The following is a 144179-nucleotide window of genomic DNA, read 5'->3' on the forward strand; positions in this document are numbered from 1 at the left end:
TTGTTACTTCAATAGAATTATTTTTTTATTTTTGCTTTAAAATTTGCAATCTTATTATTGTTGTATACTATGTCACATGTGTGCGGGTGCGGCGCAATTTCAAAAATTTTGGACACGAGGACTCGGCTATATATATATATATATATATATATATATATATATATATATATATATAAAGACTCGGTCAAAGTTGTGCCCATTAGGGGATAGGTGATGAGTTGTGAAGCCTGATTTCGGGTTTTTTTTCTTACAGGAGGGGGGGGGGGGGTCTCCGTGGCGCGGGTGCCACTGCGTGGTCAGCGGGCGGGGTCCAGGGAGGGCCGCCCCTGGTGGGGGGTTATAGGGGGTAGCCCCCCCCCCCCCCCCCAAGATTTTTTTTTTTAAATTCTGTAGCCATATAAAAATCTGTCTTAAACCTGTTAGCCCTAGAATCAGTCTTTAATTCACAAGACCGATTCTTGGTTTCAATCCAAGAATCTACTTTTCTTGTTCGAGATCAATCCAAACCAATTTTCGGTTCAGGCTGACCTTAAACCTCCCAACTGTTCTGAGGTTCAGTCCAAGCAGTTTAAAACTATGTCACACAGAGTCGGCTCCAAGGTCGAGGCACCCGCGTCGACACGCACCGACACGGGTGCTATTCGGACTCGGTCAACCCGACCCTGGGTGCGGTCAACGCACCCAGGGTCATTTTCGTCCATTTTTTGGATTTTTTTTTAAATTTTCTGGGGGGGGGTGCACAGTGTACTGTGGACTGTGCTGTGCACAGTCACAGACTGTGACTGTGCTGTGTCTTTGCACTTTTTTTTTAAATATATATGTAGCCGAGTCCTCGTGTCCAAAAATTTTAAAATCGCGCCGCACCCACGCACCCGCACCCATGTGACATAGGTTTAAAATCATGTTTATGCTAACTGAATAAAAAAAATCATCAGTTTAAGACTAACAACACACACACACACACACATATATATATATATATATATATATATATATATATATATATATATATATATATATATATATATATATATATATATATATATAGGCTGAAAAGAAAGATCATCTCAGTCACAGTCACACAGGTTCTATCATACCCTAGATGTCGATTCTTCTATGTGTAATAAAATTTATCTTATGAACACAATTTTTGATCCATAGACTGAGTAAAATAAATTGACAGTGAATTCTGTCAGCAGATAACGTAGATTGAAAGAACAATATATTTTATTCTGTCTTAACAGTAATAGCTTTTGATCAAGAACCCAACACAGATCAGATTTTTAGGGCCACACAGTTCAGTATATGTTACACAAAAAAAAAACTGTTCTAGAAAAATAATTTCAGCCAGTTCGTTAGTTTGATCTTCACCAAAAACCCCAGATCTGACCAAAAAGAACTGATGTACCAGTCAGCACCGACAGCTCAGGTACAAACGAGTTCGGAAAACAAATCTGTGCCTAGATTTCACAACTTCTTCTCTGTTCTTAAACCCATGCCGAATGGATTTACGCTAACCCCTTACTACAGGCAGGAATAAGAGAAAGACCCGTACCTTGTTTGTGATACGAACACCGAAAAAAGAAGAGGAAGGAGGCATTGAAGAGGAGAGCACACAGCAGCTCACCAGATGCTCTCTCTCTCATGGTACAGCCTTGTTCTCTCTCTATTTTCTTTTATTTCGTTCAACTTTTTCCCTCTCTCCCAAAATCAGTATGGAGAGAGGACTTAGAGTTTGGTTTTTATAATGCTAGTGGGACTCCCTAGAAGGGTCGTCCCACCCTATTGAAATTTAAAGGCTTCTAATAGAAGTCTTTCTAAGTTAAAACTCTTAAATACATGTATATCATATATGTTATCTTATTACTATTATACTAATTTTTTTAGCTTATCTATCCACTACAATTGGATATTGGATCTTGGCCCAAAGGGTCCAATATCCATATTAAATGGGTCTTAGATCTTGCCCCGAAGGATCCAAGATCCACATATGGATCCATTTAATCGTTACATCGATCTTCGATCTCAGCCCAAGGGTCCAAGATCCATATTAGGATCCATTTCACGCCAGCCATTATATCAATTAAATATATTTATTTAATAAAAATTTCTTTTATTAAAATTTTAAAATTAGGCAAATTAGCGATATTACAGCGGTGGCCTCAAATCTCAAAGAGGCCAGCTGGCCCCGGCAATCCTAGGTATTAACCCAATAGTTTTAAGACAAAACCCCAACATATTAGACATGATAAAATCTTCTAATATAGTTAATAAACCATATATATAAATATATATGTATATATATACTTAATCCTTGGTTCTGAATGAATTAGAATCATGTGTAAGATATGTAAGGTAGGCTTGACTTATGACATAAGAATTCCCCAATAACTAACCAAAGTGCTCTCTTATGAATTAACAACATAATTCCCTGGCTTATGTGGGCATTAAGTAGTTGTTGGTTTCTTCTTTGGGTTATGTGAGAGCTAATTATTTGGATCTGTGATTGATCTTTTAGTGCTGTACTTGTGATGTCATCTTGGGGTTATTTAGATTTTCTAGCATGAATTTGATTAAATGGTCTTTTGGTGGTTCACTAGGTGGTCTATGGTCAAAAGATTATTTCATGGAACTATCTAAGCTGAAATATTTATCTGAACTCTGAGCTCCTAAAATACCCTTGATTGGGATGAGTCTATGTCACATGGGTGCGGGTGCGGGGTGCGGCAGGGGCAAAAATGTAAAATATATATATATATATATATATATATATATATATATATATATATATATATATATATATATATATATATATATATATATATATATCAAGTATAGTGTATATGTACGAATGTATGGTAGCTGTTAAGGTCCATGACATTTATGCCCAACTTACTTTTTACCATTTTTTTATCTTATATGGTTGTCCCCAAAGATGAAAGTGATGAGTTGTGGAGCCTGATTCATTGTTTTTGCCCTTGCAGGAAGGGGGGTCCGGGGGCTCCCCCCGGCGCAGGTCCCACTGCGCGATCAGCGGGCAGGGGTCCTGAGGGGGCCGCCCCTGGCGGGGGGTTATAAGGGGGCAGCGCCCCCCCCTCCCCCCCATCCCCAAAGAATTTTTTTTTAAATTCCGCAGCCCATTTCATAGGGCAATTTTTGAAAAAAAAAATCCAAAAAATGGACAAAAATGACCCTGGGTGCAGTCAACACACCCAGGGTCGGGTTGACCGCACCTGGTGCCGCACCCGCACCCGCACCCGCATTGAGTCGCGTCGACGCGGGTGCGACACCCTGCTAGCCGAATCCCTGTGACATAGGGATGAGTACTAACTGTATTAGGCACTTCTTTTCTTCTCATAATCTAGAAAACAGAAGACAACACAATAATGCATGAACTTTGGAGATCCATGGTATATCCTTTAGGTTCATGAAACATTAATTGAAAGCAATTGGTATGATTCTTCCAAGTCTCAGCTTTTGCATTTTGCCATGTAAGCAAGCTGAGGTTGGGCAGACCCTACTAGTTTGGTGGTACTGAAAATTCAAGAAACTTGCAACTTGTGGACATTGTAAGCTTCCATTGGAGGTTTATCTTTTTTGTATACAATTAGAATTTAACTTTCCTAAGTTTGCAAGATTATTATCAGAATGTTCTTTTGTTTAAGCATAAAATTATGAGCTATATAATTATATTGATTCCATAGACAGAAATACGGATCTTAGCAATTTCTCCTTGAGTTTTTTTTCAGAAGTTTTTTTTTGCAAAGAGCAGTTTTTCTCGGGAACATCTCAAATACTTCAAAGAATTCAAATATATAAAGAAAAAATAAAATGGATAAGATATTAAGAAATAGTAGGTTTTAGCAGTATTTTTTATTAAAACATAAGGAAAGAATATTTTTCAGGAGCATTGGACTTTATGTGCTTTATTCAATGTTCTTGTCTTCTTAGTGTCATCTGACACCTGCAGCTCTCCCTTCATTATGTTCATCAGTTGAATCCATGATTTGTTAAAATATAGCTTGTGTATGGATCTGGATCCAGATCCATACGCATGGTATGTAAAATGAAACACATGCTGAATATAATCTCATTAATGGCATCCTTGCAATATCTCTGATATTACAAGGATCGTTGTATACCTGTTTTATATATATAAAGGTTAGGGCTTGGAGGACGAGCAATTGAGTGCCGCTCCAGCCGATTGTCTCTCTCTCTCTCTCTCTCTCTCTCTCTCTCTACTTTCCTGTGCAGGTTGAACCACAGATACGAAATCTCATATGGTATCAGAGCTCAGGGTTGCGGAATCCTGTTAGAGGCGTGTTCAGCGAGATCTGAAGAACCAGGTTTTGGCTCATCTTCCCCTTTTCATTCTTCTCTCCCAATCTGTCTCTTCCCCTTATTGCAACTCGTCTCTTCCCCTTATTGCAACTCCCAATTTGTCTATGCAAGTCGTCTCCCCATCTGGCACTTATTGCAATTCGTCAAAACCCCTTTTTATTCTCCTCTCTGACTGCAGCCATCGGTTGTTTCATTTTTTTTTTGGTTGTAGTCACCATTTTTTTTTATTCTGTTGTTCTCGATTCTTAACGTGATATCAATCCCTTCGTCTGCTACTCATTTTTTATTCTCGTTCATCAACGAATGATTCCAAACAATCTCTTTTGTTTTCCACTCTTAACGTCTGTCAGTTTTATTCATTCTTTGATTCCAGAAATTTTTTCCTTTATTGCTATTTTAGTGTCCTCTGTGCAACGCCTACAGGCAGATTGTAACTGTTTACAATCTCGATTCTGTTTAAAAAAAAAGAGGTTATTTCCAGATATCGGTCGCATAGGTACATGTGTTGTTGAAGTTCTCCTGATTGATTAAGTGATCTCAAACCTGTTTGTTTCTTCCATTCGTTTTGTTTGTTTATTCATTGTCCCATTGATATGGATTACTCATTGTCATCCGGTCTCTCTGCAAATTTCTTGAGTCAGCTCGTTACAGAAAAACTTACTCATTCTAATTTTTTGACTTGGAAGAGGCAAATCCTTCCTTTTATACGGAGTCAGGATCTCGATGAACATCTGGATGGTTTAGTTCCTATACCACCACGACTTATTTTGCAGGAAACCAAGGATGGGAAGGGTGACACAATTACCATTTCTATTAAGAATCCAGAGTATACAGCTTGGAGGAAGCGGGATCAGTCTTTGGTTGCTTATATTACGTCAACACTCTCTCAAGAAGTGTTGGTTACTCTTTCAGATGATTGCACTACGGCGGATCTGTGGAGTAAGCTGTCTCAGACATATTCTCAGATATCAGAAGCCCGAGTAATGTACTTAAAAAATGAATTTCAAAGTTTGAAGAAAGGATCCATGACAGTCATGGAATACATAGGCCGCTTGAAGAGTATTACTGATCAATTGGCGGTTATTGGAAGTGCTATTGCAGATAAAGATAAAGTTCAACAACTTCTCAATGGATTGGGTCCTGATTTTGACATGCTTACCACAGCTTTATCATGCCTTCCGCAGTTGCCCACTTTTGACGATCTTCAAGCGAAACTTCTCCATCATGAGATGATTATGAAACAAAGGGCAGAAGGAAATGAATCAGCTCATCCTTATTCAGTTTTTTCCATGGACACTTCTGTAGGTTTTGGACGAGGGAATGAAGGGCATCAAGGAGGCAGAGGCCGCAGACGTTTTGGGCAGAGAGGACGTGGTATCTTGCCTACACCTAATATTTCAGGGGTTTTTAATACAGAGAATCAGAGGAGAGTGCCCAATTGTTTCTTATGTAACAAAATAGGACATGTGAAAGCTGATTGTTGGTTTAATCTACAGAACAGAGGAAAAATAAACAAAATTGAGAATAAATCAGCTACCACTGTGGACACAAAAGTGTCATCCACAGATGTGCAACAACTTTTGTTATCGGCATTGTCACAGATGACGATCAAGCAAAATGAACAAGGCGAATGGTATGTTGATTCAGGTGCCGCCACACATGTTACGGGTAAGTTATCTCACTTATTGCCTTATTTTGAAAAAGGTAGTATAGTTACAGGAGATGGAACTTATCACTTCATTAGTCATACTGGCAGTGCACATATCCCTATGTCAAAGTCCTCACTTCACTTGTCTAATGTCCTTCTTGCTCCTAATATTAAAAAAAACATTGTTTCTGTAGCTAAACTTGTTGACGATATGAATTCTTCCGTCAAATTTACTCCCTCTTCTGTTTATGTTAAGGATCTACGAACGAAGGAGACGTTCGCTAAGGGGGAGCGACAAGGAAACATGTACGTCTTCAAGGAGATTCCTTCAGTGTCTTCGTCTTCAGTCCCAATTCTCCAGTTGAAGTCGTCCAAGCATTCTTTAGTGTCTTCACCTTCAGAGTCTTTGTTTTTCCCTTCATTGGAAGTTTTTAATTCATCTCATTGTAATAAGTCAGTTATTTGGCATAGTCGTTTGTGACATTGTAGTCAGGGTTTCGTTGAAAATCTTGTATCTGATGGTCTCCTTCCAGAGTCTAGTTTATGTTCATTTTTTGATAATAATAATAAATGTTCTTCATGCGAACTCTGCAAAAGTCATGTTCTTCCTTTTCATATTATAAATAAAAGAGCTTCAAAGCCATTTGAGATTATTTGTTCTGATGTTTGGGGACCCGCACCTATTCCTTCTCTTTCTGGCAGTCGTTACTATGTTATCTTTATTGATTCTTATTCCCGTTATACTTGGATATATTTCTTAAAACACAAGCATGAAGTTTTTCAAATATTTCGAGAATTCCATTCGATGGTCAAAACAAAGTTTGCTTGTAATATTGTGCATTTACAATGCGATGGTGGAGGAGAGTATTCATCGAACGAGTTTATTGCCTTTCTTCGGGATAAAGGAATAAGTCGACAGGTTTCTTGCCCTCATACTTCTCAACAAAATGGGGTTGCGAAGAGGAAACACAGGCATATTGTCGAGAGCACGATGAGCATGTTACATGATAGCAATGTGCCCGTTAGTCTCTGGACAAAAGTTTTTCACACATCTGTTCATATCATAAATCGTCTTCCTATGACACTTTTGGATCGGAAATCTTCCTATTATACTTTATTCGGGCAACATCCCTCTTACGATGAGCTGCGTGTTTTTGGTTGTGTATGTTATGTACATGTTGATTCATCTCTGCGAAATAAGTTTCAGGACAAGGCTGTCAAGTGCAGATTTGTTATTTAAAAGGAACTATAGGAGACAAACTTGTTTATCGCAAGAATGATAATCTGCATAGAGGACATGAACTCATCACTTATATAGATCCAGATGAGAGACAATCTGTCTCTGAATATTGTGTATATATTGGACACAATTTAGTGTCCTAGAGTAGCAAAAAACAAAAGGCAGTGGCACGATCGAGTACAAAGGCTGAATACAGATCGATGGTTGCAGGCACGGCAGAAGCCACATGGATTAGACACTTATTGAGTGATCTTGGGGAGACAATTATTCGATCTTTTCTTCTATGTGGCAATCAAAGCGCAATAAACATTGCATGTAATCCTATCCAGCATAACAGAACGAAACACATTGAGATTGATCAACATTTCATACGGCATGTTCGAACAGAAGATCAAGTGGCAGACCTGTTTACCAAGGGGTTAACAGGACGTCAATTTTGGCTATTGAAGAGCAAGTTGTACATGCTCAAAAATCACGTACAACTTGAGGGAGGGTGTTAAAATATAGCTTGCGTATGGATCTGGATCCAGATCCATACGCATGGTATGTAAAATAAAACACATGCTGAATATAATCTCATTAATGGCATCCTTGTAATATCTCTGATATTACAAGGATTGTTGTATACTTGTTTTATATATATAAAGGTTAGGGCTTGGAGGTCGAGCAACTGAGTGCCGCCCCAGCCGATTCTCTCTCTCTCTCTCTCTCTCTCTCTCTCTCTCTCTCTCTCTACTTTCCTGTGCAGGCTGAACCACAGATACGAAATCTCGTATGATTATCTCCAACTCCATAAGGTGTAAATTTCTCTTTATACATTCAAGTCTGATTGCCACCTTGTAGGAGGAAATGATGGAGGTTATTAGCTGCTTCTTTGTGCTTTTCAAGTTCATGAATGCTTACCATTATAATGATTAGTTGCTGATATATAGGGTAATATCAAGTAAGCTTACCTCTAGTAACCCATATTGAGCTTAATAAGTATTTGTCATACTTAAAAGTTCAAAGTTCTGGTGATGAAACACTTGCTCTTGGTTACCAACTGTGTCATCATTCTTAAGTGGGGATATGTAGGACATGTTGGCTTGACAGGACCAAGTGCTAGTGTTGCTGACCAAACATAACCAATGTAAATGAGAAAGATGAAGATGCAGACTTTCTTAAAGAGCATGATAAATATGTTTTTTCCACAACTTTTACAGAAAAGATCAATTTCTCTTTTTGTCCGTTAATCAAGAATGATGAATGGATGAAAGTATTTCAAATTTTCAAACATATTTACCCCCAACCTCGACCCCACAAAAAAGAAAGAAAGAAAATGAAAACGAAGTGGAAGAGGAATAGTATGAAGAAGATTCAGGCTTATGTTCTTACCTACTGTATCCTTAGTATGCATTGGCATTAAGCCAAGAAAGTATATGGAAATTACTTCCTGTGTGGACATATAGTTACTGACAGAGCTCAAGCGACAACATGTGCAGTATTACATTCTAAGTTTAATTAAAGAATGAGGAGGTTCTGCTATTTACATTGGTGGAGGGAACCCACCATTTTTTAAAAGAATAAAGTGTGACAACTTGTTTTAACATATTATACATTCTGAACTGTCAGATGCAACCCTGGTTGAGGTTATAGTTATTTTAACTATCTGACATGTGGGTGATCAGAAAAAAGCTAGAAAAAGAGAATAATAAACATTGATGTTCTGCAACATGTTAAAATATGTGAATATTTGAAAGATACATTACAGTTATGTGAAACGAGGGTACAATAGGTGCCTGGTATGTAGGAAGTAAAACAAGAAGCATTTTGGATTTTTAGTGTTTTCTTTTAAATGCTTTAGTTGAAACCTACAGAAATTCCCTGCTATGGCTTCTCTTCAATGTAATTATGCTTTTGGTGCCTTTCTAAGTGATCTTGATAATCATCACTACTTTCTTCTGATAAATAAGTATTTTTCATAACTCAATATCTAAATTTAGATTTATGCCAGATAAACCTTAAGATCTATAATGTTCAGCAGGTTTAGTTTTCATGACCAAGGTGTATATTCATAATTGATTAACGAACTAGTATTTTCTACATTACTCAGTTTTCTAGAGGTTTTCAAGATTTTTCTCGAGCAAATAATTTGAGATCAATATTAAAGTTTGATCTGTTAGGATATAGCCAACTTGTCATAGTGAAGAAGCCAGGAAGTGTACCACGTTTCCTATAAATCTGTTAAACATTATTCAGTCTGTTGATTCACACTGCCTTTAATTATGTTTTCCTTTATTTTACTAATTTTAGGAAACTTTAGCTGCTATTTTGAATTTTTGATATTTCCTTCCAACACAAATTTACTTTAAAAATCTTTGGTCATTTACTTTCTGTGTGGTATTTCTCATTTCGTAATGTGGCACCATTTAATGTGGTTATGTCATTTAAGGCTGCATGAGCTGCAAAAGTTCCAATCATTCTGGATGTTGGGGGAATGAATGGACCAATCCTTGCTGAACTTCTGAACCATGTAGACATCCTAAGCCCAAATGAATCTGAATTAGCACGGTTGACAGGGTTGCCAACAGAGTCATTCGAACAGATTAGTGAAGCTGCAATGAAATGCCATCAAATGGTGAGTTTCACTATATCTTAAAATAAGGTATTATTATGATTGCATAAACAACTGTGTGCATGTAGGCACAAACACACACATGATGCAGTTTATAAGATAAAATGAGAAGTGTTGCAACTGATCTTTCAGAAAATTGGTTTATTAAGTTAGAGATTTAAGTACAGTTATCTATAAATTGCTTTGGAAGATTAATTTGCTGAGTCAAATCATTTGCCCTTGTCAATTTGTTCTATTTTCGATTGCTGGAGTCACTAGAGTATCAATTTATTCTTTTCTCTTTATCAGAGAGGTAGGACAAAGTTACCAAAATAATACTCTTACATCTAATCTGCACAAGCCAGAATTCATTCCATGCAATGATGCCACTTAGAAGCTATCTAATGTCCAGTTACTATGGTGATTTCTGTTGGTTTTTATTTGGAGAAAAAATCATTGTTATATTTTTCAAAGCTTAATTGCTTATAAATAATAAGCTGTTGAATCATGTAGTTTCTTGCTTGCTTGCTTGCTTGTTTTATGTGCTTCCAAATTGTAAAGCCCGTGAAAAAAAAAACCGTGTCGGACACGTGTCAGACACATGCCCTGCATGTGTCGGACACGTGTCACGGTTGTCTTCGTCGCGAAATTTTTCCCCCGTCTTCCCTTCCTTGCGGAAGAGAAAAAGAGAGAAACGCTTTCGCGATTCAAACTTTGACCGGATTTTGGAAATTGTTTTGAAATACTCGCCTCCGTTTTGAAAATTGCGGGAAAATCCATGGGATGGGGCTCGACCTGTCGATACGAGGTTCGACCGTTCCTGCCGCCTTTAACAGGGGTAATCGAACCAAGGACCAAAACTATGCATGACTTAGCGAAATTATCAAAGTTATGTTCTATCCTAAATGCACAGAGAATTCAGGCATGTGCTATGAGATTTTGGAAAATGCAGCTTGGGAAAACATGATGTATGCTTGGAAAATATTTGGAGTTGAAAAGATTCTCTCAGGAAAGAGGTCAATTTCTCAGGAAACTCAGATAAAAAGGGGTTTTTGAAAACATGAGAAAGCTTATAAAGATGTGGAAAATTCAGAAATAGTTGAAAATCTTGGGAAAATGGAAGTGATTCTTGAGAGAAGATGAACCTTTTGAAAAGGGAAACACTTCTTAGGAAAACTTGGACTTTGAGAGTTTTCTTGGGAAAATGATAGAAGATTTATAGGAAAACTCATTGGAGAAGGAAATTCAAAACTTGGGGAATCGAAATCCTGGGAATTTTACCTTTTGAAATACTTGGAAATCGATTTTGGATCTTGAAGAAAGATTGGAAAACTCTTTTGAATATCTTAAGAAAATATCATTTTCCTGGGAAAACTGTGGAAAAACTTGTCTTTAGAAAACCGATTTTGAAAAATCCTTAGAATTTCTTGAGAAATCGATTTCTTGAGAATGAAGTTTTCTTGAGAATGAAGTTTTCTTGAGAAAATCTTGAGAAAATCAATGATTTCATGATGTAAATGTCATGAGTGAATGAATGCACTTTGAAAAGATTTTCTAAGAGATTTGTTGGAAAAATGTGCATTAAGTCAAGATAAATCCTTCACATATCCTGACTGTGGCCATGAATATGTTCAGAATTTAGTTGATTTGATGCACATGATTTTAAAAACTTTGGAAATATGATGTGCATTTTAAGATAGCCTAAGAGTGTAGGCTAAATGTGACTAGTAGAAAGATGACGGATCTGGGTCTCGTCCATATTCCGACTAGGGCCGTAAATATGGATCCCACCGAGTCCATCAACTCCCTAAGAGTTGGTGCACGTGCCATTCGTGAACATCCATAGTGCTTTTGAAATAAAATGCATGAATCATATAATCAGGATATTGCATAAAATCAAACTATATGATATGCATCCTAGTCTAAGCAGGAAATTAAATCTCTTATTCCAAAATTTACATTATTACATCATTAAATAAAGGAAATAAAAGAAATTTGCAGACTTCAACTCCTTCTTTTGAATGTCCCTGCCAAACTTGAAATAAGGTTAGCTCAAATATGTGGGTTTTTCCAAAATTTTCCAATAATATTATGAAATTATTGGATTTAATTGGATATAAACCCTATTCTCATGCTTCCTTGATATTTTGAAATGATGAAAATGCTAGAAATTCAGTGAAAAACAATTTGAAATTCGGAATTGAGGTTAAAATGACCAAAATACCCCTAAAATTAAAGCTACATCTTTAAAATCAGGGTTTTTTGAAGGAAAACTTGGTAAAATTGAGATTTTGAAATTCAAATTGAATCAAATGATGATGAAATTCAGTAAGAGACATGATGACATGCTGCTAAACACATTATGACTGTAAAATCAGAATTTGGTGTATTGCAATTTATCCAAAATAACGAATTTCGCTTGTTTTTCGTTTGGATCTGGGTCCTGCGGAACCCTGTTTTGGTATTATGGATGATCCGAACCTCAAATGGATTCCAAATTACACCAAATTCGGTATGAAGCATCTAAACACTTTGATAAACAACCTAGAATGCTAAAACTCATGAAATGATATGATTTAAATGCCAAAATTCAAAGAAAGTCCTAAAATGATGGATTTTGCCTATGGATCCGAACCAAATGCAATGCCTAATATGATAATGCAAGATTTACACCATGGAAACTTCTGATATTTTGCAGACTGCTAAAAGACCCGAAATGGAACATTTTTGGTTTTTACAGCCTCGGGATTTGAGCCATGGTGAGTTCAATAACAGGGATTTAGTTCTGACAGAGGTAAAAATCACCCTAATCTGATGTAAAATGCCAAACAAATATAAAACAGCCATGAAAATTTATGAAATTAATCAGAGCTATGAACGACACCTACATGAACAACTTTTATGTTTATGACTTCGGCATTTGATCAACAGAAACACAGAGAAAAATATAACTATTTCTGCCTAAACTAACAGAACAGACAAATGTAGCAAAACAGGGGGCTGACAAGAAAAATCCTAAGAAGGGGTCAACACTGTTCTAAAAATTACAGGCTTTTAGATTCAAACAGAGGACATCTCGAACACCACTTTCACTTTTTACAGTTTCGGATTTGGAGCAACACACAAAGAGAAACCATAGCCCTAAGTCGATCCAAGATCTCAGAGGCCCAAATTAGGCTATGACACGTGTCCCGGACTCTCGGATTTTTGTCAGTCATAAAAAAAAATCAGAAAAATCTGAAAAAATCATATTAAAAACTAGACATTCTCCCGAGTTCAGGGAATTTTTCGGATCGAAAATCGGATCTCCCATGAGGGAGAACTCGATTTTACAAGTCGGCAAATGGTTTTCAAAACGCATCCCGGGTTACAAAACCCGACTTACCATTTTGGATGTTTACCGCAGTAAACAAATTCAAATGGCTCCTAATGTTTGGAAAAATTTCAGGGACACCTAAGGGCGCATTCCGTAATTTTTTGGGGATTTTTAATAAAAAATAAATGCATGAAATGACGTGTGGACTGACTGACAAAAACAGAGACTTACTGAAAATAAGCAGAATTGAAAAAAAGGCTAAATTAATCCTAATTAATTCATGAAATATGCTAAATGAATGAAATAAAATGCAAATTAAATCTAGATAAATGCATGAATGATAAAAATCATCAAGGAAGCATAATTGAATATTTTTATGTATGTCATTTTATGAGAATAGCTCAATCCATCTCTCGGATGAGCTCTTTCTTCAAACGACTCCCGAATCGAATTATGAAATCCAATCAATGGGAAAAGAAGTGCACCTTGTTTTGTTACGCAGCGTAGGTGCTCTTGAAAGGGGCAGCTACCACGAGCTTTCTTCGTTCTTCACTCCGGGCTTCGGATGGTCCACCAAAATCGAGCTCCGTTGGAATTGGACTGGCCACAGCACGAGCTCTACTCCACCTTCTTCAATGTGCCAAAGGGGGCACGATTTCCAAGGTTCAAAATCAGATGTTAGGAAGGCTAGGTTGGATTTTCCAAGTTCACAAGAGCTAAAAAAATGATCTCCCAAGGCTGGGCGTGAACCCTTGTTTTTATAATTTTTCTGAAAATTTTTGAAATTCAAACAGGCTGGATCTGAGCCCTCCATGTGGCGCCATCTCAGGGGGTGCCATCTGGGGGTTTTGAAATTCGAATTTGCCTTTTGCAGGGAGCCCTCAGATGGCGCCACCTCAAAAGGCTATTTTGATTTTTTTGAGAAAATAAAAATGGAAATTTTTGTGGTTGAGACACCTCAGCAGGGGGAATTTGGAATTTTTCAAAAGTTTGCTTGATTCTCTCTGCAGGGAACTCCCAGAAGGCGCCACCTCAGAGGGTGCTCTCTTGGAATTTGAAATTCAAACTCACCTTTTGTAGGGAGTCCTCAGGTGGCGCCACCTCATGGTGGGCTACCTTTATTAAAAATAAAATAAAAATAAAAAATAGAGCCAAGTGGAGTCCTGGAATGGTGCCACCTCAAAAGGTGTTTGACACATGTCAGAAGGACAGAGCAGTGGGCTCAGAAGGCGCCACCTCAGAGGAATTTGAATTTTGCTTTTTCTGGTGAAAGGAGATCTGGACATGTGGAGGACAAGTGTCAGCTGTCTGGAGAGGCTTTCTCAAATGGCGCCACCTCAGAGGAGAATTTGAAATTCAAATGGAGGTTGGCCCTGGAGGAATGGAGGATGGACATGTGGCGCCACCTCAGGGTGGCTCCTACAATGCCATGTGGCAAGAGGGAGGAAAAGGAGGGAAAGGGACATGTGTCTCCTACTTTTCTGAAAAAAATAGGGAGAGGCCATGTGTCCTCTACTTTTTCTGAAAGAAGCAGAGAACGACACGTGGCAGAGGGGAGAGAAGGTGGGCCAAGCCATGTGGCGCCATCTCAGACAGGATGAAAAAGGTAGGAGTTCTTGATTTTCGCCACCTATGGGGGTTTTTGAATATTTGAATTCTAGCTTTTCTGAAGAAAGCAGGAAATGACACATGGCACTTGACTTTTTCTGAGGAAATGAGGACTTGCCACGTGTCCTCTGCAGGAAACACTCCAGATGGCGCCACCTCAGAGGAGACAAGCCTACCTTTTTTGTAGGAATTCAGAAGTGACACATGTCTCCTACTTTTCTGAGAAAAGTAGGAAGAGACATGTGTCAGGCTACTTTTCCAGAAGGAAGGAGGGGTTGACACCTGTCCCCTGCAGGAGACACTCTAGATGGCGCCACCTCAGAGGAGACAAACTCCACTTTTTCTAGACAGGACAACCTATGACACTTGGCATCTCCTGGTAGTCTTTGAAATGACACATGGCGCAGGATGGATAGGGTGACACATGGCAGATAAAGGGGATGACATGTGGCGGCTTCTGAAGGTAGCCCCACACTGACACTTGGCATGGAAATGGGAGGAGAGAGAAATGACAAGTGGCGCCAATCCAGGGGACAAGGCTCCTATATTTTTGGGTTTTTCAAAATTCAAATTTTCAAAAGGAAAGCTTGTGTGACACCACCTCAGTGTGGGTTCCACATTGCTTCTTTATTGAAATAAGGATAAAACCACAACTTCTTTTTGGAATTTTCATAAAAATTTGGACTAATGGGCAAAACAGGAATTTTGGAAAGAGTTGACCCTTGTAGGGCGATTTTGTAAAAGAAAGATATTTGAAATTGTCAAAAAGGGCAAAATCTGAGGTGAAGTGACTGAAATCCATATTGAAAACTATCCAGATGGTTTTCCTGAGGAAATATTTTGAAATTCAGAGTCCTGGGGGTAAAATGGGAAAAATTGATAATTTTGAAGACCCAGGGTTTTGAAATCAATTTTGAAAAGAGTTGAAATTCTAATCTGGATTGAAAATTTTGAAATCGAGAGTTCTGGACCTCGAAATGACATGCTGTGCAGTGCAGTGATTTGAAATGCTCATGCAATGATATGCAGTGTCATGTCTTATGAAATGCAATCTTGAATCAAGACTTGGAGATGTCTGTCTCCTGTCAGGTGTAAAATCTTGAACATCTGAGATAAAAATAGAGAAAATTTGAGAGTTTCAGATGAAATTTGGACTTTTGCAAGGTTCGGCTCAGAAAATGACCATTTTGCCCTCCAACGATTTCAGAGGCTGGATGTTGATGCTTGGTGGAAATGTTGGGGAGGTGAGTAAAAATTTGGGGTGTTTACAGATGCCCCTCTTTGCTACTAAGCTGGCTCATGGCCGAGCTTAGTGGCAAAGAAAACACACCAAATTTGGGCTATTCGAAAAAAATGCCCCAGTTAGAAGGATCTGACTGGGTGTGAAGAAATTAGCCCGAGGAAGATGGTAGATATGAAGCGAAGAATGGAGAGAAAAGATTTGCTCTGTGAGAGCAAAGTTCAGGTTTATGCCCTTGACCTGGATGGGACAAAAATACCTCGCATGGAACGAAGCTCAGGTTTGACCCTTAACCTGATGGGACAGAAATACCTCGCATGGAACGAAGCTCAGGTTTTGACCCTTGACCTGATTGGAAATGAAATATCTCATTGAAATGAGATTCAGGTTTATACCCTTGACCTGATCGGGCGGAAGATGAAATACCTCTTTGATTGAGGCTCAGGTTTGTACCCTTATCCTGATTGGGCGAAAAATGGAATACCTCTTTGAATGAGGCTCAGGTTTGTACCCTTATCCTGATCGGGCGGAAAATGGAATACCTCTTTGAATGAGGCTCAGGTTTGTACCCTTATCCTGATCGGGTGGAAATGAAATACCTCTTTGAATGAGGCTCAGGTTTGGACCCTTATCCTGATCGGGCGGAAAATGGAATACCTCTTTGAATGAGGCTCAGGTTTGTACCCTTATCCTGATCGGGCGGAAAATGGAATACCTCTTTGGATGAGGCTCAGGTTTGTACCCTTATCCTGATCGGGTGGAAATGAAATACCTCTTTGGATGAGGCTCAGGTTTGTACCCTTATCCTGATCGGGCGGAAATGAAATACCTCTTTGAGTGAGGCTCAGGTTTGTACCCTTATCCTGATCGGGCGGAAAATGAAATACCTCTTTGGATGAGGCTCAGGTTTGTACCCTTATCCTGATCGGGCGGAAAATGGAATGGAATCCTCGAAGGAAGAGACCATGATGGAACCTTTGGATTTTGCACAATAAGTCCAATAGGGTTTTTGCAAAAGGAAGGAAAATGGGGTCCCTAAAGCTTGAAAAGGGATTGGTTTTGGGCGTCTCATTGCTGAGACTAAAATCAGCTTTTGAAATTGCCTTTTGCGGGAAATGATTGGTGGTTCGACCTCGAACCGAAATGGGACTGTCTATGGTGGGACAGTGGGGACACAGGGAAGTGTGCAAATTTGAGAGTTCATGCTCTCAAAGAAGGGAAGGAATCAAGTCCTTAGGAGGGATTTAAAATTGGTGTCAGGATGCATCGAAGACGGATATCGAGCTCTCACTTCATGTCAGGATAGCTAGAAAATATTGTCAAAATGTTGGAAATTTTGCTGTTGATTCAAAATATTTGAAAATGTTGCACATTGTTGCAAAGATATTCCTTCTTTTCTACCTAAAGCATTACCTCCAAACAAGGTTCACTTTGTAGAATCGAGACTTGAAATCCAAATTGCTTGCAATTGACCTTCTTCAAGGAAGTTATCAATTTCCTTGATATGAGCAGGAAAGAGAATTTGATATTATGAAAGCAATTGATGAAAGAATATTGATAATAGAATTTCACAAAGTTAAAGAGGATTCTTGATAAATTTGGCAGTTTGATATCCTGAGGGCTTCTCTCATGATAATCTGTCTGCACCTTTTTTTTTTTTGGCTCTCTGGGTTTTTTCTACATTCTCCTTTATTTTGGAGATATTCTTACTTTTTCTCTCTTTCTTTTTCCTCTCTTTCTCTCTTTTGGGAAGGGTACGTCACAAACTCCTTCAACTTGGAGATGTTTCGATCCTTCTTGGATGATGGGTTCGGAGATCTTTGGGCGATAGCTGAAATTAAATATCTTTTAGGGATTGTCGAGAGGTTCATCGCATCTGCCTTCATCTCGACAGTGCTTTGGACTTTCCCTGGAAGGATCCGTCACAAACTCCGTCATCTTGGAGATGTTTCGAATCTTCTTTGGCCCCGGGGGTCTACTCGCCTAATTCGCCTTCATCTTGACGACAGGTGAGAGATCCATTTTGCGGATATTTAATTGCGGCTTAGGTGATTTTGAGGAAACGGGGCTTGGGTAAATGCTCTCTTTTCTAGCGCTCAGGATATTTCCACTGCCTTGTCTTTACAAGAATAATCCTTAAAGATGTGCCATTGACTGTGATCAATATCAATCATTTATGGCTTTTTACTATCATTGAATCTTCTTTTCTGGCCATATCGAGGATTTATCCTTCATCCTTTTGGTTGGCCAATAGAAAGAATTTGAATTTTGAATCCCTTTTCGCAAAAGCTTCGCTCTTTTGGAAGTGATGCTGAGGGTAAACTGACTAGTGCAATAAAGATTCTGAAATCAGCAAATAATTTGACAAATTGACAAAATTTTCTTGAAATCCTTAGTGAAAGTGAGTATTTGAAATCCGGCTCAACGCATCCGTGACGAAAATTCTCCTCTCTTTTTCCCCAAAAAGAGAGACTCAGGCTTAGCCCTTACCTGAATGGGAAATGGGAAATACTCCTCTATTCCCTGAAGAGGAGGTGTTTGCAAAACGAACTTTCGAAGAGAAATTGAGCTTTCGTCAAAGCTCCCTAATATTAGGCTTCTCTTATGGAAAGGGGGCCGAAAATAGTGAGGTCTGTAAATTGGGTCATGAAAGGAATGAGTCCATCACACTCTCCCTGCAAAGAGGGTCTTTCATGACGAAAATGGCCTAGTATGAAATTGGGGGGGGGGGTCACAAGAAAAGCGAGTCTCCGTCGAGTCTCTCCCTTAAAAAGGGTTTCTTGTGTGAAATTGGAAATTGTTTTGCAAACGGTTCACAAAGACGCGAGTCCCTTCAAACTCTCCCTAAAAAGGGGCTAAGTGAACGAATTGGATAGCATGCGAAAAGAACGAGCTCCCTCGAACTCTCCCTAAAAGGGTCTCTCGCAAGAGAAAATGATTGAAATTGGATATTGAGATTGATTGACCCAAAGGTCGAAATTGAAATTGGAAAATTGGTTGTTGAAAATTGTATGACCCGAAGGTCGAAATTGGATGACCTGATGGTCGGAATTGAGAATTGATTGACCGAAAGGTCAAAATTGTGTGACCTGAAGGTCGAAATTGAGAATTGAGTGACCTAAAGGTCGAAATTGGAAATTGGGTAACCAAAAAGGTCAAAATTTGGAAATTGATTGACCTAAAGGTCGAAAATTTGGAAATAGATTGACCCGAAGGTCGAAAATTGGAAATGGATTGACCCGAGGGTCGAAATTTGGAAATTTAGTGACCCGAAGGTCGAAATTGGAAATTGAGTGACCCGAAGGTCGAAATTGGAAATTGAGTGACCCGAAGGTCGAAATTGGAAATTGAGTGACCCGAAGGTCGAAATTTGAGAATTGGATGACCCGAAGGTCGAAATTGGGAATTGATTGATCCAAAAGATTTGAATTGAGAATTTGGAGGGCAAAATATCAAATTTGAGCAATTGACAGACTCTGATGATCGAAATGACTTGGATCAATAAAGGAGAATGATGAGTTCGAGTCAGAGCTCGAATAAAATATTGAGATCACGAGTCGGAACCCGGATCAACAAAAGAAAATGGAAGGCTCGAATCAGAGCACAAATAAGATAATGAGATCACGAGTCGGAACCCGAATCAACAGAGAAAAATGAAGAGCTCGAATATGAGCTCGAATGAAGATAAAAAGATCACGAGTCGGAACTCGGATCAATAAAGAAAACGAAGAGCTTGAGTCAAGGCTCGAGTAAGATAATGAGATCACGAGTCGGAACCCGGATCAACAAAGAAAATGAGGAGTTCGAGTCGAGGCTCGAATAAAGTAGAGAGATCACGAGTCGGAACCCGGATCAACAAAGGAAAATGAAGAGTTCGAGTCGAGGCTCGAATAAAGTAGAGAGATCACGAGTCGGAACCCGGATCAACAAAGGAAAATGAAGAGTTCGAGTCGAGGCTCGAATAAAGTAGAGAGATCACGAGTCGGAACCCGGATCAACAAAGGAAAATGAAGAGTTCGAGTCGAGGCTCGAATAAAGTAGAGAGATCACGAGTCGGAACCCGGATCAACAAAGGAAAATGAAGAGTTCGAGTCGAGGCTCGAATAAAGTAGAGAGATCACGAGTCGGAACCCGGATCAACAAAGGAAAATGGAGAGTTCGAGTCGAGGCTCGAATAAAGTAGAGAGATCACGAGTCGGAACCCGGATCAACAAAGGAAAATGAAGAGTTCGAGTCGAGGCTCGAATAAAGTAGAGAGATCACGAGTCGGAACCCGGATCAACAAAGGAAAATGATTTGAATAAAGACACGAGTCGGAACTCGGTTTTCCAAAAAGTTGAAAATGTACCAGCTTGAATACTGGATTTTGAAATAATACCAGTTTGAGTGCTGGGTTTTGGTTCAGTATTGGCGATGATCTTTGGATCATTAGGAATTATGATGGGACTGTTTGTTGAAATCCCAATACCGACCGGATTGTGATTAATGCAATTGAATGCAAATGAATATGAGTTGATGCATATGAATGCACAAGTGCATGAAATGAGGAATTTGTTTATCCTGCCTGCATATAGAACAAAATTTTAAAATGCCCCAGTGTAACTGGGAAAGAAAGTTGGATCATTATTTAAAGGAAACAGGAAGGATTACAAGAGAAGGATAAATGTTTCAAGTATAAAACTTTTTCAAGTGTCGAGCATTAATAGGATCTGGCAATTCTACTCCATCGGCATTGATGAGCCGATATGAGTTGCGGGTTAATGCTTCTTTGACAACATAGGGACCTTCCCAATTTGGCGACCATTTGCCGCCGGGACGATGCTTGAGATAAGTTGTGGATCGAAGTACTAAATCATTGACTTTGAATCTTCTTTCGATGATAGACTTCGCATATTGCCTGGCTACTATCTGGCGATAGGATTGAGCATGCTCTGCTGCTTTTAGCCTTCTCTCGTCGAGTAAGTCTAGCTGCACTAGTCGCTGCTGCTGGTATTGATCAAGAGGTAATTGCAGAAGTGAAGCAAATTTTAAAGCGGGCTTCTGAACATGTAGCGGCAATACTACTTCTGTCCCATAGACCAGCTCTGATGGAGTAGCATTCGTTGGTGTACGAATGGTGGTCCGATAGGCCCACAATGCATCGTGGATCTTCTCATGCCAGTCACGGCCTGTTTCCACAATTCGCTCCAAAATACGAATTAAAATCTTGTTGGTGGCCTCTGCCTGACCATTCCCTTGAGGATAATATGAAGCGGAAAAATGGTGATAGATCTTGAATTTTGAGCAGAATGTCTTCATCTTTTCATTCTTGAAATGACTGCCATTGTCTGACACAATGTCATGTGGGATGCCGAAACGGCAAAGGATGTTCTTGTGAATAAAAGAGACCACATGACGGCCTTCTACTGTGCGAAGAGTGATGGCTTCTACCCACTTGGTGAAATATTCCGTTGCGGCGAGGAAGTATTTGTGGCCATTTGAAGCTGAAGGAGTGATGGGACCTACGACATCGAAGGCCCACATGGAGAATGGCCATGGGGAGACAACAGATTGTAAATAAGTTGCCGGAGCATGAATAGAAGGTGCGTGTATCTGGCATTGCACACACTTCTTCACATAATGATAGCAGTCTTGTTGCATAGTCTTCCAGTAGTAACCTGCTCTGATGATTTGCTTGACAAGGGTTTGGTAACCGACGTGGCCACCACAAATGCCTTCGTGTGCTTCCCGCACGACTTCTTTGGCTTCGTCTTCATCTAAACATCTGGAATACTCTGAACTGAATCCACGACGATAGAGGACATTGGCCAAAATGAAGTATCGAGTAGACATACGCTGGATTGCTCGTTGCTCTTTCTTTGAGAGTTCTGGAGGAAATTCGCCAGTTTCTATGAAAGTTTTGATGTTGTAATACCAAGGCTTCTTCTTTTGTTCAGCCTGGTTTACCTGTTCCGCTGGAATGAAGGCAGGTTGGTCAAGTCTGCCAATTTCAAAAGAGCGACAAGATTCTCCATTCTTGAATGCCATAATGGAGCCTAAGCTGGCTAGGCTATCAGCCACTTGATTAAAATCTCTCTTGATATGGAAGAGCTGGAATTCTTCAAACTTGCTGATAAGAGCTGAAACAATTTTCTGATAGGGGAATAGCTTCTGATCTTTGACTTGCCATTCGGCTCGAACTTGATTGACAACAAGTAATGAGTCACCGTGGGCATGTACTCTCTTGACATTAAAGTCTAATAGAATCCTTAATCCTTGAATCAGGGCTTCATATTCAGCCATGTTGTGAGTACATTGAAAATCTAACTTGAGAGAAAACGAAATCATCTCTTTTTCTGGAGTGATTAATAAAATTCCGATGCCTATTCTCGCCATATTCTTAGAACCATCGAAAAATAAATTCCAGACTGGAGATTGCTGGATGTTGCAAATTTGCTCATCAGGGAAGTCATCTTCGGCTTTCACTTCTTCGGTCAGAGGAAAATCTGCCAATTGATCTGCAATTGCTTGGCCTTTGATTGATTGTTGCGAGACGTATTCTAAGTCATACTGCATCAGTAAGACTTGCCATTTTGCGACTCGTCCGCTGAGGAAAGGTTGCTCTAAGATATACTTGAGAGGGTTGAGTTTAGACAAGATTTTGACTTCTGATGCTAGCAGGTAGTGTCTTAGCTTCTGACACATCCATACCAGAGCTAGGCAGGTCTTCTCTATTTGAGAGTATCTCTTTTCATAATCTATGAAAGTCTTGCTCACGTAATAAATGACGTGTTCTATCAGGCTGCCTTCTTTGTATTGCGCCAAGAATCCGCCGCGTGCGACTTGATTGACTGAGATGTATAACAGAAGAGGTTTTCCCAATTCTGGCGGCTTCAGGATGAGAGGATTAAGAAGATACTTCTTGATTCGATCGAACGATTGCTGGCACTCGGGTCCCCATTCGAACTTAACTCCTTTTCTGAGTAAGTGGTTGAAGGGCTCACATCTCATCGCCAAGTTGGAAATGAATCGTCGGATTGACTGCATACGTCCTTGAAGGCTACGTAGTTCTTTGAGATTCTTCGGGGGTGGCATATCAATAATAGCCTTTGCTTTGGCTGGGTCAACTTCAATTCCCTTTTTGCTGACCAGAAAACCCAACAGTTTGCCTGATTTGACTCCAAAGACACACTTTTGCGGGTTAAGCCTTAACTTGTAAAGGATGAGTCGCTTAAAGACTTGGTCAAGAGCTTCAAGGTGATCTTCTTCCTCTTTAGATTTCACGAGAATGTCGTCAACATACGCATCCATGATTTTGCGCATTTGATCGTGAAAGATAACAGCCATTGCTCTTTGATATGTTGCTCCAGCATTCTTGAGCCCAAAAGGCATAACTGTATAACAGAAAGTGCCCCAAGGCGTAGTGAAGGAAGTTTTTGATTGGTCGCGGGCGGCCAACTTAATCTGATTGTAGCCGGAATATCCGTCCATGAAAGAGAACATGGCATGTCCTGCCGTGCTATCGACTAGAAGATCGATGCTTGGAAGTGGATAGTCATCCTTCGGAGTAGCCTTATTGAGGTCTCTGAAGTCTATGCAGATCCTTACTTTGCCACTTTTCTTTGGGACAACGACGATATTGGCTAACCAATCCGGGTAGTCAATAGCTCGGATAAATCCTGCTTTGAGTAGATCTTCAAGTCCTTCCTTGACTTGTTGTTCAATTCTGGGATCCATTTTTCTCAGCTTCTGCTTGACTGGCTTAGCATCCGGCTTTAAGACAAGACGGTGCTCGACCAATTTGGGGTCTAAGCCCGGCATGTCTCCATACGTCCATGCGAACACTTCTTCATGCCGCTTGAGAAAATCTATAAGCCTTTTCTTTTCTTCTGGACTTAGACTGGTTCCGATCTGGAGAATTTTTGGATCTTCCTCTGAACCGATATTGACACTTTCAGTTGGATCTTGTACTAGAGGAGATGGTTCGTCCTGCTTCTGAACTGCGGCGAACTCCGGTAATTCCTGAAGAGACTGATCATATTCTGCACGATCATCTGACTGCTTTGCAATCTTATCATTTCCGGTGCTTGCTTTGATTCTGTGAATTGCTGTCGGCTTCTGAAAGGCCTTGGGACTGAGAACGAGCTTCTTGATTGTCCGAGAAGTCATTCTGAAATTTTGGAGAAGAAATCTGGTTCAGACAAATCGGCCTATAGTAAGACAAGCAACCATTTGAAGGGAACCATGCATAAAATGGCATTGAATGATAAAATGATGAGATAGACAGAAAGGGAGTAGATGGCATCCGGATAGACAAAGAAACTTGGAATTTTATTGATTGAATTGATCAATGACATTGGTAAAATGAGACATTTATTTGGAAAAGAATAGAAAGGAAATAACAAATGGTCTTCATTGTGCCCCCTTGACAAAAACAGTCTTCTTTGACGAGCTTCCGCCGGCAAATCCTAGTTCTGCTCTGTGGGGACGATGCTTCTGAATCATTGGCTCGATGCGGCCGTCCTCGTTCTTGCCGAGTCCCTTGAAGGGTTGATAACCATGTTTTAGAAGTAAATCAAATCCCTTTCTTGATTTCATGAATTGAGAAAACAAGGGATGATCCTTAATGGTGCCGTAGTCGATTCGACCTCCAACCTTGAAGAATTGAGGACCTTTCCATCGGGTCATGGCTACTGTGTGCAGAGATGGCTCTGAGGATGCCTGAAGTATTTCTCGATTCTCTCCGAGATTGATCTCTTTACTTTCTCTGATGCTGGGAATATCTGCGTTGAATGATGGCCGAGGAATCATGGGCTGCGGGAGCCTTTCTTCTGGGTCTTCTCCCAGTATTGTGGTTATCATTCCACCCTTTGACCACTTCACACATTGATGGAGGGTGGAAGGCACTGCATTAGCATTGTGAATCCACGTCCTACCGAGCAGCAAGTTGTAGGTTGGTGGTACATTAACCATATGGAAAAGGACGGAGTGCACCGAATAATTGATAAACACCTCCAAGAATATCTTGCCCTTGGCCGTTTGACCATGATTGTCAAACCCATAGATAGTGATGGGATCCGGAATATATTCTTCGTCCTTGATCCCTAATGCCTTTGCGGTCATTTCGGGACATATGTTGAGGCTACTGCCTCCATCGACCAGCACATGGGGAACCGTCATTCCTCTGACCCGAACGACGATGTAAAGAGCATTATTATGAAAGGAATGAGGCTTTGGAAGGTCCTCATCTGAGAAGGTAATTGGTGCATTGGTCATGGCGGAGTTCACAATCTGTGCCATGTCTTCAGGAGTGGTACTGGGTTTAACTTTGATTTTCCTGAGTAAATCATTCAGTACTTGCTGGTGCTTTCTAGAATTCTTGGCCAAGTCAAGGATGGAGACATTGGATAAAGCAGTCAGAGGCTTCTGACTTGAATTCTCTGGCCTTGGTCTAACGATTTGCTTGAAGAAGTCAGGAGTTCCTTTTGATTTGGGAACTGACTTCATCGGTGCTTCTGCAACTTTCATTTTACTGAATGCTGAAATTAAGTCCATCTTCTTAGAATCTGGAGCCGCTTGTCGTAGCACCGTCACCTGATGCTGAACTTGGAGATCTTGCGCAGAACATGGCTTGATATGTTCATGCGGTAGAAATGGTTGTGCAGACACTACTGCTGTGGTGTGTGAAGGGAAGGGGTGATTGAGAATGTCCATTTTCTCTTCTTCTTCTCCTTCCACCAATAAATTCTTTTCAATGAGATCTTGCACGATGTTTTTGAGAACAAAGCAGTTCTCGGTGTTGTGTCCCACTGTCCTGTGGAACTTGCAGAACTGATCTTTCCATTTCCCCATGGGCACAGGGGGATCAGTCAATCTGGGCAATTTGACCATCTCTTTTGATAGCATGTACTCGAGCACGTCCTCGAGCGATTGGTCAAGGGGAGTAAATTTTCTGTCGTAGCTCCATCCTTCATGTTTAGCTTTCTCGCGCAGCTTCGGCCCTTGATCCTGCTGAGGAGGCTTGCTGAACTGAGGAGCAGGCTTTGCTTTCTGATCTTTGTGGTTCGAACTGCCTGAGCTGTAGCAGTAATCTTTCTTCTGCCCTTTGTATCGTTTTTGGCCTTTGTTGCTGTTGTTGGCAGAATAAGTAAAGTGAGCTTTCTTCTTCTGCTCACCATGGGAGTTGTTCTTGGAAAAGGTGAAGCCTTCATAGACTCCATTTTCCACACTCAGCTCGAGCCATTCGGCTCGTTCAGTCAGCTCAATGAAGGTCCTGGACGGCGCTGTGGAGATTAATCCTCTTAGCGGCTGCGAGAAATTGTTGAGGATTAAGGACAATGCATGTCTTTCCGAGATAGGATCTCTCATCTTATTACAGGCTGATCTCTATCTGTGAATGAAGTCCCGTGCTTTTTCATTCTCGTTCTGTCTCAAATTGCAGAGATGACTTAATGTAGGCAGCGCTTCTGTGTTGAACAAGAAGCGTTCAATGAATAGATTTACAACTTTGTCGAACTCCTTGAGCTCGATGGGGTTGATATGCTCAGCATACCACTTGGCTGCAACTCCTTCCAAGCTGCGGGGGAAGCATAGAAACAATGCTCGGTTATCCTTTCTGAACCTCGAGCATTCTGCGAAGAAGGTGGCGAGATGAGCTTTTGGGTTGCCGGAACCATCGAACTTGATGAATTTACGGGGGAGATTATCTAGATCGTCATCTCCTTCTAAGCCGTCATAAAAGTCCTTGCTGGTGAAGACTTTCTTGCCCTTGTCGCGGGCTTGCAGGTCCTTGACAACTCGGGCCATTTCCTTAAACTGCACTTGCAAAGGCTCTTCTTTATCTCTGCTTTTTGACCTGCGGCTCTTACTTTGGCCATGCTTCTGAAATGCCGGAGGCACCTCATATTCTTCATCTGTGGTTGAATCTGATTCATCTGAAATCTCTTCTGGCTGGATTTGCTTCTTGGGAGCCTTCTTATCCCTGCGACCATGGAACCTTTCTCTGAATGGATTTCTTTCTGAGCTGGTCCCGGGCTGCTCATTCATCATTTTGTTCATCATTTTTCTGAACATGGCATACATTTGAGGGTCTATGCCATCGTCTTCTTGCTGCTGCTCTCGACTCTTCTCAGATCGAGGGGAACCCATCTCTTCTTCCGAGGCTGACGAGTACTGGGATGCTGTGGTTCTTTTGCCTGATCTTGTCTCAACCATCAAATGATATGGATGCTCTCTGCAGGGCAAAAGACCTGATTAGATTTTGAGGGAATTAGATTTTGGAGGAAATATTTGCTGAAAATATGGTAGACAATTTGGAAAAGATGTCCCATTACTAGGGACTGAGTCGTCGTGGGAATCACGACAATTGTGTTGTCATTCCTTCTGCAAAAGAAATAAACAACGAAAATGTGCCTTGTTACCTAGGCGAGGTCGTCAAACCATAATGGAAGGAAATAGAATTTTATTAAAATGAGAAGAATAAGATTTTATTAATCTTGACAAAGAGGTGGGGGACAAACAATTTGCCACCATTCACGATAGTCGGCAGACACTCTAGGACCTGGAAAGATTTTAAGAGAGACAAAGGAATCCCAGCCGTAGCGGGCAGAATGATATGCCCCGGACCATTGTGCGGAGGTGAGATCGAACTCTGCCATAACTTCTGATAACAGTCGGGCTTCGACATACTGCTGCCTCTGGGAGAACTGTCGAACACATCTCTCTGGTTGATAATAAGTGCAGAAGAATGGTCCCAGCAATTTGAACCGCTTGCCATAAGCGTACGTATATCTGGGAGGAGATATTTGCCGATCAAAATAGTCCCAAACAACGTCATCTTCTTGAATGTTGTTGATCATAGACCGGTACTGCGCCACTGGAAGGAGTTCTTGACCATTGTATCTGAAAGAGCTTGCTCGGGCTGGAACGTGCTGGAAAAACCATGACTGAAGTGCGTAGATGCATCCTTCAACTAAAATGGACTCTCCGAGTGAGAATCGAGTCAGACCTCGATAAAGGAAGGTGAGCGCTGCCATGGCTATGGAGAGGCGATTGGTTTGCCGACTTCCCCATCTTCTCATAAGCTGGATTATCCTGATGTCCATGTAGTTCTGTCCATCTGGGAAAAGGGACAGTCCTACAGTGCATAGAACCATTGCATTCTGAATCTTTTCTTTGGCTGTTCTTGAAAGTGAGCTGACTTCGACGAAGGTCCCGTACTGGCGGTACAACTCAAGTAGGTCAACATATTCATCTCCTTCTAACTAGATCAGGGGCCAAGATCGGCGGCCTGTCATACGGGCTAAGGAGTCTCGGGGGTCCAAACCCTTGACATTGATAAGGAATTGATGCTCTAATGGGTCGCTTGGTCGACCAGCCGGTTCTGGCAACCCCATGATTTCTGAAAATTCATCCATTAAAACAGTCATTTCTCCCCATGGGAACCAGAAGGTACATGTTCGAGGATTCCATCGCTCTGCCATTGCATGGATCAGGTTGCCATTGATGGTCTGCTTTCCGACTGCTGATGCCAGCTCTAATCCGCACGCGTTCAAATGGTCCGGGAACATTCGGGAAAAGCTCTTTAACCAGGAATAATACCACCGGGGAATGAAAGTTCCGGTGCTAAGAGCTCGATGTTCAGGACGACCTTGTCGCACCTCGAAGGAGATGTGACCTTCAGGAAAGATAGGATCGACTTGACTGGATGCCATCGAACTGAAAACAGAGAAAGACTCAGAATGAGACTTAGGAAAATGTGAGAAATTTTGAAAAATTTTGCAGGCAGGATAAAAATGCAGCTAGAAATTCGAGATCCAGTAGAAGGATAGAATGTAAAATCTCCTGGAGTTTTGGAAGAAATTGGATATTTAAAAAAATCATCCAGGGTTTGAGAAAAGATCTCGTGGAAAATAAGGATATTTGGAAAAAGGCCTAAGAAGTTGGAAAACATTGGGAAATATAAAGAATTGAGAAAATCATACATACAACCACATCCTGCACAAACATTTATGCACATTCAGCACTCCCTAAAAGGCTGACTCTAGATGCATCAATTTGAGAACAGCTGTAGGACCCTAATCCTAACTCTAAGTTCAGATCATCTTTGTCCAATCCAGTTATGCCGATATACCCGAATCGAAATCCGAGGTATGTGGCATAGAATTTCAACTCCGGTTCTAAGGTAAGGTTTTCCAACATCCTTGAGCGCCTACCGATATACTTCGGACTGTGGCCCGCGGTACGTGGTAGGGGGGTGTTAACCCAAATAGTTGGCCCAGTTGTGAGGCTCTGTCCCGAACTATGGTTCTGGAAGAGAGCCCAGCAACGTGAAGACCGGGACAATATAGGTAAGGGAGGTTTTGAAAAATGATCACATGCAAGAAATAGATGGCTCTAAGTCCTAGAGAGATAGACTTTTGAAAATCTTTGAAGAAGCATACATTGTTTGCATTCAGATCCTAAATTGAGGAGAGTTGTATTTAGACCTAAGTCTATGTGAGCATGAAAATTTCTCCTCAATCTGGTCCTACCAAACCATGCCTAGTCTATATGCAGTCAATGTCAGCTAGGTCAGAATCTAGGCTCCTAGGTTCACATGATATTGAAAGTAAAAGAGCTGACATTTTGTGAACATAATTTTGATAATTAAACTAAGTCAAGCATAATTTAGGTCAGACAAGGACAGGTCCCATCTCGGTCGCCAAACCTGTTATCGTCGCGAAATTTTTCCCCCGTCTTCCCTTCCTTGCGGAAGAGAAAAAGAGAGAAATGCTTTCGCGATTCAAACTTTGACCGGATTTTGGAAATTGTTTTGAAATACTCGCCTCCGTTTTGAAAATTGCGGGAAAATCCATGGGATGGGGCTCGACCTGTCGGTACGAGGTTCGACCGTTCCTGCCGCCTTTAACAGGGGTAATCGAACCAAGGACCAAAATTGTGCTTGACTTAGCGAAATTATCAAAGTCATGTTCTATCCTAAATGCACAAAGAATTCAGGCATGTGCTATGAGATTTTGGAAAATGCAAGTTGGAAAACATGATGTATGCTTAGAAAACATTTGGAGTTGGAAAGAATCTCTCAGGAAAGAGGTCAATTTCTCAGGAAACTCAGATAAAAAGGGTTTTTTGAAAACATGAGAAAGCTTATAAAGATGTGAGAAAATCAGGAATAGTTGAAAATCTTGGGAAAATGGAAGTGATTCTTGAGAAAAGATGGACTTTTTGAAAAGGGAAGCACTTCTTAGGAAAACTTGGACTTTGAGAGTTTTCTTAGGAAAATGATGGAAGATTTATAGGAAAACTCATTGGAGAAGGAAATTCAAAGCTTGGGGAATCGAAATCCTGGGAATTTCACCTTTTTGAAATACTCGGAAATCGATTTTGGATCTTGAAGAAAGATTGGAAAACTCTTTTGAATATCTTAAGAAAATATCATTTTCCTGGGAAAACTGTGGAAAAGCTTGTCTTTGGAAAACCGATTTTGAAAAATCCTTAGAATTTCTTGAGAAATCGATTTCTTGAGAATGAAGTTTTCTTGAGAAAATCTTGAGAAAATCAATGATTTCATGATGTAAATGTCATGAGTGAATGAATGCACTTTGAAAAGATTTTCTAAGGGATTTGTTGGAAAAATGTACATTAAGTCAAGATAAATCCTTCACATATCCTGACTGTGGCCATGAATATGTTCAGAATTTAGTTGATTTGATGCACATGATTTTGAAAACTTTGGAAATATGATGTGCATTTTAAGATAGCCTAAGAGTGTAGGCTCAATGTGACTAGTAGAAAGATGATGGATCTGGGTCTCGTCCATATTCCGACTAGGGCCGTAAATATGGATCCCACCGAGTCCATCAACTCTCTAAGAGTTGGTGCACGTGCCATTCGTGAACATCCATAGTGCTTTTGAAATAAAATGCATGAATCATATAATCAGGATATTGCATAAATTCAAACTATATGACATGCATCCTAGTCTAAGCAGGAAATTAAATCTCTTATTCCAAAATTTACATTATTACATCACTAAATAAAGGAAATAAAAGAAATTTGCAGACTTCAGCTCCTTCTTTGGAATGTCCCTGCCAAGCTTGAAATTGGGTTAGCTCAAATATGTGGGTTTTTCCAAGATTTTCCAATAATATTATGAAATTATTGGATTTAATTGGATATAAACCCTATTCTCGTGCTTCCTTGATATTTGAAATGATGTGAATGCAGGAAATTCAGTAGAAAATAGTTTGAAATTCGGAATTGGGGTCAAAATGACAAAAATACCCCTAATTATAAAGTTATACCTTTAAAATCAGGTTTTTTTGAAGGAAAACTTGGTAAAATTGAGATTTTGAAATTCAAATTGAATCAAATGATGATGAAATGCAGTATGACATGCTTCTAAACACATTAGGACTGTAAAATCAGAATTTGACATTTTGAAATTTAGCCAAAATAACGAATTTCGCTTGTTTTTCACTTGGATCCGGGTCCTGCGGGACCCTGTTTTGGTATTGTGGATAATCCGAACCTCAAATGGATTCCAAATTGCACCAAATTCGGTATGAAGCATCTACTTACTCTGATAAACAGCCTAGAATGCTAAAAATCATGAAATGATATGATTTAAATGCCAAAATTCAAAGAAAGTCCTAAAATGGTGGATTTTGCCTATGGATCCGAACCAAATGCAATGCCTAAAATGATAATGCAAGATTTACACCATGGAAACTTCTGATATTTTGCAGACTGCTAAAAGACCCGAAATGGAACATTTTTTTTTTTTACAGCTTTGGGATTTGAGCCATGGTGAGTTCAATAACAGGGATTTAGTTCTGATAGAGGTAAAAATCACACTAATCTGATGTAAAACGCTAACAAAATATCAAACAGCCATGGAAATTTATGAAATTAATCAGAGCTATTCACAACAACTACATGAACAACTTTTATGTTTATGACTTCGGCATTTGATCAACGGAAACACAGATAAAAATATAACTATTTCTGCCTAAACTAACAGAACAGACAAATGTAGCAAAACAGGTGGCTGACAAGAAAAATCCGAAGCATGGGTCAACACTGTTCTAAAAATTACAGGCTTTCAGATTCAAACAGAGGATATCTCTGACACCACTTTCACTTTTTACAGTTTCGGATTTGGAGCAACACACAAAGCGAAACCATAGCCCTAAGTCGATCCAAGATCTCAGAGGCCCAAATTAGGCTCTGACACGTGTACCGACATCTCGGATTTTTGTCAGACATTACAAAAAATCATAAAAATCTGATAAAATCATATTAAAAACTAGACATTCGCCCGAGTTCAAAACATCTTTCGGATCGAAAATCGGATCTCTCATGAGGGATATCTCAATTTTACAATTCGGAAAATGATTTTCAAAACGTATCCCGGGTAACTAAACCTGACTTGCCATTTTGAATGTTTACCGCAGTAAACAAATTCAAATGCCTTCGAATTTTTGGCAAACTTTCCGGGACACCTAATGGCGCGTTCCATGATTTTTTGGGGATTTGTAATAAAAAACAAATGCATGAAATGACGTGTGGACTAACTGACAAAAACAGAGACCTACTGAAAATAAGCAGAATTGAAATAAAGGCTAAATTAATCCTAATTAATTCATGAAATGTACTAAATGAATGAAATAAAATGCAAATTAAACCTAGCTAACTATATGAATGTTAAAAATCATCAAGGAAGCATAATGAAACATTTTTATGTATGTCGTTTTATGAGAATAGCTCAATCCATCCCTCGGATGAGCTCTTTCTTCAAACGACCCCCGATTCGAATTATGAAATCAAATCAATGGGAAAAGAAGTGCACCTTGCTTCGTTATGCAGCGTAGGAGCACTTGAAAGGCGCAGCTATCACGAGCTTCCTTCGTCCTTCGCTCTGAGCTTCGGATGGTCCACCAAAATCGAGCTCTGTTGGAATCGAATTGGCCACAGCACGAGCTCTACTCCACCTTCTTCAATGCGCCAAAGGGGGCACGATTTCCAAAGTTCAAAATCGGATTTTAGGAAGGCTAGGTCGGATTTTGCAAGTTCACAAGAGCTAAAAAAAAATGATCTCCCTTTAGGCTGGGCGTGAACCCTTGTTTTTATAACTTTTCTGAAAAATTTTGAAATTCAAACAGGCTGGATCTGAGCCCTCCATGTGGCGCCATCTCAGGGGGTGCCATCTGAGGGGTTTGAAATTCGAATTTGTCTTCTGCAGGGAGCCCTTAGGTGGCACCACCTCAAAAGGTGTTTTAATTTTTGAGAAAAATAAAAAAATGGAAATTTTGTGGGTGAGACACCTCAGCAAGGGGAATTTGGAATTTTTCAAAAGTTTGCTTGATTCTCTCTGCAGGGAACTCCCAGAAGGCGCCACCTCAGAGGGTGCTCTCTTGGAATTTGAAATTCAAACTCACCTTTTGTAGGGAGTCCTCAGGTGGCGCCACCTCATGGTGGGCTACCTTTATTAAAAATAAAATAAAAAATAAAAATGGAGCCAAGTGGAGTCCTGGAATGGTGCCACCTCAAAAGGTGTTCTGAGGTGTAAAGTTGGAACAGTAGGGGCATGCCATGTGGCATTTCCTCAGAGTGGCTCCTACGATGCCATGTGGCAGGAGAACATGAAGGGAGGAAGCAAAATGCGCCACCTCATGGGGGGGGTTTTTTTCTACTTTTTCTGGTGTAGGGAGGTCTGGACATGTGGCAGACAAGTGTCAGTTGTCTGGAGAGGCTTTCTCAAATGGCGCCACCTCAGGGGGGAGTTTGAAATTCAAATGGAGGTTGGCCCTGGAGGAATGAAGGATGGACATATGGCGCCACCTCAGGGTGGCTCCTACAATGCCATGTGGCAAGAGGGAGAAAAAAGAGGGAAGGGACATGTGGCGCTCTCATAGGCCATTTGGGAAATCAGAGCTCTGGATTTTCGCCACCTAGTGCCCTGTTTGAATTTTAAATGGTTTGCTTTTTCTGAAGAAGGCCAGGAGTGACATGTGTCTCCTACTTTTCTGAAAGAGGTAGGGAGAAGACATGTGTCCTCTACTTTTTCTGAAAGAAGCAGAGAACGACACGTGGCAGAGGGGAGAGAAGGTGGGCCAAGCCATGTGGCGCCATCTCAGACAGGATGAAAAAGGTAGGAGTTCTTGATTTTCGCCACCTATGGGGGTTTTTGAATATTTGAATTCTAGCTTTTCTGAAGAAAGCAGGAAATGACACATGGCACTTGCCTTTTTCTGAGGAAATGAGGACTTGCCACGTGTCCTCTGCAGGAAACACTCCAGATGGCGCCACCTCAGAGGAGACAAGCCTACCTTTTTTGTAGGAATTCAGAAGTGACACATGTCTCCTACTTTTCTGAGAAAAGTAGGAAGAGACATGTGTCAGGCTACTTTTCCAGAAGGAAGGAGGGGTTGACACTTGTCCCCTGCAGGAGACACTCTAGATGGCGCCACCTCAGAGGAGACAACTCCACTTTTTCTAGACAGGACAACCTATGACACTTGGCATCTCCTGGTAGTCTTTGAAATGACACATGGCGCAGGATGGATAGGGTGACATATGGCAGATAAAGGGGATGACATGTGGCGGCTTCTGAAGGTAGCCCCACACTGACACTTGGCATGGAAATAGGAGGAGAGAGAAATGACAAGTGGCGCCAATCTAGGGGACAAGGCTCCTATATTTTTGGGTTTTTCAAAATTCAAATTTTCAAAAGGAAAGCTTGTGTGACACCACCTCAGTGTGGGTTCCACATTGCTTCTTTATTGAAATAAGGATAAAACCACAACTTCTTTTTGGAATTTTCATAAAAATTTGGACTAATGGGCAAAACAGGAATTTTGGAAAGAGTTGACCCTTGTAGGGCGATTTTGTAAAAGAAAGATATTTGAAATTGTCAAAAAGGGCAAAATCTGAGGTGAAGTGACTGAAATCCATATTGAAAACTATCCAGATGGTTTTCCTGAGGAAATATTTTGAAATTCAGAGTCCTGGGGGTAAAATGGGAAAAATTGATAATTTTGAAGACCCAGGGTTTTGAAATCAATTTTGAAAAGAGTTGAAATTCTAATCTGGATTGAAAATTTTGAAATCGAGAGTTCTGGACCTCGAAATGACATGCTGTGCAGTGCAGTGATTTGAAATGCTCATGCAATGATATGCAGTGTCATGTCTTATGAAATGCAATCTTGAATCAAGACTTGGAGATGTCTATCTCCTGTCAGGTGTAAAATCTTGAACATCTGAGATAAAAATAGAGAAAATTTGAGAGTTTCAGATGAAATTTGGACTTTTGTAAGGTCCGGCTCAGAAAAATGACCATTTTGCCCTCCAGCGATTTCAGAGGCTGGATGTTGATGCTTGGTGGAAATGTTGGGGAGGTGAGTAAAAATTTGGGGTGTTTACAGATGCCCCTCTTTGCTACTAAGCCGGCTCATGGCCGAGCTTAGTGGCAAAGAAAACACACCAAATTTGGGCTATTCGAAAAAAATGCCCCAGTTAGAAGGATCTGACTGGGTGTGAAGAAATTAGCCCGAGGAAGATGGTAGATATGAAGCGAAGAATGGAGAGAAAAGATTTGCTCTGTGAGAGCAAAGTTCAGGTTTATGCCCTTGACCTGGATGGGACAAAAATACCTCGCATGGAACGAAGCTCAGGTTTGACCCTTAACCTGATGGGACAGAAATACCTCGCATGGAACGAAGCTAAGGTTTTGACCCTTGACCTGATTGGGAATGAAATATCTCATTGAAATGAGATTCAGGTTTATACCCTTGACCTGATCGGGCGGAAGATGAAATACCTCTTTGATTGAGGCTCAGGTTTGTACCCTTATCCTGATCGGGCGGAAAATGGAATACCTCTTTGAATGAGGCTCAGGTTTGTACCCTTATCCTGATCGGGCGGAAAATGGAATACCTCTTTGAATGAGGCTCAGGTTTGTACCCTTATCCTGATCGGGTGGAAATGAAATACCTCTTTGAATGAGGCTCAGGTTTGGACCCTTATCCTGATCGGGCGGAAAATGGAATACCTCTTTGAATGAGGCTCAGGTTTGTACCCTTATCCTGATCGGGCGGAAAATGGAATACCTCTTTGGATGAGGCTCAAGTTTGTACCCTTATCCTGATCGGGTGGAAATGAAATACCTCTTTGGATGAGGCTCAGGTTTGTACCCTTATCCTGATCGGGCGGAAATGAAATACCTCTTTGAGTGAGGCTCAGGTTTGTACCCTTATCCTGATCGGGCGGAAAATGAAATACCTCTTTGGATGAGGCTCAGGTTTGTACCCTTATCCTGATCGGGCGGAAAATGGAATGGAATCCTCGAAGGAAGAGACCATGATGGAACCTTTGGATTTTGCACAATAAGTCCAATAGGGTTTTTGCAAAAGGAAGGAAAATGGGGTCCCTAAAGCTTGAAAAGGGATTGGTTTTGGGCGTCTCATTGCTGAGACTAAAATCAGCTTTTGAAATTGCCTTTTGCGGGAAATGATTGGTGGTTCGACCTCGAACCGAAATGGGACTGTCTATGGTGGGACAGTGGGGACACAGGGAAGTGTGCAAATTTGAGAGTTCATGCTCTCAAAGAAGGGAAGGAATCAAGTCCTTAGGAGGGATTTAAAATTGGTGTCAGGATGCATTGAAGACGGATATCGAGCTCTCACTTCATGTCAGGATAGCTAGAAAATATTGTCAAAATGTTGGAAATTTTGCTGTTGATTCAAAATATTTGAAAATGTTGCACATTGTTGCAAAGATATTCCTTCTTTTCTACCTAAAGCATTACCTCCAAACAAGGTTCACTTTGTAGAATCGAGACTTGAAATCCAAATTGCTTGCAATTGACCTTCTTCAAGGAAGTTATCAATTTCCTTGATATGAGCAGGAAAGAGAATTTGATATTATGAAAGCAATTGATGAAAGAATATTGATAATAGAATTTCACAAAGTTAAAGAGGATTCTTGATAAATTTGGCAGTTTGATATCCTGAGGGCTTCTCTCATGATAATCTGTCTGCACCTTTTTTTTTTTTGGCTCTCTGGGTTTTTTCTACATTCTCCTTTATTTTGGAGATATTCTTACTTTTTCTCTCTTTCTTTTTCCTCTCTTTCTCTCTTTTGGGAAGGGTACGTCACAAACTCCTTCAACTTGGAGATGTTTCGATCCTTCTTGGATGATGGGTTCGGAGATCTTTGGGCGATAGCTGAAATTAAATATCTTTTAGGGATTGTCGAGAGGTTCATCGCATCTGCCTTCATCTCGACAGTGCTTTGGACTTTCCCTGGAAGGATCCGTCACAAACTCCGTCATCTTGGAGATGTTTCGAATCTTCTTTGGCCCCGGGGGTCTACTCGCCTAATTCGCCTTCATCTTGACGACAGGTGAGAGATCCCTTTTGCGGATATTTAATTGCGGCTTAGGTGATTTTGAGGAAACGGGGCTTGGGTAAATGCTCTCTTTTCTAGCGCTCAGGATATTTCCACTGCCTTGTCTTTACAAGAATAATCCTTAAAGATGTGCCATTGACTGTGATCAATATCAATCATTTATGGCTTTTTACTATCATTGAATCTTCTTTTCTGGCCATATCGAGGATTTATCCTTCATCCTTTTGGTTGGCCAATAGAAAGAATTTGAATTTTGAATCCCTTTTCGCAAAAGCTTCGCTCTTTTGGAAGTGATGCTGAGGGTAAACTGACTAGTGCAATAAAGATTCTGAAATCAGCAAATAATTTGACAAATTGACAAATTTTTCTTGAAATCCTTAGTGAAAGTGAGTATTTGAAATCCAGCTCAACGCATCCGTGACGAAAATTCTCCTCTCTTTTTCCCCAAAAAGAGAGACTCAGGCTTAGCCCTTACCTGAATGGGAAATGGGAAATACTCCTCTCTTCCCTGAAGAGGAGGTGTTTGCAAAACGAACTTTCGAAGAGAAATTGAGCTTTCGTCAAAGCTCCCTAATATTAGGCTTCTCTTATGGAAAGGGGGCCGATAATAGTGAGGTCTGAAAATTGGGTCATGAAAGGAACGAGTCCATCACACTCTCCCTGCAAAGAGGGTCTTTCATGATGAAAATGGCCTAGTATGAAATTGGGGGGTCACAAGAAAAGCGAGTCTCCGTCGAGCCTCTCCCTTTAAAAGGGTTTCTTGTGTGAAATTGGAAATTGTTTTGCAAACGGTTCACAAAGACGCGAGTCCCTTCAAACTCTCCCTAAAAAGGGGCTAAGTGAACGAATTGGATAGCATGCGAAAAGAACGAGCTCCCTCGAACTCTCCCTAAAAGGGTCTCTCGCAAGAGAAAATGATTGAAATTGGATATTGAGATTGATTGACCCAAAGGTCGAAATGGAAAATTGGAAAATTGGTTGCTGGAAATTGAATGACCTGATGGTCGGAATTGAGAATTGATTTGACCACAAAGGTCGAAATTGAGAATTGGTTGACCGAAAGGTCGAAATTGTGTGACCTGAAGGTCGAAATTGAGAATTGAGTGACCAAAAGGTCGAAATTGGAAATTGGGTAACCAAAAAGGTCGAAATTTGGAAATTGATTGACCTAAAGGTCGAAAATTTGGAAATAGATTGACCCGAAGGTCGAAAATTGGAAATGGATTGACCCGAGGGTCGAAATTTGGAAATTTAGTGACCCGAAGGTCGAAATTGGAAATTGAGTGACCCGAAGGTCGAAATTGGAAATTGAGTGACCCGAAGGTCGAAATTGGAAATTGAGTGACCCGAAGGTCGAAATTGAGAATTGGATGACCCGAATGTCGAAATTGGAAATTGAGTGACCCGAAGGTCAAAATTTTGAGAATTGAGTGACCCGAAGGTCGAAATTGCATGATCTGGAGTCAAAATTGAGAATTTGGTAATTGGAATTGAGAATTGGAATTTGAAATTGAAAATTGGATGACCCTGGGGTCAAAATTGGGAATTGATTGATCCAAAAGATTTGAATTGAGAATTTGGAGGGCAAAATATCAAATTTGAGCAATTGACAGACCCTGATGATCGAAATGACTTGGATCAATAAAGGAGAATGATGAGTTCGAGTCAGAGCTCGAATAAAATATTGAGATCACGAGTCGGAACCCGGATCAACAAAAGAAAATGGAAGGCTCGAATCAGAGCACAAATAAGATAATGAGATCACGAGTCGGAACCCGAATCAACAGAGAAAAAATGAAGAGCTCGAATATGAGCTCGAATGAAGATAAAAAAGATCACGAGTCGGAACTCGGATCAATAAAGAAAACGAAGAGCTTGAGTCAAGGCTCGAGTAAGATAATGAGATCCCGAGTCGGAACCCGGATCAACAAAGAAAATGAGGAGTTCGAGTCGAGGCTCGAATAAAGTAGAGAGATCACGAGTCGGAACCCGGATCAACAAAGGAAAATGAAGAGTTCGAGTCGAGGCTCGAATAAAGTAGAGAGATCACGAGTCGGAACCCGGATCAACAAAGGAAAATGAAGAGTTCGAGTCGAGGCTCGAATAAAGTAGAGAGATCACGAGTCGGAACCCGGATCAACAAAGGAAAATGAAGAGTTCGAGTCGAGGCTCGAATAAAGTAGAGAGATCACGAGTCGGAACCCGGATCAACAAAGGAAAATGAAGAGTTCGAGTCGAGGCTCGAATAAAGTAGAGAGATCACGAGTCGGAACCCGGATCAACAAAGGAAAATGATGAGTTCGAGTCGAGGCTCGAATAAAGTAGAGAGATCACGAGTCGGAACCCGGATCAACAAAGGAAAATGAAGAGTTCGAGTCGAGGCTCGAATAAAGTAGAGAGATCACGAGTCGGAACCCGGATCAACAAAGGAAAATGAAGAGTTCGAGTCGAGGCTCGAATAAAGTAGATAGATCACGAGTCGGAACCCGGATCAACAAAGGAAAATGATTTAAATAAAGACACGAGTCGGAACTCGGTTTTCCAAAAAGTTGAAAATGTACCAGCTTGAATACTGGATTTTGAAATAATACCAGTTTGAGTGCTGGGTTTTGGTTCAGTATTGGCGATGATCTTTGGATCATTAGGAATTATGATGGGACTGTTTGTTGAAATCCCAATACCGACCGGATTGTGATTAATGCAATTGAATGTAGATGAATATGAGTTGATGCATATGAATGCACAAGTGCATGAAATGAGGAATTTGTTTATTCTGCCTGCATATAGAATGCTTGAAAACAAATTTTCAAAAGGATGTCCCAGTGTAATGGGGGAGAGAGAATAATAACAAAACAGAACAACCACAAGAAGAATGTCATAATTAAATGAGAAAAGTTGATGATTTTATTGATGCCTAAAAAAGGATGATGACTTGAAAAAGGAAAACCACTAGGACTATATCGTCCTGACAAAATGAGAAGGCATTGGCATTGGCATTGTCATTCTTCAGGGTGATCTGGGAGAGGCTTGGTCAGGACTGCAACTCGTCCCTCCCTTTCTTCAGGCACCAAAAGCTCTTTATCGATGCAGTCCTGTATAATATTTTTTAGAACGAAGCAACGTTCAGTATCGTGCCCCATTGCCCGATGGAACTCGCAGAAACAATCTTTCCATTTCCCCATGGTGACGGGAGGATCCACAATCCTTGGAAGTTTGATCATATCCTTTGCGAGCAGATATCCAAGAATTTCTTCGATTGGCTCACCTAAAGGAGTAAACTCGCGATCATAACTCCAACCATCACGCTTTATCTTCTTCGGATTGTTGGATTTCTGTTGAATGCTGACTTCTTTGACTTCTTTCTTGGTTAGGGCTACTGGATGTTCTTCTTCTCTGCCTTCAACAAAAAGGTTCTTATCAATACAGTCTTGTACAATATTTTTGAGGACAAAACAATGATCCGTGCCATGCCCTACTGCCCGATGGAATTTGCAAAACTGATTCTTGAACCTTCCCATGATGGTGGGAGGACTTGTGGCCTTTGGGAGCTTCACTAATCCCTTAATCAACATGTATTCAAGGACTTCGTCGAGTGGCTTGTCTATAGGAGTGAAATCTCGATCGCCGCTCCAGTTTCCGCGCTTTGGTTTTCCTTGATTTTTTTCCTTTTGCTGAGGGCTGGATTGAAAAGGTCTATTCTGGATTCTAGAATACTTTCCTTTCAAATCCTTAGACTCTTCTAACTTGCTGCTTTGACTGCCTCTGTTGTTGCTGGGTTTAGAACTGGTTGCCCTGTTGTGATCTCCAATGATGCTCATAGGGATGGTGATCGATGCCCCTTCTTTAACAGGAACTTTTCCGAAATTGGCTTCAGCTTGCTCGGATAATATCTCAATCATCATTCTTTTGAACAACCGATATATGGCGGGATCAATCTCCTCCTTGATGGTCTGAGCTCCCTCTTTGACAGACTTTATGGAATCCATTTCTCACTCACTGTCTGTAACTAATGTGCTGAAGTAGCACGCACGGTCTTTGATCTTGTCAGGATCACACAACTATGCCAATGCCCTCTGCAGAACCACATGGGATGTTTAGCATGATGGAAAAAAAGAATTTTGAAACCAACACTCTTGAGGGAAAAACAAATGATGGAATTGGAAAGACATGTCAAAAATTTGGATAAAATTTGGAAGATATACTGGGAGATATGGAAAAGTTTTTGAAGCAAAATTTGAAATTTCAAAAATTTGCAGGCAGGATTGGAATAAGGCTGAAAATCCGAGATCCAATAGAACGAGAGAATGGAAAATCACCTGGAGTTTTGAAAGAAATGGGATATTTGAGAAAATCATCCAGGGTTTGAGAAAAAAACCTTGTGGAAAATAAGGATATTTGGAAAAAGACCTAATGAGTTGAAAAACATTGGGAAACATAAAGAATTGAGAAAATCATACATACAATCACATCCTGCACAAACATTTATGCACATTCAGCACTCCCTAAAAGGCTGACTCTAGATGCATCAATTTGAAAACAGCTGTAGGACCTTAATCGTAACTCTAGGTTCAGATCATCTTTGTCAAATCCAGTTATGCCGATATACCCGAATCGAAATCCAAGGTACGTGGCATAGAGTTTCAACTCCGGTTCTAAGGTAAGGTTTTCCAACATCCTTGAGCGCCTACCGATATACTTCGGACTGTGGCCCGCGGTACGTGGTAGGGGGGTGTTAACCCAAATAGTTGGCCCAGTTGTGAGGCTATGTCCCGAACTATGGTTCTGGAAGAGAGCCCAGCAATGTGAAGACCGGGTAATGATAGGTAATTGGGATTTTGAAAAATGATCACATGCAAGAAATAGAGGGCTCTAAGTCCTAGAGAGATAGACTTTTGAAATCTTTGAAGAATCATACATTGTTTGCATTCAGATCCTAAATTGAGGAGAGTTGTATTTAGACCTAAGTCTATGTGAGCATGAAAATTTCTCCTCAATCTGGTCCTACCAAACCATGCCTAAGCTATATGCAGTCAATGTCAGCTAGGTCAGAATCTAGGCTCCTAGGTTCACATGATATTGAAAGTAAAAGAGCTGACATTTTGTGAACATAATTTTGATAATTAAACTAAGTCAAGCATAATTTAGGTCAGACAAGGACAGGTCCCATCTCGGTCGCCAAACCTGTCTTCGTCGCGAAATTTTTCCCCCGTCTTCCCTTCCTTGCGGAAGAGAAAAAGAGAGAAACGCTTTCGCGATTCAAACTTTGACCGGATTTTGGAAATTGTTTTGAAATACTCGCCTCCGTTTTGAAAATTGCGGGAAAATCCATGGGATGGGGCTCGACCTGTCGGTACGAGGTTCGACCGTTCCTGCCGCCTTTAACAGGGGTAATCGAACCAAGGACCAAAATTGTGCTTGACTTAGCGAAATTATCAAAGTCATGTTCTATCCTAAATGCACAAAGAATTCAGGCATGTGCTATGAGATTTTGGAAAATGCAAGTTGGAAAACATGATGTATGCTTAGAAAACATTTGGAGTTGGAAAGAATCTCTCAGGAAAGAGGTCAATTTCTCAGGAAACTCAGATAAAAAGGGTTTTTTGAAAACATGAGAAAGCTTATAAAGATGTGAGAAAATCAGGAATAGTTGAAAATCTTGGGAAAATGGAAGTGATTCTTGAGAAAAGATGGACTTTTTGAAAAGGGAAGCACTTCTTAGGAAAACTTGGACTTTGAGAGTTTTCTTAGGAAAATGATGGAAGATTTATAGGAAAACTCATTGGAGAAGGAAATTCAAAGCTTGGGGAATCGAAATCCTGGGAATTTCACCTTTTTGAAATACTCGGAAATCGATTTTGGATCTTGAAGAAAGATTGGAAAACTCTTTTGAATATCTTAAGAAAATATCATTTTCCTGGGAAAACTGTGGAAAAGCTTGTCTTTGGAAAACCGATTTTGAAAAATCCTTAGAATTTCTTGAGAAATCGATTTCTTGAGAATGAAGTTTTCTTGAGAAAATCTTGAGAAAATCAATGATTTCATGATGTAAATGTCATGAGTGAATGAATGCACTTTGAAAAGATTTTCTAAGGGATTTGTTGGAAAAATGTACATTAAGTCAAGATAAATCCTTCACATATCCTGACTGTGGCCATGAATATGTTCAGAATTTAGTTGATTTGATGCACATGATTTTGAAAACTTTGGAAATATGATGTGCATTTTAAGATAGCCTAAGAGTGTAGGCTCAATGTGACTAGTAGAAAGATGATGGATCTGGGTCTCGTCCATATTCCGACTAGGGCCGTAAATATGGATCCCACCGAGTCCATCAACTCTCTAAGAGTTGGTGCACGTGCCATTCGTGAACATCCATAGTGCTTTTGAAATAAAATGCATGAATCATATAATCAGGATATTGCATAAATTCAAACTATATGACATGCATCCTAGTCTAAGCAGGAAATTAAATCTCTTATTCCAAAATTTACATTATTACATCACTAAATAAAGGAAATAAAAGAAATTTGCAGACTTCAGCTCCTTCTTTGGAATGTCCCTGCCAAGCTTGAAATTGGGTTAGCTCAAATATGTGGGTTTTTCCAAGATTTTCCAATAATATTATGAAATTATTGGATTTAATTGGATATAAACCCTATTCTCGTGCTTCCTTGATATTTGAAATGATGTGAATGCAGGAAATTCAGTAGAAAATAGTTTGAAATTCGGAATTGGGGTCAAAATGACAAAAATACCCCTAATTATAAAGTTATACCTTTAAAATCAGGTTTTTTTGAAGGAAAACTTGGTAAAATTGAGATTTTGAAATTCAAATTGAATCAAATGATGATGAAATGCAGTATGACATGCTTCTAAACACATTAGGACTGTAAAATCAGAATTTGACATTTTGAAATTTAGCCAAAATAACGAATTTCGCTTGTTTTTCACTTGGATCCGGGTCCTGCGGGACCCTGTTTTGGTATTGTGGATAATCCGAACCTCAAATGGATTCCAAATTGCACCAAATTCGGTATGAAGCATCTACTTACTCTGATAAACAGCCTAGAATGCTAAAAATCATGAAATGATATGATTTAAATGCCAAAATTCAAAGAAAGTCCTAAAATGGTGGATTTTGCCTATGGATCCGAACCAAATGCAATGCCTAAAATGATAATGCAAGATTTACACCATGGAAACTTCTGATATTTTGCAGACTGCTAAAAGACCCGAAATGGAACATTTTTTTTTTTTACAGCTTTGGGATTTGAGCCATGGTGAGTTCAATAACAGGGATTTAGTTCTGATAGAGGTAAAAATCACACTAATCTGATGTAAAACGCTAACAAAATATCAAACAGCCATGGAAATTTATGAAATTAATCAGAGCTATTCACAACAACTACATGAACAACTTTTATGTTTATGACTTCGGCATTTGATCAACGGAAACACAGATAAAAATATAACTATTTCTGCCTAAACTAACAGAACAGACAAATGTAGCAAAACAGGTGGCTGACAAGAAAAATCCGAAGCATGGGTCAACACTGTTCTAAAAATTACAGGCTTTCAGATTCAAATAGAGGATATCTCTGACACCACTTTCACTTTTTACAGTTTCGGATTTGGAGCAACACACAAAGCGAAACCATAGCCCTAAGTCGATCCAAGATCTCAGAGGCCCAAATTAGGCTCTGACACGTGTACCGACATCTCGGATTTTTGTCAGACATTACAAAAAATCATAAAAATCTGATAAAATCATATTAAAAACTAGACATTCTCCCGAGTTCAAAACATCTTTCGGATCGAAAATCGGATCTCTCATGAGGGATATCTCGATTTTACAATTCGGAAAATGATTTTCAAAACGTATCCCGGGTAACTAAACCTGACTTGCCATTTTGAATGTTTACCGCAGTAAACAAATTCAAATGCCTTCGAATTTTTGGCAAACTTTCAGGGACACCTAATGGCGCGTTCCATGATTTTTTGGGGATTTTTAATAAAAAACAAATGCATGAAATGACGTGTGGACTAACTGACAAAAACAGAGACCTACTGAAAATAAGCAGAATTGAAATAAAGGCTAAATTAATCCTAATTAATTCATGAAATGTACTAAATGAATGAAATAAAATGCAAATTAAACCTAGCTAACTATATGAATGTTAAAAATCATCAAGGAAGCATAATGAAACATTTTTATGTATGTCGTTTTATGAGAATAGCTCAATCCATCCCTCGGATGAGCTCTTTCTTCAAACGACCCCCGATTCGAATTATGGAATCAAATCAATGGGAAAAGAAGTGCACCTTGCTTCGTTATGCAGCGTAGGAGCACTTGAAAGGCGCAGCTATCACGAGCTTCCTTCGTCCTTCGCTCTGAGCTTCGGATGGTCCACCAAAATCGAGCTCTGTTGGAATCGAATTGGCCACAGCACGAGCTCTACTCCACCTTCTTCAATGCGCCAAAGGGGGCACGATTTCCAAAGTTCAAAATCGGATTTTAGGAAGGCTAGGTCGGATTTTGCAAGTTCACAAGAGCTAAAAAAAATGATCTCCCTTTAGGCTGGGCGTGAACCCTTGTTTTTATAACTTTTCTGAAAAATTTTGAAATTCAAACAGGCTGGATCTGAGCCCTCCATGTGGCGCCATCTCAGGGGGTGCCATCTGAGGGGTTTGAAATTCGAATTTGTCTTCTGCAGGGAGCCCTCAGGTGGCACCACCTCAAAAGGTGTTTTAATTTTTGAGAAAAATAAAAAAATGGAAATTTTGTGGGTGAGACACCTCAGCAAGGGGAATTTGGAATTTTTCAAAAGTTTGCTTGATTCTCTCTGCAGGGAACTCCCAGAAGGCGCCACCTCAGAGGGTGCTCTCTTGGAATTTGAAATTCAAACTCACCTTTTGTAGGGAGTCCTCAGGTGGCGCCACCTCATGGTGGGCTACCTTTATTAAAAATAAAATAAAAAATAAAAATGGAGCCAAGTGGAGTCCTGGAATGGTGCCACCTCAAAAGGTGTTCTGAGGTGTAAAGTTGGAACAGTAGGGGCATGCCATGTGGCATTTCCTCAGAGTGGCTCCTACGATGCCATGTGGCAGGAGAACATGAAGGGAGGAAGCAAAATGCGCCACCTCATGGGGGGGTTTTTTTTCTACTTTTTCTGGTGTAGGGAGGTCTGGACATGTGGCGGACAAGTGTCAGTTGTCTGGAGAGGCTTTCTCAAATGGCGCCACCTCAGGGGGGAGTTTGAAATTCAAATGGAGGTTGGCCCTGGAGGAATGAAGGATGGACATGTGGCGCCACCTCAGGGTGGCTCCTACAATGCCATGTGGCAAGAGGGAGAAAAAAGAGGGAAGGGACATGTGGCGCTCTCATAGGCCATCTGGGAAATCAGAGCTCTGGATTTTCGCCACCTAGTGCCCTGTTTGAATTTTAAATGTTTTGCTTTTTCTGAAGAAGGCCAGGAGTGACATGTGTCTCCTACTTTTCTGAAAGAGGTAGGGAGAAGACATGTGTCCTCTACTTTTTCTGAAAGAAGCAGAGAACGACACGTGGCAGAGGGGAGAGAAGGTGGGCCAAGCCATGTGGCGCCATCTCAGACAGGATGAAAAAGGTAGGAGTTCTTGATTTTCGCCACCTATGGGGGTTTTTGAATATTTGAATTCTAGCTTTTCTGAAGAAAGCAGGAAATGACACATGGCACTTGCCTTTTTCTGAGGAAATGAGGACTTGCCACGTGTCCTCTGCAGGAAACACTCCAGATGGCGCCACCTCAGAGGAGACAAGCCTACCTTTTTTGTAGGAATTCAGAAGTGACACATGTCTCCTACTTTTCTGAGAAAAGTAGGAAGAGACATGTGTCAGGCTACTTTTCCAGAAGGAAGGAGGGGTTGACACTTGTCCCCTGCAGGAGACACTCTAGATGGCGCCACCTCAGAGGAGACAACTCCACTTTTTCTAGACAGGACAACCTATGACACTTGGCATCTCCTGGTAGTCTTTGAAATGACACATGGCGCAGGATGGATAGGGTGACACATGGCAGATAAAGGGGATGACATGTGGCGGCTTCTGAAGATAGCCCCACACTGACACTTGGCATGGAAATAGGAGGAGAGAGAAATGACAAGTGGCGCCAATCCAGGGGACAAGGCTCCTATATTTTTGGGTTTTTCAAAATTCAAATTTTCAAAAGGAAAGCTTGTGTGACACCACCTCAGTGTGGGTTCCACATTGCTTCTTTATTGAAATAAGGATAAAACCACAACTTCTTTTTGGAATTTTCATAAAAATTTGGACTAATGGGCAAAACAGGAATTTTGGAAAGAGTTGACCCTTGTAGGGCGATTTTGTAAAAGAAAGATATTTGAAATTGTCAAAAAGGGCAAAATCTGAGGTGAAGTGACTGAAATCCATATTGAAAACTATCCAGATGGTTTTCCTGAGGAAATATTTTGAAATTCAGAGTCCTGGGGGTAAAATGGGAAAAATTGATAATTTTGAAGACCCAGGGTTTTGAAATCAATTTTGAAAAGAGTTGAAATTCTAATCTGGATTGAAAATTTTGAAATCGAGAGTTCTGGACCTCGAAATGACATGCTGTGCAGTGCAGTGATTTGAAATGCTCATGCAATGATATGCAGTGTCATGTCTTATGAAATGCAATCTTGAATCAAGACTTGGAGATGTCTGTCTCCTGTCAGGTGTAAAATCTTGAACATCTGAGATAAAAATAGAGAAAATTTGAGAGTTTCAGATGAAATTTGGACTTTTGCAAGGTCCGGCTCAGAAAATGACCATTTTGCCCTCCAGCGATTTCAGAGGCTGGATGTTGATGCTTGGTGGAAATGTTGGGGAGGTGAGTAAAAATTTGGGGTGTTTACAACGGTCGGTCCGCCGTTTCGGACCCGGATCCAAGCTGGACCCGAGCCCGAACTCGGACCCGGCTTCTCAATCGTTCGAGAAGCCTGTGACTTTAAAAGTCACAGGCGTCTCGGGCGAGGGGCAGAACCCCTCGCCCCTTCTCTATCTCCTCTGCTCCGATCTCCTCCTCACGCTGCCGCCGGTGATCGGAGGCGCCGGCGAAAGACTCCATCCGGCCGCCTCCCCTCTGAGTTCCGGCAGCCTTCCCGGCGACGCTAGCATCCCTCGCTGCCTCCCCGTCGCCGGTGATCGTAGCCATAGGCATTTCCCCCTTTTTTGATGCCGACCTCCCCGTCGCCGGTGTCCTCAGCCGACGGCGGCCTTTGAGCTCGGGCGACCATCTCCACTCCTCTCCCTCGTTTCACCGTCATCGGTGAGTGCTGCCGTCGGCGACTCGCCGCCGGCCTTGTCTGCTATCGACTGCGCCTCCCCTCTCAGTCACCGGCAACTCGCAGCCAGCGTCCCCAACGACCTCGAGCACCGACGAATCGCCGCCGGCCACCACCCTTTCTTCCTCCCTGCTGCTGCCAGCGATCCTCCCTGCGTCCTGTCGACCAACCGCCATGGACCCCGAGCACGCCGTCAGCGCCCCTTCCACTCAGCTCCTCCCCCGTCGCTGCGGTCTTCGGAGGTATAACCCTCCCCTCTCCTCCTTTGTGCAAGGTAGGTCGACAGGGGGGCTGAGCCCCCTGTCACCTGTTGTCGGCAGGCAGCTCCAACCCTCCCCTTTTCCTCTTTTGTGCAGGGTGGATCGACAGGGGGGTTGAGCCCCCTGTCATCACCGCTGGTCGGCAGGGGGCTAAACCCCCCTGCCTCCCTTTGTTTTTGGTCGACAGGGGGATGGGCCCCCTGTCGTTGGCTCTTCTTGGCAGGGGGGTCCGCCCCCTGTCACTCTTTTTGATGTTGGACGAGAGGGGGGCTGAGCCCCCTGTCGCCTCTTGTTTTGGCAGGGGGTTACCCCCCCCCCCCTGCCTTTTTGCTCTTGGTCGACAGGGGGCTGAGCCCCCTGTCGCCTCTTGTCGGCAGGGGGTTACCCCCCTGCCTTTTTGCAGTAGGTCAGCGGGGGGACTGAGCCCCCCTGCTCTTTTGTTTGGTTCTCGGTAGGGGGAGGGGTCCCCCTACCTTGATGTTGCTTCTCGGCAGGGGGCTTCGCCCCTTGTCTTCTTTTGTTTGCCGGCAGGGGGCTAGGCCCCCTGCCTTCGATTGTTTCCCCTGCAGGGGGCGGAGCCCCCCTTGCACCCTTCTGTTGCTCCTCGGCAGAGGGCTCTGTCCCCCTGCCTCTTGCATTGTGCCGGCAGGGGGCGAGGCCTCCCCTGCCTCCTGCGTTGTGCCAGCAGGGGGCGAAGCCCCCCTGCTTTTTTGTTTTCGAGCAGGGGCTTGCCCCCTGCATCTCTGTGTGTGTTCTCTGGCAAGGGGCTCTGCCCCCTTGCCTTGTTCTTGTTGTCGGCAGGGAGCTGCGCCCCTGTCTCGTGTTCTGACAGGGGGTGTTTCCCCCCTGCCTTGTTGTGGCAGGGAGCCTTTGCTCCCTCCCCTGCCTTCCTTTGTGCCTGGCAGACAGGGAGCTCCTGCTCCCTGCCTTTGCTGCTGTTGCCAAGCAGGGCTGAGGCCCCTCCCTCTAGCACCCTTGTCTGCAGGATGCAGAGTTCCTGCATCTGCCTTCTGCAGGCAGGGAGGCCTTGTTGCCTTGTTGCTTATGTATTTTTGGCATATGTTAACGTTCTAAGCTCTCCAGGTTGAACGGTGGATCCGGCTCGCCCTCTGTGGCTCGAGCTCTTGCTTGCCTACGCTGCATGCATACGAGGACCCGCAACCCCTTAAGGTAGGGGATTCTTGCGTGAAAGGATAATGAACTGATAAATGCTAAAATAACGAAAATAACTAAAAGAGGACGATATATGTATACGTATAATGTACGTACGTATGTTTTTACCTTCAAGGACGCGGTTTCGCGATCCTTGTCCTTTTTACTTTCCTGCACTTTCCTCTATGTTGCCGTCGCGCTATATGTGCCTAGGCTTTCTATTTCTGCCTTTACATTCCATGTCTTTTAACTCAAGGACGTGGTTTCGCGATCCTTGTCCTCTTTACTTTTTCGCACTTTACTTTTCTGTTGCTCCGCGCTTTGCGCCTTGGCATTTACTTACGTTTGTCTTATTCTCCAGGATGCCTGGTCCTCCTTTATGTTCATGCACTTTACCTTCTTGCATTTACTTGTTGCCTCGCGCTTTATGCGCCATGGCCTTTGCTTTTCGCTTTACTTTCTTGTACTGTCGTGCTTGCTCTTGCACTTGTCTTTTTCTTGTGTTCGTCCTTACCTTGCTGCTGTCTTGCTCATGCATGTATTCTTATTTCTGTCATATGCTTTCTTTCTTGCTTACGCTTATCGATCTATCGAGGTGCAACCCTATGCCTCATGAGTCGTCCTTTACACTTGCGTAGTCAGTATAAGATCTCCTACCTCACGAGTTGCTCGCGTAGTTGCCTGCTTGTGCGTTACAATGATCGAGGTATAATCTCATACCTCGTGTGGAGCTTTAGCGTTCTACCCTCTCGGTGCGGCTTCGCCCACCGAGTCTTGTTCCTTTTTGTACCTTTGTATTAGTATGTGCATGAGTTTGCCTCTTGTCAGCTTGCACTCCCTGAGTGCAGCTTCGAATGTATAGTGTATATCGTTTCACTTGTCTTATAAGCCACGACACACACCTATGCACTTCGGTTCTCCAAAGAAGATGGTCTTAGGTACGATCCTATTTTCAGGAATGTATAGCTTCTAAAGTGATAGCGACCAGATCTCCCAAATCGATGCATTCGGGATAGATGTGTTACAACCTCAGTTCACCTATTCGATATGACTCAGATAGCCTGGTTTAGAAGCCTGTGCATGAGTAGGGGCGGGGATCCTAGCGAGGTACTTGCGCCATCACTAGATCGGCGTTACCCCACCTCTGATGCGAGACCTAGTTTATAGGTTTTCTGGTTCAACCATGTTTGTAGCGCCTTCCCTCCTTCGTGAAGGTATTGTTGGATCTCTTACGAGGGATCCATGTTCCTTCTCTTGTAGTTGCACCCTTAGTCACGTACGATATGTTTGGACTACGAGAGCAGGACGAGAGGTCTATAGTAACCTCTAAGCGTGTATTGACACATTAAGCTAATCCTGTTTTATTGAATTTCGCCTAATAGGCAGATTGCTCGCGATTGTCTAAAGAACCCGAGCACGATCAGCTGGAACATGAGTTCACTGCGGGCTTCTATAAAGTAGAAGCATTGGGATTTCCTACGAGAGATTCATACCCCTCTCATCGTGGTTGTACTTTTGAACAGGTACGTTGCGTACTACAATGAGTAGGATGAGAGAACTATGTCTGCCTCGAACATACAATGGCATGTGTTTGATATCACAAAAGTGCGGTTAAGAAACCCTTCACCGGCAAGATGCTCAATTGGGTTGAAAGACCAGAGCATGAGAATGGGACGGCAGTTAAGAAACCCTCCATCGTGATCATTCGGGACGGTTCATCAAGAGAGATGATGGATGGTACAAAACTCCGATGGACAGTCATATATGGCAATCTCGGGCAAAGATCCGACCTTCTCCAGTCATCGGAGGTTAGGGGAAATCCTTTGGGCCACTTCTGCAGAAGTACGGATGCGCATCCTTTGGGCCTTTGTTTGCCTTTGGGGATTTACTCTCTTTGTCACAGACCGTCCCCTTAGGAAGCGGACTCAGTCAGTCATTCGGGGTATAATAAAATATATAGCATAATGGACCCCCGAATCGATCTCGGTTGTTTCTACGTTTTGCCTTGTGCGTACCCACAACGGTCTGCTCAGTAATGAGACAAGATATAACTTATACACATGATCATGAGATATGCATATTGTGATGTGTGTTGCTTGCTTGCTTGTTAGCTCGATAGTTCGGTATACTACTCGTTGAGCTAGGTACGTCTGTCGAGGCATTACCCTTGTTGGTTAAACTGCTTACGCAGTTCTTTGCTTAGTAATAACTAGCTTCTCATACTAGTTGATTGCTTATCCTGTGTAGCTTATGTATTGCTTATTATGCAATAGCTTGTGCCTCACGATTAAATCACTTGTCGATGGATTGAGCCATTCTATGGTACTTGTATATGTATTACGAGTGTTATGAATACCTGTCTTATGCAATTGCTTTGCTTGACTGGTGGATAAAATTAGTTACTCTTCACCTATTATATCTGTAGGATTGCTATAGTTGCTTGTTTAGCACTATAATCCTTCTTGCTCTTGTACGTAGTTGTTTGCCTTACTAGAGCCTTGCTTACTCTATAGCATGTTTTACTAGAGCCTTGCTTACTTTACAACACTTTTGGTTAGATCTGCTAGTCTTGCTTGTTCCTGCTTGAGCTAGCGTTTATCTTGCTTATTGTAACCTTTGTTCTTTCTTGTCCTTTACACTCTTACTAGTCTGTTGTGAGACTGACCCATTTTCATGGGCAGGTGGTGAACACGTTGAGACAGCTTGCGATGACACGATGCATTCAAGGCAATGCCCTTTCCTGACGTTGCACTCCTGGGAACTCTTTTGATAGATGCGGTACAAGGTTTCTTTGAAAGCATCTCTTTTGATTCTAACTCTGCATTTCTAAAACTATATTACCAAAATGTGGCTCTTCTTTTTATTTCAATAAAATATATATTTGGATTGCAAATCGGTTTGTAAGGGAAAATCTGCTTTTGGTTGTAATGTGCCCAAGGTCTAGGGACTTGCTGTTTTTAACCTGATCTTCCGCTGAACTTCTGTTTTAAACTCTGATAAATGATTGATTTCAAAGCTTTCAACCTTTTTCATAAAAGGTTTCAAGTCCACGATTTTGGGGCGTTACAGCTTTTGGTATCAGAGCAACTGGAAAAGTGGTAATCCTTGATCATCCGCCGTCTGCATCGCACTGTGAGTATTATTTGCCCTTAACTTATTTTGTATTTATTTTAATTAAAGAATGTGTTTTTGCTTAGATGTCGTTCAATAAACTGATCAAATCTATAGACGCATTAACCGGAGCAGTTGAGCAGCTCCAAGCGATGATCCAGAACCTGGATCATAAGGTTGATAGGTTGGTTTGCATGAGCACCAATCTAGAGCGAGGTGTCAGCCCTCATGTTTTGTTTGATCCGATGTGCCTTCGGAACCCCGACGATTGTCTTTTTTGCAGAAAGGTGGGGCATTCTGCTGATAAATGCCACTTTAAGCAACGTCGCGATATAAAGTCTGCCGAATATAGTGCTGACAACAAGCGTTGACCTGCTAAAAGACAGAAACTAAGTGAAGAAAACGAGCCTCAACGACCGTTAAACCCAAAGTGTTTGAGATGCGATCGTGTTTACCGTGGACAGGCATGTCCCCGAACCTCTGGTGGCTGTTTTTATTGTGGCAGAGTGGGCCACTTTATCCGTGATTGTCGCATAAAGAAGGTGGATGACCTTCGGCGAGTGGGCAGTACGCCCCAACCTCCTCAGCAATAGCAACAGAACACATAGAAAACGTCGAATAGACACCTTTGTTAGTCTTAGTTTATGGCTTTTTGTGTGTTTTGTTACGCATTTTTTTCAAGTCAAGGCTTAGCAATGGAATTTTGTGTATCTTTGGTGTCTTGGTAATCTCAATGATTGTGATGCTTATTAGGTGAATGACGTGTCACGCCTACAAATCATTAGTTTAGATCATTTAGATATATGACACCTCACGACTACAAATGATTAGTAGTTTGATGATACATCACGCCTACATAACTGTGTTGCAGAGAGTTTCACATTATGATTGGTTGTGTGATTACATCATCTCTATATAGCATGATTGATGAATATCATGAGTATTGAACTAAGATGTCTTGTAGATATGTGTGTGTGTTTCACGCTGCAGTAGTCGAATGCGATGTGCTTCGAGGTAAGAATTGTGGATGCATATGATGATGCAATGATCAGAGTATTTGCACATACCACTTGAATCCTGTGAATTTATTGAATTATGTAGGAGTTACGTAAGTTGAAGTTTAGTTGATTCATAGTATATTACCTGCGTGTTTCTATGTATAGAATTCATGCTTTGATTGCGCATGCTTTGAGGTCCTATTTGAGGATATAATGTTTTTTGTGGCATTGATGAGTTGCGTAGTTTAAATCTTCTATGTGATGTGATTGATATGCCACGTTATAAGAATTGTTGAAAGAATGTGTGATTTTGTGTTTTGTTCTGCCATGAGAAGTGATACGATGCATATTGTTGGTATATATGCTTATACCCATATTGGTGGTTGTTGACCCCAAGTGCGGTCAATTGTTTTGATCAGTCGATTGTATTGATGCATGTATCACTGTGTATGGCGCCTGTTGAGGATCTGGTCTCCAATGGATTATCTGCGAGGGGGGTGTATGACCAAGATCAGGTGACCCACTAGAGTGGTAGATTTCTGTGAGGATGTGCACTGTCCAAGATCGGGTAGCCGCGGAGACGGTGAACTGTGAGGAAGTGTATGGTCCAAGACCAAGTATACCATCTAGGGCGGTAATTCCTTGTGAGGTCATACATTTTTCTAGACCAGGTGATTCGGCGTGGATCTTGTCGATTATTTGTGGCTATCGACCTAGTGAGCGGTCATTTATGTTGATGCGTGTATCGCAGTGCTTTTCTTTGATTATGGCATTTGTTGAGGATTGGGTTCCCAAGGGTTTTCTGTGAGGGTTCGTATGACCAAGATCTGGTAACCCGGCTAGAGTGGTAGAATCTCTGTGAGGATATACACTGTCCAAGAGCGGGTAGCCGCGGAGACAGTGAACTGTGAGGAAGTGTACTGTCCAAGACCAGGTATACCATCTAGAGCGGTAATCCCTTGTGAGGTTGTACGTTTCCCGAATCAGGAGGTCCGACGAGGAACTTGTGTGACTTTGATTGCCATGAAAGGCTATGGTGAGCTTTTATGTCGCCTTAAGTGAGTCTTGATAGGTGGCAGTTGGCCGCATAAGGCCTTGAGAGAGTATAGATTGTGGTTATTCATGACGCAGAGTTTGTTAGAAGTTGTGAGTGTGACACACGACGTGATGATGATGATTTAGAGACCCCGTTCAAGGAACGCAAGCCAGAGCAATGTCTCATTTTGTCTCTTCATCCCTTATCGGGTCAAGTAGAAGTTAATGATTTAAACCTTTCCTTTTGGTCTTCTACTAGACTCGTTTTCTTTGATGACTCGTTGTGTTTCTTCATCCTTGAAGATAGCGAATAAACATTCTTATAGCCTTCTGCTAAACTCTCTTTCTTTTTATGGCTCTCCATATGAACTCTTACGAACTCTTGCGAAGACAAGTTTATAATGAATTCACACATACGTTTGATTCGATCAAGTTGTTGGCTTCAAACCTTTCTCTGGGACTCATTATGTGTTGTTCTGATCCCTTCAGAAGCTTTTGTGTTTGGGGGTTCGTGTGCGCACGCGCATCCTATTCTACCTAGTTCCCTTAGGTTGCGGTCTACCCAGATCGCCTTCCTATGAAATTTCGAGGACGAAATTCTTTTAAGGGAGGTAGGATGTAAAGCCCGTGAAAAAAAAATCCGTGTCGGACACGTGTCAGACACATGCTCTGCACGTGTCGGACACGTGTCAGACACATGCTCTGCACGTGTCGGACACGTGTCACGGTCGATCCGCCGTTTCGGACCCGGATCCGAGCTGGACCCGAGCCCGAACTCGGACCCGGCTTCTCGATCATTCGAGAAGCCTGTGACTTTAAAAGTCACAGGCGTCTCGGGCGAGGGGCAGAACCCCTTGCCCCTTCTCTCTCTCCTCTGTTCCTATCTCCCCCTCACGCTGCCGCCGACGATCGGAGGCACCGGCGAGCGACTCCGTCCGACCGCCTCCCCTCTGAGTTCCGGCAGCCTTCCCGTCGACGCTAGCATCCCTCGCTGCCTCCCCGTCGCCGGTGATCGCAGCCATCGGCATTTCCCCCTTTTTTGATGTCGACCTCCCCGTCGCCGGTGTCCTCAGCCGACGGCGGCCTTTGAGCTCGGGCGACCATCTCCACTCCTCTCCCACGTTTCACCGTCATCGGTGAGTGCTGCCGTCGGCGACTCGCCGCCGGCCTTGTCTGCTATCGACTGCGCCTCCCCTCTCAGTCACCGGCAACTCGCAGCCAGCGTCCCCAACGACCTCGAGCACCGACGAATCGCCGCCGGCCACCACCCTTTCTTCCTCCCTGCTGCTGCCAGCGATCCTCCCTGCGTCCTGTCGACCAACCGCCATGGACCCCGAGCACGCCGTCAGCGCCCCTTCCACTCAGCTCCTCCCCCGTCGCTGCGGTCTTCGGAGGTATAACCCTCCCCTCTCCTCCTTTGTGCAAGGTAGGTCGACAGGGGGGCTGAGCCCCCTGTCACCTGTTGTCGGCAGGCAGCTCCAACCCTCCCCTTTTCCTCTTTTGTGCAGGGTGGATCGACAGGGGGGTTGAGCCCCCTGTCATCACCGCTGGTCGGCAGGGGGCTAAACCCCCTGCCTCCCTTTGTTTTTGGTCGACAGGGGGATGGGCCCCCTGTCGTTGGCTCTTCTTGGCAGGGGGTTCCGCCACTTGTCACTCTTTTTGATGTTGGACGACAGGGGGGCTGAGCCCCCTGTCGCCTCTTGTTTTGGTAGGGGGTTACCCCCTTCCTGCCTTTTTGCTCTTGGTCGACAGGGGGCTGAGCCCCATGTCGCCTCTTGTCGGCAGGGGGTTACCCCCTGCCTTTTTGCAGTAGGTCAGCAGGGGGACTGAGCCCCCATGCTCTTTTGTTTGGTTCTCGGTAGGGGGAGGGGTCCCCCTACCTTGATGTTGCTTCTCGGCAGGGGGCTTCGCCCCCTGTCTTCTTTTGTTTGCCGGCAGGGGGCTAGGCCCCCCTGCCTTCGATTGTTTCCCCTGCAGGGGGCGGAGCCCCCCCTGCACCCTTCTGTTGCTCCTCGGCAGGGGGCTCTGTCCCCCTGCCTCTTGCATTGTGCCGGCAGGGGGTGAGGCCTCCCCTGCCTCCTGCATTGTGCCAGCAGGGGGCGAAGCCCCCCTGCTTTCTTGTTTTCGAGCATGGGCTTGCCCCCTGTATCTCTGTGTGTGTTCTCTGGCAAGGGGCTCTGCCCCCTTGCCTTGTTCTTGCTGCCGGCAGGAGGCTGCGCCCCTGTCTCGTGTTCTGACAGGGGGTGTTTCCCCCCTGCCTTGTTGTGGCAGGGAGCCTTTGCTCCCTCCCCTGCCTTCCTTTGTGCCTGGCAGACAGGGAGCTCCTGCTCCCTGCCTTTGCTGCTGTTGCCAAGCAGGGCTGACGCCCCTGCCTCTGGCACCCTTGTCTGCAGGATGCAGAGTTCCTGCATCTGCCTTCTGCAGGCAGGGAGGCCTTGTTGCCTTGTTGCTTATGTATTTTTGGCATATGTTAACGTTCTAAGCTCTCCAGGTTGAACGGTGGATCCGACTCGCCCTCTGTGGCTCGAGCTCTTGCTTGCCTACGCTGCATGCATACGAGGACCCGCAACCCCTTAAGGTAGGGGATTCTTGCGTGAAAGGATAATGAACTGATAAATGCTAAAATAACGAAGATAACTAAAAGAGGACGATATATGTATACGTATAATGTATGTACGTATGTTTTTACCTTCAAGGACGCGGTTTCGCGATCCTTGTCCTTTTTACTTTCCTGCACTTTCCTCTATGTTGCCGTCGCGCTATATGTGCCTAGGCTTTCTATTTCTGCCTTTACATTCCATGTCTTTTAACTCAAGGACGTGGTTTCGCGATCCTTGTCCTCTTTACTTTTTCGCACTTTACTTTTCTGTTGCCCCGCGCTTTGCGCCTTGGCATTTACTTACGTTTGTCTTATTCTCCAGGATGCCTGGTCCTCCTTTATGTTCATGCACTTTACCTTCTTGCATTTACTTGTTGCCCCGCGCTTTATGCGCCATGGCCTTTGCTTTTCGCTTTACTTTCTTGTACTGTCGTGCTGGCTCTTGCACTTGTCTTTTTCTTGTGTTCGTCCTTACCTTGCTGCTGTCTTGCTCATGCATGTATTCTTATTTCTGTCATATGCTTTCTTTCTTGCTTACGCTTATCGATCTATCGAGGTGCAACCCTATGCCTCGTGAGTCATCCTTTACACTTGCGTAGTCAGTATAAGATCTCCTACCTCACGAGTTGCTCGCGTAGTTGCCTGCTTGTGCGTTACAATGATCGAGGTATAATCTCATACCTCGTGTGGAGCTTTAGCGTTCTACCCTCTCGGTGCGGCTTCGCCCACCGAGTCTTGTTCCTATTTGTACCTTTGTATTAGTATGTGCATGAGTTTGCCTCTTGTCAGCTTGCACTCCCTGAGTGCAGCTTCGAATGTATAGTGTATATCATTTCACTTGTCTTATAAGCCACGACACACACCTATGCACTTCGGTTCTCCAAAGAAGATGGTCTTAGGTACGATCCTATTTTCAGGAATGTATAGCTTCTAAAGTGATAGCGACCAGATCTCCCAAATCGATGCATTCGGGATAGATGTGTTACAACCTCAGTTCACCTATTCGATATGACTCAGATAGCCTGGTTTAGAAGCCTGTGCACGAGTAGGGGCGGGGATCCTAGCGAGGTACTTGCGCCATCACTAGATCGGCGTTACCCCACCTCTGATGCGAGACCTAGTTTATAGGTTTTCTGGTTCAACCATGTTTGTAGCGCCTTCCCTCCTTCGTGAAGGTATTGTTGGATCTCTTACGAGGGATCCATGTTCCTTCTCTTGTAGTTGCACCCTTAGTCACGTACGATATGTTTGGACTACGAGAGCAGGACGAGAGGTCTATAGTAACCTCTAAGCGTGTATTGACACATTAAGCTAATCCTGTTTTATTGAATTTCGCCTAATAGGCAGATTGCTCGCGATTGTCTAAAGAACCCGAGCACGATCAGCTGGAACATGAGTTCACTGCGGGCTTCTATAAAGTAGAAGCATTGGGATTTCCTACGAGAGATTCATACCCCTCTCATCGTGGTTGTACTTTTGAACAGGTACGTTGCGTACTACGATGAGTAGGATGAGAGAACTATGTCTGCCTCGAACATGCAATGGCATGTGTTTGATATCACAAAAGTGCGGTTAAGAAACCCTTCACCGGCAAGATGCTCGATTGGGTTGAAAGACCAGAGCATGAGAATGGGACGGCAGTTAAGAAACCCTCCATCGTGATCATTCGGGACGGTTCATCAAGAGAGATGATGGATGGTACAAAACTCCGATGGACAGTCATATATGGCAATCTCGGGCAAAGATCCGACCTTCTCCAGTCATCGGAGGTTAGGGGAAATCCTTTGGGCCACTTCTGCAGAAGTACGGATGCGCATCCTTTGGGCCTTTGTTTGCCTTTGGGGATTTACTCTCTTTGTCACAGACCGTCCCCTTAGGAAGCGGACTCAGTCAGTCATTCGGGGTATAATAAAATACATAGCATAATGGACCCCCGAATCGATCTCGGCTGTTTCTACGTTTTGCCTTGTGCGTACCCACAACGGCCTGCTCAGTAATGAGACAAGATATAACTTATACACATGATCATGAGATATGCATATTGTGACGTGTGTTGCTTGCTTGCTTGTTAGCTCGATAGTTCGGTATACTACTCGTTGAGCTAGGTACGTCTGTCGAGGCATTACCCTTGTTGGTTAAACTGCTTACGCAGTTCTTTGCTTAGTAATAACTAGCTTCTCATACTAGTTGATTGCTTATCCTGTGTAGCTTATGTATTGCTTATTATGCAATAGCTTGTGCCTCACGATTAAATCACTTGTCGATGGATTGAGCCATTCTATGGTACTTGTATATGTATTACGAGTGTTATGAATACCTGTCTTATGCAATTGCTTTGCTTGACTGGTGGATAAAATTAGTTACTCTTCACCTATTATATCTGTAGGATTGCTATAGTTGCTTGTTTAGCACTATAATCCTTCTTGCTCTTGTACGTAGCTGTTTGCCTTACTAGAGCCTTGCTTACTCTATAGCATGTTTTACTAGAGCCTTGCTTACTTTATAACACTTTTGGTTAGATCTGCTAGTCTTGCTTGTTCCTGCTTGAGCTAGCGTTTATCTTGCTTATTGTAACCTTTGTTCTTTCTTGTCCTTTTCACTCTTACTAGTCTGTTGTGAGACTGACCCATTTTCATGGGCAGGTGGTGAACACGTTGAGACAGCTTGCGATGACACGATGCATTCAAGACAATGCCCTTTCCTGACGTTGCACTCCTGGGAACTCTTTTGATAGATGCGGTACAAGGTTTCTTTGAAAGCATCTCTTTTGATTCTAACTCTGCATTTCTAAAACTATATTACCAAAATGTGGCTCTTCTTTTTATTTCAATAAAATATATATTTGGATTGCAAATCGGTTTGTAAGGGAAAATCTGCTTTTGGTTGTAATGTGCCCAAGGTCTAGGGACTTGCTGTTTTTAACCTGATCTTCCGCTGAACTTCTGTTTTAAACTCTGATAAATGATTGATTTCAAAGCTTTCAACCTTTTTCATAAAAGGTTTCAAGTCCACGATTTTGGGGCGTTACAGCTTTTGGTATCAGAGCAACTGGAAAAGTGGTAATCCTTGATCATCCGCCGTCTGCATCGCACTGTGAGTATTATTTGCCCTTAACTTATTTTGTATTTATTTTAATTAAAGAATGTGTTTTTGCTTAGATGTCGTTCAATAAACTGATCAAATCTATAGACGCATTAACCGGAGCAGTTGAGCAGCTCCAAGCGATGATCCAGAACCTGGATCATAAGGTTGATAGGTTGGTTTGCATGAGCACCAATCTAGAGCGAGGTGTCAGCCCTCATGTTTTGTTTGATCCGATGTGCCTTCGGAACCCCGACGATTGTCTTTTTTGCAGAAAGGTGGGGCATTCTGCTGAAGAATGCCACTTTAAGCAACGTCGCGATATAAAGTCTGCCGAATATAGTGCTGACAACAAGCGTTGACCTGCTAAAAGACAGAAACTAAGTGAAGAAAACGAGCCTCAACGACCGTTAAACCCAAAGTGTTTGAGATGCGATCGTGTTTACCGTGGACAGGCATGTCCCCGAACCTCTGGTGGCTGTTTTTATTGTGGCAGAGTGGGCCACTTTATCCGTGATTGTCGCATAAAGAAGGTGGATGACCTTCGGCGAGTGGGCAGTACGCCCCAACCTCCTCAGCAATAGCAACAGAACACATAGAAAACGTCGAATAGACACCTTTGTTAGTCTTAGTTTATGGCTTTTTGTGTGTTTTGTTACGCATTTTTTTCAAGTCAAGGCTTAGCAATGGAATTTTGTGTATCTTTGGTGTCTTGGTAATCTCAATGATTGTGATGCTTATTAGGTGAATGACGTGTCACGCCTACAAATCATTAGTTTAGATCATTTAGATATATGACACCTCACGACTACAAATGATTAGTGGTTTGATGATACATCACGCCTACATAACTGTGTTGCAGAGAGTTTCACATTATGATTGGTTGTGTGATTACATCATCTCTATATAGCATGATTGATGAATATCATGAGTATTGAACTAAGATGTCTTGTAGATATGTGTGTGTGTTTCACGCTGCAGTAGTCGAATGCGATGTGCTTCGAGGTAAGAATTGTGGATGCATATGATGATGCAATGATCAGAGTATTTGCACATACCACTTGAATCCTGTGAATTTATTGAATTATGTAGGAGTTACGTAAGTTGAAGTTTAGTTGATTCATAGTATATTACCTGCGTGTTTCTATGTATAGAATTCATGCTTTGATTGCGCATGCTTTGAGGTCCTATTTGAGGATATAATGTTTTTTGTGGCATTGATGAGTTGCGTAGTTTAAATCTTCTATGTGATGTGATTGATATGCCACGTTATAAGAATTGTTGAAAGAATGTGTGATTTTGTGTTTTGTTCTGCCATGAGAAGTGATACGATGCATATTGTTGGTATATATGCTTATACCCATATTGGTGGTTGTTGACCCCGAGTGCGGTCAATTGTTTTGATCAGTCGATTGTATTGATGCATGTATCACTGTGTATGGCGCCTGTTGAGGATCTGGTCTCCAATGGATTATCTGCGAGGGGGGTGTATGACCAAGATCAGGTGACCCACTAGAGTGGTAGATTTCTGTGAGGATGTGCACTGTCCAAGATCGGGTAGCCGCGGAGACGGTGAACTGTGAGGAAGTGTATGGTCCAAGACCAAGTATACCATCTAGGGCGGTAATTCCTTGTGAGGTCATACATTTTTCTAGACCAGGTGATTCGGCGTGGATCTTGTCGATTATTTGTGGCTATCGACCCAGTGAGCGGTCATTTATGTTGATGCGTGTATCGCAGTGCTTTTCTTTGATTATGGCATTTGTTGAGGATTGGGTTCCCAAGGGTTTTCTGTGAGGGTTCGTATGACCAAGATCTGGTAACCCGGCTAGAGTGGTAGAATCTCTGTGAGGATATACACTGTCCAAGAGCGGGTAGCCGCGGAGACAGTGAACTGTGAGGAAGTGTACTGTCCAAGACCAGGTATACCATCTAGAGCGGTAATCCCTTGTGAGGTTGTACGTTTCCCGAATCAGGAGGTCCGACGAGGAACTTGTGTGACTTTGATTGCCATGAAAGGCTATGGTGAGCTTTTATGTCGCCTTAAGTGAGTCTTGATAGGTGGCAGTTGGCCGCATAAGGCCTTGAGAGAGTATAGATTGTGGTTATTCATGACGCAGAGTTTGTTAGAAGTTGTGAGTGTGACACACGACGTGATGATGATGATTTAGAGACCCCGTTCAAGGAACGCAATCCAGAGCAATGTCTCATTTTGTCTCTTCATCCCTTATCGGGTCAAGTAGAAGTTAATGATTTAAACCTTTCCTTTTGGTCTTCTACTAGACTCGTTTTCTTTGATGACTCGTTGTGTTTCTTCATCCTTGAAGATAGCGAATAAACATTCTTATAGCCTTCTGCTAAACTCTCTTTCCTTTTATGGCTCTCCATATGAACTCTTACGAACTCTTGCGAAGACAAGTTTATAATGAATTCACACATACGTTTGATTCGATCAAGTTGTTGGCTTCAAACCTTTCTCTGGGACTCATTATGTGTTGTTCTGATCCCTTCAGAAGCTTTTGTGTTTGGGGGTTCGTGTGCGCACGCGCATCCTATTCTACCTAGTTCCCTTAGGTTGCGGTCTACCCAGATCGCCTTCCTATGAAATTTCGAGGACGAAATTCTTTTAAGGGAGGTAGGATGTAAAGCCCGTGAAAAAAAAATCCGTGTCGGACACGTGTCAGACACATGCTCTGCACGTGTCGGACACGTGTTACGGTCGATCCGCCGCTTCGGACCCGGATCCGAGCTGGACCCGAGCCCGAACTCGGACCCGGCTTCTCGATCGTTCGAGAAGCCTGTGACTTTAAAAGTCACAGGCGTCTCGGGCGAGGGGCAGAACCCCTTGCCCCTTCTCTCTCTCCTCTGTTCCTATCTCCCCCTCACGCTGCCGCCGGCGATCGGAGGTACCGGCGAGCGACTCCGTCCGGCCGCCTCCCCTCTGAGTTCCGGCAGCCTTCCCGTCGACGCTAGCATCCCTCGCTGCCTCCCCGTCGCCGGTGATCGCAGCCATCGGCATTTCCCCCTTTTTTGATGTCGACCTCCCCGTCGCCGGTGTCCTCAGCCGACGGCGGCCTTTGAGCTCGGGCGACCATCTCCACTCCTCTCCCTCGTTTCACCGTCATCGGTGAGTGCTGCCGTCGGCGACTCGCCGCCGGCCTTGTCTGCTATCGACTGCGCCTCCCCTCTCAGTCACCGGCAACTCGCAGCCAGCGTCCCCAACGACCTCGAGCACCGACGAATCGCCGCCGGCCACCACCCTTTCTTCCTCCCTGCTGCTGCCAGCGATCCTCCCTGCGTCCTGTCGACCAACCGCCATGGACCCCGAGCACGCCGTCAGCGCCCCTTCCACTCAGCTCCTCCCCCGTCGCTGCGGTCTTCGGAGGTATAACCCTCCCCTCTCCTCCTTTGTGCAAGGTAGGTCGACAGGGGGGCTGAGCCCCCTGTCACCTGTTGTCGGCAGGCAGCTCCAACCCTCCCCTTTTCCTCTTTTGTGCAGGGGGGTTGAGCCCCCTGTCATCACCGCTGGTCGGCAGGGGGCTAAACCCCCCTGCCTCCCTTTGTTTTTGGTCGACAGGGGGCTGGGCCCCCTGTCGTTGGCTCTTCTTGGCAGATGGTTCTGCCACTTGTCACTCTTTTTGATGTTGGACGACAGGGGGGCTGAGCCCCCTGTCGCCTCTTGTTTTGGCAGGGGGTTACCCCCTTCCTGCCTTTTTGCTCTTGGTCGACAGGGGGCTGAGCCCCATGTCGCCTCTTGTCGGCAGGGGGTTACCCCTTGCCTTTTTGCAGTAGGTCAGCAGGGGGACTGAGCCCCCATGCTCTTTTGTTTGGTTCTCGGTAGGGGGAGGGGTCCCCCTACCTTGATGTTGCTTCTCGGCAGGGGGCTTCGCCCCCTGTCTTCTTTTGTTTGCCGGCAGGGGGCTAGGCCCCCTGCCTTCGATTGTTTCCCCTGCAGGGGGCGGAGCCCCCCCTGCACCCTTCTGTTGCTCCTCGACAGGGGGCTCTGTCCCCCTGCCTCTTGCATTGTGCCGGCAGGGGGCGAGGCCTCCCCTGCCTCCTGCGTTGTGCCAGCAGGGGGCGAAGCCCCCCTGCTTTCTTGTTTTCGAGCATGGGCTTGCCCCCTGTATCTCTGTGTGTGTTCTCTGGCAAGGGGCTCTGCCCCCTTGCCTTGTTCTTGCTGCCGGCAGGAGGCTGCGCCCCTGTCTCGTGTTCTGACAGGGGGTGTTTCCCCCCTGCCTTGTTGTGGCAGGGAGCCTTTGCTCCCTCCCCTGCCTTCCTTTGTGCCTGGCAGACAGGGAGCTCCTGCTCCCTGCCTTTGCTGCTGTTGCCAAGCAGGGCTGAGGCACCTCCCTCTGGCACCCTTGTCTGCAGGATGCAGAGTTCCTGCATCTGCCTTCTGCAGGCAGGGAGGCCTTGTTGCCTTGTTGCTTATGTATTTTTGGCATATGTTAACGTTCTAAGCTCTCCAGGTTGAACGGTGGATCCGGCTCGCCCTCTGTGGCTCGAGCTCTTGCTTGCCTACGCTGCATGCATACGAGGACCCGCAACCCCTTAAGGTAGGGGATTCTTGCGTGAAAGGATAATGAACTGATAAATGCTAAAATAACGAAAATAACTAAAAGAGGACGATATATGTATACGTATAATGTACGTACGTATGTTTTTACCTTCAAGGACGCGGTTTCGCGATCCTTGTCCTTTTTACTTTCCTGCACTTTCCTCTATGTTGCCGTCGCGCTATATGTGCCTAGGCTTTCTATTTCTGCCTTTACATTCCATGTCTTTTAACTCAAGGACGTGGTTTCGCGATCCTTGTCCTCTTTACTTTTTCGCACTTTACTTTTCTGTTGCTCCGCGCTTTGCGCCTTGGCATTTACTTACGTTTGTCTTATTCTCCAGGATGCCTGGTCCTCCTTTATGTTCATGCACTTTACCTTCTTGCATTTACTTGTTGCCTCGCGCTTTATGCGCCATGGCCTTTGCTTTTCGCTTTACTTTCTTGTACTGTCGTGCTTGCTCTTGCACTTGTCTTTTTCTTGTGTTCGTCCTTACCTTGCTGCTGTCTTGCTCATGCATGTATTCTTATTTCTGTCATATGCTTTCTTTCTTGCTTACGCTTATCGATCTATCGAGGTGCAACCCTATGCCTCATGAGTCGTCCTTTACACTTGCGTAGTCAGTATAAGATCTCCTACCTCACGAGTTGCTCGCGTAGTTGCCTGCTTGTGCGTTACAATGATCGAGGTATAATCTCATACCTCGTGTGGAGCTTTAGCGTTCTACCCTCTCGGTGCGGCTTCGCCCACCGAGTCTTGTTCCTTTTTGTACCTTTGTATTAGTATGTGCATGAGTTTGCCTCTTGTCAGCTTGCACTCCCTGAGTGCAGCTTCGAATGTATAGTGTATATCGTTTCACTTGTCTTATAAGCCACGACACACACCTATGCACTTCGGTTCTCCAAAGAAGATGGTCTTAGGTACGATCCTATTTTCAGGAATGTATAGCTTCTAAAGTGATAGCGACCAGATCTCCCAAATCGATGCATTCGGGATAGATGTGTTACAACCTCAGTTCACCTATTCGATATGACTCAGATAGCCTGGTTTAGAAGCCTGTGCACGAGTAGGGGCGGGGATCCTAGCGAGGTACTTGCGCCATCACTAGATCGGCGTTACCCCACCTCTGATGCGAGACCTAGTTTATAGGTTTTCTGGTTCAACCATGTTTGTAGCGCCTTCCCTCCTTCGTGAAGGTATTGTTGGATCTCTTACGAGGGATCCATGTTCCTTCTCTTGTAGTTGCACCCTTAGTCACGTACGATATGTTTGGACTACGAGAGCAGGACGAGAGGTCTATAGTAACCTCTAAGCGTGTATTGACACATTAAGCTAATCCTATTTTATTGAATTTCGCCTAATAGGCAGATTGCTCGCGATTGTCTAAAGAACCCGAGCACGATCAGCTGGAACATGAGTTCACTACGGGCTTCTATAAAGTAGAAGCATTGGGATTTCCTACGAGAGATTCATACCCCTCTCATCGTGGTTGTACTTTTGAACAGGTACGTTGCGTACTACGATGAGTAGGATGAGAGAACTATGTCTGCCTCGAACATGCAATGGCATGTGTTTGATATCACAAAAGTGCGGTTAAGAAACCCTTCACCGGCAAGATGCTCGATTGGGTTGAAAGACCAGAGCATGAGAATGGGACGGCAGTTAAGAAACCCTCCATCGTGATCATTCGGGACGGTTCATCAAGAGAGATGATGGATGGTACAAAACTCCGATGGACAGTCATATATGGCAATCTCGGGCAAAGATCCGACCTTCTCCAGTCATCGGAGGTTAGGGGAAATCCTTTGGGCCACTTCTGCAGAAGTACGGATGCGCATCCTTTGGGCCTTTGTTTGCCTTTGGGGATTTACTCTCTTTGTCACAGACCGTCCCCTTAGGAAGCGGACTCAGTCAGTCATTCGGGGTATAATAAAATACATAGCATAATGGACCCCCGAATCGATCTCGGCTGTTTCTACGTTTTGCCTTGTGCGTACCCACAACGGCCTGCTCAGTAATGAGACAAGATATAACTTATACACATGATCATGAGATATGCATATTGTGACGTGTGTTGCTTGCTTGCTTGTTAGCTCGATAGTTCGGTATACTACTCGTTGAGCTAGGTACGTCTGTCGAGGCATTACCCTTGTTGGTTAAACTGCTTACGCAGTTCTTTGCTTAGTAATAACTAGCTTCTCATACTAGTTGATTGCTTATCCTGTGTAGCTTATGTATTGCTTATTATGCAATAGCTTGTGCCTCACGATTAAATCACTTGTCGATGGATTGAGCCATTCTATGGTACTTGTATATGTATTACGAGTGTTATGAATACCTGTCTTATGCAATTGCTTTGCTTGACTGGTGGATAAAATTAGTTACTCTTCACCTATTATATCTGTAGGATTGCTATAGTTGCTTGTTTAGCACTATAATCCTTCTTGCTCTTGTACGTAGCTGTTTGCCTTACTAGAGCCTTGCTTACTCTATAGCATGTTTTACTAGAGCCTTGCTTACTTTATAACACTTTTGGTTAGATCTGCTAGTCTTGCTTGTTCCTGCTTGAGCTAGCGTTTATCTTGCTTATTGTAACCTTTGTTCTTTCTTGTCCTTTTCACTCTTACTAGTCTGTTGTGAGACTGACCCATTTTCATGGGCAGGTGGTGAACACGTTGAGACAGCTTGCGATGACACGATGCATTCAAGGCAATGCCCTTTCCTGACGTTGCACTCCTGGGAACTCTTTTGATAGATGCGGTACAAGGTTTCTTTGAAAGCATCTCTTTTGATTCTAACTCTGCATTTCTAAAACTATATTACCAAAATGTGGCTCTTCTTTTTATTTCAATAAAATATATATTTGGATTGCAAATCGGTTTGTAAGGGAAAATCTGCTTTTGGTTGTAATGTGCCCAAGGTCTAGGGACTTGCTGTTTTTAACCTGATCTTCCGCTGAACTTCTGTTTTAAACTCTGATAAATGATTGATTTCAAAGCTTTCAACCTTTTTCATAAAAGGTTTCAAGTCCACGATTTTGGGGCGTTACAGCTTTTGGTATCAGAGCAACTGGAAAAGTGGTAATCCTTGATCATCCGCCGTCTGCATCGCACTGTGAGTATTATTTGCCCTTAACTTATTTTGTATTTATTTTAATTAAAGAATGTGTTTTTGCTTAGATGTCGTTCAATAAACTGATCAAATCTATAGACGCATTAACCGGAGCAGTTGAGCAGCTCCAAGCGATGATCCAGAACCTGGATCATAAGGTTGATAGGTTGGTTTGCATGAGCACCAATCTAGAGCGAGGTGTCAGCCCTCATGTTTTGTTTGATCCGATGTGCCTTCGGAACCCCGACGATTGTCTTTTTTGCAGAAAGGTGGGGCATTCTGCTGAAGAATGCCACTTTAAGCAACGTCGCGATATAAAGTCTGCCGAATATAGTGCTGACAACAAGCGTTGACCTGCTAAAAGACAGAAACTAAGTGAAGAAAACGAGCCTCAACGACCGTTAAACCCAAAGTGTTTGAGATGCGATCGTGTTTACCATGGACAGGCATGTCCCCGAACCTCTGGTGGCTGTTTTTATTGTGGCAGAGTGGGCCACTTTATCCGTGATTGTCGCATAAAGAAGGTGGATGACCTTCGGCGAGTGGGCAGTACGCCCCAACCTCCTCAGCAATAGCAACAGAACACATAGAAAACGTCGAATAGACACCTTTGTTAGTCTTAGTTTATGGCTTTTTGTGTGTTTTGTTACGCATTTTTTTCAAGTCAAGGCTTAGCAATGGAATTTTGTGTATCTTTGGTGTCTTGGTAATCTCAATGATTGTGATGCTTATTAGGTGAATGACGTGTCACGCCTACAAATCATTAGTTTAGATCATTTAGATATATGACACCTCACGACTACAAATGATTAGTGGTTTGATGATACATCACGCCTACATAACTGTGTTGCAGAGAGTTTCACATTATGATTGGTTGTGTGATTACATCATCTCTGTATAGCATGATTGATGAATATCATGAGTATTGAACTAAGATGTCTTGTAGATATGTGTGTGTGTTTCACGCTGCAGTAATCGAATGCGATGTGCTTCGAGGTAAGAATTGTGGATGCATATGATGATGCAATGATCAGAGTATTTGCACATACCACTTGAATCCTGTGAATTTATTGAATTATGTAGGAGTTACGTAAGTTGAAGTTTAGTTGATTCATAGTATATTACCTGCGTGTTTCTATGTATAGAATTCATGCTTTGATTGCGCATGCTTTGAGGTCCTATTTGAGGATATAATGTTTTTTGTGGCATTGATGAGTTGCGTAGTTTAAATCTTCTATGTGATGTGATTGATATGCCACGTTATAAGAATTGTTGAAAGAATGTGTGATTTTGTGTTTTGTTCTGCCATGAGAAGTGATACGATGCATATTGTTGGTATATATGCTTATACCCATATTGGTGGTTGTTGACCCCGAGTGCGGTCAATTGTTTTGATCAGTCGATTGTATTGATGCATGTATCACTGTGTATGGCGCCTGTTGAGGATCTGGTCTCCAATGGATTATCTGCGAGGGGGGTGTATGACCAAGATCAGGTGACCCACTAGAGTGGTAGATTTCTGTGAGGATGTGCACTGTCCAAGATCGGGTAGCCGCGGAGACGGTGAACTGTGAGGAAGTGTATGGTCCAAGACCAAGTATACCATCTAGGGCGGTAATTCCTTGTGAGGTCATACATTTTTCTAGACCAGGTGATTCGGCGTGGATCTTGTCAATTATTTGTGGCTATCGACCCAGTGAGCGGTCATTTATGTTGATGCGTGTATCGCAGTGCTTTTCTTTGATTATGGCATTTGTTGAGGATTGGGTTCCCAAGGGTTTTCTGTGAGGGTTCGTATGACCAAGATCTGGTAACCCGGCTAGAGTGGTAGAATCTCTGTGAGGATATACACTGTCCAAGAGCGGGTAGCCGCGGAGACAGTGAACTGTGAGGAAGTGTACTGTCCAAGACCAGGTATACCATCTAGAGCGGTAATCCCTTGTGAGGTTGTACGTTTCCCGAATCAGGAGGTCCGACGAGGAACTTGTGTGACTTTGATTGCCATGAAAGGCTATGGTGAGCTTTTATGTCGCCTTAAGTGAGTCTTGATAGGTGGCAGTTGGCCGCATAAGGCCTTGAGAGAGTATAGATTGTGGTTATTCATGACGCAGAGTTTGTTAGAAGTTGTGAGTGTGACACACGACGTGATGATGATGATTTAGAGACCCCGTTCAAGGAACGCAAGCCAGAGCAATGTCTCATTTTGTCTCTTCATCCCTTATCGGGTCAAGTAGAAGTTAATGATTTAAACCTTTCCTTTTGGTCTTCTACTAGACTCGTTTTCTTTGATGACTCGTTGTGTTTCTTCATCCTTGAAGATAGCGAATAAACAATCTTATAGCCTTCTGCTAAACTCTCTTTCCTTTTATGGCTCTCCATATGAACTCTTACGAACTCTTGCGAAGACAAGTTTATAATGAATTCACACATACGTTTGATTCGATCAAGTTGTTGGCTTCAAACCTTTCTCTGGGACTCATTATGTGTTGTTCTGATCCCTTCAGAAGCTTTTGTGTTTGGGGGTTCGTGTGCGCACGCGCATCCTATTCTACCTAGTTCCCTTAGGTTGCGGTCTACCCAGATCGCCTTCCTATGAAATTTCGAGGACGAAATTCTTTTAAGGGAGGTAGGATGTAAAGCCCGTGAAAAAAAAATCCGTGTCGGACACGTGTCAGACACATGCTCTGCACGTGTCGGACACGTGTCACGGTCGATCCGCCGTTTCGGACCCGGATCCGAGCTGGACCCGAGCCCGAACTCGGACCCGGCTTCTCGATCGTTCGAGAAGCCTGTGACTTTAAAAGTCACAGGCGTCTCGGGCGAGGGGCAGAACCCCTTGCCCCTTCTCTCTCTCCTCTGTTCCTATCTCCCCCTCACGCTGCCGCCGGCGATCGGAGGCACCGGCGAGCGACTCCGTCCGGCCGCCTCCCCTCTGAGTTCCGGCAGCCTTCCCGTCGACGCTAGCATCCCTCGCTGCCTCCCCGTCGCCGGTGATCGCAGCCATCGGCATTTCCCCCTTTTTTGATGTCGACCTCCCCGTCGCCGGTGTCCTCAGCTGACGGCGGCCTTTGAGCTCGGGCGACCATCTCCACTCCTCTCCCTCGTTTCACCGTCATCGGTGAGTGCTGCCGTCGGCGACTCGCCGCCGGCCTTGTCTGCTATCGACTGCGCCTCCCCTCTCAGTCACCGGCAACTCGCAGCCAGCGTCCCCAACGACCTCGAGCACCGACGAATCGCCGCCGGCCACCACCCTTTCTTCCTCCCTGCTGCTGCCAGCGATCCTCCCTGCGTCCTGTCGACCAACCGCCATGGACCCCGAGCACGCCGTCAGCGCCCCTTCCACTCAGCTCCTCCCCCGTCGCTGCGGTCTTCGGAGGTATAACCCTCCCCTCTCCTCCTTTGTGCAAGGTAGGTCGACAGGGGGGCTGAGCCCCCTGTCACCTGTTGTCGGCAGGCAGCTCCAACCCTCCCCTTTTCCTCTTTTGTGCAGGGGGGTTGAGCCCCCTGTCATCACCGCTGGTCGGCAGGGGGCTAAACCCCCCTGCCTCCCTTTGTTTTTGGTCGACAGGGGGCTGGGCCCCCTGTCGTTGGCTCTTCTTGGCAGATGGTTCCGCCACTTGTCACTCTTTTTGATGTTGGACGACAGGGGGGCTGAGCCCCCTGTCGCCTCTTGTTTTGGCAGGGGGTTACCCCCTTCCTGCCTTTTTGCTCTTGGTCGACAGGGGGCTGAGCCCCATGTCGCCTCTTGTCGGCAGGGGGTTACCCCCTGCCTTTTTGCAGTAGGTCAGCAGGGGGACTGAGCCCCCATGCTCTTTTGTTTGGTTCTCGGTAGGGGGAGGGGTCCCCCTACCTTGATGTTGCTTCTCGACAGGGGGCTTCGCCCCCTGTCTTCTTTTGTTTGCCGGCAGGGGGCTAGGCCCCCTGCCTTCGATTGTTTCCCCTGCAGGGGGCGGAGCCCCCCCTGCACCCTTCTGTTGCTCCTCGACAGGGGGCTCTGTCCCCCTGCCTCTTGCATTGTGCCGGCAGGGGGCGAGGCCTCCCCTGCCTCCTGCGTTGTGCCAGCAGGGGGCGAAGCCCCCCTGCTTTCTTGTTTTCGAGCATGGGCTTGCCCCCTGTATCTCTGTGTGTGTTCTCTGGCAAGGGGCTCTGCCCCCTTGCCTTGTTCTTGCTGCCGGCAGGAGGCTGCGCCCCTGTCTCGTGTTCTGACAGGGGGTGTTTCCCCCCTGCCTTGTTGTGGCAGGGAGCCTTTGCTCCCTCCCCTGCCTTCCTTTGTGCCTGGCAGACAGGGAGCTCCTGCTCCCTGCCTTTGCTGCTGTTGCCAAGCAGGGCTGAGGCCCCTCCCTCTAGCACCCTTGTCTGCAGGATGCAGAGTTCCTGCATCTGCCTTCTGCAGGCAGGGAGGCCTTGTTGCCTTGTTGCTTATGTATTTTTGGCATATGTTAACGTTCTAAGCTCTCCAGGTTGAACGGTGGATCCGGCTCGCCCTCTGTGGCTCGAGCTCTTGCTTGCCTACGCTGCATGCATACGAGGACCCGCAACCCCTTAAGGTAGGGGATTCTTGCGTGAAAGGATAATGAACTGATAAATGCTAAAATAACGAAAATAACTAAAAGAGGACGATATATGTATATGTATAATGTATGTACGTATGTTTTTACCTTCAAGGACGCGGTTTCGCGATCCTTGTCCTTTTTACTTTCCTGCACTTTCCTCTATGTTGCCGTCGCGCTATATGTGCCTAGGCTTTCTATTTCTGCCTTTACATTCCATGTCTTTTAACTCAAGGACGTGGTTTCGCGATCCTTGTCCTCTTTACTTTTTCGCACTATACTTTTCTGTTGCCCCGCGCTTTGCGCCTTGGCATTTACTTACGTTTGTCTTATTCTCCAGGATGCCTGGTCCTCCTTTATGTTCATGCACTTTACCTTCTTGCATTTACTTGTTGCCTCGCGCTTTATGCGCCATGGCCTTTGCTTTTCGCTTTACTTTCTTGTACTGTCGTGCTTGCTCTTGCACTTGTCTTTTTCTTGTGTTCGTCCTTACCTTGCTGCTGTCTTGCTCATGCATGTATTCTTATTTCTGTCATATGCTTTCTTTCTTGCTTACGCTTATCGATCTATCGAGGTGCAACCCTATGCCTCGTGAGTCATCCTTTACACTTGCGTAGTCAGTATAAGATCTCCTACCTCACGAGTTGCTCGCGTAGTTGCCTGCTTGTGCGTTACAATGATCGAGGTATAATCTCATACCTCGTGTGGAGCTTTAGCGTTCTACCCTCTCGGTGCGGCTTCGCCCACCGAGTCTTGTTCCTTTTTGTACCTTTGTATTAGTATGTGCATGAGTTTGCCTCTTGTCAGCTTGCACTCCCTGAGTGCAGCTTCGAATGTATAGTGTATATCATTTCACTTGTCTTATAAGCCACGACACACACCTATGCACTTCGGTTCTCCAAAGAAGATGGTCTTAGGTACGATCCTATTTTCAGGAATGTATAGCTTCTAAAGTGATAGCGACCAGATCTCCCAAATCGATGCATTCGGGATAGATGTGTTACAACCTCAGTTCACCTATTCGATATGACTCAGATAGCCTGGTTTAGAAGCCTGTGCACGAGTAGGGGCGGGGATCCTAGCGAGGTACTTGCGCCATCACTAGATCGGCGTTACCCCACCTCTGATGCGAGACCTAGTTTATAGGTTTTCTGGTTCAACCATGTTTGTAGCGCCTTCCCTCCTTCGTGAAGGTATTGTTGGATCTCTTACGAGGGATCCATGTTCCTTCTCTTGTAGTTGCACCCTTAGTCACGTACGATATGTTTGGACTACGAGAGCAGGACGAGAGGTCTATAGTAACCTCTAAGCGTGTATTGACACATTAAGCTAATCCTGTTTTATTGAATTTCGCCTAATAGGCAGATTGCTCGCGATTGTCTAAAGAACCCGAGCACGATCAGCTGGAACATGAGTTCACTGCGGGCTTCTATAAAGTAGAAGCATTGGGATTTCCTACGAGAGATTCATACCCCTCTCATCGTGGTTGTACTTTTGAACAGGTACGTTGCGTACTACGATGAGTAGGATGAGAGAACTATGTCTGCCTCGAACATGCAATGGCATGTGTTTGATATCACAAAAGTGCGGTTAAGAAACCCTTCACCGGCAAGATGCTCGATTGGGTTGAAAGACCAGAGCATGAGAATGGGACGGCAGTTAAGAAACCCTCCATCGTGATCATTCGGGACGGTTCATCAAGAGAGATGATGGATGGTACAAAACTCCGATGGACAGTCATATATGGCAATCTCGGGCAAAGATCCGACCTTCTCCAGTCATCGGAGGTTAGGGGAAATCCTTTGGGCCACTTCTGCAGAAGTACGGATGCGCATCCTTTGGGCCTTTGTTTGCCTTTGGGGATTTACTCTCTTTGTCACAGACTGTCCCCTTAGGAAGCGGACTCAGTCAGTCATTCGGGGTATAATAAAATACATAGCATAATGGACCCCCGAATCGATCTCGGCTGTTTCTACGTTTTGCCTTGTGCGTACCCACAACGGCCTGCTCAGTAATGAGACAAGATATAACTTATACACATGATCATGAGATATGCATATTGTGACGTGTGTTGCTTGCTTGCTTGTTAGCTCGATAGTTCGGTATACTACTCGTTGAGCTAGGTACGTCTGTCGAGGCATTACCCTTGTTGGTTAAACTGCTTACGCAGTTCTTTGCTTAGTAATAACTAGCTTCTCATACTAGTTGATTGCTTATCCTGTGTAGCTTATGTATTGCTTATTATGCAATAGCTTGTGCCTCACGATTAAATCACTTGTCGATGGATTGAGCCATTCTATGGTACTTGTATATGTATTACGAGTGTTATGAATACCTGTCTTATGCAATTGCTTTGCTTGATTGGTGGATAAAATTAGTTACTCTACACCTATTATATCTGTAGGATTGCTATAGTTGCTTGTTTAGCACTATAATCCTTCTTGCTCTTGTACGTAGCTGTTTGCCTTACTAGAGCCTTGCTTACTCTATAGCATGTTTTACTAGAGCCTTGCTTACTTTATAACACTTTTGGTTAGATCTGCTAGTCTTGCTTGTTCCTGCTTGAGCTAGCGTTTATCTTGCTTATTGTAACCTTTGTTCTTTCTTGTCCTTTTCACTCTTACTAGTCTGTTGTGAGACTGACCCATTTTCATGGGCAGGTGGTGAACACGTTGACACAGCTTGCGATGACACGATGCATTCAAGGCAATGCCCTTTCCTGACGTTGCACTCCTGGGAACTCTTTTGATAGATGCGGTACAAGGTTTCTTTGAAAGCATCTCTTTTGATTCTAACTCTGCATTTCTAAAACTATATTACCAAAATGTGGCTCTTCTTTTTATTTCAATAAAATATATATTTGGATTGCAAATCGGTTTGTAAGGGAAAATCTGCTTTTGGTTGTAATGTGCCCAAGGTCTAGGGACTTGCTGTTTTTAACCTGATCTTCCGCTGAACTTCTGTTTTAAACTCTGATAAATGATTGATTTCAAAGCTTTCAACCTTTTTCATAAAAGGTTTCAAGTCCACGATTTTGGGGCGTTACAGCTTTTGGTATCAGAGCAACTGGAAAAGTGGTAATCCTTGATCATCCGCCGTCTGCATCGCACTGTGAGTATTATTTGCCCTTAACTTATTTTGTATTTATTTTAATTAAAGAATGTGTTTTTGCTTAGATGTCGTTCAATAAACTGATCAAATCTATAGACGCATTAACCGGAGCAGTTGAGCAGCTCCAAGCGATGATCCAGAACCTGGATCATAAGGTTGATAGGTTGGTTTGCATGAGCACCAATCTAGAGCGAGGTGTCAGCCCTCATGTTTTGTTTGATCCGATGTGCCTTCGGAACCCCGACGATTGTCTTTTTTGCAGAAAGGTGGGGCATTCTGCTGAAGAATGCCACTTTAAGCAACGTCGCGATATAAAGTCTGCCGAATATAGTGCTGACAACAAGCGTTGACCTGCTAAAAGACAGAAACTAAGTGAAGAAAACGAGCCTCAACGACCGTTAAACCCAAAGTGTTTGAGATGCGATCGTGTTTACCGTGGACAGGAATGTCCCCGAACCTCTGGTGGCTGTTTTTATTGTGGCAGAGTGGGCCACTTTATCCGTGATTGTCGCATAAAGAAGGTGGATGACCTTCGGCGAGTGGGCAGTACGCCCCAAACTCCTCAGCAATAGCAACAGAACACATAGAAAACGTCGAATAGACACCTTTGTTAGTCTTAGTTTATGGCTTTTTGTGTGTTTTGTTACGCATTTTTTTCAAGTCAAGGCTTAGCAATGGAATTTTGTGTATCTTTGGTGTCTTGGTAATCTCAATGATTGTGATGCTTATTAGGTGAATGACGTGTCACGCCTACAAATCATTAGTTTAGATCATTTAGATATATGACACCTCACGACTACAAATGATTAGTGGTTTGATGATACATCACGCCTACATAACTGTGTTGCAGAGAGTTTCACATTATGATTGGTTGTGTGATTACATCATCTCTGTATAGCATGATTGATGAATATCATGAGTATTGAACTAAGATGTCTTGTAGATATGTGTGTGTGTTTCACGCTGCAGTAGTCGAATGCGATGTGCTTCGAGGTAAGAATTGTGGATGCATATGATGATGCAATGATCAGAGTATTTGCACATACCACTTGAATCCTGTGAATTTATTGAATTATGTAGGAGTTACGTAAGTTGAAGTTTAGTTGATTCATAGTATATTACCTGCGTGTTTCTATGTATAGAATTCATGCTTTGATTGCGCATGCTTTGAGGTCCTATTTGAGGATATAATGTTTTTTGTGGCATTGATGAGTTGCGTAGTTTAAATCTTCTATGTGATGTGATTGATATGCCACGTTATAAGAATTGTTGAAAGAATGTGTGATTTTGTGTTTTGTTCTGCCATGAGAAGTGATACGATGCATATTGTTGGTATATATGCTTATACCCATATTGGTGGTTGTTGACCCCGAGTGCGGTCAATTGTTTTGATCAGTCGATTGTATTGATGCATGTATCACTGTGTATGGCGCATGTTGAGGATCTGGTCTCCAATGGATTATCTGCGAGGGGGGTGTATGACCAAGATCAGGTGACCCACTAGAGTGGTAGATTTCTGTGAGGATGTGCACTGTCCAAGATCGGGTAGCCGCGGAGACGGTGAACTGTGAGGAAGTGTATGGTCCAAGACCAAGTATACCATCTAGGGCGGTAATTCCTTGTGAGGTCATACATTTTTCTAGACCAGGTGATTCGGCGTGGATCTTGTCGATTATTTGTGGCTATCGACCCAGTGAGCGGTCATTTATGTTGATGCGTGTATCGTAGTGCTTTTCTTTGATTATGGCATTTGTTGAGGATTGGGTTCCCAAGGGTTTTCTGTGAGGGTTCGTATGACCAAGATCTGGTAACCCGGCTAGAGTGGTAGAATCTCTGTGAGGATATACACTGTCCAAGAGCGGGTAGCCGCGGAGACAGTGAACTGTGAGGAAGTGTACTGTCCAAGACCAGGTATACCATCTAGAGCGGTAATCCCTTGTGAGGTTGTACGTTTCCCGAATCAGGAGGTCCGACGAGGAACTTGTGTGACTTTGATTGCCATGAAAGGCTATGGTGAGCTTTTATGTCGCCTTAAGTGAGTCTTGATAGGTGGCAGTTGGCCGCATAAGGCCTTGAGAGAGTATAGATTGTGGTTATTCATGACGCAGAGTTTGTTAGAAGTTGTGAGTGTGACACACGACGTGATGATGATGATTTAGAGACCCCGTTCAAGGAACGCAAGCCAGAGCAATGTCTCATTTTGTCTCTTCATCCCTTATCGGGTCAAGTAGAAGTTAATGATTTAAACCTTTCCTTTTGGTCTTCTACTAGACTCGTTTTCTTTGATGACTCGTTGTGTTTCTTCATCCTTGAAGATAGCGAATAAACATTCTTATAGCCTTCTGCTAAACTCTCTTTCCTTTTATGGCTCTCCATATGAACTCTTACGAACTCTTGCGAAGACAAGTTTATAATGAATTCACACATACGTTTGATTCGATCAAGTTGTTGGCTTCAAACCTTTCTCTGGGACTCATTATGTGTTGTTCTGATCCCTTCAGAAGCTTTTGTGTTTGGGGGTTCGTGTGCGCACGCGCATCCTATTCTACCTAGTTCCCTTAGGTTGCGGTCTACCCAGATCGCCTTCCTATGAAATTTCGAGGACGAAATTCTTTTAAGGGAGGTAGGATGTAAAGCCCGTGAAAAAAAAATCCGTGTCGGACACGTGTCAGACACATGCTCTGCACGTGTCGGACACGTGTCACGGTCGGTCCGCCGTTTCGGACCCGGATCCGAGCTGGACCCGAGCCCGAACTCGGACCCGGCTTCTCGATCGTTCGAGAAGCCTGTGACTTTAAAAGTCACAGGCGTCTCGGGCGAGGGGCAGAACCCCTTGCCCCTTCTCTCTCTCCTCTGCTCCTATCTCCCCCTCACGCTGCCGCCGGCGATCGGAGGCACCGGCGAGCGACTCCGTCCGGCCGCCTCCCCTCTGAGTTCCGGCAGCCTTCCCGGTGACGCTAGCATCCCTCGCTGCCTCCCCGTCGCCGGTGATCGCAGCCATCGGCATTTCCCCCTTTTTTGATGTCGACCTCCCCGTCGCCGGTGTCCTCAGCCGACGGCGGCCTTTGAGCTCGGGCGACCATCTCCAATCCTCTCCCTCGTTTCACCGTCATCGGTGAGTGCTGCCGTCGGCGACTCGCCGCCGGCCTTGTCTGCTATCGACTGCGCCTCCCCTCTCAGTCACCGGCAACTCGCAGCCAGCGTCCCCAACGACCTCGAGCACCGACGAATCGCCGCCGGCCACCACCCTTTCTTCCTCCCTGCTGCTGAAAGCGATCCTCCCTGCGTCCTGTCGACCAACCGCCATGGACCCCGAGCACGCCGTCAGCGCCCCTTCCACTCAGCTCCTCCCCCGCCGCTGCGGTCTTCGGAGGTATAACCCTCCCCTCTCCTCCTTTGTGCAAGGTAGGTCGACAGGGGGGCTGAGCCCCCTGTCACCTGTTGTCGGCAGGCAGCTCCAACCCTCCCCTTTTCCTCTTTTGTGCAGGGTGGATCGACAGGGGGGTTGAGCCCCCTGTCATCACCGCTGGTCGGCAGGGGGCTAAACCCCCCTGCCTCCCTTTGTTTTTGGTTGACAGGGGGCTGGGCCCCCTGTCGTTGGCTCTTCTTGGCAGGGGGTTCCGCCACTTGTCACTCTTTTTGATGTTGGACGACTGGGGGGCTGAGCCCCCTGTCGCCTCTTGTTTTGGCAGGGGGTTACCCCCTTCCTGCCTTTTTGCTCTTGGTCGACAGGGGGCTGAGCCCCATGTCGCCTCTTGTCGGCAGGGGGTTACCCCCTGCCTTTTTGCAGTAGGTCAGCAGGGGGACTGAGCCCCCATGCTCTTTTGTTTGGTTCTCGGTAGGGGGAGGGGTCCCCCTACCTTGATGTTGCTTCTCGGCAGGGGGCTTCGCCCCCTGTCTTCTTTTGTTTGCCGGCAGGGGGCTAGGCCCCCCTGCCTTCGATTGTTTCCCCTGCAGGGGGCGGAGCCCCCCCTGCACCCTTCTGTTGCTCCTCGGCAGGGGGCTCTGTCCCCCTGCCTCTTGCATTGTGCCGGCAGGGGGCGAGGCCTCCCCTGCCTCCTGCGTTGTGCCAGCAGGGGGCGAAGCCGCCCTGCTTTCTTGTTTTCGAGCATGGGCTTGCCCCCTGTATCTCTGTGTGTGTTCTCTGGCAAGGGGCTCTGCCCCCTTGCCTTGTTCTTGCTGCCGGCAGGAGGCTGCGCCCCTGTCTCGTGTTCTGACAGGGGGTGTTTCCCCCCTGCCTTGTTGTGGCAGGGAGCCTTTGCTCCCTCCCCTGCCTTCCTTTGTGCCTGGCAGACAGGGAGCTCCTGCTCCCTGCCTTTGCTGCTGTTGCCAAGCAGGGCTGAGGCCCCTGCCTCTGGCACCCTTGTCTGCAGGATGCAGAGTTCCTGCATCTACCTTCTGCAGGCAGGGAGGCCTTGCTGCCTTGTTGCTTATGTATTTTCGGCATATGCTAACATTCTAAGCTCTCCAGGTTGAACGGTGGATCCGGCTTGCCCTCTGTGGCTCGAGCTCTTGCTTGCCTACGTTGCATGCGTACGAGGACCCGCAACCCCTTAAGGTAGGGGATTCTTGCGTGAAAGGACAATGAACTGATAAATGCTAAAATAAGGAAGATAACTAAAAGTACGATATATGTATACGTATAATGTATATATGTATGTTTTTACCTTCAAGGACGCGGTTTCGCGATCCTTGTCCTCTTTACTTTTTCGCACTTTACTTTTCTATTGCCCCGCGCTTTGCGCCTTGGCATTTACTTACGTTTGCCTTATTCTCCAGGATGCCTGGTCCTCCTTTATGTTCATGCACTTTACCTTCTTGCATTTACTTGTTGCCCTGCGCTTTATGCGCCATGGCCTTTGCTTTTCGCTTTACTTTTTTGTACTGTCGTGCTAGCTCTTGCACTTGTCTTTTTCTTGTGTTCATCCTTACCTTGCTGCTGTCTTGCTCATGCATGTATTCTTATTTCTGTCGTATGCTTTCTTTCTTGCTTATGCTTATCGATCTATCGAGGTGCAACCCTATGCCTCGTGAGTCGTCTTTTACACTTGCGTAGTCAGTATAGGATCTCCTACCTCACGAGTCGCTCGCGTAGTTGCCTGCTTGTGCGTTACGATGATCGAGGTATAATCTAATACCTCGTGTGGAGCTTTAGCGTTCTACCCTCGCGGTGCGGCTTCGCCCACCGAGTCTTGTCCCTTGTTGTACCTTTGTATTAGTATGTGCATGAGTTTGCCTCTTGTCAGCTTGCACTCCCTGAGTGCAGCTTCGAATGTATAGTGTATATCGTTTCACTTGTCTTACAAGCCACGACACACCTATGCACTTCGGTTCTCCAAAGACGATGGTCTTAGGTACGATCCTATTTTCAGGAATGTATAGCTTGTAAAGTGATAGCGGCCAGATCTCCCAAATCGATGCATTCGGGATAGATGTGTTACAACCTCTGTTCACCTATTCGATATTACTCAAATAGCCTGGTTTAGAAGCCTGTGCACGAGTAGGGGCGGGGATCCTAGCGAGGTACTTGCGCCATCACTAGATCGGCGTTACCCCACCTCTGATGCGAGACCTAGTTTCTAGGCTTTCTGGTTCAACCATGTTTGTAGCGCCTTCCCTCCTTCGTGAAGGTATTGTTGGATCTCTTACGAGGAATCCATGTTCATTCTCTTGTAGTTGCACCCTTAGTCACATACGATATGTTTGGACTACGAGAGCAGGACGAGAGGTCTATAGTAACCTCTAAGCGTGTATTGACACATTAAGCTAATCATGTTTTATTGAATTTTGCCTAATAGGCAGATTGCTCGCGATTGTCTAAAGGACCCGAGCACGATCAGCTGGAACTAGAATGAGTTCACTGCGGGCTTCTATAAAGTAGAAGCATTGGGATTTCCTGCGAGAGATCCATACCCCTCTCATCGTGGTTGTACTTTTGAACAGGTACGTTGCGTACTACGATGAGTAGGATGAGAGGACTATGTCTGCCTCAAACATGCAATGGCATGTGTTTGAGATCACAAAAGTGCGGTTAAGAAACCCTTCACCGGCAAGATGCTCGATTGGGTTGAAAGACCAGAGCATGAGAATGGGACGGCGGTTAAAAAACCCTCCGTCGTGCTCATTCGGGACGGTTCATCAAGAGAGAGGATGGATGGTACAAAACTCCGATGGACAGTCATATATGGCAATCTCGGGCAAAGATCCGACCTTCTCTAGTCATCGGAGGTTAGGGGAAATCCTTTGGGCCACTTCTGCAGAAGTACGGATGTGCATCCTTTGGGCCTTTGTTTGCCTTTGGGGATTTACTCTCTTGGTCACAGACCGTCCCCTTAGGAAGCGGACTCAGTCAGTCATTCGGGGTATAATAAAATACATAGCATAATGGACCCCCGAATCGATCTCGGCTATTTCTACGTTTTGCCTTGTGCATACCCACAACGGCCTGCTCAGTAATGAGACAAGATATAACTTATACACATGATCATGAGATAGGCATATTGTGACGTGAGTTGCTTGCTTGCTTGTTAGCTCGATAGTTCGGTATACTACTCGTTAAGCTAGGTACGCCTGTCGAGGCGTTACCCTTGTTGGTTAAACTGCTTACGCAGTTCTTTGCTTAGTAATAACTAGCTTCTCATACTAGTTGATTGCTTATCCTGTGTAGCTTATGTATTGCTTATGATGCAATAGCTTGTGCCTCACGATTAAATCACTTGTCGATGGATTGAGCCATCCTATGGTACTTGTATATGTATTACGAGTGTTATGAATACCTGTCTTATGCAATTGCTTTGCTTGACTGGTGGATAGAGTTAGTTACTCTTCACCTATTATATCTGTGGGATTGCTATAGTTGCTTGTTTATCACTATAATCCTTCTTGCTCTTGTACGTAGCTGTTTGCCTTACTAGAGCCTTACTTACTCTATAGCATGTTTTACTAGAGCCTTGCTTACTTTACAACACTTTTGGTTAGATCTGCTAGTCTTGCTTGTTTCTGCTTGAGCTAGCGTTTATCTTGCTTATTGTAGCCTTTGTTCTTTCTTGTCCTTTGCACCCTTACTAGTCTGCTGTGAGACTGACCCATTTTCATGGGCAGGTGGTGAACAGGTTGAGACAGCTTGCGATGACACGATGACGCGATGCATTCAAGGCAATGCCCTTTCTTGACGTTGCGCTCATGGAAACTCTTTTGATAGATGCGGTACAAGGTTTCTTTGAAAGCATCTCTTTTGATTTTAACTCTGCATTTTTAAAACTGTATTACCAAAATGTGACTCTTCTTTTCATTTCAATAAAATATATATTTGGATTGCAAATCGGTTTGTAAGGGGAAATCTGCTTTTGGTTGTAATGTGCCCAAGGTCTAGGGACTTGTTGTTTTGAACCTGATCTTCCTCTGAACTTCTGTTTTAAACTCTGATAAATGATTGATTTCAAAGCTTTCAACATTTTTCATAAAAGGTTTCAAGTCCACGATTTTGGGGCGTTACACAAATGCTCATTGCTTTCTTCATAATCATAAAATTATGAGGTGGCACAAGTTTCTTCATCCGGTAACATGGTATCATGCCCTGGCACTGTTATCATTATTTTCGGTTTTCAGCTAGAACACGCAATACCCAATCTGCTAGAGTCTAGACCACCACTCATAATCAATTTCTTACAAAGATTATAAAGGTTTATAGCATTTTTGTAATGATTATTTGTATTCTGAAAATATTTTCTCCAAGCTGTGAATTTGAAAAGCACATTCTGACAGCTATCTGCTGCCACTTCTAAAGTCATCTATGTTTTCTCTCCAAAATGTGTCACATTGTCTATCTGTGAACTCTCCCTGATTTTGTACAACTGGAATCATGGTGTGCAGAGAAGATGTTTCAGTTCTATGCTGGGACAATGTATCCATGCAAAATATTCAAAACCAGTATATATTTTATTATGTTGTCACTGATAGAAACATAAACACTGAGAACATGGTGATATGACCTTATAACAAGAACTGCTGGTCTACACTTAGATTACATTCATGTGGAACATAATATGGAGAAACTCTGATCTACTGAAAATCTCCCTAAAAATTTTCCCTCTAGACAAGCACTAACATATTTTTAGCTATCAAGAAAAAAAATATTCCTTTTATGTTAAAAATAACTGGTTTAATACTTCCTCCCCTTTTAATTCATTTTTGTTCAAAATGTCTTCCTTCTTCCTCGTTTTTCTCTTTGATTGATCATTTCATATACTTGAGAGGTTCGTTAAACACACCCACTTATCCTGAAAATTGGGATAAGTTGGTGTTAGAAAATAATACATATATGTATATACTTGAATATATATATATATACTTTTCGTAATATAAGAGTATGTATATGTATAAGTATATGTATATATATATATATATATGCATATTTAAAGTATATATGTATATTCTTATATTTTTGTTTTTATCTTCTGTAATTTTCTCTTTTGTAATTTTCCTTTTTTTTGTTCTTTTTGTCCTTTTTCTGTACACAGTCTGACTGTATACAGTGTACAACAGTCAGTTATTATACACAGTCTGACTCTATACACAAAGAGTCGTTGGGCTGAAGCCCAACGTCTCTTCATTAGCTGCTTTACTCTATAAATAAAGGTGTTTTAAACCCATTGCATAATGTAACAGGTGAAGGGGTTTTGTGCCCTTATGCTTATCAATACACTGCATTTGAAGCACTTCTCTTCTTTTTGTGGTGTAAAGCATTTGATTGCTATTTTGCGGTGTCATATATTTTGAGTGTTTAAAGTATTAAGTTATTTCAAACTTGACTGTAACGACCCCAACTCATACCCTTTAAAAAGTGCAGTTTTTTTTTTAAATCAATTGCAAAAATATTCCCAAAGACCCGGGCCTTTACAGTTCCACGCCCAATTGAATAAAACAACCAACCATAAGAGAACTTACACTTATCATTCATACTAAACTAACCCAAACTTTTATTGAATAATTAATGCTAGTCACGAGACAATTGCATAATGAAAAATTCAGAGTACAGTAACAACTAAATGAAACAAAAAGAAAATAAAAGAATAGTCACGCTGTCCATTTGTGAACTGTCTAGCAAATGCGTGACACCCGTAGCTTCTTCAGAAGCCAGTCGCTTCACTGATCACCTACGGCTGCGAAAAACCATAGAAGTAGGGTGTCAGAACCGAAATCCTGAGCACATATACCTCTAACGAAACAAGTGAGCTAAAGATCACAGATAAGATTTCATGCAATAATTTAGGTGAATGCAATTATGACAATTACATAATTCAATTTAAGCATTCATGCAGTAGAGAACAATTACTAAGTATGAGAGAACACTAATAAATAACAAGGATCATAATTTAAGTAACCAGGATATTTAACATGCTTTAGAAAACAAATTATGCATTCACCAACATTTAACAGTTAAGGGGATAAGTAAATATGCATGATCTAATGCATTGCAGAAAAATGCATGATTTATGTGCAATACATAAACACTTTATTATTTTTTCTTAAAGTTTTCTTTTCTATATGCATGCTCTATTAAATTATACAATTTAAGTTTCTCTTTTTAATTATCGTTGCCCGCGGATACACCAAACGAGTAAAATTTTTCGAGGTCAAGTAGGGTTTCCAGAATAACTTAGCACACAAGTTGTATTTTATTACTGGGTTTCAAACTTAGCCTTCGACTGAATCACCTTCGGAACATTAGACCTCCACATCTAATGTCGGGACACTAAGGACCTCCACGTCCAATAGTATCACTTTTTTGGTATATCAAAACAATAGTTGTGTCAAACACACCACCCCAAGGTAAAGTGTCGGATTTTCCCTAAAATCGTGGCAAGGAGAAAGAACCTCAATATCGGGTTCAAGGGTAATCATTAGTGCACACGGAGTTTTTGTATCCTCGTGGTCTTCCAAAACCGAATATCTAAGATTCCATTCTTCCGATGGGAGATCCTAGAATGTATATTACACTTTTCTTATTCATTATCTTTTTATTAGAAGTCAATTATTGAGTTTTGCAATTTAGCATGCAAAAGCAAATGCAAAAACTCGCATCTTTCCCTGCGAGAACCATCACGGGACTCATGCCCGTGGAAACACATAGAATAGTGCAATAAAAATAAATGTAATTTTTGCGATGCATTTAAAAGTAAATAAAGAGGGAGCAAACCATAGCTTGAGGCCCACCAGACCACGCCGATTCATTTCGATCATCGATGCACCATATATAAAAACCGTAACAACATAGCATAGTTGACGCAATTCACATGTTTCAAATGCAGATTAACATATGCAACCTTTTATCATGCATACGAAACAAAAATATTCATTAGCATGTATTTACTTAATTCATGTGCAACTATGTCAAGTGCATTCTTTCATTTGCATACACGTGTCCATGTCAATGCATATTCCCTTTGAATATAGGTTCTCATGTAAATGCATATCCCCATCAATCGTGCATGTTCATGTCAATTGCATGATATCAATAAACTTGCATAAGCATATCAAAGCATCTTCCCATCATGTGGATACATACTTGTCAATGCATGTTTTTCATTAAAATAAACATCACATGCACATTTTTATTAAGTGCATCTGGAACTATCAATGCACTGATTCCATTTGGAATAAACATTAATTCATAGTTTTCTTCAAGTGCATGTATAGCTGTAAATGCAATGCTTCCTTATGAAATGCACATACACACCTCACCGTACACACTGTAATTGCCCTGCTTCTCTTTTTGAAAAGATCATGTACCCACCAATGGGCATATTTGCTAATGCACTATGTAACTCAAATCATTAATTTAAATCACATACATATATAACATATTTATCATTAATACACATATATGTATATATGTATGTCTTTTTTTTTTATACCTGCCCAGCCGAACTACTCGGCTGGTCCCCAAGCGGCCAGACAGGACCTGGCAAGCCAAGCCTATCAGGTGCGGCCAGGTCTGGTCAGACCCCAGCTGGCCTGGCAAGAGACTGCCAGGCTGGTACCAGTCTAGCCAGAAGGCTGAATTGGCCCTGACCGGACCCTGCCAGCCCAGGTAAGCTGGGCCAGCCCAGGTAAGTTGGGCCAGCCCAGTCAGCTGGGCCTGACAGATCATACACAGGCCCAGCCTGGGTCTGTATGTGATCTGCCAGGGCCTGGCTGGCAGCTGAGAAGCACCCTGCTGACTGCCAGCCATCTACAATATATATATATATATATATATATATATATATATATATATATATATATATATATATAGAGAGAGAGAGAGAGAGAGAGAGAGAGAGAGAGAGAGAGAGAGAGAGAGAAGCTGGCTCAGCTAGCCAACTGAGCAGGGCTTGACTGGTTTGCTGGCCAGCCACCACCCTGCACAAGCCTAGCCTGTGCAGATCTGCAGATCTTGACAGGCCAGCTGAGCATGCCTCGGCTGGGCTGCCCTCAAGCCCAGTAATGACCAATAAAAAGAAACTAAAATACCCTCCCAATAGGAGGTTGCAAAAGAAGGTAAGGCATGAACATTTTTTTTTGAGCCGGCTCAGCTGAGCCCCTGCGGCTTAACAGGCCTTGTCAGGCTGGCTGGACTCAGTCCAGCCGAGCCTGGTTGACCTGTCAGATCATTGACAGGACCTGGGTAACCGAGTCATGCTTGGCTGGTCTGGTCGGCCAGGCCTTCAGGTCCAAAACAGAGGGTTAATGACCCAACTTCCTACTCTTTAAAACTATGTGCGCACTGTGCATGGTTTTACAAATGAAAACATGTATTAACCAGTGTGGGATTTACACCGGCATGCTTTTACACATTTATTACCCAGATATGCATGTTTTAAGCCATGATCAGACAATGATCCTGAACACATAAGTTGCTGAGCAGTACGTACGTGGTTGCAACATTTATTACCAATGTATCTAACTAACCCATATCAAGATCCGGCCACGGAATCGATATTCACAAGGAGAGTTATAAAGGAACCACTCCCCATTATAACATATAAAAAATTCTTTTTTTTTTGTTTGAGAGGATGGAAAACCAAAACGCATACATCGAAAGAGGATCCATGGATCCTCTTTCGCATATCTTAGGGTGATCACCTAGATCTACCCCTTTTTACCATGGTTTACACCAAGATATAGCATGAGAATCGAATCAGTATTCGATTTCTCACTTAGATCATGAGAGGAAACCTGTACCTTGATGTGAAAAACAAAGAAAACACGGTGGAAAGAGCGGATGGGCTGGAAAAGAAGGCTTCTCCTTCTTCTTCCTCTCTTCCTTCCCTTTTTCTCTCTTTCCCTTTCCCTCTTTCTTTCTCTTTTCCTTCTTTCCTCTCTTTCTTTTTTTTTCTCTTTAAATAATGAGTGGGAGAGGGGGTGACGTTCCCCTCTTCTCCAACCCTTTAAAGGGCTGGAGAAGAGAGTTTCTATTTTATGAAACTCTTCTTCCATCCTTTTTTTTTTAAACTTTTTTAAAGTTGACTTTTATAAAAAAAAACTTCTACTTTTTTTTAAAACTCTCTCTTGAGTAGGAATAAGGACTCTTTTAAGGAGTCCTACTCAACCCTGAAATAAAATTCGGAATTAATATTAATTAATTAATTAAGATTATCTAAAACTTTCAAAAACACCCAAATTAACCCAGAAGGCTCCCTAACCTTATTAAATCCCAAATTAAAGCTTTATTTTCAATTTAAAGCTGGAAAACGTGGGGCTTGGATTTGGATCCGAATCCGGGTCCAAGATTCAAACCCATACCCAAAACGAAAATGGATCAAGATTTGGATCAAATCCATATTTAAGTAGGACTTAAATAAGACCCAAATCCATATTAGTTCCGATTGTAGGCCTTGGATCCAATCCGATCCAACTCCGGATCCATTTCAATAAACTGCTCAATTTTCAAAAAAAACGATTTTCGGGCCAACCGAGACTCGAATTTAGGAAAGTAAAATATCATCGCGCTCAGAATTCTGAGATGCATCCAACGATAGATTACACGAATACCAAATTTCGAATTTTGCCCGAAAATAACCCGAATTTTGCTTGAATTTAAAGGTAAAAAATAAAACTCTTTATCTCGCTTTGATTGGCTCATTACGACCTTGTCGATGGAACCTGGGCCAAGCCCAGACTCAAAGACATCAGTCTAAAAATCGAGCCTCAAACGATTTTTCTCTCAGACTTAGCTAAATTTTCAACAATCTCATAAAATGACTAAGTACGAAAATACGCGATATTACATTGATTGTGTGTAAGGCAAATTCACATGGTATTAGAGTCAGGTTTATGATAAAACGTGCATTGGTGGGCTGCCTCGAAAAGTGTGCTTATTCTCCATCGTGGTGGTGATTTTTCTTTCTCTTCTAATTCACCACGAGTGAATTTTTCGCATACAATACAAGCAACTCCAACTTTATTCCGCCATTCAAACTTGAAGGAAGCAACTACAACATTTGGGCGGGACACTTGGAGACATTCATCAAGGGTTAAGGTTTGTGGGGATTCGTAAGAGGTACTATTCTTGAACCTACTCTTAAAATTACATTAGGTGAAAATGGGGTTGAGACTAGTCTTGACGAAAGAGACAAAGCCATGAAAGAATACTACAAGAAATTGGATGAATGAGAAATGAAAAACACAAAAATTCTTTCATGGATGCTAAGTGGAGTGAAAACAAAAATTACTTCAAACCTATTATGCTACAAAAAGGCTAATGAAGCATGAGAATATCTTAGAGGTATATTTACCGAAAAAGATATGGCTCACAAGTATTATCTCTAAGAAAATGTTAGAAATATCAAACAAGGAGATAAAAATGTAAGAGATTACTTTATGGAGTTATCTTCCATATGAACCCAAATCCATATTAGTTCGGATTGTAGGCCTTGGATCCAATCCGATTCAACTCCGGATCCATTTCGATAAACTGCTCAATTTTCAGAAAAAATGATTTTCGGGCCAACCGGGACTCGAATTCAGGAAAGTAAAATATCATCGCGCTCAGGATTCTGAGATGCATCCAACGATAGATTACGAATACCAAATTTCGAATTTTGCCCGAAAATAACCCGAATTTTGCTTGAATTTAAAGGTAAAAAATAAAACTCTTTATCTCGCTTCGATTGGCTCGTTACGACCTTGTCGATGGAACCTGGGCCAAGCCCAGACTCAAAGACATCAGTCTAAAAATCGAGCCTCAAATGATTTTTCTCCCAGACTTAGCTAAATTTTCAACAATCTCATAAAATGACTAAGTACGAAAATACACGATATTACATTGATTGTGTGTAAGGCAAATTCACATGGTATTAGAGTCAGGTTTATGATAAAACGTGCATTGGTGGGCTGCCTCTAAAAGTGTGCTTATTCTCCATCGTGGTGGTGATTTTTCTTTCTCTTCTAATTCACCACGAGTGAATTTTTCGCATACAATACAAGCAACTCCAACTTTATTCCGCCATTCAAACTTGAAGGAAGCAACTACAACATTTGGGCGGGACACTTGGAGACATTCATCAAGGGTTAAGGTTTGTGGGGATTCGTAAGAGGTACTATTCTTGAACCTACTCTTAAAATTACATTAGGTGAAAATGGGGTTGAGATTAGTCTTGACGAAAGAGACAAAGCCATGAAAGAATACTACAAGAAATTGGATGAATGAGAAATGAAAAACACAAAAATTCTTTCATGGATGCTAAGTGGAGTGAAAACAAAAATTACTTCAAATCTATTATGCTAAAAAAGGCTAATGAAGCATGAGAATATCTTAGAGGTATATTTACCGGAAAAGATATGACTCACAAGTATTATCTCTAAGAAAATGTTAGAAATATCAAACAAGGAGATAAAAATGTAAGAGATTACTTTATGGAGTTATCTTCTATATAGACCCAACTTGCCCAATTTGAACTCAAATGGGAAGGTAAGTGTATAGAAATGCAAAAAGTTCAAGTTGAGGAAGGTAGACTCTTCACTTTTCTCTATGGTTTGAGACCAGAGTTTGAACAAACAAGGGCCTCCTTACTATCATCTTCATCACCTCCTCCTATTCATGAGATTCTCACTAAGCTTAGTGGAGAAAAAACTAGGCTAAATATGAGTAAAAATGCTAGTGTGCTTGCTACTTCTAGCAATGGCCTAGAAGAGGATTGTGCACTTGCTGCATCTAAACCAGGACATCACATCAAGCTATACAAACCTCCTCATTTTAGTAAGAATAGAGGAGAATAAAAATTCATTTTCCATAACTATAATGAACCTGGTCATATTAGGCCTCAATGCCCTAGATACAAATATAGGCCCTAAGAAAAACGTGTGCCGCTGCACCATCAAAACAAAATGAGGATACTCTGAATCTCAATGACCTCACCATATCATTATCTCAACTAACAGATGCATTATAACCATTACTCAAAGGATCTACCTCAGGAGGCCATTGCATCCTCTTCTACTCCTGGTATGTGCTCTTGGCTTCTTGATTCAGGAGCTTCTTTTCATATGACCCCACATAAGTCTATATTATCCAAATGTCAACTTATTTTAAATGCATCCTTTGTTTCCACTGCCGATGGCACTGCCTTGGAAATAAAGGGTGTTGGAATTTTTAAAAATGATTTGATAAAACATAACAAATTTTATATTCCAAAAATAAGACTTATACCAAAACTTCATCTTAACTTACTTTCTGTTTCTCAAATCTCGAATCATGGATATGATGCCATTTTCTTATCAAGTAAATGTTGGGTGCATGATCACCAATTCAGAAAATTGATTGGGGAAGGTTCTAGGCAAGAAGATCTCTATTATATGGATCTCTTTTGTATTTCAAAGGAATCTTTTTGTAACACTGCCCAAACAAAAGATATACGGACTTAACATCATAGACTTGGGCATCCAAATATAGGGAAATTAAATTTTGTACCTCTTACCAAGAATCTTTGTAAAGATAATTTTGAATGTAAAAAATGTTTACTTGGTAAAATGACAACCTTGCCTTATGGTCAAAGAACTTTTTATTCTTCAATGCCTTTTGAATTAGTTCATTCGGATGTGTGGGGTCCTGCTCATGTTGCCTCTAAAGGAGGATTCTCCTACTATGTTGTGTTTATCGATGATTTCACTAGATATTATTGGATTTACTTTCTGAATTTTAAATTCGATGTATTCACAATTTTTAAAACATTTCATAACATGATTAAAAATCAATTTGAAAGTAAACTCAAAATCCTCAGAACAAACTCTAGAGGAGAATATTTGTCAAATGAATTTAAACAATTTTTAGAAAATGAAAGAATCTTACATCAAAGATCGTGTCCTAGAACTCCACAACAAAACAAAATTTCAGAAAGAAAATATAGACACATTATGGAAACTACAAGGACTCTTCTTATTGCTAAAAATGTTTCAAAAAATCTTTGGGCTGAAGCTGCATTAACGTCAGTATATCTTATAAATAGGATGCCCTAAAAAACATTGTCCAATGAAATTCTCTTTGAAAAATTATTCAAATATGAACCTGACTATCAAAGACTGAGGATCTTTGGTTGTAAATGTTATGTTTTAAATGATAAAGGAGATAAACTATCTTCTAAGGCTATCCCCTGTGCGTTCATTAGTGAAAAGAAGTCATTGTTATCTTCATTATGTATGTCTGACCCGATCCATTTATGTAATGGATCGGGTCCCGACCCAGTTCATGTATAATGTAAATTAACACTATGTAAAGGGGTATTTTCGTACCCTAGTGTTTTACATCTTTATTATTAATAGAATGAGAGGGCAGTCACGATAGACTGAACCCTCTTTCCTCTGGAATCTCCCTCTCTCTCTCTCTCTCTCTCTCTCTCTCTCTCTCTCTCTCTCTCTCTCTTCCCCCTCTCTCATTGTCGATAATAGGGTTTCCTTCTTTCATGGTATCAAAGCAAAAATTTGGGAGTGAATCACAGCGTGAATCCATCAGCGTCAGCAGCGTGGATCTATCAGCCGTGAATCTGTGTGAAGAAAGACCCAGCGTGAATCTCAAAGAATCTCAAAGACCCAGCGTGAATCTACGTGGTATTGTGGATCTCAAAGCAACGTAAATCTGTGTGAGAATCACAGCGTCAATCTGTGTGGATCCATCAGCGTGCCTCTATCAGCAAAATCTGGATACGTTATTAAATCAGCGTCAATCTGTGTGGATCCATCAGCGTGCTTCTATCAGCAAAATCTGTGTCTAATTAAATCAGGTTCCCCTTTCCTTAGTGAAAAATTTGATCCTCTTTCGATCTGTGATTTCCTTTAATCCCTGTTGTTTTCTTGTTGTTTTTATGTTATGGCAGCTGCAGCAGCATCTCTCTGTGTGCAAGTGAAAGGGGCCATCCCAAGTATGCCAGATAGAAAAGCAGTATTGGAGCTTTTGAGTCCCTCTGAAGATGAGCGAGATTCTTATCCATCTGGACAAGGACAATACTGCTTCTTGTGTCCATCCTCTGACGCTAGTTGAAAATAAAAATTGCTGAGCCAGTCAAGTGTTCATAGTTCACAGATGAAAGTTTTCCTTGTTTCTTAATGTTCCACGATAACCAGCTTGAGAGAGAGAGATCCCCATGAAAATCCCAGACTTAGAAATCTACTGAATTGTTAGTCTTCGGTGCAGGTGTACGTTTCAAGATCACTAAATATCCAACGTATTGAAAGTTGAAAAAGGTTTTTTGTGCACACCAACCCTATAAGACCTGGACCCATATTAAACCAGGTTCAGCCCTCGTTAGATGGTTTGGTTTTGGGCCTGCTTGATCCAACCCATTTGGCCCTCTATCAAGTACCAACAGAATTCTTCATGTTAAAAAGGAATGCAATTCATAGGATTATTTTATTTTTTAATTTCCCTAAACTTAAAAGAGAAGTACCAAAATGGGTGAGATGTGCGGAGGTGATGTAATATAATGTCATATACAATATGACAGTAACTGCTCTTAAGTGAGATGCATGGTTCCCAAGTGACGTGCGATCGGTGGGTATATTGAAACATAACTGATGATCATAGCTGCTCTTGTAATGCTCTGTCGAAATAATATTACATGAATGCCGATGTAGGGTGCAAAAACTTTCATACATGCTCCCATGCATCCTGCCCTATGATATCTCCCATGCCTAGAAGATCAAAATCTTACTTTTTTAATCAGAGTGCAGTATGTGCTTCCCCTGAGCCCAACCGTAGCGATGTAAATACCTAGCTTGAGAAAAGGTTGTGTTCCTATCTCTTCACCGGCTATCTCTGCAATCAAGTTAATGTGCAAAATCTGTTAGCAATCAACTCAGAGTTTTGGGGGTTGAATGAGACATCTAGATGGTTAAGATCTCACTATCACAGCCAGAGGGTCTTGGCTCTTGGGTTCAAATCTCATGACTTATCCTCAGCTTGCCAGTTAAGAAGAAAAAAAAAGAAATAAACTTAGAGTTTACAGACCAATTCACCAAGACTAAAAAATGCTGTAACGAACTCTGAAACTAGTGTTCAAGATACGCACTATTTGAAACAAGGAGTAGAGTCTTTAAAGGCCCATAAGTGGAATCGTCTAAGTTTGGCATCTAAGCTTGTTTTATTACATTATAAAACATTAATGATATGGTTGAATGTAAATTTGGTTCAGAACTGGTTAACATCTTCGAGATCCACATTCATCTCCATATACATATCTGTTCTACTGCATCAAATGCCATCTCCTACTCTTTTTGGTTTTTATAGTGTGGATGTTATTGCGATTATTCATGAGGACCATCACTTTGAACTTCAAATGAGTTGCAAATGATAAAAGATGTGAACCAAAATGGGGATTTAAATGCAAAAAAGGGAAAGTTATAGCAGCATCAACAAGAGGTAAAGTATTAAATGACAGATGCGATGTTCAAAGGCTAAAGAAGATTAATTCAATTATGTCACCAAAAAATAGACGAAACAAATATGAGCAAAATATGAAATGAAAAGGTTGCATGTGAAAATGAAAGCACAAGAAAATTATTTTTCACATTTGTGATATTGTGAAGAAAAGTTCCCATGAAAGTATTTGCCTTGCGTTTGATTAGTTTGATTCCTTCATTCTTTCAGTTTAATTTCAAAATTTGATTCACGGACCAACTTGCTCATGATATGCAACTAGCCTTTGGCTATGAGGTGATCACAATTTAATTGAAAAACATGTTGCCTCACCAAATGGTAGATAAAAATGAGTGATTTATTTTAAGAACTCATTATGATTAGTAGCAATTAGGTTGACTGATTTTATTCATGAGAAACCACCATTTACAATATTAGATAGCTGTTGATCAATTGCCAACTATGAGAAGAAGTACCATGGTTGAACACATCATTAATGGGATTTGCAGTCCAAGAGTTAAAGAACAACGTGTGATTTGAAGGTCTAACGGATAGATGCTCATGAAATCAAGATGCTTTCTCTAGATTTACTTGTGCCATCTACTTTAGGCAAAAGGGCAAAAAATAATGTGACATATATGAAAAGAGGTGCAAAGAGTGGAATCACGAACATAGGTCACAATTTTTTGGCAATTCAGCTAGCTGAACTGGATGGTTCTTTATCTTAAGTTGGAATGACAAAGGAATATGGATATGGTCAGGTGTAATCACATTGCATACATTAAGTGTGCCGTTGCACCTAAGCGCCACACATCTGCTATTAGGCCCCACAACTCACAGGCTGTTTCCCAAAGATGCACAGCTCCGACCCGATAACCCATATTTGGGTTGATAGTTTTAGTCATACCCAAATCAATTTCTAGATTAAAAGAAAGGGTCCGATTAAAATCTGACCTGCTATATATCCAAACCCAATAACTAGTCATACCCAAACCGAAACAGAACCAAATTAATACTGCTGGGTCATGCTTGGGTCCAATTTTTAAACAATTTTGAACTTATGAGCACAAAAGGTTTCATCAATATTACATTGTGACTATGGTTTTGAACTACGTCATAGAGAGATTGAAAGCTAATCAAGTGCTTACTTATGAAGGGCTAAGCTTAAAGGGCGAATATTGGCTACTAATGAAGGTACAAAACTAATGAGCTACAAATCATAGGTGCAAGCTCTATCACTCAATCTAAATAACATAGATGTGTTCAGCATGATTAGGATCAAGCCTTGGATCATGTTTTTCTGATGTAAAAATGTGATCTTTTGAGTTATGAAATTTTGGCACACTGTGGGCCGTTGATTTTTCAACCCCTTTAAAAACCTAACTACTTGTCATAATCACAAGATTCAAAACAAGTTTCCTACTAAACAAACTATTTAGATCACATCTGTAACATTTCTACTCATTAGTTTTGTACATTCATTAGTAGCCAATAATAACCCAAACTTAAATCCAGTTAAACAATATCCAATTATGTAAGAATATTCAACAATTCCCACATTCAACCAGAGATGTGCCATTTATATTCCCACCAAATGGTACTGATTATGAGTTGGATTTAATCTCAATTTTCATTTCTATGTTACAAATACGGTTGATATTTTAAAAAATATCACGATTTTATCATGATATTTTTCAAATGCCAGTACAATACTGAAGAAACATGATGTTTTCAAAACATCACCCATTATTAAATTACAGAGTTTTTATCATGATATTAATGCAATAAGGCCAATTTTGATAGCACTTTACATTATTTCTATTTTTCTTTTCATTTGAATATATTTTGTATAGCTTTATATTTTTTATATATTGATATTTTGGTCATGTTTTCTTGAGAAAACCAAAAATTTCAAAATATCACAAGATTTCCCCTCATTGCCATTTCCCCAAGAATGGGATTTGTGACAGATTTCATCTGACTTGGACCCAATCATAACGATCCCATAAGCTCACTAGATGACCTTTATTATCCAAGTGCTAGTTGGAGCAGATCCTGTTTGGGTGCTTCAGTATCCGGTCCAATTTTATGCATAAAATTTCTTTTAAGGCATTTGATTGATCTGATAAAGCTGGATATGGTTCTTATGCATACGAACCACCACCTTAGGGATGGCAGTGGACTAGGGTGGGGGATAAGGTCTCTACCTAAGGTCTCTACCTTTGCCTCGTCTCAAAGTCCTGCCCTCCATCCTTGCACGGGTTTTGATTTTAACCTCCATCCCTGCCTCCATCTTCGTTTCATGTCCTCCATCCCCAGTCTAAATGGGGGTGAGGCAGGGTGAGGCCCTGTTTTCCCTCGGTCCACTGTCATCTCTAACGAAGGATCGACGACGGAGTGAGGCAGGGCAAGGCAGGGATTGAAGGTGGAGACGGAGCGGTACAGGAAAAAGCATAAGTCCATCCCCACCTCCATCTCATCATGGGTTTTGAATTTAACCTCCATCCCTGATCCAAATGGGGGCAAGGTGAGGCGGGGCTGCCATCGCTACACCACCTGATCTCTACCAGCCTTATCCAAGTCCAATCAAGCCCTTAACTGGACCCAGTGAGGTTATCTTAAGATCGCATCCAGATCCATGTCTAACGTTTTCCAACCGAACCAAACGGATTGCCACAGAGAGAGAGAGAGGGGCAAGCCAATGTGCGGCGACATGTCAACATCCTTCAATACCCGTCTGCCACGTGTATTAAAGCATCTGTTGCTCCCAAAAGATGCACCAGCTGACGTGTCTTACTGACGTATGCTTTCACAAAAATACGTTTCAAACCCCTAATGGGCAAACGGTGGTGGCGATATCAGATCCTGACCGTCGATGAGGTTACAGAGAGTCGTCCAAACGTTGGCAAGGATTGCCAAGCAAGACTCCTTTTAGAGAGAGAGAGAGAGAGAGAGAGAGTCTTCGAGTTCGGGGGGAGAGCCAACTTTGTTGCCCTCCCTTCGTGTTCGGGGATTCGAAAAAGATTGAGTTCGAGCAAAAACCGGAGCACCAATCCCCTCTTCTTCGAAAATTCTGAGGTTTGATTTCTGTTTTCCTGTTTCATTCTTTGTTGGGTTTTCTAGACTGATCCTTTTATTGCTTCTCTGATCGAGAAATTTTTGGGTTTTGTGGGTTTTGCGTATTTCTTCTGTAATCTGTTGTTGGTTTTATCTTTGATGAATTTTGGTTCTTTTCTTTTCGTTTTTAGTTGGTTTTCTGGGTGTGGACGAATCTGGTTTCTTTGTTTGCCCGGTGGATTGTTTACTTTTGGCTCTTGATGAAGGTTGTTGGCTTTTTTGGGTGTTGGGATTTTTGTGGTTTTAGTGGGGTTTTTGTCCGGTTTTGGACGTTGGGTTTGGGTTTGTGAGGGTGTGGGGAGTGGTGATGAAGGGTGGGATTGTGGGGTGTGAAGATTTTGGGATGTGGGTTTGTGTGTTTAAGAGTAGAAGTTGGATTTTTCAATTGTGTGTAGGGTGGAGGGATCAAATTCGAGATCACTTTTGTGGTTTAACGAAAATCACATGTTTGCAAGCGAGATTGAAACCCAATTTGGCTCTTATGGAGTGGAGATTTAGGTTTGGTTTAATGGCTGGAAATCAGCGCGGAGCGACAGAAGGGTGGTTTCAAGAATTTAAAGTGTCTAATTATGCTCCTCCTATTTTTTTCCCTCTTTCCCTTTGATATGAGAAGGAAAGTTATGGTCATGTAGTTCTGAAGCATAGGTAGGAGGTAGCTGCTGGTAGGACAAAACTGGCACTGGTTTATCATTGGCAAGAAGGACGGAGACCATAGTGAAAGTTTTGGATTTATTTCACAAAACCATAAAAAAGAACAAAGGAAGCAAGAAAGACAAGTGGGGTTCTGTATTAATAATTAAAAGATGAAACTATTTCTTTGGAAAGATGTTGCTAGTTAAACCTGTTTTAAAGAATCACTATATCCCTGAAATTTACTCAGTGAATATGGTTTATCTGCTTGCTAGATTTGGTGTCATAATTTTTATTAATGGACATTCCATCATGCTTTGGCTTATGGATACCAAGCATTTTAATGATACTTTAGCAATAAAACTACAAAAGAGTACTGGATAATAAATATTAGATAGCATTGTAGAATTATATAGCTTGAGTTCAAAACCATGCCTAATAATGCTAGAATATATTCAGCATGAGTGCTATCTGCCTCTCTCTCTCTCTCAATATTTTATAGGATCCATTGGCTGTACTTGGTTGCACGATTATACTTTATTTCTTTTGAATCACAAAGATATCTGCCTTATAATTGCATCTTCTTTAATATTATGATTGTTGCAATCATAGTCACCTGCATCGTTCAAGGTGATTTCTTGCCGAGGGTTTTTCTCAGAGAAATTTTCGGAAGTTGTTTTTTCTTGAGAAAATCTCGGGAGTGTAAAATTTGAAAAAATATAAATAATAATAAAAAAGATAAGAAAATACTGTCTTGCATTATTTTTCTTGCAAAAATATAAAGAAACAAGTTTTAAAAGATTAAAAGGAATATAGAAAATTTAAGCTTAAAATATAAATTTTTTTTTTTTGCCAAAAATATCATCATATTATTGTGACATTTTGAGTTTTGGTAATATTTTGAAAATATCATGATATATTGCTGATAATATAGGCTGACCTTAAATCACCGATATTATCACAATCTATGTCATATGGGTGCGGGTGCGGGGGTGCGGCACTTTCAAAAAACTTGGGTGTGGGGGTGTGGCAATATATATATATATATATAAAGTCCAAAAGTTGGACATAAATGACCCTGGGTGCGTTGATCACACCCAGGGTCAGGTTGACTGCACCAGGTGTCGCACCCGCACGTGCACCCGCGTCGCGTCGACGTGAGTGCAGCACCCAGTTGGCCGAGTCCCTATGACATAGATCACAATTGCAACCACCATATGGACAGGTGTATATCTACCATCCACAACTTTTGATAGAATTGCATGACTCTTTTGGATAAATCTCCTATGAAATGTCATTTTTATACTGTAGAGTGTAGACCTTTTGCATTTTTCATTTCTTCATTCTGTACAGCCTTTCATTCTAATATGGAGCACAATAATCGCAAATATTGATTTTTTTAATTTATTGCATTTTTAAAGGCTTTTATTCAAGTATGTGAGCCTTAAGCTATCATGATAAATTTAAAAAAACTCCAAAATGTGTATGTCATGTTATTGTTGCAATATTATCAGGGAAATTTCATTTTCAATAAATTCTTTCTTTTTTGTTAAATCAAATCTTTATTTTTTTGCTGAAAATTTTCAAAAATTTCCATATACTTCCCCAAGAATACCTGTTACTTTTAAATTATTCTGATAAATGAGAGTCCTGGTTGATTTAATTGCAAGGCTGATATTTGAGACTATGGAAGTATGTTATGTCTCTACGAATTTGTATTTCTAAATGTAATTCATTCACTATCTTCACATATTTTTGTTACTTCTTTGGTTTTTACTGGTTATTGGCTCCCCTCAACCTGAGTTTATCAATATGTGCATAATCTTAATAACCTTAGTATGATAACTCATTTCTGAATTTAGATAAATCTGGAAACATCTTGATCCTTCCAGTGGAATTCTTTGATTAGGAAGTTGCTGCCTGAACTTAAGAGTACCCACATATGAAGAGTAAACTAAGCAACAGCTCAAAAAGAAAGGGGATTGGTCTCCAAGCATGCTGCCAATCGAATAAAATAGCCAAAGATTCTCGATGTCAACCTAAATTACATCATCAAGCTATAGAACTGGAGGCTTCTTCAATTGAAAGAAATCAAGGTGGTAATCAGCTGTATTTTTTCTGTAGTTGGATACAGTTCTTGATAAGTATAATACTCTACTAGAAGGTTGTATCGGTTTCATGGAGATTTGTGAAAATGTTTCTTTTCTCTCCTTTAATTCCAGACTAGTAAATGTTTCTTTGTTGGGGCTTTTTGATTTGATAGTCCCCATAATTTGAATATAATGATAAATTTTCCTTTTTTTTTAAATTCTGAATGTGAAGAACAATATGTACAATCTTACCAAATTGTTTTTTTAGTATTTTCATAATTGCGTCAGAAAAAAAGAATATCTGGTACTTACGGAGTCTTGAATATGATGCAACTTTGAAAAATTTCTTACCATTTAATAATCTGTTTACTGCAATTTCGAAGCATTCCAGCTTCTTGTCATTAGAGTGAACATGCTGATGTCAACTTACCAAATAATCTTTTGTTTATACTTCATATCTTCATAATTGCTTACAAAAAAAAGAATGGCTGGCACTTAATGAGTTCTGATTATGAGGAAATTTTGACAAATTTCTTACCTTTTAATAATGTGTTTTACTGCAGACCCATGCATTCCAACTTCTTGCCATGACGGTGAACATGCTAACGTTGTTGACCATGCAGACACATTTGCTAATGTGAGTGTCTGATAATAAAATTTTGCTGTAATTGTTGTTTGTACCTTATGTTAGGCTGGGCATTGAAAATATTAGCACGGGGCACAATTAAATTTTTTATTTTTCTTGTATGCTTTTTCATCTGCTCTCTTCTATTCTGTATGCTTTGCTGATCATTGCCTGTGCAAGTATTCTTATGAAAGTTATACCATCTTTACTGGATGGTGGTATGAATGCTGGAAGTTCCAGCCACTGAGTTGGACCTGATCATGATTAGTAGAATAATGAGGCTGTTAAATCTATAAACATAGTTTCCAAAAGAAATAATAGCTGCATGTTAGCCCATTTCACCTTAAACTGGTTGCTGGAAGCACTAGGTGAAGTTGCATTGAATAGATCAGTTGAAATCAGAATTGGACGCTCTAAAGTCTAACATGGATCAGACTTGGACACACCATAACCCAACAGACAGAACTAAGCAAATTCTGACTCAAGCCAGATGGAGCTGATGCTAACCAACATTGAGTCACTATGACCTAGATCCACTTGATTTTTGCTTGGACCTGCGTGCTTTTCAGTTAGATCCAACTTATACCCATCTAGGCCCAACCATGGTGACAAAAGTTTAAAACGGCAATTTCTCGGTTGTGAATTTCTCCTGAGATTTTCAACTTTCTGAATACTTCTTGAGTTTTCTCAAAAAATATAACCATCTAGGCCCAATCGAGGTTTCTGAATATTTCTTGGGAAAATTATAAAAAAATCAATTAATTTCTCAAAAAATCTAAAAAAATTAAAAAATAAGAAGGAAAGTAATTCACAATACACCTTATTTCCAAACCGATTTATTAAGGGAAAACACATTTCCCATTTCATTTTCGCCTAAAAATAAATTGGGGAACAACAGAAAAAAATAGATGAACTGCAAAACAACAAAAAACAAAAGAAAAGAAAGAAAGCGAAGTTAAAAAAAAATTCTTTTTTTTTTCTCCTTTTAGAGACGTCAAAGAAGAAAACGAAGAACCAATTCAAGCAAATGCATTGCTATAACAAAAATTCTGGACAAATGAAAAAGAGAAACAAACACCCAAAATTTTGAGAGAGAAAATTGTTACGAAATCATTAGGAGAAAAAGAAAAAAATGAAACATTATTTCCTTTCTCACTCTCTTGATGAATCATCGCTTCTGAGATCGAGAGAGAGAGAAAGATAGAACGATGATCGTCCTCACCTTTTTTTTTTTCTGTTATTGTAAATTTCACCTTTGCATTTCATTCTGCTTGAACCACTCTTCGTCTTCAATGAAAGGAGAGAGAGATTTATGGATGATGAGAAGAAGAAATAGACAAAAATGAGAAGCAAAAGGGAAGAGAGAGAGAGAGAGAGAGAGAGAGAGAGAGTCACCACGCCGGAATCGTTCACGCTTGTGAAAATCTGAAATGGCGAGAGCTTGTGAGTTGTGAGAATCTGAGAAAGAAAGATGTTAGGGTAACTGGGTAACTTAGGAAGCAGCTCAGTCAGCCGTTGTGGGGGCTTTTGTGTAAAACGAAAAACAAAAAAAGTGTTGCAAAATGACCAGCGATATATCGCGATATTTACAAAATCTCGTGATATTTTCGTGATGTATCGTCTAAGCTGGTGCTGCAGCTCAACAAACCCCATGGTTCTGGGTTAAGCCAATGTTGGTACTGGTACTGGTTCAGTTAATTTCGCTGCAAGTTGGGATGCAGAATGAGTTTCGCTTTAAGGGATGGATTTTTTGAAGAAACAACAGGGGTTAAATTTGGATGGTGGTATCCATTTATTAGCACAAGAAGCAGGAACCTTCCCATTCTCAATGCAAATGAGAAGGGGACTATAAACTATCATTCTTTATAGTAGTTCAAAGACAGCCTTACTAAGGGTGACTTCTCATCACTCATTCTTCTGTTTCATGGAAGCTTATTTTTCATTCAATAAAAAAAAGGCTCAACCCTAAAAATTTCTTCATTAGATTTTTCAGATTTCCAGTTGTGGTTTAGATTCTTTAGAAGGCATTATTATACAGACTGTTAAGCTTCACTACTGATGCCAAAAAAGGTAGAATCCTATCAAAATGCTAATTGGTGGAAATGTTTAATAATACATTTCTTGCCCTTTTATTGGTCCATTTGTCCAACTAGTATATATCATCGAACCTTGAGGTTTTAGTCTATTGGCTTTATTAAATTGGATTTGCATATTAATGTTGTGTTGTGGTTGTTGATCATATCACTCTGTTTGAATTTGCTTCAGAATTTTATGTTAGCTTGATTAACCGTTGGGCCTGCCTCTCATGGTTATGTATACTAAGTGATGAGTGGTGGACTGGGACCTCTCAATGTTAAGCTTAGTGAAAATCTTTTTGTGTTATGTTTTTCATATTATTTGAACTTGTTGGAGATAACTTGCATATTCTTGTCTGACAGTTTGGTTGAAGTCCTCGTTTTAATCTGTATCTTCATTTAATTTTTGTCTACAGTAATTTTATGTTAGGAAGGCGCTTCTTCTTGATGTTTCATTGTGTAAATGTCTGCTTTGCAGGTGGTACCAGTGACCACATCTTCATATTTATCAGAGACAATCTTCTCTCCTCCATTAGAGCCCAACGAATGTCAATGGCAACAGTTAATTTATAGTTGTGGTGCAGGTATGATGATGATCCAAACCCATTGGTTGTTGATCTTGCAGTATTCTTCATTTTACCTTTTATTTTCCGTTTTCTTGTTCCCCCTTTTTTCCTTTTTTTTGGTTGGGCTGGGTGGGGGAGGTGGTTTGGGGATGTGTTTCGGGGTGCTATTAAAAGAAGATGGTGTGTTTCAATCTCTATCTGTGGTTTACAGTTTTATAAATTTGTGGTTGTTACAAGCCAAGTAAACAAGCCTTACAACCAGCTTGAGTCCCAGATTCGAGGGTAGAGGCCCTGTTCTTGAATTATCAGGCACCCCTTCCATGTAAAGCAATGACCAAGGAGCTTTAACCCATCTGTGCAAACATATACCCATTTTTTTCAGCATTATTTTAGGTACGCCTCCTCATTGACCATAGTTGGGTAACTAGTATAGTATGCCTGTCACATCCCTCCCTAAATTCTGCCCAGTTAAGGAAATATTTGGAACTGTTGTAACCAGTAAAGAGGAAATAAATCACTTCAAGTTATTCAGGAAAAATGGAATAGCAGCAGCCAAAATCTTCACATGCTTCATTCTAGGTTCCTTAAATTTTTTATAAGTAGCCTTTTCATTTAGATTTCGATTAAAGGTTTAGTTGGCTAACTATGCCATATTCATTGCTGAAGATTGGTTTGCTCTGACAACTGTTTTTTGATACAATCAACTAAAAAATATTTAAAAATGAAAACAAATTTGCTATAAAAATATAAAAGGAGATATTTTGGATTTATTCGTGTTCTTTTTCTTAAAAATATTATTGAACATGTGGGAGAGCAATTGCTTCATCATAATCTGCTCGTTTACTGGGGTAATATACTTGGCATCCAGGCATCTGTGTCATGTGCTGCTTTCTGTTGCCTATTCTTATTTCTTTATACTTAATAGACATTTATATGATTTTTTTACACTTCTTATTGGTGTATTGAATTATATAATTTTTATTTTGGCAGTTCAAGACTGTGAGAATCTTGCTGTACCAGATTTAATTTCTGAAGATAGTGATGATAGCAGTAACAGTCCATGTGATCAAAGGAATTGCAATTTGGAAAGCTTCCATGTTACTGATGCAAGCACTGCTAGTTTATCTGCTGAGGGAGATGTTGGGCTTGATGAGTCCCTTAGTTCTAATTCTGGCATTGACTATGAGTATGTCCATCCGGAGATGATGTTTGATGTATCTGAGCAATGCATGATACTCCCTTTCTTGGAAGAAATTGCAAAAACTAACAATGATGATGCAGAATCTGTTGAAGAAGCTATATTGAACTCTGATGACGCATTCTTATTTTTGGCAATTCATCAGGCCAAATCATCTCAGCAGGGTTATGACCACAACAGTTATGAAATTCTCGATGATATGGAATATTTTGATCCACAGCTATTTATTGGGAATTTTTCAGACCTTTCTGAGGCAGTTCCTTCTTATTTATCAATAACGTTACCAAAGTACACACGGAAAAGGAAGCCTATAACTCTAGTTCTTGATTTGGATGGTAAGGAAGCTATAATCTTCTTTCAATCTCTCAAGTTTCCTGAAATTCCTCTTCTGCGATGTATTCTAATGCTTACAGAATTGCTTATATCGGTTGCATTATTTTGTACTTATTTGAAGTCAACTGCTTTATTCATGTGAGAGTTGTGAGATAGACTATGAGAAGTCTGCAAAATTTGTGTGATATTTTAAAGACTTAGGATTGAGGGATTAGGCAGTTGATGACTGAAGTCATTGTATATAAGATATCTGTAAAATTAGTCAAAGCTATTGCCTGCAGATATTACTGGTGTTATGCTTCTCTTTTTAGCTTTAGTGCATGCTAGGTTTTTGTTATGGGATATGAAATTGTGAATGCTTGTCGCTAAGTAATGGTCCTTTTTCGCTCCAGAAACGCTAGTTCACTCTTCCCTGGAGCATTGCCCTGATGCAAACTTTACCTTTCCTGTATATTTCAACATGAAAGAGCACACAGTCTATGTTCGCCAGAGGCCCCACCTCCACACATTCCTTGATAGAGTAGTGGAGATGTTTGAAATCATTATTTTCACAGCTAGTCAGAGCATATATGCTGAGCAGCTTCTGAATATATTGGACCCTGACCAAAAGATCATTTCTCAGCGTGTTTACCAGGAATCTTGTATATTTTCAGATGGCAGTTATATGAAAGACCTAACAGTTTTAGGACGTGACCTGGCAAAAGTTGTCATTATTGATAACACTCCACAGGTTTGTTTTTCCCCGTTCTTATAGCTAGTCTTGAATTTTACTTCTTGTTCTGACAGTTGTTTGAGTCACTGACATGCATGCACTTTCATGCGTCCAAGAAAATAGGTGTTATGTGTGATTGTGTTGGCATTTATATTGTGTGGTTAATTGGTTTGGAGAAATGTTTATAAGCCAGTAACTTTACATAGTTATGGCTTTTATTTTTTTATTCTTCCATGAACTTGTCAACATTATACTTCCTCTTAATGTTTTCAGGTTTTCCAGTTGCAAGTGAATAATGGAATTCCTATTCAGAGCTGGTTCGATGACCCAACAGATTCTGCTCTACTTTCTATACTTCCCTTCCTTGAGACACTTGCCTCTGCTGATGATGTCCGTCCTATCATTGCAAGGCGGTTCAGTGCCAAAGACTGATGATCCTCATCCCATTTTAGCTTCTATTTTTCGCTGTTTGCTACCAACCTGTCTTTCTCATACACCCTTCTGATTCTAGCAATCCCAGAAATAAGTTACAGAATAAGTTTGTTAACCAGTATTATTGTTATTGACAAGCCATCACCAAAAGCAGCTTAGCTGTCCTATTTCTCTTCCTCTCTGCCTCCAGTCAACTGCAAAGATTTATTCTGGAAGTTCCCATGCAATAAACAGACTTGGCGATTTGGTTGCTGAAATTGTTGGCAGCAGGTTGTGGTTTATGGTGTGCAGCAGAAAAGGCATGTTGTGGCTAAGGTTGTGTATATGAAAGATTTTGATAGTAATAAAGTTAGTTGCTTGCTCTCATGCTCCTGTTTGTAAATATGTCATTCATTTGTGGCCTTTGACCGCCTTGATATCAATTTTATGTCCAAATTTTACCCGAACGGTATTACATTTCCTTCGTAGAATGTTTTCTTGTTAAGGCAACCATTCTCGAGACATGTAAAATGTTCAGTAGGGAAAGTCACTAGAGAAATTTATTTTCTGTAACTGCTCGCCCTGAGAGACCTATTCGACCTAATGTTGCTGTTACAACCAATGTGCCTCTGCAGCTAAACGAGTTTATGGCATTTCCTTTTTCTTTTTGCCCTGTTGACCTTCTTGTATGCTTTAAACTACATCTCCTATGCAAGTTGATCATGCTTAGTTTGGTCATGTCAGTTTTGTTTATTTATTCTGTATATTTTGTAATCAAATATTTTAAGTAGGCACTTGTGTACAGAAAGACGTGCAATATTTTGGTTATCCACTGGGGTTGACTGATATTGCATCACTGATTCATTAGGACTTGTATATGATATATTTAATATTTTGTGTCATCCAGTTAACTGTGTACCGGCATGATCCTGCAAACTTCAGGGAGTTATAAAAGCACAATCACTTATGGCTGAGACTAGAGAGTCTGATAGCGTGTTGGTTCAGTGCATGGTGTTGTCTTATGTGCAGGAATTTATAGGAGAATCGCAATAAAGATGTGAAGTATGCATCCATAGCACAAATGCATATTGCATGGTAGCATATTCATTTAAAATGTGAGGCTACAGTAACTCCATCTGCTTTGGCTTTGGTGCCATTCAAAAACCAATATCTTTCTGGTGCCAAAACTTTTATCTTTCAGTGTTTCTCAACTGCATTGCTATTGGATCAAGGAAGCCTTTTAGCTTTGATGTAATTTACTGGAACCGAATCTGCTTTGAGAGTTGTAAAAGGCCTGAGTTTTTTGCTAAAAATTTGTGTAGCTAAACTTATACAAGCATTAATTTGTGTAGCAAAACTTTTACCATATCCTTTTCCAGTTTAATATCTCTTAATATCAGGTGTGCTGTTTTATGAACACTAAGGGTACATTTGGTTCGATCACATGAAATTCACTTCCTCGTACACTTTACAAAGTGAAGCTTATTTGAACAGAACCTCAAAAGCAAATGTGTGAGATTTACTCTCATGAGGTCTCATGAAATTTCAAATCTCATGAGATTTTGAAAGTGAATCTCTTTTGAACAGTTCACTTTTCAAAAACACAACCAAACATACCCTACAACAGTCTGGAAAGATTAAAAAAAAAGATGAAATTGCAATGCCAAGCTGATCTCGAATAACTTAGATCCTTCATTCCTGGGCTATAAAATTTCAGCAATTGATAAGGCACAGCTTGATTCTGTTGATAATCATCATCAGCATTAAGGAAGGTGGTAAAATAGATCGGGAGGGTGTTGGTCCATTTTCCACAATGAAACCCATGGCAAGGCCCCATGTTGTGTATCTCCAAGTGACTGCACAAACCAAACGCCTGGATTGTCAGCCTTTAACCTCAGTATTGCCCATCCACCACTTGACACCGCCACTGTATTCCTCTCTGGTGGTTCAACCAGGTTATAACTGCTCTCCTGGTTCAATGCAGGATCAAAGTTTCCGATGTCCATGAATATGAATGGGATGGTTCTATGCATTTATGAAACTTGTATCCTGCAGCACCACATGCACCATAAGGAACCAGAACAAGCTTGCTCCTAGTCTCTGAATTCATATTGGTAATTCTAACCAAGTTTAGCCCGGTGTAGTTGTAAGGGTTGCGGAGGGTTCTTAGGAAAATCAGTGGTGAAAATGCCTGATGTGTTTCGATAGTAGGCCAAGCGAGGTAGAGATTGAACAACAAATGACTGGTCGTTGATGGATGCGGAGAATCTCCTACCATTCATACCTTTGCATGTCCAGTTTGCCGGGCAGTCTTGAAGGTTAAAGGCTAATGGCTATACACGCGCATGTCTACCTTAGGGACCTTGCATGGGTAAAAGCCTGGAGTCAAGGCTGCGTAGAGTATCAGAAAAGTTGGTAACAAATGCTGTCTTTCATTTGTGGAAGTTGTTTGGCTTCAAGCATTGACGATTTTGACTACGGCAACGACAATGATAGTGGTGAGATTGGTGCTCCATTTTGTGTGTAGTGCATGAAACCAATAGCTGTAGTGTTGTCAAATGGAGCAAGAGCAGAAGCATTTGGTCTGACTGCCATGGCAAATACTTGTTGACGTGGGGTTGTGAATGTAGAGAGAAGGATGGTTGTGGTTTGGCCAGGGGGCTACCATGATGGCAAGTGTGGTGAATGGCTTTGTGTACGACCCGTCGACTTCAACCACTGTGAGGGTGTGGTCTGCAACTGCAAAGAAGAGCTCATCGTTGAGGGCAGCATGGATCACTCGGAGCAGGTATGTCTTCCCTGGTTCAATAAACATGTTGAAGGCATCTGTGCAGAAAATTGCATTGCTTGGTTGAGAAGAGATTGGAAAGAGATTATATCATTGCTGAAAATAGTCGGATACAGATGGTGAACAGGACCCCCAGTGATGTATCTGGCCATTATGACATGGTGAAAGCATGGCCTGCCGAGCACGTATGACTTTAGACTTCATATAATTCCACGTTGGTGTCAAAATAACCTCTCTCGGTGGTTCTGTACCACCATAGCCTACGGTGGTACAAACTTGATTTACATAGTTCTATGTCCCCAAAACAAAATCTATCATGCTTAACATATACTTTATTATTTTCATGTGCTAAAGTTGACTCAAATATAGTTTTATATTATTTTTTAACTGCCCTTGTTTTCATGATTGTGAGCCGTTGATTTTCAGCATCACAAAAATATAATCTTATGGTATATTAAACATGATAAAACCTTCCAATATACTAAATAAATCATGCTAAACATATGTTGGGTTATATTTACCACTTGGTAGCTAGATCCATGAATGCAAACAAGAGTGTACCACCATAAGGTATCATGGTACAGAACCACCATATATTTTCTCTCTCTTTATATATATATATATATATATATATATATATATATATATATATATATATATATATATATATATATATATATATATATATATATATATATATATATATACCAGCTGGAGCTGGTCAAGAGATCCAATACAAGGCTAGAGCTGTAGTAGCTCTTGGTTTATGATTACAGCGAGCTGTCATGATAATGAGCGAGGAACATTCAACATCTTAATTTAGTGTTTCATTTTAATTTTTTTATTTTTCTTGAACAGCTGGTATCATTCATAGACTCGAATTGGTTTCCATTTAATCGCAAGGAAACAAAAGGTAAAGAACTCATTAAAGGATAAATATATTCATATCATGCAATCCATTCTCTTTAAGTAGAACTACTCAAGCAAACCGAAGGTCGAAACAATAACGGTGCAATAGTGCAGTGATTTTCAAAAAGATCAGTCTTACTGTTTTTTGTTTCTTGTTAAGTTGATGCTGCATTTTCATCCTTCAATGTTTGAGGGAATCAAGCTTGTAGGGGTTCAAGTAAAAGATTTTTTTAGGTCTATAGCAATAATTGAACCGGTGACTTAGTATTGGTTACAAGTATATCCATCCAATCAGTCGAGCTATCATGCTTCTTTTAACATGTGTGATACATAATGCTATTTAAGCTACTTAAACTAGATTATACAAGTTAAGCCGAGATGAGCACTTCTTGTTCGTGCTTGACTTGGCTATCTATAATGAATTAGCTCAGATTGGCTCGCCATCTAAACGAACCAAATAAGAACTATCTTGGGATGAGCCATGAGTTGCTCCAGCCCTAGTTGTTAACATTGTCTAGAGAGGGTTGTGTATGTTCGCCCCCGATGATTCACTGAATCCCACGTCTGTGTTCGGGGCTTTGAATGAGCACCACGTATACAAGCACATGGGGCTCGTATTCCTGTGTATGTTGACATAACTTTGCATCGGACTCTGGTGTTGTTGCAAAGACTTAAGTACCCTTTCTTGCTATTCTTCTCATAAAGTGATGGTTTGAGAAAATGACAAAAATGCCCTTCATTCAAAAAAGAAAAAACAAACAGTTCAAAAAAAGGACAAACATGTCCTCCATCCAGAAAGTCGAGGATGATGTTGACTCTTCAAAGTCTTCTTCTTTTTCTGTTAAAAAAAAGGACAAACATGTCTTCTTCTTCTTTCTCCGTAAAACACTGTAAAACCCTCTCTTTCTCTAGAGAAGAAATCAAGGGAAACAAAAAGTTCTTCCTGGAGAAGGCCATGAACAACAACCCTCTCACTCTCTCTCTCTTCTCTCTATACTTCTGTGCACATCCAACAGACGATCCTACATTGCTCCATCGTCATCTTCTTCTTCTTCCTTCTTCGTAAAACACTGTAAAACCCTCTCTCTCTCTAGAGAAGAAATCAAGGGAGGTAAAGGGTTCCTCCTGGAGAAGGCCATCAACACCAACCCTCTCACTCTCTCTCCCTTCTCTCTTTACTTATGTGCCTGATTTAGAGTTTTTGCCCTTACAGGAGGGGGGTCCGGGGGTTCATCCCAGCGTGGGTAGCATCATTCAACTAAATGAGTTGTAGATCCTGATTCAGAGTTTTTACCCTTATAGGAGAGGGGTCTGGGGGCTCCTCCCAACGTGGGTAGCATCATTCAACTTGAAGAGTTGTGGAGTCTGATTCAAAGTTTTTACCCATTCATATTTTAAGTCATTAGATCTCATGTTTGAACATCCACGCATGTGCAGTTTGCTTTCATCATGTTCAGTTGCTTTCTAGATTATACTTTGAATTTTTGTGCATTTTAGATCTATCGATTTGTATGTAACCAGAGCTCATTTTAATTTTAAATTTTTATTGCAACTTCATGCATATGTCTTCATGCTCTCCACCAAAAATCAGATCATTCTGAGTTTGTTTGACCCACTTTAAAAATCAAGATTCAAAACCTGTTATTTTGCACCGTCAAGATTTTAGCAGAATCAGGACCAACTTGCAGAAGTGATTTCTCCCTAACCAGAGATGATCTTTCCGATCCGTAAAAAGGGTTGTTTTCTAAATTGAATCTAGTTTGCTCATATCAAATATTAGCGATTTCTATGGTGTTTTCGTACCAGTTTCGGGTCAAAAACCATAACCCTGTCACCCTGTGTCATTTTAACGGCTCAAATTTTGATCCATTTTGTTTGAATTTTATTTTCCTAATGGAAGATCATTTTTCAATTCTGTAAAACGGGTTCTCTTCGTTTATGTGTCTAGTTTATCCCTGTAAATTTTCAGAATTTTTCATGGTCAATTACTATTTTATTTTGATTAAATACCAGAACCTTGTATCCAGATTTTATAAATGTTCTAATTTTGGCCCCCATATCATGACTGTTGTAGCACTTCTTCAACAAATCGTTATTTGATTGGCAATATTCTTCAGCAAATTATTGTTATGATTTTTTTGAGTCTCTAATGAGTCTCTACTATGATTTGTAGTATTTTTGGGTCTCCAACGAGCCTCACAATGATTTATAGTGTTGTTCGATCTTTTAACTATGATTTATAGTGCTTTGGGGTCTCCAACGAGCCCCAGAACGATTTGTAGTGTTTTCGGTCTTTTAACTATGATTTATAGTGTTTTCGGGTCTCTAACGAGACCCACAGCGATTTATAGTGTTGTTGGACCTCGCTATAGCGATTTGTAGTGTTTCTCGCTAAACATTACAGCGATTTGTGATACAAATCGCTATCTGAATCATGACCAACTTGTCAGGGTCATATCTCCCTAACTAGAGATTGGATTTCAAATCCGTAAAAAGTGGTGTCTTCATTATGAAGTCTAGTTTATTCCTGTAAATTTTCAGCGATTTTTATGGTCATTTGATACCCCATTTGGATCTAAAACCAGACCCCTATCAGTCTGCCTTATTTGAGTGACATAGGTTTTTATTTCATTTTGTAAGAGTCATATCTTCCCAACGGAAGATCATTTTTCAAATCCGTAAAAAGGGTTTTCTTTCTCTATGTGTCTAGTTTATATCTAGAAAGTTTTATAACTTTTTATGCTCATTTGATATTTTGAACCTGTTAAAAACCGAGACATGTTATAAAATGTTATAAAACTTAAAAAGTTTGAAACTTCCTCTATGTGTCTCGATTTTTAACAGATTTGAAATATCAAATGAGCATAAAAAGTTATAAAACTTTCCAGATATAAATTAAACACATAGAGGAAGAAAACCCTTTTTACGGATTTGAAAAATGATCTTCCGTTGGGGAGATATGACTCTTACAAAATGAAATAAAAACCTATGTCACTCAAATAAGGCAGACTGATAGGGGTCTGGTTTTAAATATAAATGAGGTATCAAATGACCATAGAAATCACTGAAAATTTACAGGAATAAACTAGACTTCATAACGAAGACACTACTTTTTACGGATTTGAAATCCGATCTCTGGTTAGGGAGATATGACCCTGACAAGTTGGTCCTGATTCGGATAGCGATTTGTATCACAAATCGCTGTAGTGTTTAGCGAGAAACACTACAAATCGCTAAACACTACAGCGATTTGTGATACAAATCGTTATCCGAATCAGGACCAACTTGTCAGGGCCATATCTCCCTAACCAGAGATCGGATTTCAAATTCGTAAAAAGTGGTCTCTTTGTTAGGGATCGGATTTTCAGCGATTTTTATGGTCATTTGATACCTCATTTAGATCTAAAACCAGACCCCTATCAGTCTGCCTTATTTGAGTGACATAGGTTTTTATTTCATTTTGTAAGAGTCATATCTCCTGAATGGAAGATCATTTTTCAAATCCGTAAAAAGGGTTTTCTTCCTCTATGTGTCTAGTTTATATCTGGAAAGTTTTATAACTTTTTATGCTCATTTGATATTTCGAACCTATTAAAAACCGAGACATGTTATAAAATGTTATAAAACTTAAAAAGTTTGAAACTTCCTCTATGTGTCTCGATTTTGTAAAACACTACAATTAAGAGTTTTTACCCTAAATCAGGTTCCATAACTCATCAAGTTGAACGATGCTACAGTTAGTGTGCAGGTCAGTCGGTGTTTGATGGAGAAATGTTGGATCGTTTGTTGGATGTGCACAGAAGTAGAGAGAGAAGGGAGAGAGAGTGAGATGAGGTTTTACCCCTCTCTTGTAAGGGTAAAAACTCTGAATCAGGATCTACAACTCATTTAGTTGAATGATGATACCCACGCTGGGAGGAGCCCCAAACCCTCCTCCTGTAAGGGTAAAAACTCTGAATCAGGCTTCACAAGAGTCAATGTATAGGTCAGTCGGTGCTTGATGGAGCAATGTATGATCTTCTAATGGATGTGCACAGAAGCAGAAATAGAAGGGAGAGAGTGAGTGAGAGGGTTGATGTTCATGGCCTCCTCCAGGGGAGATTTCTTTCTCGGATAATCCTGCAGTGCAGAGACTGGGTCTTAAATAATCATCTTCGGGGCACTTAAGTCTTTACAACAACTCCTTTTCAAGAACCGTCATTTTTTTTGCACCAATGGAGGAGAGGGTACTTAAGTCTTTGCAATCTTATCAAACTCCAACGCTAATTAATGCTGACAAACATGGGGATACGAGACGCACATGCTTACATACGTGGTGCTCTTTGGGACCCCCGATCATGAGATGTAGCTAACTGCCCTGTTCGGGGGGGGGGGGAACATATAACCTGCTTTGCATTGTCTACGTGTTTTTTCCCTTCTAAATTTATCCACCCATCATGACTTCCATGAACTTAACAAAAATTACCATTCCCAGAGCAAGGGTGCGAAGCCATTGATGGTGTATGCATCAGAGACTTTGGGACCTCCCCCATACTTCAAACTATCAGCTTCAATGGCCTCCACATCCTCATTCCACCATTCTCCTATAATAATAAAATTGAAAAACAATGAAAGAATAGTCATGATAACAAATTTTCTAGAACCCTCTGTTAAAAAAAAGAGAAGCAAGCAAGAGCAAGTTTTTTTTTTGTACCCAAGATAATTGAAAACTCTTTAAAAATACGAGTAGGGACTGGGTATGGATCTTTTGGGTAAATAATGAATGCCCCATAAACTGATGCTCATTACCATGAAAGATGGGCGTGCCACAGAAGAATTCCCCTTTGGTCTGTCACTTCGAATCTGTATGTGTATGAGTGGTTTGCCTGGATGGGGCATTGGGTTATATATGCAGGCCCATCTGCCCAACTTGTTCTGAATTGCCTGATCCCATGCCTAGGCAATAGAAGACATGAAAAGAAAAAAAAAATCATCAAGAAGTTCTACATAGAGTTAAGAAAATATTAAACAGTATAATGACAACACAAAATGACACACAGAACTTGGTTTGTCTAAGGATACATAGATTTTGAAAAGAAGATGGCTTGACTTGTAATAAAAATATGGCCATGTAAAGAATTTTACCAAAAAGTGTCATGCTAATGGAAAATTAGATGGCATCAATATTTACATTTGAAAGATGAATGACCCTCAGCAAGTCAGGTGGGTCCCACCATAGCATGTTGGTAAAATTTTGCAGCACTTTCTTCACAGACAAAACTTCTATTGTTTCTGACACGCTATGTTACCTACAACAAAAAGTAAGGATTTTACCAAAAGGTGTCGTGCATTTTCATGCTAACAAAAAAAAAATGAAAAGACATCAATCTGTACATGTAAAAGATGAAGGACTCTTAGCATGCCAGGTGGGTCTCACCATATTATGCAGGTAAAGATTTTTGCAGCACTTGGTCTTTCTTCACAAAAAAACTTATATTGTTTCTAACACAATATATTTTACCAAAAGGTGTCATGCATTTTCATGCTAAAAAAATTGAAAAGACATCAACAGGTACATTATGTACATTTGAAAGATAAACGACTCTCAGCATGTCAGGTGGGTCCCACCATTATGCAGGTAAAAAAATTTGCAGCAGCACTTGATCTTTCTTCACAAACAAAACTTCTATTGTTTCTAACACGCCATGTAATAACCAAAAGTTAGAGGCACGTCTAAACTCAAACAACCAATATAATTAATCTTCGGAGTCTTGTTGTTGTAACTTATCTCAAATGTATCAATGACTTCTTGTCAAATTTTTATTCAGATAAAAAAATAGGTTTACTAACCAATGGATGGTTGTGTTCTCTGCTGCACTATTTGTCACCTTGATTGCAACCTCAGCACCCTCTTGGATCGCTATGGTTGGACCTGGGTACTGCCCATTGACTGTTAGAAGAGGCTTGGTGTGGCAAACTCTGGTGATGGTCTTCCATTCAACCTGTAAAACTCCAGAAGCCAATGAAACCAAGCAGGATCAGCATACATCCAATGACTAATCAAGGAAACATGTATCTCAATGCTCACATTGAAACTAAATTGTCTTGTAGGTGCTGAAGATGTTGATAGTAGTAAAGACAGGCATTGGAGAAGACAGGGCCTTCTGCTATGCACATAGTGCCGCAGCATGTTCAATTTTGCACTTTGGAAATTCCTCTTGGAGTACAGTTTCTTGAGGAAAGAAGAGTGCAATATATATATATATATATATATATATATATCTATATCTATATATATATATACCTGTGCTTGCATAAAGTGTTTCTTATAGATTGCTTGATTCAATGTGCATCCCTTAATCAGTATCTGTAACTTTTATGGAGGCAAGCATGGGATTAGGCCCAAGATTTATTGGTCTGAGATGCTTTAACTCTGAGTATGTAGCCTTCACATCTGATCCCCATGTACCATTTTATAGTGTGATTCCTTTTTCTTTTTTATTTTCTTTTTTCCTTTTTCACATTGGAGGGGCTAGATGTGAGTGTTGAGGCCCCAATGGTTGGTGGGGATGTGACAAGAGCTCACCTATGAAGTTCCCTCCTGGCTATAAAAGTTGGCATCTTTAATTCTACTTTCATATGATTTTTTTTCGTATTTAGCCATATTTATTCAGAGCAATTCAAAATGAAAAATCACATGTTGCTAATAATCTTGAGCTATGTCAAAGATTCATGTACGATGCATGACATGAATTCGAGATGCAAATTTGTATTTTTTTTAAGAATAGGACATGAGAACGCGAATTTTACAATATTTTATCCCAGTAACAAAAAAAAAATTCCTTGCTTTCATGGAATATGGATTCTGCGATTCATGTCAAGATGAACCAAAATTCTTGATTACATGGAACAAAATTCAATTCTCTAAATGCAGCAAACAAGTTTTCCAAGTGCAATCCTATACAAGCAATGATCAAGCAACATTTATGTACAACAACCAATTGATGAAAAAATTCCTTGCCCTAAAGGGGCATTCAGATGGACCCATTTATCCAGATAAATAGGGTATTGAAAAAAAAATCAGAATTGTAGTTTTCAAGATTTTGGCCAGTAAGATAAGATAGATAAAAGCAAGATAAATTTAAAAAATCCTGGAAAGTGTAATTTCGACCATTAGTTGGAATCATAACTAGATATTTTTCTTAAAAGACCAACCCAAAATGCGGGGTAAGGGCGATTGATGCAACCACATCCATATCAGTGGTACAAGTCAAGATATTACACTATGGAGATCAGTGCAATACCCCACACCTTTTCTGGATAAGTGGGTGCACCCAAACACTAAAGGAATCACCTCATAAGGTAAAACTGTAATGAAATACAAAAGAGATTCAAATGTCACTTATGGACATACACAATCACAATTACCACTTATGCGTCAATTACATAAACACAAAAACCACACAAATCATCAACTTAAGGGCACACAACACACATAAAAAATGTGAAATTATATTGACAAAATGCTCTAAGAAAAAGCTCACATAGTTTGGGGTTTCAACCCCTTTATATACACCAAAGGAGACCAAGAGTAGCCATTGGGAACTCCTCAATGGCTCTATGGTCAAAAGACCAAAAAGCCCATCCCTATTTTAGAATGTACAATAGTAAAAATAAAATAAAATAAAATAGAAAAATAAATGTACAAAAACCACAATACCTCTTCATGTACAAAAAGATTGGAATACCCTTATATATATACATTGATACTCTCCCTCAAACTTACGATGTGATCACTGAAAGTTTGCCTAAAAAGAAATGAAACCTAGGAAAAGGAAGAACTTTAGTGAAGAAGTCTACGAGCTGATATTCAGATCTAACATGTGGTAGAAAATGTCTTATTCAAAAATTCTTCTCTGACATAATGGCAGTCCATCTCGATGTGCTTAGTGCGGTCATGAAAAGTATGATTTTTAGCAATGTATATGGCACTTTTGTTATCGCAACATAATCTGGATAGTGATGTTGATGATACTCCCATGTCTGCTAGTAAGCTCATCAACCAAACAATCTTTGATGTTGGGGTGGCTATAGCCAAATACTTGGCTTTTGTAGATGAGAGAGACACCTTTTGTTGCTTTTTGCATTTCTAAGACACTAGGGAGTCTCCTATAAAAACACAAAAAACCGTCTATCATTGGGATCTCCTCCCCAGTTAGAGTTATAATATGCAACTAATTCAAGAAGGGAGGAGGAAGATAATAATAATCCTTATAAACAGAATTTCTTAAATATCTAACAATACACATAACACTTGTATGAACTGAGGAAAAAGAGAGTGTTGAAATTGACTAGCAGTATGAACTACATGAGATATGTCTGGTGTAGTGATGGTCAAGTATGTCAAGGCACCGATCATCTATCTATATAGTATGGGATCGTCCAATGGGGTTTCATCATTAATCTTCATCTTTGAGTTGATAACTTTGGGTGTATCTACTCTCTTTTCATCAGTTAGTTCAAACTTGTCAATAATCTCAGTAGCAAATTTTGATTAAGTTAACAAATATCCTGGAGGAGAATAAGCTACTTCAATCCCCAGAAAAAATCTGAGAAAACCTAAATCAATCATTTCAAAATTTTGTTTGAACACATGCTTAATATGATTTACTCCTTGTTTATCTACTCCTATTATGATCATGTTATCAACATAAAGGAGCAAAATTACAATATCTGCAACGGATTTCTTAACAAATAAAACAATGTTAGTATAACAAAAATATATCCAAGATTAGTCATAACAGAACTAAAGCGATCATACCAGGCCTTCGATCAGGAGAAACGGTTCATCCCGAACCAATCATGTTTTCTAATATAAAGTTGAAAACGTGGCTATAGAAACATGAAAAAGATTATAAGCCTTCATACATGCTTTTGGTGAAAAAAATAAAGTATCATAAAAAAGATAAGCACATGGTGTAAGGGCAAGTATTGCTCATTTTAATATTTTTTCCTTCTTATAATTGCTATATAAATAACATTGACATGTACCACTTTTATTGCTAGCTTTGAGGAAGGGAATTTGATGTTGATAGGCATCCTAGTCTATTTCTTTTTTAGTATGTATCAAGTTATGCTCTAATTCTGTCGATCCATGCAATGAATGACATCCCAACTACTGTGGATGGGTCCCACATTTTTTTCCAAACAATTTGATGCCTGAGATGAACATCATATGAGGTTTTTAAAGTGAACGGCTGAAAAATAGTCCCTCCATGGTATTTGGGATGAACGACATCAGTGCAAGCACTGGCGATTGCTGTGACTTGATGAATGGCATCCCTAAGACCAAGGTTGAATGTTGTTTTAAGCTGTTCATTTTACAAACTCTAGATGCCGTTCATCTAGGGCATCAATGAGCATGAAAAAAAATGTGAAACCCATCTAAGAGATGCAAGCTCTTAGCTCTGACCTGATACACACTCATTAATTACATATTCTTAGCACTTCCTAAGTAGGTCATAAGGTTGACTTTCTAATCTACTTTCTCACCTGTGACCAAAACAAACATGAGTGTTTGACATATTGAGAAAAGTTTACTTTACCCTTTAATTAAGGAGTGCTAATACTACAATGATGAGGGTCAATAGTGGCGACTCTTTAACGGAAAGAAAAAAACTCGTCGCTATTGATCAAGCAATAACAATGAGTGTTTTGTCCCCACTAATTGATAGGTAATAGCAACAACATAAATATCACGCCTTTATTACTCTATTACGGCCATGAATCTAACTGTTATTGCTTTATTAATAACGGCGAGTTGGACCAGGCTTTGATTGCCTTACCCCTGCACACATTTTGTCATTAAAGAGATGTCATCATAAAATATATGTTTATAACAAAGAGATTATCTGGCTGTTAAGTGTTGTCGCTAAGACACTTTAATGGCTATATTTAACGGGTACAAGATCTCGTTGTTATAAATCAATAACGGCGAGATCTAAATCTCATTGTTTATAGAGTAAAACTCTATAAGGGCAAGAGTTATATCGTTGTTAAAGACATATGTATAACAGTGAGATTCTTTGCTGTTAAATATTATCGTTAAAACACTCTAACGATCACATAATCTTGTTGTTGTAGATCAATAACGACAAGATTTCGATCACGCTGTTATAGGGTTTTACTCTATAACAGCGATGGTTATGTTGCCATTATAGAGTTGTATTTAAAAAGGGACCGTCAGCTACCACCTCTAATCCTCCTCCCTCTTGCCTCCCCCCTGCTTGGGTAACACCGCCGACAACCTTGATCCTCCTCCCTACTCCCTGCTCGGGTGACACTGTCAATCCATTGTCAAACGGCCACCAGATCATCTAGGTCTTCTTCTTCCAGACCACTGAGATCTCTCTCTGTTCTATTGTTGGGTCATCTAGGTCTTCTTCTTCCTCTTTATTTCTTTAGGGTTATTTTAGGGGTTATGTATGATTTTAGGGGTTATATTTTAGGGGTTATGCAAGATTTTAAGGGTTATATCTTGAATTGAAAAATGGATTTGAATTTCTTCTCTTTTAATCTGCATTTTGGATATCTTTCTTTCCTGTAGGTTTCTAGTGGTTTCTCTATTAGGATTAGGTCATAAATGAATGCTTGGTTTTGAATTTTGTGATAAATTGTGGATTTTGTGATCAAATTTAGATTCGTTGGTTGGATTCATTTTCTTTTTTCTTCTTTCATTTAATGGTCTGATTGACCCTACGATGAATTTATTTCACTTTTCTGTTCTTCACTACCGTAGGATTTTGGGTTTATTGGGGTTGAGAAAGTTGCCCCAAATGGGCTTCCATTTGGACGTTCAAGTTCCAATTGTACCATTGCTAAAGTTATGAACCTTATTCCTGCTTTTTTTCATCTTTAAGCTTAAGAAGTTATAAACATAGAAAGTTGTATATGTTTTACTAGTCTTGTTTCTTTGCTCCTTTCTATCTAAAGCTATAACGTGAGTCATCCCACGATGTTATCTCTTCTCACAACCTTCATACAAGTTATTCTTTGATATTTTTCTTTTCATAATCTCTTCTATTTGCATCTTGTCAACTTTTCCCACCAGTACTATGACAAGTCCTCTATTAAACCATCTTAGGCAATATTTATTATTCTTTATGATTTTATCTCTATTAAAGCATCTTAAACAATATTCTTTAAAATTTTATTTATCTTGCATATGTATTTCTCCTAAACATATTTTAATGTATTTATTTTTAGTTATCTTCTTTCTTTGTCACTCTACATCTTTCTTAGCATATGCATCTCAATTACTTGCATTATCTCTTTCTATTACCTATTACTCTATTAGTTGCTCAACACAATGTTAGTTTTATTGTGGTATTATAGAAACAATTTTCTCTAGTCTGAAAAATATTCACTTTCGTGTATTACTTGACTAGCTTTTCTTTACTTAGACCGGCTAGCATAAAGCCTACTGTTAATGATATTCTCATCGAACCCCTACCTTGTATACTAGAGCTTAAATATTGAAGTTTTTTCCCTTGTTGTATTACAAGGTCTTTTATTTCAACTATATGTGTCCTATGTTATATTTAAAGCCTTTACCAGTTGAAGGTTGCTATATTCTAGCTTTTGGACACATCATGGCTTGTTTTCTGACTATTTTTACTTCCCTTCTGACCTTTCTCAGTGTGTATACTCTCAGTTTGAATATAATTATTTCAGACTATCTTTGGTAAACATGCTCTTCAATTTATTTCAGCTTAGAACTTTAGGAAAGAGATGACCCTACTTGTCGCCAATGGAACTTCCTATATATCTGATTCTGTGTTAGGTGCAGAAAAATGAGGAAGAGCAAGTTCTTGGCTACGACTTTTTCTTTTTTTGTGTTTCCAGTAGCCTGCTGCTTAGATTTCACTATTTGATTCCTTCCTTTTGCAGGTGTGCAGATTGAGTAAAAGATCCGCTGCTGGGCATCCCATATTTTTGGGGCACACCCATGAATGTGAAACAGACGTTGCAATTAAATTTTTTGGTGACGAGGATGATGAATTTTTCTATGACATGATATTCTCCATGGCATTTTATAAGGTGGGCTAATCAGATGGGAACTCCAATTTTTTTTCTTGGAGAAGCAAATTTCCGATGTTCAGAACGTTGACACTGAGCGGGTAGATGTGCATCCCCTGCTGCCCGATTCTTACTTTCTGCGTTCTTCAATTTACAGTTCTTTGCACTTGTGCTCTCCTGATAAAGTCTGTATGTTGCACATTGCTGATTGACGGTCAACTGTATATATAAAGGATGCCTTTCCAGTTCCATGAAAAGTTATCAGATTTCTTATCATGGCTTCTATGCAATTTGTGTAGGATATATATGTTTACTGGTATGAACCAAGATTTTCATAGTTTTTTTTTAAATTTTTTTGCTTCATCCAATTACTAGGGTCTTTTAAAGGTTGAAAATTAACGGCTTAGAATTTTCATAAATATTGAAGCATGAAAAATCACATTTCTTGATCCGATTACAATGATCCAACAGTTGATCCCTAGCAAGAACCACTCCGAATGTAAACATATTTCAGTATATATATATATATATATATATATATATATATATATATATATATATATATATATATATATATATATATATATAGAGAGAGAGAGAGAGAGAGAGAGAGAGAGAGAGAGAGAGAACGGTGTTTCATTGCACAACATCGAACGAATGCTGGCCGTCTGATTTTGAGTAAAATCAGATGGCCAGCATTTGGGGTACTTAAACCCCCACAAACCCAGTCTCTCTCTCTCTCCCCGCACCCTCCCTCTTCTCTGCGAGAATCAGACCTACGCTGGAGCACGCCGGAAAATGCTCTGCTGGAACCCCAAACCACATCTCTGCCCTACCGTTCTCTCTCTGCTGAATCCCACCTCAACCCCTACCTGTCCTCTCTTCCCTTCCCATTCTATCTTTGCTGTAACCCCAAGCCACAGCTGCCCCCTCCCCTGCCTTCCCTCTGTCCTCCTCCCGTTCTCTCTGTGCTGTAAGGGCTTACCCCAGACACCGGCCGGCTGATTTTGATTTTACTCAAAATAGGACAGCCAGCATTCATGCGATGCTGTTTGATGAGAACAGTGTTCGACGATACACCTCTCTCTCTATGTATCACCTCTCTCTCTCTCTCTCTCTCTATATATATATATATATATATATATATATATATATATATATATATATATATATATATATATATATATATATATTGGTTAATGTTTCCTATCATTCTCCTATTAAAAAACTCTAATATTATTTTTTGCACATCTAACCCTCTAAATGTGATGTACATGTTTGAATTAGTAGAAATTAGTGTTTGGATCATGTTGTTTGTTCCAATGTGCATAAAATTGACAGAGGTTGAAAAATCAATGTACAATTTACCAGTGCAATCAAAGAGTCAATTTTTACTATTTTGACTGTGCCGAACACATCCGTGGGGTTAGATTTAGTCAAAACAACCTTCCATTATGAGTTCCATCTAGGGAATCCTCACCCAAAGGGTACCAAAATCCACTCTTAAGTGTAAATATAAAGGGGGGTCAGTCTTGCTTCCTCTCCGAAATGCATAGATTCCCATCCCATCGGTCTGCCAGTTCCCAAACATCCATCACCAAGGTAGTTTGACCATGTATCTGCCATCCCAGCTGCCAGTTTCCAAACAGAGCCTAAAAGGAAAACAGACCAACGGTTAACGTATTACTGGGGCCAACTTTCAGCTTGTTGAATACGTTCAACAAGATAGTTACACGAGAGAGAGAGAGAGAGAGAGAGAGAGAGAGAGAGAGAGAGAGAGAGAGATTTAAATGCACCATGTGAACTTGATTGAAGATGAACTCAAGTAGAACGTATAATTTGATTACAGTAAGTTATACACATGTAGGATTCCAAGTTTGTCTCTGTGCAAGGGGTCATAACAGACTCAGGTCTGCTTTTCTGATATGCAAAACAGGGAATGGCCCCACCAAAATTCCGAGCGATTTCCATGATGAACAGAACCCCCCTTTTATTAGGATTGCACTACTTCCCTCTTTTGTTTCATTCTCAACCCAATAAAAACTGCCCACGTACTCTTTAAAAATGAAGCATCTGTTCATCACTGATCTCTTGTTCAGCTTTCTCCTTGGGCTGGATGTAAGAAAATCCTCAGTACATCCTCGGCATGCCATATTGAATGGCACCAATTTTTCTGGAACTTGCAGCAACAGCCATTCCATTCAAGTGAGACCTAGCCTGCAAATAGTTTGCTTCAGCAATGATTCGATCCTCACCCACCTCAGATTTTGCAGCACGTGAGAGGCAGAATGGCGATGCATTTACGTCTATGGCTATATCATCCACAACTTTTGTAACGGCATTATGTGAAATGCACTGTGGCTTGCTTGCAATGAACTCCCTCCCTGGCTCGGTGGCATCCTTTCCATAGTGTTCCGACCTCCCCACTTTTCTGAAACCATAAGAGACTGGACCTGCATACTGGGGAGGAAGCACAGCACTTCTGATCAGCCTTCTTAGGTCATAAGCATCCTTGGTAGTTCCATTTTCACAGGGAACAACTGGTCCAACAACTTTCCCAGGTTTAGCTGCACCATCAAGGCATAATTTAGGATCCTGGAATAACCATGTCTACTAATGTTTGAACTAAAATAATTCTTGGGTATTTTAACCCTGTAAATTTGTACAGTCATGCCCTAAGCATATTCTTTCTACTGTGAAGTTTGTATATTCTCCGGTTTTGAGCATTTGTCATGTAACCTAGAGCACCCATATCACCAAATCCATGTAATGCGCTATATCAATTTCATGCATGTATGACTGCTTCTATTGTGGTACTGAACCTCCATAACTTATGGTGGAACACACTTGATTTGCATAGATCTGATCTCCAAAACCAAAAACTAAACTTTGGATCATGTTTAGCATGTTCTGTGTTAAAGTTGACTCACATGTAATGGTAATGATAGGGTGCTCCCGGAGTACCTACTCCCACCTAATAGAAGTTTTAGATTGTCAAATTTATTAAACTTTTTTAGTTGATCAGACCCTATAGATATGATATATAAGCATTATTTAGTAGAAAACAAGTTTTGGATCATGTGATTATAGCATATATGTATATTTTTTAAGACCTTTAAAAAGCAATGTATTAAAATTTCATGACTTAAAAAAAATCCTAATTTTATGTCCAAAAAACATGTAAAACATGATTCCTATCAAATAAGCTATGTTGAGTACATCCATAAGGTTTAATTGAGAAGATACAACCTACAACCATGATTTCTAGTATGTGGGAGTAGGTACTCCACATGTAATGTTTTATATTATTTTTAAACCATACATATGAATTGTGAGCCATCAGTTTTTCACCACGTCAAAAATTGAATCTTGTGGTGTGTTGGACATGATAAAACCTCCTAACATAGTAAATAAACCATGTTAAACACCTGTATGGCTAGATCCATGCAAATAAGAGTGTGCACCGTCATATGGTATCATGGTTGAGAACCACTATATATATGTAGAGAGAGAGAGAGGAACTGATTCCTCGTACAGTTCATAAGGTGTGTGCGGTACTGATTTTCAATGTTTCAGGCCATTTTTGATAAATCAGACCCCATAGATGTGTTCAACAAGATCCATTTGCTAGGAATGTTGGATCATGCTTTTTCGAGGAAAAAATATGATTTTATGAGATTTAAAATTTCTAAAACTTCAGTGCCACTGATTTTTGAATCCTTATAAAAATCTGCTCACATGTCATAATTGGATGATTCAAAAGCCAATTTATACTAAACAAACCATGTAGATCTGTAAGGCCAGATTCCATAAAAAGTATGAGAAAATGAAAAATTGAGACCATCGGCACCCTCCTACCATTAGGAGGAACCAATCTCTCTCTCTCTCTCTCTCTCTCTCTCTCTCTCTCTCTATATATATATATATATATATATATATATATATATATATATATATATATATATATATATATATATATATATATATATATATACAAAACAAACCTTCAACATCCATAAGGTCCGATCTACGAAAAAATTTAAAAATTATGAAAAGAAAGTGATTTATACTGAATAGTTTCATGCCTTCAATAGCACCACACACACACACACACACACACACACACACACACACATATATATATATATATATATATATATATATATATATATATATATATATTATCACTATCACCAATATCGGCGATATTTTGAAAATATCACGAGAAATACCGATATTAAAGGTAATATCTGATGGTTTTTTCAAAATATCGCCAAAAGAGAAAATATTGTGATTTTTTTAGGAAAAACTCTTTTTTATTTATTTTAAGTTTGCATTTCCTATTTTTTTCTTTTATATTTTAAAACTTTTAAAGCATTACTTTTGGAAGAAAAATAATGCAAAACTTATTATTTTCTTAGCTTTTTTGTTGTTATTTATATTTTTTTCAATTTTTTAAACTCCCGAGATATGCTCGAGATTTATCAACTTTTGAAAATCTCTCCGAGAAATATCCTTGCCGAGAAATTACCTTTAAAGATACAGGTGACTATATATATATGGGGTAAGGAACCCTCCAGTGAAAATTGTTATTTTTTTTATTTCTTTTGTACATTTGACCCTCTAGATGTGATCTAAATATTTGGTTTACTAGAAACCAGCCCTTGGATAATGTTTTTCCAATCTGTATGTTGGATTTTCTAGGGGTTGAATAATCAACGGCCTACAGTGTACCATATTTTCAATCCTCAAAAATTCATATTTTCACATTGAAAAAATATGATCCAAGGGTTAATTCCTACTATTTTGACCATGTTGAACACATCCATGGGGTCAGATTTGGTCAGAACAACCTCCCTCTATGAGTTCCAACTAGAAGGTTCCTTATCCATGATGTTAGCAAATTATCCACACACACACACACACACACACATATATATATATATATATATATATAATTTTTTTTTTCAATCTGTCATTGTGCTTCCTGTGACAACATATCTTATTGTGGGTTACCCAGTTTGCCTTCAATGGGATTTTCTTATCCTGCGTGAATTTTAAACAATGTTCAATAATGGTATGAATTGTTTACCGTGTATGACCCTCTGTGGGGCCTGAGAAGTTTTGGACAAAACGGTAGACATCCGGGCTGCTTCTGTACAGTTGTTGAAAGCTGCATGTTGGCCTTCTGCAGATCGATCTCTATATGAAGCCACAGGTACTTGTTCCATTGGAGCAATTGAAGTTGAATGAACAACAGTAGATCTGCAAGTAGAGCAAACCAATTCATCATTGTGAAAAGAAAAGTGCAACCAATCAAGCTTACAAGTTACAACAAAATATGGCTGGTTTGTTTGGGCAAAACAGAGATGGTATAGTGAGTGATGTGAGAGAAGAAGTTAAATCATAATACACAAATAAAGGAAATGTAGCTTCATATAGGAGTTGAGCTTCTAAAGTCTCTACTCTTGACAATGACTGAACTATGACCAACCCTACATACCTTGGGAGAGAGAAATGTTTCCTTTCTAAGGGAATCACAGGTGCACTTTTACCACCATGTTCTTCAAGATGAGAAAATTGCTTCTTGAACTGATCAATTGCACTGTACGACAGAAATTCAGGAATCATGATCGGCAGCACTGTAAATTTTGCAGAATTTCATAAGAGTATGTAAGCACCTAGGATATAAAAAGGTTGCCCTTTCAGTTCCATTCATGTAGTCCTTGAGAAGTTGAGGGTGATATTCCAGGATCTCACGAAAGATAAGATCTCGCACATCCTCTTTTGTTACTCTGCGTCTTTCAAATTCAAACTCCATCTTCATGATTGGCTGACAGGATGGTTCTCTTTCTACTTTGGCCAGGCCATTAAAATAGGGATCTGCTAAAGCCTGCCCAGACACACGTGCATCAATACTATGGAAGAAAACATTAGCCTGGAAGGCTATAAACAACAAAAGATCAACATGGATGCTTCTGCATAGAAGGATCATTCAACAGGACTCGTCACAAATAACATACGCATCACGCAACCAGTCCATATCTACTTAAACAGGTCACACTTGGATGGCTTATGCAAGAAATAATCACTATCCAACTAAAGTTGTTTGTTTTATTTGAGTTGAGCATCACATACCTCTTCTGCAGTTGGCCGGTCCTTGGGATCAAAGGCCAAGAGTCTTTCCAGTAGCTTGAGGGCCAATGGATCCATGTTTGGGAACTTCTGAGAGAAAGGCACTGGCTGCTTCTTTCGCATGCTACTCAAGTACCTACGAGCCTTCTCATTACGAACCTGGAATCACAGAGGCACACCAAATACAGTTTGATATGTAAAAGCAGATTGTACCTCAACTTGGAAAAAACTAATTCTTGAAGTGTCTATTACAAGCAATAATAAATACCCGAGATATTGTATCTAAGGAAGGTGTTCCAAGCAGGTCTGTCATCAAATCTAGCTGGTGAACAACATTTTTTCCAGGAAAAAGAGGTTTCCCTGATAAAACCTCAGCAAATATGCAACCGATGCTCCAAATATCAATGGCAGGAGTGTACTGCAAAACCAGAAAGGATGTGAACATTTACAAGATCAAAATGTAAAGAAAATACCATTGTGCAGTATGAATATGCTAACCAAATCGAGCACCAATCTCAATACAGGTACCTGAATGAGACAGGAATCTCAACTTGGAGGAGTATTCACCTGAACAAGCATTTCTTGATCACTAGATATTTATAGTTTAAACCAAAAAGAGACTTTTACCTGATAGAGTAATAGCATACAAATAATTACTGTATAAAAGTATCACACAACGGATGTACTGAACTAAATGAACAGGAAATGGTTAACAGGAGGGAAAAACAATACTAGTTATGGTAAGTCGAAACAATGATGCGACTGGTAATGATAAAACATAAATTGCAAAGCAAGCCAAGTTAAACTTGCATTGTCAAAGACCTACAGGAATTCAACTGAAAATTCCTGATAGGGATCAACTACCAAATTCCAGATCAAGTCAAAAACTTGCATTGTCAAAAGACCTGCAGGAACTCAACTGCACATTCCTACTAGGGATAAGCTAGGATGCCTGTCAATTATCAGGCAATCTTTCTACACCTATCCATATACAGATATCTTCTCTAAGACTGGACTAGAATGATTTCAGCAAAAAACAGAATGATGGGGTCTGTGGGTGGATTGGGGTTTGGAAAAGCAAGAAGCAAGCAAGCACTAATTCACAATTTGCTTCAGTAGGATTTATGCAAGGAGAGAATTTGTATGCATAATCTAAATGACTGGAACTTCCGATTGGTATTATGCAGGTTTTTTGGCTTGTTCATGCATGTGCTTCCATATCGATGGTTTACAATGACTAGTGACTCCTGTATTAGTATAGTACTAGTACAATGTTAAGATCCAAGCAATTTCCTTCCTGATTCCCACAACTCTAGTTTACTTCATTCCAAGTTGGAATTAAGCCATTATCTTCATGTGCCAGTGTGACAAAGAAACTCTGGACTTGTCGGATGTCCATGCAACCTGTCCCATGATTGAAATTTGGATTCTGAGACTGGCTTAGAATAACAACTTGTTATTTTTTATCCAAACTGAAAGCACATTAGAGATCATATGATATTCAGGCAATTTACTTGTCAGTATATTTAGTTCAAAAGTGATTATGAAACTCTTCCAAGAATCCTTTTCAGATAATGTAGCAATCATCAAGTTAAGGAATTAATATACTTTAAATGAAAAGATGAAGAATTTATATATCATCTAGAAGAGATCAATATAATTAAAAACAAAGAAATATATCCTTTTATAAATTGTATCAGATAGCAAGAAATTGCACGTAATCAAGAAAATAAATTTTCATAATTAAAAGGAATATATCCAGCACACAGTTAACAACAAAAGCTCCAAGATACAAACATTCCTATGAATTCAATGAATTATTATTGAAGAGAAATAAATTATGATTTTTCTCATGCATTTAAATCCAAAATTTGGTAGAAGTACAGGGACCAGGCTAAACCATACTTTGGAGTAAAACGATCCACACAACTCTGGAGCTCTGTACCATCTTGTTGCAACATAATCCTGCAAAAGATTTAAGTTTTTTTTTGACAGAAAATGGACTTAAAATTAATCCAAAAAGAAAGAAAGTGCAATGATGTCAAAACAAGGAACAGCAGAGAAGATAACTAAGAGAACTATAGCAGTGTGAAGCAATTAATTGCATTGCAATATTAAGAACATACCGTCCAGAATATTGTTGTTGGAGTATCATTAAATGCAACTCTAGCCAAGCCAAAGTCACAGATTTTGAGCTTGCAATTTGCATTTGCGAGTATATTCTTTGGTTTCAAGTCTCGATGATAAACATTTGCTGTAGTAAGAACAAACCACCATATCAGATTATACATACATGCACAGCCATCAGAGAAAATCATATAATGAGTCCTGATTAACATATATGAACTAAGGAGGCAATGAAATATTATTTTCAACAACAGGAAGCTCTATTAATTCAAACGGATAGCAGACTTGAGCTAGAACAAAGCACCAAAGTTGGGCCTCAACCTATTAAAATGGCATAAAATACACCACAAGAATAAAAGTATGACTAAAACATTGGTTAGAAAAAATTTATTGCTTCAACTTTCTTTGTTTCCAATCAAATGCTGTTTGATACCTTGTTCCCATCATTACTGGATAGAGTAATATTTTGGAGTTTTCCAGTTATTTCTTTTTATTTTTTCGTTCTTCATTACAGACTACTTCCATCAACTTTTCTGCAAAACTTTCAGTAGATGCTAACAAGTAACAAGGTCGCCACATCCTTTTACCCCTAAGAAATGATGAGTTACATAGTGGCTCATGTCTCCACAAGAATATTTTAGTGAAATTACATGCAATACAAACCAAAAGATGCCTCTCACTCCCTCCAGATTACTTAATCACCCTCAGTCTCACTCATGCCTGTGCTTCTGGACACTATACTAAAATACATAGGGTAAAGGAAAGCACCATCTCGCCTTGAGATAACAAAGACCAAACATAATATCAAATTTTGGTGAGTGGCAAATGCCTGTTTGCTAGATGGGTTATATTCTAGGTAGGTATCCAAATATGTATTTTGGTTCTTGAAGAGCCTCCTGACCTTTAAACTCCTTCCTTACGTAAGTCCTAGTAAGGAGCTGTACAAGTGCTATTCACAGATGCCTCACTCTCGACCTTATCACCAAGGACAATCAGGTTCTTTCTCTAGGATGATGGTGCATCTATCAAATAATGTGAACATTTCCCACTGAAAAGTCAGATTTTTTCTTGTTTATACATAATAAATGAGAAAAACAGCAAAGAGGATAGGAACTTAAACAAACATCATTCACCGGCTGCACAGTGGAAACAACCCTATGTACAAGGAACACACTTGGGAAATAACTAAACTTGCATCACCTATCAAAAAGCACTAAACATGAACTTAAGAATTTGTCTCTCTTAGTCGATGCTTGCAGTATCTCTCAGTTCATTGCTAAGAACACATGCATAACATTCATTGTCACTGTTACCAGTTTTAAGTTCCTGTGATCAACTGTCATGCTTACTTCCTTACCTTTTGGGCAACCAGTTATCCTCCTCACAAATCAAATAACATTTTCATATAGTTTAATGCCATGTGACTCTGCTTTTGCTTTACCACACTTTCATCATGTACGCTTTCACTGTATACCTTGACAGCAAGCCTTCCCAATTTGTGAAAGGCAAATTAAGGGAGAGCAAGAACTAGTCAAAGAATGCTAACTTGCTAATGCATGCTCCTCATCGCATTCAGATATTTACACATGAAGATGACAACAAGTTTCACAAAAGTGTACATCCATAGTTATTTCATCAGTTAGACGATATTATACTTTGAAGAAGTAAGGCACAAGTGAAGTACTAATTGTTCAGAAGGCAAGGCTGTGCTTTTAGCACAGTGCATCATTATGTGCAAAACCCATAACTCTCCTAGAAAAAGATGCCCGTGTAGTGCATACCTGTGTGAATGTACTTCAGTGAACGAAGCAGCTGATATAGAAAGAACTGATAATGTTCCTTTGTCAAGTCATCATTTGCCTTGATAACTTGGTGGAGATCTGACTCCATAAGCTCAAAAACAACATAAATATCCTTAAAGTCCCTTCTTGATGGTGGCAACATGATGTGCTTAATTTCAACAATATCAGGGTGACGAAGAAGCCTAAGTAGCTTGATCTCCCGCAGGATGCGTGTCGCATCAGAGATATGTTCAAAAATGTCATGTATTTTTTTTATTGCTACCTTTTCTCCTGTATGTGTATCAATGGCAGAACACACGACCCCATAGCTTCCTTTTCCAATGACTTCTTGAATTTTGTATCTGTTGGCATCTCCATACTCTGTGAAGAAGTCCATCTCTGCAGTACTCTGAAGGCGATGAGAAACCAGTCAGGCCAACGACAAGGAAATGTAAAGGGTCCATCAGTGGCTTGATTATGCCTTTAGTGGAACCAAAAAGAAGGCAAGCAAAATGAGATATACTGTACAATAAAGAACATCAATCACACAAAGAACCACAATTATGCTACATAATGTTTATCTGTCGCTACCTGTTACACAGCTCTATATTTAATTTAAGAACCAAATAGCAATTGTAACAAAAGTTTGTTACACCAACAAGTACAATTCAGAAAACTTAATGGGATTAACCACCAAGGAAAAACACTGATCATTCAACGTATCCAGTTATTACCGTATACACCAGCAATGACATATGGCATCCTAACTAGAAAGACCGCAATTATCTGTATATTTTTCCATCCGCAATGCTTACAATATAAACTACTATTCATGAAAAAGCCAACTCATCTCAAAAGAAGAAAATGGAACTAAAAACCAAATAACACAATAATTGAAAGAAACACAGTAATGAGGTTTCTATCCTCCAGGCCCACTAGTACTACAATCACCTTTTCCCGGCTACACAAAAGAAAATGGTACTGTAATTGTTAAAAAGAGAATGTTATATAAAAAAAATACATTATTGCCATAACGCTTGGATCTATCATAACAAAAAAATCGCAAAAATGTTGGAAACTCCTCAAAACAAGCAAAGAGGTGAAATTATATATATATATATATAGAGAGAGAGAGAGAGAGCTGCTCACACGTAAGGTGCTAAATGATTCGTGCTAAATGGGTTTTTATGCCGTTCCAGTGTTTTGTTCGCATTTACTAAGGATCCACACCTGGATCATGTGTTTTCCATGAAAAAAATGATATTTAGAACCTCTAAAATTTACAAAGATTTTGCACCATTGATTTTTAGAACCTTATAAAAGCCCACCCATATGTAGGAATCGAACGCTTCAAGAGCTCATCCCTATAAAATCAAGTACATAGATTACGGTCAGAATTTATAAATAAAATAAAAAAAGACTGAAAAACCCATTTAGCAGCTACCAATCTCTCTCTCTCCATATATATATATATAGAGAGATTAGTGAAAAGCATATTATTGATAACGAACCGATACTCGTCTACAAAAAAGTAAAAGCCATCAGGATAACAAGAATCAAATGCGAAAATTGCAAAAAGGTTGGTAAGATGGAGACAGATACAAGGATTATTCCTAAAAATTTATTAGATCCACATCACCAAAAGCATCCACGAAGGAAGCAGCACAAAACAACCAATTCAGCACACCCACCAATCCCTGAGCTCTACAAACCGGCCAGATATAATCAAATGCACACTGAAAAAAAGAAAAGCTCGATTAAATAAACACCTGTTTGAAAAGGATAAAAAAAACTCACTTTTTTCCTCTGATCTTGTTGCTGCATTGTCCCCAAACCTATCAAAATGAAACCTTTCGAGAAAAAACCGAGAATTCACCGGGAAGGACGGCCGCTCAGCCGCATTTTCCCCACCGACCCTTGCTCCGGATGACCAACCCACAATCCCTCTTGACCGGCGACCAGTTCTTCAGAAAGATCACAGTCAGAACCAGATCTCTCATGCAAGGAGCCCCAGAATTGGCACCTCCGGCGGCTGCGACGATCACGGAGAGCAGTCCCGCCTCCAAGGCCGGGACGGCATCATGCTCCTCAGATTGTTCGGCATCTCCAATTCCTCTGCCACGCTCTACATTCCAGCATAAGTCCCACCTACGGGGCGAATACGTAAAGGAAATTACGGTGGAGAGGCGGAGGCGCCACAAAACACCAATCCTACGACCTCAAAATCCCCGAAAAATCTAAGAGGAGAAGAGGGAATCGAAATGGGGAGCTCGATTTCTTTTTCTTCTTATTCCTTCTGCAAGAGAGAGACTCCCCCAATTCTAGGGCACTCTCCTTTGTATACTCTTTTCCCAACTAGTTTCCTTTTTAAATTTATTTTTAATTTGATGAAATGACGAAAAAGTCGTTTCTTTTTCCCCAATAACGATTTTGCCTTAGAAACTTGCGAGTCGGACCGGTAACCATAGTGACAAACGTTTTTATCGGCAAAATCTCGTTTTACAAAAACTCGCGAGAAATTGAAAAGTTTTCATAATTCTCACATTTTTTCGGCAAAATCTTGGAAATAAAAAATTAAATTAAAAAAATTAAATTTTTATAAGAAAATATTAATAAACAATATTTGAAAATAAAAATACACGTTTTTTTCATGATAAATAGCCGTTTAAAACATATATATTGTGTTTAAATTGTGGTATTTTATATTTTTTTCATAAATCTCGTGATATTTGGAAAATCTTGAGAGAAAATGCCATTTTAAACTTTCAAGTAATTTATCATGATATTATCGCAAGATTTTCATAAATCTCGCGAGATTTGTCACTATGCCCGTAACTTGGAACTACTTGGTAGAAGGCTGCGCTTGCGATAGAAGCTTGATCAATGACAATGAGTAATAGGAATGTCAATCGATCGGATTTTATCTGATATCTAACCAAATTAGATTCAGTTTAGTTGGATTCACTAAAGCAAAGCTATATCCAAATATATTCCAATTGGGACACGACTTCAAATTTTGCTAGCAATCTCATAGATATTTGGATTTAACAGGTATCCGAATAGGATCGCATGGTATGAGCTTTTTCTGCATTCAGATTTGAATCCAAATCCATTTAACCATTATTCAACTAGTCAGATCTAGCATTTGGCTACATTAAACCCGAATAAGAATTATTTACATCTCTAATTAGCAATTGGCTAAGCAGGTCTATAGCACTAATTCTATTAAAAAAAGGTTTATAATACTAATCACATGGTGCTGATTTTAGTGAGACTTACTTTATAATGTGATGGGCCCCAGTAATGTGACATGAGATTGGTCGCTATGGTATTTTTTTTGGATTTATAAAATAAAGAAATTGCACCCGACACAAAGGCCTGATCGCATGTGGTCTCAGCCAACCATACCTACGATTAGGGGTGGCAATTTCTGACACGACCCGCCAACACGACCCGCCAACCTGACCCGCCAACCCGCCTCTTAGGCGGGTTCGGGTTGGGCTTAAGCCAACCCGTTTAATAAACGGGTCGACCCGTGTAACCCGTTTATTAAACAGGTCGGGTTCGGTTTGGGGGTATGCCAACCTGCCAACCCGGCTGACCCGTTTAATAAACGGGTTAGGCGGGTGGGTCAACCCGCCAACCCGTCTGCCCGACCCGTCAACCCGACCTGTCAACCCGCCAACCTGCCTACCTGCCAACCCGATCCGTCAACCCACCAACCCGACCCGCCAACCTGATCCGCGAACCTGAAAACCCGTTTACCCGACCCAACCCATTTATTAAATGGGTTGGCGGGTCGTGTCGGGTTACCCGTTTATTAAACGGGTCGGGTTCGTGTTTGCCACAACTGACCCGTTTAATAAACGGGTCGGGTTCGGGTTGAGGTATGCTGACACACCAACCCGCCAACCCGACCCGATTGCCACCTCTACCTACGATCGTTGTGGCAGCAGTGTAAAACTCCGATGCTAGGACCCCTGCCCCTAGGGCCTATACTAGGCATTGGATTCTACAAAGGAGTGATGCCCACGAGAATCGAACCTTGATTGCCCATCTAGCAGCCAAGACCTTACCCCCCCGTTAGGCCAAACCCCCTTGGGGCTGGTGGCTATGACATTGCTTATGACATTTTTAAATAATAGGATGCATCAAGCTATAACCACAAATCTCATGCTTGGGATTTTATTTGGCTTGTGAAAAACTCACAATAAGTAAAAACTTTAGTTTTTTAAGAAAATCTCAATGTATTTATATTTAAAAATATATTAAAATTCAAAACTGTAAACATCTTTAAATTATTATGATATATGTAAAGAAGAATATTTGATTTTCTCTAGAGTTCAGCGAGAATGTCAGTCTTTGAATTTCTCGTGGTAAAATAACGGGGAATCCGAAGTATCGCCGATATTTTCGACCATGCTCCAAACCCGTAGACGAGACGACTGAAGTCGTCCTACCATCTGCACGACTGCACCCGGCTCGGGTCAGATCCGAGTCTCAAGCTCAACTGAGTTTTTTTTTGAAGCGGGAAGATCCAATAATAGGACAATTACCTTCCACATTAAGGGCATTTTGGGTAGTTTCCTTCACAACGTTTCGATACAGCGTACAAGAGTGCAGTGTGCGTATATTCCGGAGGCGTATACGCTTTTGTAGCCGTTGCCTTCGTGTGTGGAGTGGACTACATTTCGGCTCGGCTCATTATCAAAGCCGGTTCAGGCTTGGGTACTAAGAACTAAGCAAACATTCCGTTTCTTTTCAACCCTATACGTTAAGAAAAACACGAGATTGCCACTTCAGTTCATCACACAGTGTTCAATCTCTGATCCGAGTGAGCTGTCGAGAAGATGACAAAAATGCCCCTGAATTCTTCAGGAAGTTCCATTTGAGGACCTTTACCAAGTTGATAACTTTGTGACGATGTCTTTATATTTTATAAGTGTAGTTTAGTGTCACTATACCCTTTATCCTGAATGTTGGTAACATTAAACAACTGGATTGACGTTTAATATCACTAGTGTAAGGTGAAATTTGCAATATAATCAATGACTGATCTTCTCTGGGTGCCATTGTGATTAAAGTTTCATATCCTGATGCAAATCACATTAGCCCATTAATAACACTTAAACATATCTTGTATCGGTATGTTATGCATGAAATATGGATTTAAGTTGGTGCTCATATCCTAATACTATGAGAATGACTAATGCAAATTGCACTCTTAATCATCGTTATCGAGCTAATCCGAATGCATTAAGACCCAGATCGTCGTTATCTAGCTAAACATAATGCATTAAGCCCCAAACAAGTGAATGATGCAAAGTGGGCTTAATCATGCATTCATCCTTCAGAGTGTTAAAAGGCTTGACTTGGGTGAGATGGTCAATTTGCATACTAATGTTCATCCATGATAATCTCTCCCTAATCTAAACAATACTTCTACAAATTTTTTATTCACAAAAACTTTAGTTTCTAGTTTCTACCATTATTTTAAAAGACTAAATTTAAAGCTGGCAGTTTTTTTCCCTTTATTTTTAGTTTTAGTTATCAATTTGTTCTCATTAAATAAATATATGTTGCTTCCAACCGACACCAATGTGTGATTCTAATACATCAAAGGGGCTGTTACCCACATAAACCTCAAGAAGTATGCTTAGATTTATAACTTTTGCTGACCACACACGATGATATATATATATATATATATATATATATATATATATATATATATATATATAGAGAGAGAGAGAGAGAGAGAGAGAGAGAGAGAGAGAAACGAACGGTTCAATTGAAAACCAAGTAACAAAAGTCTCGAACTAGATCTTGAAAGGGTTGGGGGTTGAAAATGACATGGCTGGCCACACATTTGATAATCTGAGATCCATGCGTTCCACACGCACTTATTGAAGGGATAAGACAAAGCAAAAGGCTTCTTGCTAATTGGGTGTCGGCAAGCAGGTCCAGGTGTCAAGCCCTTATGAACACAGTTCAACACAGAGACCTTAAGGGCTAATTAATCAATGTTGATCCCTAGGCCTCAATCATTTGGGTGATGATGTGAAGTCCCATTGAAAGGAAAAAATACCCTTTCCAATGGCATTTCATGCACAGTAGGACCCAAATAGCCTATTTAAGCAGTGCCTTTGTCTATTATGAGGTATAAAATAGAGCTAATTAAACAATCTCTCTCTCTCTCTCTCTCTCTCTCTCTCTCTCTCTCTCAGACGCGTGCAGTATTCTAATGTGCTAGAGTCCAAACATTTGTGGTTGGTGTGAAAAAGTCGAGCTGCAAAAATTTCTTACGATTGGAATAAAGCCAAAGGTGAATTATGCTTTACTGCATTTAAATTGAAAATCATATATATATATATAACATGCATCTTTTCCTTCACTGGTTTTATCTTATTTACATTTGTAAGTCCGCTTGTCTTGTAGGAGCAGCTAGTGCACATCACCTTGTCGGGACGTTGCAGGTTCAAAACTCAATGGTATATTAGGGGAATGCCTAACCCCAGTTATACTTTTAAAAAAAAAAAGTTTTGGTCCTAGGCTGCTAAACGAGGTGAACAAGCCGAACAGGGCATATTGGGCTGGACCCATTTATCAGTGGACTGAAACAGTTGCTCGGCTCATACTTGTGTTTAGCCAAGCCAAGCTCAAGCTCAGCTCATCCCTAAACAAGACGAGCAGAACATGAGCCAACTTGTGAAAAAACAATTCCATGTTATTTATACCTAGAATATAATATATATATATTATATACTTAAACAATATATATTTCATATATTGAACTTATTAGTTCATATTTTACATGCATATTTTTTTATATATTACACTTAAAATATATATCATATATAAAATATATATATATATTTTTATCTATACGAACTTACCTGAGCTGAACACCTTGTGTTTGAGCCCGAGTCCTAAGCTACATGAGTTGCTTATAGCTCGCCCTGCCAGCTATACGAGCCGATCATGAATAATTATGTGATGAGCCGAACCAAGCCGAGTCATAAGCTGTTCGGTTCATTTACCAGCCCTAAATTTGGACAAGTAAAATCTGAATATGATTTTTTAAAGAAAAAATAAACTGCATCAGTACTATGCGATATATTCCAACAAATAAAATGATGAGCAAAATATATCAATAGCCCCACATAAAAAAATGCCATCATGTAAGCCCTAACGTACAATAGAGAATATTGCCTAATTGAAACATCTTAAGTATTCAAATTATGGCCGGTAAAGGAGCCAAATAGAGGGTGTTGAAGCTTGGCTTGTTCTCGTGGTCAGCCAAGAGAAGTTCGAGCTCATGGAAGCCCAAGTTGCATGAACTTAGTTTGAGCTGGCTCATTTACAAAAAAAAAAAATGCATTTTTCAAAATTTGTTCTAAACCTAATGAGCCAAATTCAAACTAGATTTACAAAATAAATACATCTTGAATTTTAAACTTATTTTATTGCAAGTCAAACACTTCAACCATCTACGTTTTATGATGTAAAATATATTTATTTACTAGTTAATGAGCCTATATGAATTGGGCCTAGTGGAACACACATGTTCAACTTATTGAGCTTATTTTGCAAGTTCTAATGAGCTAATTATGAGCTGAACATAAGCCGAGCCATGAGCAGCTTGGCTTGATTTTCTCAACTCTTGGAAGAGGTTGGTGAAAGTACAAGATGTACAACTATTCTGGGAAATTACTTGGCACCTCTTGCTACATAGATATGATATAGACTTTTTCTATTTCTTACAGATACCTAACTTATGGCAATTTACGTTTAACTGCTTCAGTTTTCTAGTATGGGAGATAGGGATAGAAGTGTAACCGGGTCGGGTTCGGTTTGGGTCTTATAGAACCTGATTCTGAATCGGGTTTAAAAGTAAGACCCAAACCAGACCCAATCTAATTCGGGTTCAAGTATAACTAGAAACTGTGGACTCATGTGGGTTAACAGGTTCAAGTATACATTGTGTCAGGTCTTTAGTAGACCCATTTTGATTCAGGTCAGGTTTGGGTTTGGGTATGGATAAAAAAATAGACCCATATAGGTTAACAAGTTGGGGTTTTAACAGTTCGGGTCTTAATGGGTTCGGGTTTCAACTCAGGCCTTGATATGATCAGTATGCCAGAACTAATTATCCACTAATTAATAAAAAAATATGTAAATTAATGAATCAATAGTTTATCAAGAAGATTATATGCTAACAAAATAGAACCTTAATATGTATTTTAAATAATGTCAAAATCTGAATATAAAAAAATATGTTCACTCCAACCAAACATTTTAAGTTGAAAAAACCCCCCAATGATATATCATATTCAAAATGTATCAAATTCAATGAGTTATGGAGTATTATTCGATTCACTTCAATCCTACAATTTTCATCACAAAAAGGGCATAAGAAGTATACAAAAAGATGAATTAAAGTGTAGATTATTAAAATGCAATGCATATTAATTCTAAGTTTATCAATAATTTTAAATGTTTAATTGAATATACAATATTTACCAGTTGGAAACTTTCAGATGGAATGGGTATGAAGCGGGTTCAGGTATATAGTTGGGTCGAGTTTGGGTGTATAATCGGTTCGGGTATATAATCAGGTCAGGTTTGGTTTTAAAATATGGAGAACCATTTGACTATGGATATATAATCATGTCAGATCCGTTCAGGTTTGGGTCTTCATTTACAATACCCAAGACCCTACCCATTTTCACTATGGGTCTATATTTTGGACTCAACCCAAACCCACCAGTTTGGGACATCGGGTCGGGTATACCTGACCCAGATACACCCCTAATATGAGATAATCACATATCTTTTCAAGAAATTGCCAAATGACAACATGAGTTATTTTGACCTTCTAAAATTGCTTATTTTCCTTAAATTATAACTACACAAATGGGGTGCTACCAAAAGTGACATTCAATAAATTAAAGAAAAAAGAAAGGTTAAAAGTGTCATTTTAAAGAGTTCATTAGAGTTAAGTGATCTAAAAAGTAGCTCAGGCCGAAATTTGAGCAATTTCTTAAGAAGGTATGCGTTTATCTTAGATATCTGAAAACTGAGGCGGCTAGACGTAAATTTGTCAAAATTTAAGCACCAATATATATATATATATATATATATATATATATATATATATATATATATATATATATATATTTCTCGAGTGATGCAATTCAGAATAAGCACCAAGGGCAAGGATACCTAATATACATGGCATAATTGTAACTTAAGCTTGGGGAAATCTCTAAGCTAGTTACTGTATAAACAAGTAATCCAGGTGCCGGCCATGCACGGATCACCATGTAGCTAATCAAAGTGATAGCTAATAAAACTTATTATAAAGTATTTTTTTTTAAAGAGCAAACGTAAAGGGCAACATAACCAAGTTTATGGATACCTCCCCTCTAGCACCAAAAAGTTTACTAGTTTATGCCTTTGGCCACGTTTCATGTGATGAAAGAACACTTTCTTAATCATGTCTCTCTATTGACCATGCCTCTCTCTCTCTCTCGCTCCAAAAAAAAATCATGAAGAACCACACTAAGCATTAGTTTACAGTGAATACCAACTTTGATAAAAAAAAAATCCTTGAATTCCGAGTGTTCTGCAATGTTATCTATATTGTTATGCACTCCAATAGCAAAACTTCCCCACGTAATCATGTTATTCTCTTAGCTTTATTGAAGGCACTATGTCATCGAAGAGAGAGAGAGAGAGAGAGAGAGAGAGAGAGAGAGAGAGAGACTTGTTATATATCTCCAAAGATAGAGAATTTTTTTATATGAAAAACTGAGATTTTAAAAAAATCCTTCATGTGAAGTTTTTTCTTGTTTAGAATAATTGGAAGAGCTGCACTTATTTCTTTTCTGCTCACAATTTTCCTATCTTTATCCCACTTCCAAACATCTCAATTAAGTTTTGTAGAAGGTTAATTAGTTTTAAGTCGATCTAAGCTGCTAGAGCAATCAGCATACTAATTTAGCTTGAGACACAAGAGTCCAGCCCATTGGCAGCCGACTAATCTACAATAATCTGTGTTGGAACCATGTCCATGAGATAAGCCTCTTCCCAGTCAGTAGATTAGTTAGATTTAAAGAACCAATAAATCACTATAGCAAAGCAATTCTTGACATGATAGGCACAAGCAAAGGATCACTTTTTCTTAAAGCCTGATCTCTGACTTTTGATTGCACCAACTGCAATGCACCTTTCCATGCTTGTGAGCAACCTCAACTTCACCTCTTTCAATTGATCACAGGAGGTTGCTTGTCTTCTAAGCTTCTCATCCAAGGACTTCTTTCTTGAGGTTCAACTAGGGTTTGCTTCCACGAGGACGATTTCACAAGGGGCTGGATTTCAACTAATACTAATTATAGTAGGTCTAGTTGATTGGTTTTTGGATAGTTCTACCCACATAGCCTATAGAATTGTGTGCAATTATGAGCAAATTGTGCCCCTTACTCATTGCAATCATCTTTAAGAAGGAAACATAATTATCACGACGCAATTCAACCTACTTTTCTGTATTACATTAAGTCAGCTTGCTATCTTCAGTGCCCAAAGGTGGCTATCACTTTTTCAGTGGCGGCGTGCGTCCGAGTAACAGTGGATGAAAACGTCGTCCAATGTTACTCCCATCCGTGTGTGCGTCTCTCTCTCTCTCTCTCTCTCTCTCTCTCTCTCTCTCTCTATATATATATATATATATATATATATATATATATATATATATATATATAGGTAGCTAAAAATACCAACCAAATATGTTTACTGGCGTGAACCAAGAATTTCATAGGTGTTTTTACATTTTTTGAAAATTTCACCTATGGGTGTGATCTAGACAATTAGTTTTATAGAAACAGATTCTTGGATCATCCAACTATGATGTATGAGAAGGATCTTTTAAGGGTTGAAAATGAACTGCTTAAATTTTTTATAAATACTCAAGCATAAAAAACATGTTTCTTGATCCGATTATGAGGATCCAACAGTCGATTTCTAGCAAATGGACCACGCCGAATGCATATGCAGGGTTAAATTTGCAAAAAAAACTATGAAAGTATTGGTTCATACTCGCAAACATATTTAGTTGGTAAACATATTCCAGTTTCCCTATATATTATCAAAATTAAAATCATAAGCTATGTTCTCAATACTCTAAACGTCCATCAAATTCAATTAGCTATCCTATTTGAGAATCATGCCAAAATTAACTTGATGGCTTTAAGTTATTGACTTTTGATTAAATGTTGGTTGCACTTTGAATTGTGGTCACCTTTGATCCACCACGACTTGCATCAAAACATGAATTGTGCTCACATGGGATATGATTCGTATAGCCACACGGAGCCTGGAAGATAACCTTTTCCGTGTATAATACCGGTGGTCCTGAACCATCTTTTGTGAACCATAAATCAAAAGCAATGGTCTATGCTGAGTGCCCTGTTAAACTA

General features: G+C 40.8%; 2 protein-coding genes and 1 long non-coding RNA gene across 4 annotated transcripts; 2 read left to right on the plus strand and 1 right to left on the minus strand.

Moving 5' to 3' along the window:
- Positions 1–9759: 9759 nt before the first annotated feature.
- LOC149815508 (uncharacterized) lies at positions 9760–94270 on the plus strand. Its single transcript, XR_016427812.1, has 2 exons — positions 9760–9846; positions 93611–94270. It is a non-coding gene; the product is annotated as an uncharacterized LOC149815508 (long non-coding RNA).
- A 3816-nt stretch (positions 94271–98086) lies between these two features.
- Positions 98087–107292, plus strand: LOC149815509 (uncharacterized). 2 transcript variants are annotated; one of them, XM_089988727.1, is made up of 7 exons: positions 98087–98226; positions 100805–100991; positions 101549–101622; positions 104164–104269; positions 105242–105784; positions 106175–106512; positions 106768–107292. In XM_089988727.1, exons 2-7 carry the CDS (start codon positions 100838–100840, stop codon positions 106924–106926), a joined length of 1374 nt encoding a protein of 457 aa, XP_089844853.1. In that variant the 5' UTR covers positions 98087–98226; positions 100805–100837; the 3' UTR covers positions 106927–107292. The 2 variants fall into 2 exon arrangements, with proteins under 2 accessions (XP_089844853.1, XP_089844854.1); XM_089988728.1 differs by having other exon boundaries at positions 98107–98226; positions 100788–100991.
- A 17152-nt stretch (positions 107293–124444) lies between these two features.
- Positions 124445–135048, minus strand: LOC149815510 (mitogen-activated protein kinase 10-like). Its single transcript, XM_089988271.1, has 10 exons — positions 134500–135048; positions 132703–133111; positions 130921–131048; positions 130700–130759; positions 129063–129212; positions 128798–128953; positions 128341–128552; positions 128163–128264; positions 127752–127924; positions 124445–125226 (listed from the first exon to the last, which is right to left on the minus strand). Exons 1-10 carry the CDS (start codon positions 134524–134526, stop codon positions 124790–124792), a joined length of 1854 nt encoding a protein of 617 aa, XP_089844397.1. The 5' UTR covers positions 134527–135048; the 3' UTR covers positions 124445–124789.
- Positions 135049–144179: the final 9131 nt, after the last annotated feature.

Source organism: Nuphar pumila, chromosome 15, assembly GCF_984573655.1.
Source record: "Nuphar pumila chromosome 15, dmNupPumi1.hap1.1, whole genome shotgun sequence".
Taxonomy (NCBI): Eukaryota; Viridiplantae; Streptophyta; class Magnoliopsida; order Nymphaeales; family Nymphaeaceae; genus Nuphar; species Nuphar pumila.

Bases quoted from the DNA above. Each gene is read 5' to 3' on its own strand.
- LOC149815509 (XM_089988727.1), top strand. From the start codon at position 100,838: ATGAAGAGTAAACTAAGCAACAGCTCAAAAAGAAAGGGGATTGGTCTC. The intron at 104,270-105,241 runs GTATGATGATGA...TTATTTTGGCAG, and splicing joins AATTTATAGTTGTGGTGCAG to TTCAAGACTGTGAGAATCTT. The intron at 106,513-106,767 runs GTTTGTTTTTCC...TAATGTTTTCAG, and splicing joins TTATTGATAACACTCCACAG to GTTTTCCAGTTGCAAGTGAA.
- LOC149815510 (XM_089988271.1), bottom strand. From the start codon at position 134,526: ATGCAGCAACAAGATCAGAGGAAAAAA. The intron at 133,112-134,499 runs GTGAGTTTTTTT...CATCGCCTTCAG, and splicing joins AACAAGATCAGAGGAAAAAA to AGTACTGCAGAGATGGACTT. The intron at 128,954-129,062 runs GTATTTATTATT...CTGTGATTCCAG, and splicing joins CCTTAGATACAATATCTCGG to GTTCGTAATGAGAAGGCTCG.